General features: G+C 47.4%; 8 protein-coding genes, 4 long non-coding RNA genes and 1 pseudogene across 38 annotated transcripts; 3 read left to right on the top strand and 10 right to left on the bottom strand.

The window, feature by feature from the left end:
• Positions 1 to 27,593: 27,593 nt before the first annotated feature.
• LOC117858077 (pentatricopeptide repeat-containing protein At5g19020, mitochondrial) lies at positions 27,594 to 30,954 on the bottom strand. The gene is made up of 2 exons (XM_034741063.2): positions 30,620 to 30,954; positions 27,594 to 29,708 (listed from the first exon to the last, which is right to left on the bottom strand). The coding sequence occupies exon 2, from the start codon at positions 29,644 to 29,646 to the stop codon at positions 27,682 to 27,684; it is 1,965 nt and encodes a 654-aa protein (XP_034596954.1). The 5' UTR covers positions 29,647 to 29,708; positions 30,620 to 30,954; the 3' UTR covers positions 27,594 to 27,681.
• Positions 30,955 to 31,976: 1,022 nt separating this feature from the next.
• Positions 31,977 to 33,987, bottom strand: LOC117858078 (probable receptor-like protein kinase At5g20050). Its single transcript, XM_034741064.2, has one exon. The coding sequence runs from the start codon at positions 33,846 to 33,848 to the stop codon at positions 32,103 to 32,105; it is 1,746 nt and encodes a 581-aa protein (XP_034596955.1). The 5' UTR covers positions 33,849 to 33,987; the 3' UTR covers positions 31,977 to 32,102.
• Positions 33,988 to 43,074: 9,087 nt separating this feature from the next.
• On the bottom strand, positions 43,075 to 44,328 carry LOC117858109 (zeamatin-like). Its single transcript, XM_072294097.1, has one exon. The coding sequence runs from the start codon at positions 44,326 to 44,328 to the stop codon at positions 43,075 to 43,077; it is 1,254 nt and encodes a 417-aa protein (XP_072150198.1).
• Positions 44,329 to 46,025: 1,697 nt separating this feature from the next.
• On the bottom strand, positions 46,026 to 48,963 carry LOC117858107 (rust resistance kinase Lr10). 2 transcript variants are annotated; one of them, XM_034741110.2, is made up of 4 exons: positions 48,824 to 48,963; positions 48,035 to 48,748; positions 47,350 to 47,373; positions 46,026 to 47,202 (listed from the first exon to the last, which is right to left on the bottom strand). In XM_034741110.2, the coding sequence occupies exons 1-4, from the start codon at positions 48,858 to 48,860 to the stop codon at positions 46,139 to 46,141; spliced, it is 1,839 nt and encodes a 612-aa protein (XP_034597001.1). In that variant the 5' UTR covers positions 48,861 to 48,963; the 3' UTR covers positions 46,026 to 46,138. The 2 variants fall into 2 exon arrangements, with proteins under 2 accessions (XP_034597001.1, XP_034597000.2); XM_034741109.2 differs by lacking the exon at positions 48,824 to 48,963 and having other exon boundaries at positions 48,035 to 48,272.
• Positions 48,964 to 49,314: 351 nt separating this feature from the next.
• On the top strand, positions 49,315 to 51,668 carry LOC117858106 (LEAF RUST 10 DISEASE-RESISTANCE LOCUS RECEPTOR-LIKE PROTEIN KINASE-like 2.4). Its single transcript, XM_034741108.2, has 3 exons — positions 49,315 to 50,093; positions 50,188 to 50,357; positions 50,440 to 51,668. Exons 1-3 carry the CDS (start codon positions 49,327 to 49,329, stop codon positions 51,552 to 51,554), a joined length of 2,052 nt encoding a protein of 683 aa, XP_034596999.1. The 5' UTR covers positions 49,315 to 49,326; the 3' UTR covers positions 51,555 to 51,668.
• Positions 51,669 to 56,320: 4,652 nt separating this feature from the next.
• LOC117858275 (uncharacterized) lies at positions 56,321 to 59,003 on the bottom strand. Of its 4 annotated transcripts, none has more exons than XR_004640937.2 (4): positions 58,857 to 59,003; positions 57,465 to 58,766; positions 57,052 to 57,160; positions 56,321 to 56,709 (listed from the first exon to the last, which is right to left on the bottom strand). It is a non-coding gene; the product is annotated as an uncharacterized lncRNA (long non-coding RNA). The 4 variants fall into 4 exon arrangements; XR_004640939.2 differs by having other exon boundaries at positions 56,321 to 56,706; XR_004640938.2 differs by lacking the exon at positions 57,052 to 57,160.
• A 1,381-nt stretch (positions 59,004 to 60,384) lies between these two features.
• Positions 60,385 to 65,003, bottom strand: LOC117857691 (uncharacterized). 11 transcript variants are annotated; one of them, XR_004640827.2, is made up of 5 exons: positions 62,551 to 64,988; positions 62,373 to 62,443; positions 61,553 to 62,239; positions 61,366 to 61,484; positions 60,385 to 60,630 (listed from the first exon to the last, which is right to left on the bottom strand). XR_004640827.2 is itself a non-coding variant. In XM_034740506.2 (5 exons), the coding sequence occupies exons 1-5, from the start codon at positions 62,645 to 62,647 to the stop codon at positions 61,612 to 61,614; spliced, it is 429 nt and encodes a 142-aa protein (XP_034596397.1). In that variant the 5' UTR covers positions 62,648 to 64,993; the 3' UTR covers positions 60,385 to 61,611. The 11 variants fall into 11 exon arrangements, 4 of the variants coding, with proteins under 4 accessions (XP_034596397.1, XP_034596399.1, XP_034596398.1 ...); XM_034740506.2 differs by having other exon boundaries at positions 60,385 to 61,709; positions 61,923 to 61,952; positions 62,107 to 62,239; positions 62,551 to 64,993; XM_034740508.2 differs by lacking the exon at positions 61,366 to 61,484 and having other exon boundaries at positions 61,923 to 61,952; positions 62,107 to 62,239; positions 62,551 to 64,993.
• A 21-nt stretch (positions 65,004 to 65,024) lies between these two features.
• LOC117857690 (F-box/FBD/LRR-repeat protein At1g13570) lies at positions 65,025 to 70,462 on the top strand. 11 transcript variants are annotated; one of them, XM_034740500.2, is made up of 11 exons: positions 65,025 to 65,329; positions 65,842 to 65,936; positions 66,099 to 66,947; positions 67,036 to 67,188; positions 67,395 to 68,067; positions 68,242 to 68,537; positions 68,628 to 68,710; positions 69,064 to 69,133; positions 69,571 to 69,699; positions 69,838 to 69,971; positions 70,135 to 70,462. In XM_034740500.2, exons 1-5 carry the CDS (start codon positions 65,311 to 65,313, stop codon positions 67,767 to 67,769), a joined length of 1,491 nt encoding a protein of 496 aa, XP_034596391.1. In that variant the 5' UTR covers positions 65,025 to 65,310; the 3' UTR covers positions 67,770 to 68,067; positions 68,242 to 68,537; positions 68,628 to 68,710; positions 69,064 to 69,133; positions 69,571 to 69,699; positions 69,838 to 69,971; positions 70,135 to 70,462. The 11 variants fall into 11 exon arrangements, with proteins under 11 accessions (XP_034596391.1, XP_034596394.1, XP_072150197.1 ...); XM_034740503.2 differs by lacking the exon at positions 69,064 to 69,133; XM_072294096.1 differs by having other exon boundaries at positions 68,628 to 68,719; positions 69,068 to 69,699.
• Positions 70,463 to 71,651: 1,189 nt separating this feature from the next.
• On the bottom strand, positions 71,652 to 75,129 carry LOC140222764 (uncharacterized; annotated as a pseudogene).
• Positions 75,130 to 76,547: 1,418 nt separating this feature from the next.
• On the bottom strand, positions 76,548 to 79,446 carry LOC117858356 (uncharacterized). The gene is made up of 4 exons (XR_004640951.2): positions 79,249 to 79,446; positions 78,005 to 79,131; positions 77,020 to 77,902; positions 76,548 to 76,903 (listed from the first exon to the last, which is right to left on the bottom strand). It is a non-coding gene; the product is annotated as an uncharacterized lncRNA (long non-coding RNA).
• A 4,646-nt stretch (positions 79,447 to 84,092) lies between these two features.
• Positions 84,093 to 90,620, bottom strand: LOC117855080 (uncharacterized). Of its 3 annotated transcripts, none has more exons than XR_011898373.1 (8): positions 90,290 to 90,586; positions 88,544 to 90,130; positions 87,465 to 87,595; positions 87,009 to 87,249; positions 86,865 to 86,918; positions 86,674 to 86,775; positions 84,471 to 85,939; positions 84,093 to 84,365 (listed from the first exon to the last, which is right to left on the bottom strand). XR_011898373.1 is itself a non-coding variant. In XM_072294220.1 (8 exons), the coding sequence occupies exons 2-6, from the start codon at positions 88,737 to 88,739 to the stop codon at positions 86,913 to 86,915; spliced, it is 432 nt and encodes a 143-aa protein (XP_072150321.1). In that variant the 5' UTR covers positions 88,740 to 90,130; positions 90,290 to 90,556; the 3' UTR covers positions 84,093 to 84,365; positions 84,471 to 86,775; positions 86,865 to 86,912. The 3 variants fall into 3 exon arrangements, 1 of the variants encoding a protein (XP_072150321.1); XM_072294220.1 differs by having other exon boundaries at positions 84,471 to 86,775; positions 87,009 to 87,043; positions 87,186 to 87,249; positions 90,290 to 90,556; XR_011898372.1 differs by having other exon boundaries at positions 84,471 to 86,775; positions 87,009 to 87,358; positions 90,290 to 90,620.
• Positions 90,621 to 94,412: 3,792 nt separating this feature from the next.
• Positions 94,413 to 95,732, top strand: LOC117855534 (uncharacterized). Its single transcript, XR_004640516.2, has 2 exons — positions 94,413 to 94,833; positions 95,476 to 95,732. It is a non-coding gene; the product is annotated as an uncharacterized lncRNA (long non-coding RNA).
• LOC117855535 (uncharacterized) lies at positions 95,719 to 99,953 on the bottom strand. Its single transcript, XR_004640517.2, has 3 exons — positions 97,909 to 99,953; positions 96,943 to 97,767; positions 95,719 to 96,801 (listed from the first exon to the last, which is right to left on the bottom strand). It is a non-coding gene; the product is annotated as an uncharacterized lncRNA (long non-coding RNA).
• Positions 99,954 to 110,165: the final 10,212 nt, after the last annotated feature.

Below are 110,165 nucleotides of genomic sequence, written 5' to 3'. Positions count from 1 at the left end.
GGCACTCGACGACGACTACGAGCGGCTCACCGATGACTTCTCTGACTACGTCATGGCGCTCGCCGATGACTACGGACGGCTTGCCGACGACTTCCCGGACTACGTCATGGCGCTCGCCGATGACTACGGACAGCTTGCCGATGACTTCCCGGACTACGTCGCGACGCTCGACGACGACTACTTGTACTACTCGTCTCGACTACAAGGCTAGTCAAGGGCGGACTACTCCGGCTCCTCGTCTCGATTAAAATATTGCTTGGGGCAAACTTCGTACTGTCGACAACTAGTCAGAATCAACTCCGACTAGTCGGCTTCATCAACAACCGCCGGGGTTTCATCAACGACCGCCACGGCTTCGTCAACAATCGTCCACGAATCAAGCTAAGTCACTTTTCTAATTATTTTCTGGCTTATTTTCCGCATCCGCGCAACACACGCTCTACTCGCCGGAGGGCAGCAAACTCTTGCGCACAACACACACTCTACTCGCCGGAGGGCAGCAAACTCTTGCATGCAATCGCGCTCTCTTTTTTGTCGCGGTGCTGACTACTCACTTTTGTCTTTTCTAAAGGTCACTACTCTTCTCGAGCAGAACACGCCTTAATTCATGAAAGCCTCGGGTGCACCTGTGACACCTAAATGCTAGCACACATACATGAGACTAAGCTCTCAGCTATGCACACAACAATGCCCATACGCGTATACGAGACAAAGCTCTCTCACACGCAGTGGCTACGGCTAAATGGGGACTGAGAGCCTAAAACGTAACAGGCTAACTACTCGGGAAGAATATGGCCGAAACAAGAGCATAACACACAATGTTTATATTAATCACTGAATAAATTTCAGTAAGTTCAATATTCTATAAATATGCTACATAATGTACGCATCTTTTCTTTCAGGCCATGCCTCGGCGATGACGCTCCAGTATGCTCAACGTACGTCCAAAGGCACAGACTGGTTCCCAAACTCGGGGGCTAAGCGCCAATCAGTACTCGAGAATACTTCCAGTGGCTCAGCTGGCTTCCAAGCACGAGGGCTAAGCGCCAAACACTACTCGATGTGGCTCCTACGGCTCACCTGGCATATAAGCTTGGGGGCTAGATGCTGCAAGACTACTCGGATGATGACTGGAGTGAAGATTTAAGATCGTTGAGTTGATTATTCAACCAATTCAAGGCTCGGGGGCTAATAAGCTACACCCAAGAATTTTTCAAGCCGAAAGAAGAAGATTCAAGATTTTGACCCTTAGCCTGATTCTACAATTCAACCTAAGGCTCGGGGACTACTCCATATGGAGTGCAACTTTCACCGCCCTCCATACATGAAGACTACAATATCAAGTTGATCAAGGCTTTGAGCACACCATAGCCTCATGGCAACTTTGAGAAGCTTTGAAGATTCCGCCAAATAAAGTACTCAGGCAGCACCAAGACTACTCGGCAAAAATCTTAAGACTACTCAAAGACTGTTGCATTCGACTATGAAGCGCTCGGGGGCTTGACAGGGATAGATCCCCAGTACCCGCAAAGAAGGAAGAAGTTGGACTCCTACTAGGACTCATCCCGTGTACTCCTACTAGGACTCCTCCTTGTAATCCGACTAGGACTCCCATCCCCTGGAGTATATAAAGGAGGGTGAGGGTACCTAGATCGGGAGAACCACAATAGAGGATCAACTCCTCACACCACAACACCCAAGTGCAGGGCGCAATATACAACACCCCCAAACAGGACGTAGGGTATTACGCTACTCTAGCGGCTCGAACCTGTATAAATCCATGTCTTGTGTCCACACTTTTACCTTCGAGTTCCAGGTCCGGCAATCCCCAATCGACCAATCTACTGCCTCGGGTACTCCCTTGGCGGGTTGCCGGTATAAAACACCGACAACCATTGTGCAGACGTGCGCAGGGCATGTGCGGTAAGCCTCCGTGTATGGACGGCTGACCTGGGGCTCACCTCATTATCCGTTCCACTTGCTCCCCAAGCCCACTACGGATGGTCGTTTCTACTCGGGGGATCGGCGTAGGTGGTATGGTGGAGACTTGGTCGGGAGAACAGGTCGCGAATGTCCAGTCGTTTGTAGCTGGTCGGGAGAACCTGTCGGGACCACTTGGTCGGGAGTGCTCTAGTCGGGGTGAGGCTACGGTCCCACCTCTGACGAACCTCGTCCGGTTGGAATACCGGTTAAGTTCCCTGGTCGGGAAGCTAGTCGGCAGCTGGCCCGCAGTTTCAGCTTGTTCGTGCGCGGTTGGGCCAGCTCGAATGCTTGTTGTTTCTTGTGCCCCTTGTTGGGCCAGACCTCTCTAGAAACGGTCCCGTTGGGGATCACGGGTCTATGGACCCGTCAAGAGCCTCCGAGCCCCTTTGGGGCTTTGTTGAAGCCGCGGAGGGGGTGTCGGTTGGGACGTTTCGCCGAGGGAAGGCACCTGAGGGTGTCGGGAGTTTTTGTCTTACGCGAGGAACGGTTGGGCCGCATTGAGGGGACTGACCCAGTACTCGAGGAGATAAGGACGGAGTCCGCGTAAAGCCGTACCGGCGCCTCGTGGCCCGGTACTTTCCTCTCGATTTTCATCATGCGGTTACTAAGTCGTCATTTCGTGGAGCGGCGCCTTTAACGCGGGGTAGCTGATAAGTCGCCTTGATGTCAGGTGCTTTTACCGTGCATCCATGGGCGCGGAAGGAAACCGCTCCCGGATCGTGGCCATCCGCCCAGCTATAAATAGGGGACTTCCGCGTTCGGAACCCCATGGCTCGAGTTGTAGGCGCCATGGCTTAGGCTGTAGATTCGGTAGGTTTGAGACTCCTGCTCTTTGCCCTAGGCGGCTTCGGTCGCTCCATATGACTGCTAAAAGAACTCTCGTAATAGGCATTCCTCGTCCCTATCGTTGCCCTCTACCGCACATCTGGAGACCATACTGCAGGAAGAACTCTCGTAGCATGGTCCTATCGTGGGGTAAGTCGATGGATGAGAGGATGAGGGGGCCGCCTCAGGAGGTTGGGAAGACAGGGCTTCCTCATCCTCGTACCCTGGTCCGTCGATCGTCGGAGGTCGTTCTCCTCCGTCTCGTCCCGACAGCCTGCTGCACTAGGAGGTGCGGAGGTGCACGTCGAGAAGGCACGAGATGACAGCGTTGGTGCTGGTCCGCTGGGAGTCAGCAAGAGCCAGTTGGCCCATAGTACCGGGACGCGATACTCGTACTCCCCCCACACCTCTTCCCCTCTGTTATTTAGGTTGTCCTGGTTGAAGGAGAAGGCTCTAGGGAACTCCAGAGGTAGCACCTTCGCTTCCCAAGTTCTTTTATCTCATTCTTCTTCGGGCGTCCCTGGTTCAGAGGGAGAAGATCGAAGGTGATCCGGCATGGACGGGATGATGGGCGAGTTTTCGGGTGCGACTTCCTTGTACGGATTGCGCTTCCCTTGTTTATTCCGGTCCCAAGTTGTAGGGTAGTCCCTAGGTTGTGCTTTCATGCTTTGCGTGTATTGTAAAGCCCTCGGGGTCCCATGTTCACATGCTTTGCGTGATACTGTAAAGCTTCTAGCTTATGTTTTCATCTTAATGAAAAAGTTTGTCTTTGCCATGTGATTCGTGTGCCCATCACGCCCCTGAGGCGGATTGTTATTTGGCTCTCGACGGGACGTTTGCTAGAGGCCGCAGGGGCGTGTCAGACGAGTGTTGATGCCCAGTTCCCAAAGAGATGGCTGGCGTGGGCCGCAGGGGCACGCCGGGCTGTGCAGGGTGTCCAGTTCCTGATGACTCACCCTTAGTCAATATTCCGCTAGGTTCACGCAAGCGGACCCAGTGGGTCTAGCCCCCGAGCCTGCGATTGACCAGAGAGTTGGTCGGAGGCTGAACACTTGAGCATTTCTTTGACCAAAAATGAATCAAGTGGGATCCTGGCCCCTTCCTCTTGGGAAGAAGATCTAGCATCGGTTCGGTGTATTTGCATCGGATTGGACGTACCTACCCCCGTGCGAGTATCGGCGTCCAACTCTCGACGGGACATTTGGCAGGTGCCGCACGGGCGCGTCAGATGTGTGCTGACACCCAGTTCCCAAAGAGATGACTGGTGTGGGCCACAGGGGCATGCCGGGCTGCGCAGGATGTCCAGTTCCTGAGGACTTGCCCTTAGTCAATATTCCACTAGGTTCATGCAACCGGACCCAGTGGGTCTAGCCCCCGAGCCTGCGAACGACTGGAGAGTCGCTTGGAGGCTGAACAGTTGAGCGTTTCTTTGACCAAAAACAAATCGAATGGGATTCCGGCCCCTTCCTCCTGGGGAGAAGATCGACCATCGGTCCAGTCTCCGCTGGGTGCACGCGAGCACACCCGGTTGGTGTAGCCCCCGAGCCTGCAGCCATCCGGGGGTCGGTTGTAGGCTGAACACCTGAGCATTCTTTTTCAGGGGCCAAGAACCTAGGTATCTTTGCCCACCAGGAGGACGTCATGATGGTCGGGGTATTTCGTCCTCGGGGTATTTCGTCCTCGTTTGTTCCTATCACAACTTGTGTTGTTGGTCGTACCCCTAAGTCGGGATCTATCGGTCCGAGCCCCCGAGCCGAGTCAAACTCAGATGGCATCAGTCGAGTTTCATGCATCACCCTATCCTCGGTCTCCGCGACTATAGGGCTAAGCTAACACCATTTGCCTCGATGGCTCAAATGGCGCGCTCGGTGAGCTCGCTAACGGGCCTATTCGAGCAAAATCCGGGTTCGTCGTTCGTAATGGGGTTGGCATAGCCCGCATGGGGCATTCCGCTGCTCAGGTGGCCCACCTCCCAGCAAATGCTCGAGTTGTTCCAGAGACCGACTCAGGTGGCCCGCTAGCCTTCCCTCGATGGACATTCTGTGGGCTGGCTCGAGGTCGGGATCAAATGACAAGGTCGAGATGGTCCCTGACTGCTTCTGAGCGGCGGGCGAAGGCCACTAGGGCCCATCTACATTTTCTCCCCTGGCTCTATTTGACACGAGGCGGCCTCGAGCCCTCCACGGGCTAGCCTTCGAACCTCGATCGGTCGCAGTCCATTCTGGACGAACCACTATTGCTTTGTGACGCGACGCAAAGCAATTGAGATGCAATCGAGTGCAATCATGGGATGCAAGTATGATGCGTGAATGTATGCATGTATGATGCAGATGAATGAATGTGATGCTCATTCGCAAAAAGAAAATAGCGGAGAGTCACTAGCGTTACCTTGGTCGGACGTATCAGGCATCGTTTCTCCTGCGATTTTCGGGATCGCGGAGGTTGGGGTATCGTTGCTTACCTCGGCCCTTTCAACTGGCCAGCTCGGGGCACGCTCAACGGGTGCGCCCGGGTGGAATCCGTACTCGTCGTTCATGACGAGGACGCGTGTCCTGCATGTTAGGCTTCCACAAATATATATGCTTTAACCGGTCTTACTGCCTGATGCCCGATCTGTCCTAATGAACTTGCATGGCCCGCTGGCCTTGGTCGGGGGAGACTCTAGTGGGGGTCCCATGCTTTGTCCATCCAGCTCGAGCGTCGTCCGTCCCCGGTTCAGCAAAGGCTTCCATTGGTGGGCCCTTCCACTTTCTTGCCTCGAAAGGCGAAGGGACGGCTGCATGCGCGCGCAATCAAGGTCGGTGTCCTTCGGTACCACTACGGCAGTTAGTGGGCCCTACCTAGGGTGGGTCCCATCGCACAGAGGCGCATCCCATCGGTCATGTCCCGTCCGATAGGACTCCGCACCCTACCCTTTATTTAATAATAGGGGTGAGACGGAGGTCTCCTAGCGCATCATTTCACCTTCTTCCCGCCCGCCGTCGCTTCCCCTTTCACCCAGACCTTCCTTGCGCGCTGCAGTTGGCTTCGAGAGAGAAGTGAGTAGGAGGAAGGGAAGAGAGACTTACAGATTTGTCCGCCGCCATTCATGTTCGTGATGTCGAACTGGAGGAGTCCACTGTGAGGGAGGATCTGTTGGAGGATTATGCGCGAAGAGGAGTGCTGCCGCCGAAAGCGGTCGTCGGCTGGATTGCGCCTTTGCCGGGGACCGTCTTTCCGGAGCCCCAGCCTAGTGAATTGGTTTCCTTCCTCGCCTTCCACGAGCGTGGTTTGGGATATCCTATGCATCCATTCCTGCGTGGCCTCCTCTTCCACTGGAGTCTGGAGTTGTAGCATCTCAATCCCACCGGGGTGTTGCACATCGCCGGTTTCGTGGTCCTTTGTGAGGCTTTTCTTGGGACTGAGCCGGATGTGGACTTCTTCGTGAAGTTCTTCTCCAGGTGGCCTAGGAGCGAGGGTGCGAGATCGGGACCTCCCGCCCAGGTCGGTGGATTTTCATTGCAGAAAAGGACCAGCAAGAGCTATCCGTCGTACACCCCTACGGATTCCAACCGGGGGTGGCACGGCAATTGGTTCTATATCCGGAACCCGGTCGATGATCTGTTCCCGACGTTCACCGGGGTGAGGCCGTCAAGGGCAGAGAGTTGGTCGTGGGGGCCCATCAAGGACCGTCGGAACCGCATGGGTGTGCTCGAGTCGACGCTGTAGAGCCGCCTCAACGAGAGCCTCACTGGAGTCCAAATTGTCCACACCTTCATCAGTTGGCAGATCGGTCCACTAGGGTGGAGGATGCGGACGATGTGGCGGTACTCTGGCCCGGCAGACACCGATCGTCTATCATCGACGGAGTTGTCGGAGAGCGACATTTGGGGATGGATCGATCTGCTGTTGGATCCGGACGGTAGTAGGACCCTCGTAGGAAGCTCGAGCCTTTCTGCGCCGGCAAGCGTCCTACTTTCGTAAGTCCACTCCTCTGTGACTTTGCTTCTTCTTACTTTTGATCCCTCGAGCGGCTCTGATCCCTTTTCATTGCAAGAACTCGAGTCCTACAGGTCCCGCTCGAGCCTTCCACAAGGGTAGGATGGCGCGGCCCGGCAAGCCGCCATGCAGCAAGCTGCGGCTAATCAGAAGAAGAAGAAGGCCGCGAAGGCCGAGAGGCAGCAGGAGGCTGCCCGGCATATCCGTGCTGGTGAGGATCCCGTGAATATGGATGCGGACCTCGCGATTCTCTATCCTTCAGACCCGAATGTGGGTTCTCCCGGGGATGAGTCGAGCGAGGTTGTTGTCGAGGTTTTGCCTGAACATTGCGGGCGGACCAGCGCACCTTCGGAGAGAGCGCGCGGTGTAGGGGAGTCATCCAAAGCCCCCGAGTCGCGAAAGCATGCCACTAGCGGGGATGCTTCCCGCGGGGGGGGGGGGGGGGGGGTCGAAACAAGTGCGCTCACCACCGCGCCGCCTGGAGGCATCATCGGCGCCACAGCCCTCGGCGACAGGTGCAAGGGCGTGCGACGGTCAGTCGGAGGAATGCAGTCGTGTTCCCATCACGCAGGAGTTGGGGAACGCGCCTGGTCCCCGTCAGCAACTCCGGTGGGGTTGGCACGAGCTGGCGGTCTCAGCTGCCAACACGCCGTTCGCGCCTCGGCCCGGGGGGGTCCCCATCCCCAGTTGCCTCAGGAGGAGGCGGGAGGAGGCCCCCGAGCATTCCTGAGTTCAAGGTTCCCCCAATGGTGTAAGTACTTGCGACTTTTTCCTTTGCTCGCGGTAGCGAGTTTTTTAGTGGGGGCAATCTGACTCTTTGTTTTGCCTCATCATAGTCCTTCGCCGGTTTTGCCAGGCATCGTGTCACCTCCCGTGTACGCGGTGTGGGAGGCCACCATACATCCGGTCGACAAAAGCATCGGAGGGAGGAAGTTGGAGCTGGTTCGTCCCTCACTGTTGGGGGGCGCTCCTTCTCTGTCGGCCGCGAATATGGTGGCGACTGCTCCGGCATCGGCGACGCTCGACACGGTATTGGATCCTTCCGGTTGTTTTGGAAAGGGATTGGATCAGCCAGGGATGACATTCAGGAGCCTGCAGTGCGCGTCGTTAGTGGTGCCGGTTCTAATTTGATGGATCGCCTGCTGCTGGAGTTTGGCGCCGTGTTTGATGAGCCGTCGGGATTGCCACCAGCACGTGCCTATGACCACCACACCCACTTGTTGCCTAGCATGGCTCCGGTCGCAGTACGGCCTTACAGATACCCACAGCTTCAGAAGGATGAATTACAGAAGTAGTGCCAGACAATGTTAGAACAAGGCATCATTCGCCCGAGCACCTCGACATTCTCAACGCTTGTATTACTTGAAGAAGCTAGACGACACATGGTGCTTTTGCATGGATTATCGGTCTCTCAACTCAGTGACTTTCAAGGACAAGTTCCCTATTCTAGTGGTGGACGAGTTACTGGATAAGCTGCACGATGCCCATTTCTTCACCAAGTTGGACCTCCGTTCGGGATATCATCAAGTCCGTGTCCACCCGGTCGACATTGAGAAGATGGCGTTCCATACACACCATGGTCACTTCGAGTTTTTGGTGATGCCATTCGGTTTGACCAATGCCTCGGCGACTTTCTAGAGTCTCATGAATGAGATGCTTCGCCCGTTCCTCCGCCGCTTTGTCCTTGTGTTCTTTGATGACATCTTGATCTACAGTGCTACTTGGGCGGAGCATTTGCAGCATGTCCGTGCCGTCCTCGCCGTGCTCCGTGCCAACTCCCTCTGTGCCAAGCGCTCAAAGTGTTCGTTTGGAGAGACGTCCATCGCCTACCTTGGCCATGTTATCTCAATGGACGGTGTGGCAATGGATGCGGAAAAGGTGGCAGCCGTGACAACTTGGCCGACCCCACAGTTGGCCTGTGGCCTACTGTAACGACTGACCCCTAATCCTTCCCAGTTAGGCTTGATCTCAGCCCTTAACCTTAGTCAGCTGTTTTGTTTGACCGCACCTAAGTGCCCAGTTTTCCGCCGATCCCGACCCCTGAGATCCGACCCCTACCTGCTTCGCTCCTCTCCCGACCCCGGCGAGCTCAGTCTACCGTCGGATCCTGCGATCTTCCTCACCCGTCCGATTTATCCACCGGTGGACCCGCGAGATCTTTCTCCAGATCCCCCGCGCCAGCCGCACTCGAGTTGCATGGCCGCCTCAGAGTTTTCCTGCCGCGTGGCTCGTCTTCTCCGACGCCATCGCCCAGTTTTGTCTCTGGCAAGCAACAGAGTGGGTTCCCGCACCCCTTTTCCCCAATAGCAGCGGAAACCCTCTGCACCCTTTCTGCAGAACCTCGTCTCCCGCGCCCATCATCACGCCACCAGATCCCGGCCCCAGAGCCCGATGTCGCCCGTCTTTTCCATCCCTTTCAGCCACAGTTGCGCCGCCCGGTCATCGCTACACGACGATTCCTCCACCGCCAACCCCGACCGCGGCCGCGACAGTTCCTTTCCCCGCTCTGTCAGACGCCGCCCGACAATCTGTTGTTCCGCGCTCTCCCCCGCGCCCGCGCCCGCCTGTCTTCTCACCTGTGCGCCCTCGATTCTAGCGCCGTTTAACCGGTCGCTTCCATCGCCTCTTCCGCATGACGACGCCCGCTCTCCGCCAAATCTCAACCACCAGTCTACCCGCCCCTACGCCGCCCTGACAGCAGAACGCAATGATCGCTGGCGTCACCCCCGGAGTTCTGCAGCACCGCCCGGTTTGCTCAATCGCCGCCACGGCAGAGCACTCCATTGCTTTTCCCCGGCCTTCGCGCCGCTCCCCTTCTCTCTCTCCGCGCCGTTTCCGTTCCTCTGCTCCAGCAGCTATAAAAGGAATGCCCCCGTCGCCGGAGTTCCCTCCGCCTCTGTTGCCTTCAGCTTCCTCCTACTCCCTGCTCAAGCTCCTAGCGCCACCCCCCCCAGTTCTTGAGGAGTTCTTCTCCCAGTTCCCTCTCAGTTCCTCCCAGTCACGCAGCAGCTTGCTCCCCCGTGCTGCGTAAGAGCTCTCTTGTGTTCCGCAAGAAGCAACGCCGCCGCCGGAGCATTACCAGTCTTAGCCCTTGCTCGAAGCTTTAGTCCCTCCGCCCAAGTCTGCCTCTTCCCGACCCCAAGCTTTCCTTTCAGGAAGAAGGTGAGTTGCCGACCCCAGTCCGCCTCGCCCGACCCCTCCTATCCACCCGACCCCAGTCCGCCTCGCGCGACCCCTCCTATCCACCCGACCCCAGCTCCGTCTCGCCCGACCCTGTCTGTTCTGCCGACCCTTGTCCGCCTCGCCCGAGGCCTTGGCTGTGATCTTTTTCTTCAACTCGAGGGTGTATGTGTAAAACTTGGGAACCCTTCAGCGCTTGCGTCTAAGGACCCCTAGTTTATCACATCCTCTAGTTCAAGGATCAGACCACTAGTTCCTTCCTACCCTTACCTTATGATCATCATCAGCTCTCGAACTGCTATCACCTCCTGCTCCTTGTCGCGAGTTTCTGGGCTCAGGCGAGCCAGTGTTGCTGTTGAACTAACCGTCTAAGCTAACCCTTGCATTGCATTCGTGTAGAGCTGCACCTCGTCGACGGTTTCTACGAGCTTCACCCGGCGCCCGAAGAAGAAGCTGTAGCCGAGCTCCTGCCCTCCGAAGCCGAAGTCGCCCCCGAAGCCGAGCAATTTCCGTCCTCCTTGCTTGAAGGCAAGCCCCGGTTGCATGAAAGTCCAATATGTTTTACCAGACTTGCGCATGCCTTCTGTAACATGCTTGTGCATTTACGTATAGGAGTTGTGTGAAACTCTAGATGCATAACTCAGTGACCCATGATCTGAGCACTAGCTGTTGGACCGAGTAGCTGCATTACTTAACTAGGAAAACGGTAAAAGTCGAGTGATTCCCTGTCACTCGCGAGTTATAGGAGTTGCATGTTTACTCTCCTGTTATAACTATAAGGACGATGGACGGGGCAGGGTTTTGGGTAACTCTTTGGTGGACGGATGGTCGCCCCGTCTGTCTATGAAAATTTGCTAAGGTCCGACAGTGGTGGTGTTCGTGATCAAGTGTTTGAAAGTACTAGCCTCATACTTAGTATGGGATGAGGAAGCCTAGTACCGGATTGAACCTAGACGTGAGCGGTCGCCCCATTGTTCTTGGAACGGAGTTTCCCCTGCTGGTTGTCGCACGTGGTGGCAATGTGTGGTCACAGGACGGTAGAGGCCGAGTCTGTGGAACCTTGCACCAAAGAAAATGGGCTTGACACGGGTTAGGGGATTGATGGGGAAGGCCGACACAGGAAGCGACCTCCGGGTGCGCGGATGTCGTGAGGCTAGGTTCACCATGCATGGTTAAAGAACTCGAATCGATTCGTCTGCCTCTCACAGTTTGAGATTGCTTGATCGCTATGTCACCCTGAGTAAATGAGGAATCTGATGATGGCAATATTGTTTCTTATATCTTCACCTCTTGTTTGGCTCTATGATTGCTTAGAATAGGTTGCACAACCTAGACTGGTAAGTGAACCTAAAACCGGAGCTAAAACTTTAATTAGGGTTACTTAGTGCTTTTGGCAAACAAACCCCTCAGCCAAACAGCTTGCATGTCTAGAAGGAGGAGTAGCCCTTACTCCTATCGGTTAAGTCTTGTTGAGCTTAGTAGCTCAGCCTTGTTGTGGCTTCTGTTTTCAGGTGGAGTTGCCGCGCCCGACCCCTCTCTGGTTGGTGCTTGGCCGCCCCAGCTCCCGCCAGGCTGGACGGTCGAGTGGGACCCCTCCTCGGACGGCGAGGAGAGGACTCAGTGATGTTCTGGCTGGCCTCACCCGGACATCCGACCCCGACGAAGTCTTCCGCTAGTGTTTCCTCTGTTGTTCTTTTGTTTCATAAAACTCTGATGTTGGACTTATGGTTGAACAAAAATAGGTGAAACTTGTTTAACTCAGTGGACTTGTTGTATTCTCTGTAACCACTCACCTTCGTGTGGGTTTTGCTAAACTCGATCCTGTTAAGTGGTTAAATCGGATGAAATCCGACGGCACCCCGTGTTAGCTCGGTTTAAGCACGAGTGTCGCATGTTAGGCGACTTAACCTTGCTTAATCAAGCTAATCCGAGGTGGTTCCGCCACAGCTGGTATCAGAGCCGTGTTTAGCATTCAGAGAACCCGATGAGCCCTAAACACTTCTTTGAAAAAGGATAAAAGTTGTAAGAAATTTTTGAAAACCTCGTACGATCGTTAAGGATGACTTAGTGCGAGAGGCCCTAGGGGTTTTTGGGGGTTGTTTTAGGTGACTAATAAGTACCTGGTTATGTTGCTAACTCTTCCAGCACTTCGCCACGTCTATCATACGTGTGCCGGATTCCGCATCACGAGTATGCGAGGGTTGATAGGGAGCTCCATTCAAAGGACCCTATCTTCGCGGTTGTTTTCGCCCACGTCTATTATACGTGCGCAGGTTCCGTATGCGTTCCATACGAAGGTTGGTACGGTTCGATTTCAACGAACCTATCGGCACGGTTGTTTCGCCACGTTTGTCATACGTGTGCCGATTCCGCATCACGAGTATGCGAAGGGTTATACTGATCCATTCAAAGGGAGCCTATTTCCACGGTTGAGTGCTGTCCATGCAGCCTTAAACGCATGGGTGCCGTTTCTATAGTGAGCGGTAATGCTTGGGAACGCTTTCGTGGGTGCTGGCACGGAAGGTTCAGGTGTGGTGCTTTTCTGCAGGTTGCTAACCGCGCTCGTTAAGACGTTACTAGAACCGGCTAGTTATTATAGGGAGAGACGTATGGTTGCCTTGTCACCGGCGTTGACCGCGTAAGACCCAAGGTTTGGGCAGTTGTTTTGGTTAAGAGTACAGTAGGCCGTGCATGCATCATACGGTCCCTTTTCTCAGCAGCAACCCTGTCCGAAAGAGTTCTTTTGATCTAAGGATTTCTAGTTTCTCTTAGTTGCTCTCGGTGAAACCCGTCTGCTTTTCTATCCGACCCCTGATCCTTGGACCTATCTCACGTGGTTTCGGTTTTCTTGGTTCCAGATGGCTGTTCCCGGACATGTGGTTTTTGGAGCGGACGGTACCTTCCAGTCAACGTGCCTACATTTCGAGGGGTTTCCCGCGATTTTGTGGGATACGCTGAAGTGGTTCGGGTATCAGTCCCCGCCCTTGTATGCCGGGCGGTTATATATGGAACAGGGCATTCAGACGTGCCAGGTGCAAGCATTGGTACCACCTCCCCTTGCGCGGCCCGACTGGCCCTCTCTGGGCATAATAGCCTATGGTCTTGCTCCGGAAGACACATGGGAATCTCCCGCCCTTCAGTTGCTTACCCAGTTCTGTCAGTTGCACCCCGTGGAGATCACGCTGGACCCGATCGGTCTCTTCCCCGTCAGAAGTCGGCTGGACCCGGCCTGGCTTGACCGCGTCGGGAACATCGAGGTGTTGGCCACCACCTGTGCTATGGTCACCATCTCCACCAACGTCCGGTGCATGGCCGCCCTCTACAGGTTGATAGAGCTTCAGGGAAGAGCCATGACTCTCTTCGCCCGGACGGCTGCAGATACCCATGGTTATCTCCAGGCAGCAAGAAGGGACATGGTAGGCCAAACCTACCAGCTGATCCAGCGTGGTATCCAGATCCACGATATGCAAGATTGGATCTCCGAGCTAGAAGGAGAAGTCGCCGACCTCATGGACGGCATGATAGAGCTCTCGGAGGAAAAGATGGAGGTGGAAATGGAGCTAGCAGTCGCCAATGCCCACCTGGAGGAGCACCAAGCCGAGCTCGAGGATATGCATGCCCTTAACATGCAGCTCGAAGCTCAGGAGGACCCTGAGGAAGACGAGGGAGCGTCCAGCTGTGGCGGAACCACCTCGGATTAGCTTGATTAATCAGAGTTTAGCCGCCTAACATGCGACACTCCTGATTAACTCGAGCTAACACGAAGCGCCGTCGGACTTCATCCGATTTAACCACTTAAACAGGATCGAGTTCAGCAAACCCACACGAAGGTGAGCGGTTACAGAGAATACAACAAGTCCACTGAGTTAAACCGTCTTACTCAATAGTTCGATCATAAAATTTTAACATCAGAGTTTTATAACAAAAGACAACAGAGAAAACACTAGCGGAAGACTTCGTCGGGGTCGGACGTCCGGGCGAGGCCAGCCAGAACATCACTGAGTCCTCTCCTCGCCGTCCGAGGAGGGGTCCCACTCGACCGTCCAGCCTGGCGGGAGCTGGGGCGGCCAAGCACCAACAAGGGAGGGGTCGGGAACTGCAACTTCACCTGAAAAACAGGAGCCACAACAAGGCTGAGCTACTAAGCTCAACAAGACTTAACCGGGGAGGAGCCATCTACTCTTCCAACTAGACATGCAAGGCTTCTTGGCTGAGGGGTTTGTTTTGCCAAAAGCACTAAGTAACCTATTTTTCAAGTTTTAGCTCCGGTTCTAGATTTACTTTACCAGTCTAGGTTGTGCAACCTATTCTCAGCAAACATTGAGCCAAACAAGTGTATAGATAAAAACAAACAACATTGCCATCATCAGATTCCTCATTTACTCAGGGTGACATGGCGATCAAGTAATCTCAAACTGTGAGAGGCAGACGAATCGATTCGAGTTCTTTAACCATGCATGGTGAACCTAGCCCCACGGCATCCGCGCACCCGGAGGTCGCTTCCTGTGTCGGCCCTCCCCATCGATCCCCTAACCCGTGTCGGGCCCATTTCCTTTGGTGCAAGGTTCCACAGACCCGGTCTCTGCCGTTCTGTGACCACGCTTTGCCACCACGTGCGACAACCAGCAGGGGAAACTCCGTTCCAAGAATAATGGGGCGACCGCTCACGTCTAGGTTCAATCAGGTACTAGGCTTCCTCATCCCATACTAAGTATGAGGCTAGTACTTTCAAACACTTGATCACAAACACCACCACTGTCGGGCCTTAGCAAGTTTTCATAGACAGACGGGGCGACCATCCGACCACCAAAGTGTTACCAAACCCTGCCCCGTCCATCGTCCTTATAGTTGTAACAGGAGAGTAAACATGCAACTCCTACAACTCGCGAGTGACAGGAGATCACTCGGCTTTTACCGTCTCCTATTTAAGCAGTGCAGCTACTCGGTCCAACAGCTAGTGCTCATATCAAGGGTTACTAAGTCATGCATCTAGGGTTTCACACAACTCCTAAACGTAAATGCACAACATGCTATTCGGAAGGCATGTGCAAGTTGGCAAAGACACGTAGGATTTTCATGCAACCGGGGCTTGCCTGCAAACAAAGAAGGCTGGAACTGCTCGACTTCGGGGGTGGCTTCGACTTCCGCGGGCAGGATCTCGGCTACAGCTTCTTCTTCGGGCGTCGGGTGCAGCTCGTAGAAGCCGTCAGCGAGATGCAGCTCTACACGAATGCAATGCAAGAGTTAGCTTAAACGTTTTGATTTGATAGCAACACTGGCTCTCCTGAGCCCAGAAACTTGCGACAAAGAGCAGGAGGTGGAGGCTGTTTGAGAGAGCTGATGATGATCAACAGGTGAGGATAGGAAGGAGACTAGTGGTCTGATCCTTGAACTAGAGGATGTGATAACTGGGATCCTCAGACGGAAGCGCTGAAGGGTTCCCACGTTTTACATTTACACCCTCAAGTTGAAGAAAAAGATCACAGCCAAGCCCTCAGGCGAGGCGGACAAGGGTCGGCGAACAAACAGGGTCGGACGAGACGGAACTAGGGTCGGGCGGATAGGAGGGGTCGGTCGAGGCGGACTTAGGGTCGGCACTCACCTTCTTCCTGAAAGGAAAGCTTGGGGTCGGGAAGAGGCAGACTTGGGCGCGGAACTAAAGCTTTGAGCAGGGACTAAGGTTGGCGATACTCCGGCGGCGGTGCTGCTTCTTGCGGATCACAAGAGAGCTCTACGCAGCACAAGGAGCACGCTGCTGGTGACTTGGATGAACTGAGAAGGAACTGGGAGATGAACCTTTCAAGAACTGGGTGGGTCGCGCTAGGAGCTTGAGCAGGGAGCTAGAGGAAACTAAGGGCAACAAAGGCGGAGGGAACTCCGGCGACAGGGGCCTTCCTTTTATAGCTGCTGGAGCAGAGGAACGGAAACGTCGCGGAGAGAGAGAAGGGGAGCGGCGCGGAGGCCGGGGAGAAGCAATGGAGTGCTCTGCCGTGGCGGCGATTGAGCAAACCTGGCGGTGCTGCAGAACTCCGGGGGTGACGCCAGCGATCATTGCGCTACTCCGTCAGGGCGGCGTAGGCGCGGGTAGACCGGTGGTTGGGATTTGGCGGAGAGCGGGCGTCGTCGTGCGGAAGAAGTGATAGAAGCGACCGGTTAAACGGCGCTAGGATCAAGGCGCACAGGTGGGAGAACAAGCGGATGCGGCGCGGGGGAGAGCGCGGAACAACAGATTGTCGGGCGGCGTCTGACAGAGCGGGGAAAGGGATTGTCGCTGCCGCGGTCGGGGTTGGCGGTTGGGGAATCGTCGTGTAGCGACGACCGGGCGGCGCAACTGTTGCTGGAAAGGACGGAAAAGACGGGCGACATCGGTCTCCGGGGCCGAGATCTGGTATCGTGATGATGGGCGCGGGGAGCGAGGATCTGCAGAAAGGGGTGCAGAGGGCTTCCGCTGCTATAGGGGAAAAGGGCGCGGGAACCCACTTGGTCGCTTGCCAGAGACAAAACTGAGCGGTGGCGTCGGAGAAGACGAGCCACGTGGCAGGAAAGCTCTGAGGCGGCCATGCAACTCGAGTGCGGCTGGTGCGGGGGATCTGGAAAAGATCTCACGGGTCCACCGGGGAAAAGATCTGACGGTTGAGGAAGATTAGCAGGATCCGACGGAGGGCTGAACTCGCCAGGGTCGGGAAAAAGGAACGAACGGTAGGGGTCGGATCTCAGGGGTCGGAACTGGCGGAAAACTGAGCACTCAAGTGCGGTCAACAGAGCAACTGACTGAGGTTAAGGGCTGAGATCAAGCCTAACTGGGAAAGATTAGGGGTCGGTCGTTACACCAGCATGGACATAGAAGAAGATGGCGCCCCTTCTCCGACTCATAGTGTCCAGTGGTAGCTTAAGGGTTCTCAGGGAACCTTCTTTCTTTTGTTGTACTCCTCGGCAGCCTAGATTTTGGAAAGCTGTAATAGGTTAGCCTTGAGTGAGTACTCCCTGTGTTGAAACATCGTTGTGTATAAAGTCAACCGGTGCATAGTTTTATCCTTTTCGTATGGTGTGGATGCTAAGGTGGAGTAAGTTGCGCCGTAACCCTATGCTGTTTTTGGGGAGCCTGTTCAGTTGGCCGACCCTAGTTTGCGAGCCAGAGTGCGCCGACCCTTGAGGCAGTTACCGCCTCGTCCGACCCTTTCCGAGTACGGACCGTGTCCGACCCCTTGGTTTGAGTGGATCAGATTCTAGGAGTCTGTATGTGGCATGTGTGCCTGAAGTGGAGTACCAGGACAAGTAGAAGTTACCTATGCCGGGAATGGGAGGAATGTGCTTCCCCTATGAGGACGTGTGATGCACCGTTGGCAAGAGTCGCATTAAGGGATTAAATTCATACGTTCCATTTGTTGGAGTACACCTGAGGTTATGAAATTAATGGGGCGTTAACTCTTGCAGATGGCGCACCGCACTAGGTCTGGATCTATGCCCAGTGGTAGTGATCAGCGACAGGATCTTCCCCCGCCCCCGCCCCCATCGCCGTTGGAGGCAATCCTAGCAACTCAAACCGAGCTGCTAAGGCATCTGGTGCAGGGACAACAGCAACAGCCACAGGGTGGAAGAGCACAGCAGCAGCCGCATATCGCGCGGTACGAGGACTTTCTGGGGACACAACCCCCGCTGTTCCAAAAGACACAAGAACCGCTCGACGCTGATGCATGGGTTCGTACGATCGAATCCAAGTTCGAGCTCCTCACCGCTCCATGCCCCGACAACAACAAGGCGTGGTTCGCAGCTTAGCAGCTGCGTGGCTCCGCTCGGCTTTGGTGGGACCACTACCATGCCATGCTGCCGGCTGGCCATGTGGTCAGCTGGAACGAGTTCAAGACGGCGTTCAAGGCGCATCACATCCCTGAAGGTCTCCTGGAGCGCAAGCTCAACGAGTTTCTTGCCCTCACCCAAGGAACTCGGGATGTGCTACATTACGCCCAAGCTTTCAATGACCTATGCCCTTATGCTGGCTATCATGCGGACACCGATGAGAAGAAGCGGGACAGATTCCGCCGAGGACTGAGCTTGGAGCTCAGGGAAAGGCTGAACCCCATCAGGGTGGACACCTACAACGAGTTGGTCAACCTGGCCATCTCTCAGGAGGACTGCATGCAAGCTCTCAAGGCCGACCAGAAGAGAAAGGCCTCTGTGGCATTTCCGAGTCCACCGACTCGAAGGTTCCGGATGATTCCTCCACAGACCCCTGGCCGACCCCAGCAGTCAGGGAAATGGATCGCCCGACCCCCGCCAGCAACAACGCCTCGTTTTCCAGGCTTCCAGCCGCAAGTGCCCCGGCCGACCCGGCCGACGCCACCTCGCCCGGCAGCCAGTAATCGGTGTTTTACCTGCGGCAATGAAGGACATTTTGCAAAGGACTGCCCCAGGAACAAGAATCAGCAGCAAGGCCAGAACCCCATGGCAGCCAGAGGAAGAAGGCCCAAGGTGCAGGTCCAACAAGGCCGACTCAACTACACCAGCTTGACCGAACTTCCCGAAGGTGCGTCAGTAATGACGGGTACTTTCCTTGTTTTAAATCAAGCTGTTGTTGTGTTGTTTGATTCGGGAGCCTCTCATAGCTTTATCGGGAATAAGGCAAGGGAAAGATGTGGGCTAAGTGTCGGTCACACTAAGGAACCCTATGTGATCGTCACTCCTGGAGGAAGGATAACGTCGGATCAGGTCGTTATTCTTGTACCTCTCCAGCTAGGCCCCACCCTCTTCAAGGAAAACCTTATCATCCTTGACCTAAAAGGGCATACATGTCATCCTTGGTATGGACTGGATGGCCCGACATCATGTTGTTCTAGATACATCCGCCCGATCTCTGTACATCAGCTCACCCTTCCATGGCAGTTCTACCCTATCCTTGACCCATCTTGAGTCTCCGACTCCTTGTGCTTACCCTCTCTTGGGAGCCCGTCTAAAAGACCTCCCTGTTATCTGTGAGTACCCTGATGTGTTTCCAGAAGATTTACCGGGTATGCCCCCTGACAGAGAAGTGGAGTTTTCCATAGAGTTGATTCCTGGCACAGCCCCGATATCTAAGAGACCCTATCGAATGCCACCCGCTGAGTTAGCCGTGTTGAAGGCCCAGTTGCATGATCTGTTGGAAAAAGGTTTCATTCGACCCAGTACCTCATCTTGGGGTTGCCCCGCCCTGTTTGTGAAGAAGAAAGACGACAGTTTACGGATGTGTGTGGATTACCGACCCCTCAATGCGGTAACAGTCAAGAACAAGTACCCACTGCCACGTATTGATGTCTTGTTCGATCAGTTAGCCGGAGCAAAAGTGTTCTCCAAGATCGATCTTCGTTCTGGTTATCACCAAATCAAGATTCGACCTTGCGACATACCCAAGACAGCCTTCTCTACCAGATATGGACTGTACGAGTACCTAGTCATGTCCTTTGGACTCACCAATGCACCCGCTTATTTCATGTACCTTATGAACTCGGTGTTTATGCCCGAGCTGGACAAGTTTGTCGTGGTGTTCATTGATGATATCCTAGTGTACTTGAAAGATGAGGAAGAGCATGCCGACCATCTTCATATAGTTCTCCAACGGCTGAGAGATCACCAGCTCTATGCCAAGTTCTCCAAGTGTGAGTTTTGGTTAGATAGTGTCAAGTTTCTGGGACACACTATCTCTAAGGATGGTATCGCCGTGGATCCCAGCAAGGTACAAGAAGTCATGGAATGGAAGTCTCCTACTTCAGTACACCAGATCAGGAGTTTCCTTGGACTTGCAGGTTACTATCGGCGTTTCATACCGGATTTCTCCAAGATAGCTAAGCCGATGACCGAGTTGCTGAAGAAGGAGGTCAAGTTTGTGTGGGACACCAAGTGTGAAGAGGCCTTCAAGACCCTGAAGCACTTGCTGACCACCGCCCCAGTTTTGGCACAACCCGACCCCTCTAGGCCGTATGACGTATACTGTGACGCCTCTGGCACTGGACTCGGATGTGTTCTTATGCAAGACGGCCGAGTCATTGCCTATGCCTCACGTGCGTTACGACCTCATGAGCTAAGCTACCCGACACATGACCTTGAGTTGGCAGCAGTGATACATGCCTTAAAGATATGGAGGCACTACCTAATGGGAGCTCACTGCAACATCTACACCGACCACAAGGGCCTCAAGTATATCTTCACTCAAGCCAACCTCAACATGCGTCAGAGAAGATGGCTGGAGTTGATAAAGGATTATGAGTTGGAAGTGCACTATCATCCTGGCAAGGCCAATGTGGTAGCCGATGCCCTCGGTCGCAAACCCCATTGCAACTGCCTGTTGTCAACAGCCTTCACCAACACTATGTGTCACGAGATGGGAAAACTAAGTTTGGAAATTGTTCCTCATGGAACCCTTGATCACATCATCCTTGACTCAGTTTTGGAGGACCGAATTCGGTTAGCACAAGTTAAGGATGAAGAAATAAAACGGATCATCAGTAAGATCTCAGTAAAGGAGGAAGGATATAAGCAATTCCGTCAGGACAAAACAGGAGGTGTGTATTATGGAAACCGACTAGTAGTGCCCGCCGACCCCGAGTTGAGGAAGCAAATCCTAGACGAAGCTCATCTCTCCAAGTTCTCGATCCATCCTGGCAGCAATAAGATGTACCATGATCTTCGTCAAACCTTTTGGTGGAGTGGAATGAAACCAGAGATAGCTCGTTATGTTTCAGAATGTGACACCTGTCAACGTGTCAAGGCCAGTCATTTGAAGGTGGCAGGAACCTTGCAGCCGCTACCTATCCCCTCTTGGAAATGGGAAGACATCAGCATGGACTTCATAGTTGGTTTACCCCTTACAACTCAACGGTATGATTCCATCTAGGTTATAGTGGACCAACTGACCAAGACGGCACATTTCTTTCCTGTTCGTACCACCTATACAGTCAAGCAATATGCAGAGCTGTACCTCGACCGTATTGTTTCCCTACATGGTGTACCCAAGACCATCATCTCTGATCGAGGAGTTCAGTTTGTGGCCCGTTTTTGGGAGCAACTACAAGCATCTATGGGCACCAAGCTCATCCGAAGCTCAACGTAACATCCTCAAACCGATGGCCAAACCGAGAGAGTTAACCAGATTCTTGAAGATATGCTAAGAGCCTGTGTTATCCACTACGATAAAAGCTGGGACAAGTGTCTGCCCTTAGCAGAATTCTCCTACAATAACAGCTACCAGGCCAGTTTAAAGATGGCACCGTTCGAGGCCCTGTATGGCCGGAGATGCAGGACACCCTTGAACTGGTCCCAACCAGGAGAGAGACAGGTTTATGGCCCCGACTTAGTGGCAGAAGCCGAAGAGCAAGTGAAGGTAATTCAAGCAAATCTCAAGGCTGCCCAATCTCGACAGAAGAGTTACTCCGACCAGCGGAGGAGACCCCTGCAGTTCGACCTTGGTGATCATGTGTACCTTAGAGTATCCCCGACCAAAGGAGTGCAGCGGTTTGGAATAAAGGGCAAGTTAGCCCCCCCGCTATGTTGGCCCTTATGAGATTGTGGAGAGATGTGGACCCGTTGCTTACCGGATCCGACTTCCAGAGCAGCTATCAGCCATACATGATGTTTTTCATGTGTCTCAACTGAAGAAGTGTGTCCGAGTTCCAGCAGAGATCGTAGAACAAGAACAGCTTTAGGTAGAGCCCGACCTGACCTACGCCGAGTACCCAGATCGAGTTCTTGACCAAAAGGAAAGGCACACCCGACGCCAAGTGGTAAAGATGTACAAGATCCTCTGGAGAAACCACACCGAAGATGAAGCAATATGGGAAACGGACAAGTATCTGAACAAGCGTTTCCCAGGTTTTCTGTCCCATCAAGGAGGTAAGAATAGCACACCCTTTGATCCTTGAATCTCGGGACGAGATTCTTTTAAGAGGGGTAGGCTGTAACGACTGACCCCTAATCCTTCCCAGTTAGGCTTGATCTCAGCCCTTAACCTTAGTCAGCTGTTTTGTTTGACCGCACCTAAGTGCCCAGTTTTCCGCCGATCCCGACCCCTGAGATCCAACCCCTACCTGCTTCGCTCCTCTCCCAACCCCGGCGAGCTCCGTCCACCGTCGGATCCTGCTGATCTTCCTCACCCGTCCGATTTATCCACCGGTGGACCCGCGAGATCTTTCTCCAGATCCCCCGCGCCAGCCGCACTCGAGTTGCATGGCCGCCTCAGAGTTTTCCTGCCGCGTGGCTCGTCTTCTCCGACGCCATCGCCCAGTTTTGTCTCTGGCAAGCAACAGAGTGGGTTCCCGCGCCCCTTTTCCCCAATAGCAGCGGAAACCCTCTGCACCCTTTCTGCAGAACCTCGTCTCCCGCGCCCATCATCACGCCACCAGATCCCGGCCCCAGAGCCCGATGTCGCCCGTCTTTTCCATCCCTTTCAGCCACAGTTGCGCCGCCCGGTCGTCGCTACACGACGATTCCTCCACCGCCAACCCCGACCGCGGCCGCGACAGTTCCTTTCCCCGCTCTGTCAGACGCCGCCCGACAATCTGTTGTTCCGCGCTCTCCCCCGCGCCCGCGCCCGCCTGTCTTCTCTCCTGTGCGCCCTCGATTCTAGCGCCGTTTAACCGGTCGCTTCCATCACCTCTTCCGCACGACGACGCCCGCTCTCCGCCAAATCTCAACCACCAGTCTACCCGCCCCTACGCCGCCCTGACGACAGAACGCAATGATCGCTGGCGTCACCCCCGGAGTTCTGCAGCACCGCCCGGTTTGCTCAATCGCCGCCACGGCAGAGCACTCCATTGCTTTTCCCTGGCCTTCGCGTCTCCGCGCCGTTTCCGTTCCTCTGCTCCAGCAGCTATAAAAGGAATGCCCCCGTCGCCGGAGTTCCCTCCGCCTCTGTTGCCTTCAGCTTCCTCCTACACCCTGCTCAAGCTCCTAGCGCCACCCCCCCCAGTTCTTGAGGAGTTCTTCTCCCGGTTCCCTCTCAGTTCCTCCCAGTCACCCAGCAGCTTGCTCCCCCGTGCTGCGTAAGAGCTCTCTTGTGTTCCGCAAGAAGCAACGCCGCCGCCGGAGCATTGCCAGTCTTAGCCCTTGCTCGAAGCTTTAGTCCCTCCGCCCAAGTCTGCCTCTTCCCGACCCCAAGCTTTCCTTTCAGGAAGAAGGTGAGTTGCCGACCCCAGTCCGCCTCGCCCGACCCCTCCTATCCACCCGACCCCAGCTCCGTCTCGCCCGACCCTGTCTGTTCTGCCGACCCTTGTCCGCCTCGCCCGAGGCCTTGGCTGTGATCTTTTTCTTCAACTCGAGGGTGTATGTGTAAAACTTGGGAACCCTTCAGCGCTTGCGTCTAAGGACCCCTAGTTTATCACATCCTCTAGTTCAAGGATCAGACCACTAGTTCCTTCCTACCCTTACCTTATGATCATCATCAGCTCTCGAACTGCTATCACCTCCTGCTCCTTGTCGCGAGTTTCTGGGCTCAGGCGAGCCAGTGTTGCTGTTGAACTAACCGTCTAAGCTAACCCTTGCATTGCATTCGTGTAGAGCTGCACCTCGCCGACGGTTTCTACGAGCTTCACCCGGCGCCCGAAGAAGAAGCTGTAGCCGAGCTCCTGCCCTCCGAAGCCGAAGTCGCCCCCGAAGCCGAGCAGTTTCCGTCCTCCTTGCTTGAAGGCAAGCCCCGGTTGCATGAAAGTCCAATGTGTTTTACCAGACTTGCGCATGCCTTCTGTAACATGCTTGTGCATTTACGTATAGGAGTTGTGTGAAACTCTAGATGCATAACTCAGTGACCCATGATCTGAGCACTAGCTGTTGGACCGAGTAGCTGCATTACTTAACTAGGAAAACGGTAAAAGTCGAGTGATTCCCTGTCACTCGCGAGTTATAGGAGTTGCATATTTACTCTCCTGTTATAACTATAAGGACGATGGACGGGGCAGGGTTTTGGGTAACTCTTTGGTGGACGGATGGTCGCCCCGTCTGTCTATGAAAATTTGCTAAGGTCCGACAGTGGTGGTGTTCGTGATCAAGTGTTTGAAAGTACTAGCCTCATACTTAGTATGGGATGAGGAAGCCTAGTACCGGATTGAACCTAGACGTGAGCGGTCGCCCCATTGTTCTTGGAACGGAGTTTCCCCTGCTGGTTGTCGCACGTGGTGGCAATGTGTGGTCACAGGACGGCAGAGGCCGAGTCTGTGGAACCTTGCACCAAAGAAAATGGGCCCGACACGGGTTAGGGGATTGATGGGGAAGGCCGACACAGGAAGCAACCTCCGGGTGCGCGGATGTCGTGAGGCTAGGTTCACCATGCATGGTTAAAGAACTCGAATCGATTCGTCTGCCTCTCACAGTTTGAGATTGCTTGATCGCTATGTCACCCTGAGTAAATGAGGAATCTGATGATGGCAATGTTGTTTGTTATATCTTCACCTCTTGTTTGGCTCTATGATTGCTTAGAATAGGTTGCACAACCTAGACTGGTAAGTGAACCTAAAACCGGAGCTAAAACTTTAATTAGGGTTACTTAGTGCTTTTGGCAAACAAACCCCTCAGCCAAACAGCTTGCATGTCTAGAAGGAGGAGTAGCCCTTACTCCTATCGGTTAAGTCTTGTTGAGCTTAGTAGCTCAGCCTTGTTGTGGCTTCTGTTTTCAGGTGGAGTTGCCGCGCCCGACCCCTCTCTGGTTGGTGCTTGGCCGCCCCAGCTCCCGCCAGGCTGGACGGTCGAGTGGGACCCCTCCTCGGACGGCGAGGAGAGGACTCAGTGATGTTCTGGCTGGCCTCACCCGAACATCCGACCCCGACGAAGTCTTCCGCTAGTGTTTCCTCTGTTGTTCTTTTGTTTCATAAAACTCTGATGTTGGACTTATGGTTGAACAAAAATAGGTGAAACTTGTTTAACTCAGTGGACTTGTTGTATTCTCTGTAACCACTCACCTTCGTGTGGGTTTTGCTAAACTCGATCCTGTTAAGTGGTTAAATCGGATGAAATCCGACGGCACCCCGTGTTAGCTCGGTTTAAGCACGAGTGTCGCATGTTAGGCGACTTAACCTTGCTTAATCAAGCTAATCCGAGGTGGTTCCGCCACACCTACGCAGTTTCCTCAGCCTCACGGGGTATTATCGCAAGTTCATTAAAGATTTCGATATTATCGTTGAACCATTGACTAAGCTGCTGTGCAAGGAGGGTTTCCTATGGTCCACTAAGGCCGAAACAACCATGTCCGTGTTGAAACAAGGGCTGTCCACAACTCTTGTCCTACAGCTGCCCGCATTTGACAAAGATTTCCTGGTGGATTGTGATGCTTCAGGTCCAGGTTTGGCACCATTTTGCACTAGGGGGCCGAGCCTATAGCGTTCTTCAGTCAGCCGTTTGCTGCTCCTCACTTGAAAATTGTGGCATATGAGCGAGAATTAATTGGATTGGTCCAAGCTGTGCGCCATTGGAGGCCATATCTTTGGGGCCACTGCTTCATCATCCGCATTGACCACTACAGTCTCAAATACATGCTGGACCATTGTCTATCTACTATCCCTCAACACCAATGTATCAACAAGTTGTTTGGTTACGATTTTGCAGTCAAGTACCGCCTAGGCCGTCTGAACATAGTAGCTAATGCCTTGTCCCACCATGATGCCCCGGAGACAGCAGTACACGCGATTTCTGAACCATCTTTTCAGTTATTGGCTGACATCAAGCGTGACACCGAGAAGATAGACGAGTTGCGTACAACCCACAATGACATACTTACTGGCCGGTTAGGAGATCCTTGGAGTGTACAGGATGGGCTGGTTCTCTATGGCGGGCGCATGTTTCTTTCTGATGGGTCTGAGCATGCCCGCATGGTGCTCCATATGGCGCACACGGTTGGTCATGAGGGGGTTCAGAAGACTCTCCAATGGTTGCGTACTAACTTTCATATTTCCTATGACCACAGCCTGGTCCGTGAGTTTGTGAGGTCTTGTTCCACATGTCAGCGAAACAAGATAGAAACATTATAGCCAGCAAGGCTGCTGCAACCATTGAAGGTTCCATCACATGTTTGGGCGGACATCGCCATGGATTTTGTTGAGGGGCTGCCCAAGGTTCACGGGAAGTCTGTCATCCTCACCGTTGTCGACAGATTCTCCAAATATGCGCATTTCATTACCCTAAGTCATCCATATACTGCTGCTTCGGCGGCCAAGGCATTTTTGAGGAGATTGTCCGGCTGCATGGGTTTCCAGAGTCCATCGTCAGCGACCATGATCCTGTTTTCACAAGCACTATGTGGCGGGAGTTGTTCAGATTGGCCGGTGTGAAATTGAAGATGAGCACAACATTTCATCCACAAATCGATGGACAGTTCGAGGTGGTCAACAAGACGATTGCTATGTATCTTCAGTGCATCACCGGTGATCGCCCTGGGCATGGGTTGCTTGGCTGCCTTGGGCAGAATATTGTCACAACACGTCCTTCCTTTAGCCCTCCGGACATCCCCGTTTCAGGTGGTGTATGGTCGCCCACCTCCGGCCATGCTGCCTTACTCGCCGAGGACAGCAACACTGCCCGCGGTGGAGGAGTTGCTGCGGGAACATGACATATTTATAGCTGAAGTTCGTGATCGCTTGCTGCAAGCCCAGGAGTACTCCAAGCACTACTACAATGACCATCATAGGGAGCTGGAGTTCGGTGTTGGTGACTAGGTGTGGCTGCGCCTTCTTCATCGCCAAGCTCTGTCATTGGTTGATCGCCCTAAAGGCAAGTTGGACCCCGCTATGCAAGACCATTTTAGATTGTGGAGCGCATTGGCGAGGTTGCCTATCGGCTGCGCCTTCCTGCTGGTGCCCGAATCCATGACATGTTCCATGTGGGGCTCCTCAAGCGGTTCCATGGTGATCCGCCGGCGAGACACCTCCACTTCATGCCCCTGCCGGCCAAGGTATTGCAGGCTCGTGTTTGGCGGGCATTTGGGATGTTCGTGTTCAGTGGGTTGGCATGGATGCGAGTCAGGCCACTTGGGAACCTCTGGCGCAGTTCAAGCAGTCCTACCAGAGTTTCTCAAGCAGTCCTACCAGAGTTTCAGCTCGAGGACGAGCTATTTGCCGAGGTGGGGAGAGATATTATGGTCGGCATCCCATACAGGAGGCGCAGGCAGCAGCCCCAGGCGCCATAGGGGAGTAGCCCAGTTAGTTAGAGTCTTATACAGATAAGATAGAGTTGGTTTAGGCCTTTGTTTGGCCAAAGAGTAATCTGTTAGGATTCTCCTTTGTAGTAGGGGTAATATATAAACCCAATCGTACTAGGGGATTAATCAAGCAATAATATCAAAAGGGTATTGTTGCCCAGCTTCCCTCGTCTCCCAGCTGACGCCGTGCAAACAGCACGGCGCCTCCCCGTCGCCCCTGCCTAGACCCCTGTTTCCCATCGCTACTTCTTACACAACAGGCCACGTCCTATCAGTTAGCTATTGATAAAGAACATAAGCAATTCCTGGCTATGATGTTCCATGAACAGGAGCCCTGATAACAAAGTGACAGTTCATACAAAGTGTTAACAATCTTCTTCGTTAGTTGTTTTCTGGCAATATGCAGCCAGTCAAATTTAAATTTCAGTACTAAACGTTTAGATCTGCTTTTGTTTTTATGAGAAACAATGAGCACACCATCTTTAGCAAACAGAACGAATAATAGAGAACGAGGTGCCATCATCAACTTCCCATTAGAGATAAAATTGAAGAAATGCTTTATCCCATTACTATACAATGCCACTGCTTCCTGATTGTCTCTCCAAATTTTCATCCTCGAGTTCCTTCCTAACAACTGAAACATTGGCCCAACGACCAGCATAGGCATAGATGTTAGACAAGGCTACTTTGGATGCACCATGGGCTTGGTCGAGCTTTGCCAATTCTTCTGCAGCTTTCTCTCCTAAGCCTACATTACCATGTGCCATTGCTGCCGAAAGGATGCTGCCCCAAATTACATTATCTGCTTTCATGGGCATCTTTGCAACAAGCTGTTCTGCCTCTTCCAAGTACCCAGCTCGACCAAGAAGATCAACCATGCAACCATAGTGCTTGATTGTCGGTTGGATTCCAAATTGTCTCATGGACTCGAAATGTTGTTTTCCTTCAGTTACCATCCCAGTATGACAGCATGCATTTAAAACACCAATGAATGTAATTGAGTTGGGTTTAATGTCGGTCCTCTGCAAATGTGAAAACAGGTCAAGTGACATGTGCGCATAACCATGGACAGCTAAACTACATATCATAGCATTCCAGGGGGAAATTGAAGAGAACTTATCATTGGCATGATTGAATAACTGCACCGCATCAGTAATACTTCCACACTTGGCGTACATATCAATCAGACCAGCACTCAGGTTATCAGTAACCCTGATTGATCTGTTGATTATATAGTCATGGATCCATCTACCTTGATCCAATGTGCCAGATTCTGCAACTGCCGAGACAGCACTCGCTAGTGTGATCTCATTTGGTTCAAAACCAGCATTCAGCATTGAAAAAAAGAGCTGCAAAGCCATGTCTGAACATCCATTCAGTACATATCCAGATATCAAAGTACTCCACGAAATGACGTCCCTCTCAGGCATGTCATCAAACAGCTGCCGTGCTTCATGCATTAGGCCCCTTCTCAATACACCAGCCAGAAGGGCATTCCACGATGCTAAGTGTGACTTGTCTGACAATCTGAATTGCATCTGGGCAAGGCCAATAAGACCACAGCACCCATAGAAATTGATCAGGGTCGCTTGCACAAACGCATGGGCATCAAAACCGTTCTTCAGAATAACGCTGTGCAGTTGCTGGCCTTCTGTGATAGCAGAGTACTGAGCACATGCCTTCACCAAATCAACAAGCAGTGTCTCGTTGCCATTTGTGTCTACCTCACCCACCATATGAGCATATGCTTTCAGTGCATCCAATATGAGATCTGCACGGATATAACCATCAATCATTGTATGCCAAGATACCTCATCACGCTCAGGGATTCTCCAGAACACATCTGCAGCCATTTCCATCATCCCTACCTTCACATATCCATTGAGCATTGCATTCCAAGTGACTGTGTTCCTATCCAGCATTTCATCGAACACAGCATGGGCACAACGGAGTTCTGATACCCCTGCATATGCATGAATTAGGTTAGTGGCTACAATGACAAACCCATCCAGCCCCCACCGCAGAGCAACCCCATGCGCCACCCCTACTGTCGCCAGTGCCCCATGGCGAGCAAATGCCATGACCACACCAGCTAGAGTCACCTCATTGGGAATGATATCCTCAGCGAGCATGCAGCGGAACACAGCCACAGCGCGCCCTGCGTGCCCCGCGCGAGCGAGCGCGGTCACGACGGTGGTGTACGAGACGGCGTCCCTGTGGCTACGCGGCATCTCCTTGAGAAGGTGCTGCACGCGGTCGAGGTGCCCCGCCCGGGCCAGCGCCGCGAGGAGGGTGTTCCGCGCGACGGCGTCGCGGAGCGGTGGGGGCGTTTCGTCGAACAGCTGGTGGGCGCTTGCGAGGGAGGGCGGGAGGCGGGCATAGAAGGCGAGCACGGAGTTGCGGACGAAGGCATTGGATGCGAGGAGGCCGGACTTGGCGGCAAGCGCGTGCAGCTGCTCGCCGCAGCGGAGGCGCGCGGCGCGCTTGAGGGTTGCAACCAAGAACGGGGCCAGAGGGGCGCCGGTACCGGGCATGTGCAAAGCCTGACTTTCTCTGCTTCGAGACTGGCAAGCAACGAGGGAGGATGAGGAAGGATCTGCGCAAAGGAGGTAGATGCCTGTGAGATTATTGTAACCTTTTCATCTTATCTACAGTAGTCCATGTACAGGCCAGCCAACCAAACACTAGGATTTTCAGCTGATACACTACTTATCAATTAGACACTAGTCCTTACTGTTACTTCATCAAGAAAATAAGGAAACCTAGCAGGTCTTTCTGTATGCTCCATCTCAGTGTTAAAGATGGGCAATCTGTGAATTATAACCATCTCCGTTAGTGATTTAGACCAAAGGGTAGAATGATCATTTGAACCATCATACATGCATACAACAGATTTACCTCATTCCTTCACTATAGCTGGCTGTCAATGACGAGTTCTGTACTAGGCCCTCATGGATAGAACAGTTTGCATGCAAGGAGGAGCTCACTTGAGGTTCTAATTATATGTCCATAAATGTAACAAGTCGTACTAAAAATAAAAATGCTTAGAGTTTTGTAGAGTTAAATTGTGCAAGTCCTCAAAGCTGATAAATTGATATTACAATAAACTAGAGTCTCATAGACTCCATTCTTCCTACTTTGTGTTCCTTCTCCCAAATCTTTTTGCACCCTCTGGTCGACTGCAATAATTGGATGCTCAACAATGGCACAACACCTTAATGAACTGATGCCTGTAATTAGCTAGTCAGTTGTGCTACCTCTAGCTTGCAAACTTTTTTTTTCTGAAACTATAACTTTGAACAAGCAGCAGAGCAGCAACAGTATCATCAATGATCTAGTCAGCATTAAATTAGTGGTGAGGCCCACTAATCTAGCATACTTTGTTATGCGTTGAACATGCACAGGTCCGAAGTAGCGAGACTAATTGCAGCTTTATCATGCATGGATTGTTCAAACAGACATTCTCGTGGGCATTTTATCGAGCAGGAGGGGCACAAAGGAGCTCACCTCAGCCTGCTGGACGGGGGAGCTCAGCGTCGACTGCTGGACGGGGGCGCTCAGTCGAGGTGGCGCGGCCCGAAGTTGCGCCCCGACGACACCAGGCCGCCCCCTGACGACGCCTGCCCGCCCTGGAGCAGCGTCCCGACGTCGTTGGCCCTAATGCCCCTAAGCCACGCCACCTCGACTGAGCGGCTCACTCTGTCGTGGAAGATGATTGCTGGACCACTGGATGCTGCCTTCGCTAGAATGGGCTTGGCCCAACTCGCAAGCCAACAGCTACTACCCCAAATAACAATCGTCGTACTGTAACCTGAATCCAGTGGATATTGTATGCATCAGTTGTTATTGATTGGTCCGTGGAGACAATTCTAACTTTCACGTTTTACATTTGTAGATGCTCGAACTCTGCTGTAAATGTCCTCAACCTCGATACTTCACAAATCATGAAATGTTCAGGCTGGCAAAGTGGCAATACGGCAGCTGTGATTCCCCAAAAAAAATTTCTCATTGGATAAAAAAAAACAAGAGTGTTTTAATATCTTTTTAGAGGATGAGGGGATATACTGTTTGGTCAAAGTACCATAGGCACAAAAATCGTGTCGCCAAACCGATGCGTGCGTGTATAATCGTTCCCCGCGCTCTATATCTATCGGCCGAGTTTTGGTGGGCTCTGGGCTACTTGTTGGGTCGTCCGTGCATGGACGAACAAGGCCCACTCCCATTATTTCAAGCAAGGGAGCCTAGCCCAAGTCAACTGTGAGTGTCTCAGGCCAGACTGTCGTCTTCCTCCTCAGTCTGTGCCGCGGTGGTCCGACCGTGGCGGCGATCTCCGATCTGGACGGTGCTCTCCTCGCACGTGCCGCCGCTATGCCGTGCCGATGGAGGCTCGCTGCTTCTCGTCCTCTCAGGGTGCCACCCACCCACAACAACCCCCCCCCCCCCCCCCTCCCCCGCGGACAGGCGGCCACCCACGGGGCGGGAGCGCCTGCAACCTCATCCGTCGCCACCTTCTTTCTCTGCATTGATTAAGGTGAGTATCTCCTGCCTTCCGATTGCTCACTTTGCATGTCGAGCAATGAGATGATAGCTAATTCATCGTGCAGTTGTATAAAGTTATTCGTTAGGGATAAATCAAGGATTGTTTAGATTACCCGGTTAGAGCAGAAAACTTAATTTTAGTACAAATCCATGGCTGGAAATACTTAGGAGAGTATGCAATATGACCCTTATGGGAACCCAACTCCCAATTTGCTTTAAGGCTGTGCATATTAGCATTTTGAAACGTGTTATAAATTTCAAACATCTGCAAGACCTCCAAACTCCAAAGAGATTTGTGTTACAACAGGAAACCAAGCAAAATATATAGGGCTTTAGGATTGTAGTGACTTGGAAAACAAAATACAACAGAGAATGGCTTTTCCTAGATGCACATATCTTCTGCGCATAATCTAGGCTATAAGGCTACTAAATTCTCACAGTTGCCCTCATTTCACCTGGGGCCTGATAAATATGAGGCTTGAGGTGGGTCTGAGGAACCTGTATTTTCTGCAATACCAAACATAGTTTGATTTGTTGCAACAAAGTTATAATCAATATTGCTTTCTACGTTCATGTGACCTTCCAAGACTTTGATCACCTCAGACATTTGAGGCCTTCTTTTGGGTTCAATTTGTAAACACCACATTGCAAGTTTCATCATGTCCACTATTTCTTGCTTGTGTACTTGCATATCAGTACTGTTCTTGTCAATCAAATCTGCTAACTCATCACTCTTCACTTTTTCTTCCAGTAAGGTAATAAGATGTATGCTCTCTTCAGATCGTAAAGTGTCAAGATTCTTTCTACCGCTGATGATTTCCATGACCACAACGCCAAAGCTATAGACATCGGCTTTTTCTGTGATTTGGGATGTCAACCACTCAGGAGCTAAATATCCAGGTGTGCCTCTCATTCTTGTAATCACTTGGCTCTTATCCCGATCAATGAGCTTACTTAATCCGAAATCAGAAAGTTTAGCATTGAAGTTTTCATCTAAGAGGATGTTTTGTGGTTTGACATCCAAGTGAGCAATCCTCTTCATACACTCCTCATGTAGATAACATAGACCCTTAGCAATGTGAGTAATAACCTTGCGTCTAGTTTGCCAGTCCAGTGAGGGAGCATCACTGTCATGTGAGTTAAAGATCCACCTGTCTAAGGACCCTTTGGGCATATACTCATACACCAAAAGCCTATGTAATTTCTCTGCACAGAAACCGATCAGCCTCACCAGATGAATGTGATGAATGCTGCCGATTGTCTGAACCTCTGCTAAAAATTCTCTCTTACCCTGACCAGCTCGATCCAAACGTTTAACTGCAATTCTTTCTTCGCCATATTGCCCCTCGAAAACAGACCCAAATCCTCCTTCCCCAAGCTTGTACCTGAATTGGTCGGTTGCTTCTTGTAGCTGCTGAAATGTGAACCTAGTTGGCATTCCTGGTAGCTCCCCAAACTCTTCATCCTCTTCCTGCATCTCCTGGTGTCGCTGTTTTCTTAGTTTATATGCAAAGAAAGTGATAAATACCACAAGTACTACCAAAATGCCTATGGAACCTAGAACCACGCTTAAAACTCTGCTTCTTGGGAAGGTCAATGACCCAGTACCAGTAGGTGCATGAGGATTTGTAGCTGGAGGTGAAGCTGAAATGTCGTTTGAGGGACAGAAGACGACCTGATAGTTGGTGCCTGAGGGACAAGTGAACGTGGTGCTCGAGCTATCATCCCTGGAATAGCTGTATGCATCGGGGCACATCCTTACGAACACCAATGAGTAGGTGGTGGGTTCGCAAGTGTTGTTGCTATTCCTGATGCAGCAATACTTGTCTTTGTCCTCGAGCACCGTGCACGCGCTGTTGCAACCCCCTGGTGCCTTCAAATCTTTTGGGCACTGGGATGTTATGTTGGCTGCGCATCGAGGCCCCCTGCTGCACCCTTGTACTCCCTGTTGTATGTTGGTTGGCATCGGAAGGAAATCCATGGGCACGTTAAAGCCATCGACAAGGGATATGTTGAAGTAATCTGTTGTGTTCCCCACTCCAAGTGTGAACTCAGCAGTTGTGATGGGTGGCTGGCCACTGATTTTGCAAGAGAGCATGCCACCGCAGTCACCTGTTTGGCATGACCCGTTCCTGCCGCCCTTGAATGAGCAGCCCGTGCGCGGCCACACACGCCCACCTTTGGTGCCAGCCAGCATGTTGAGGATCCATGACTCCCCAGGGTCGAGCTGCCGCCCCCCACCCACTGGCCAAGCAGCCGGCCACACAGTGTAGGGGCATCAGTTGGTGATGTTAAACGTGGAGTCGCCATTGGTGGTGACTGGTAGGAGAAGTAGGAATAGGGGCAGAAGGTGGAGATTCAACGAGGTAACCGTCATGGCCATTCGTGTTGTGAATTTCTTGCCTTGGTCTACTTCAATGGAATTCTAGGTACCATGGCTGTGGCTTTGTGATCGTGACAAGAAGAAAACAAATGATGGGCGCTAGATAAAGAAGCATTCCAATGTGCAGAAGATTTGTGTGTTGAACTGGTCTATGGTCAATCACAATAATTTGGTCAAGGACCTAACCATATTGAAGAGTGCTCCTGTCCCCTCAGAATAATTTGACTTGGCTGGACTACTTGTGGAACTTGTTTACATGTTATTTCCAAAGTAGGCTGGACTTACTTGTGGAGCTTGTTTACATGTTATTTCCAAAGTACTGCACACTCAAAACTAATTAATAATTACTCTACCTGCAAATTGTTGACTAACAATTTTCTTGTTGAAAACTATGTAAACAAAAGGAGGGTTTATGTCAATAAAAACATCCATCTCATGATACTGCTTATTTCTTAACGTAGTACTCCAGTCAGTTTTAATTGATGTTTCACACTAGCAAGAAAAACTACACGCAAGTCAAATTTGCCGTATGAAATGTCAAATAAAGATGACTGTAGGTAGTATTATGACAGTTTAACAACTTACTAGTATATCAGGTGACTGTATCGAGTGTTTATCTTTCAGAGGCCTGCAGTTCTGGAGCGACCACCACCGCAATATAGATGATGAGGTGGAGAGGGGGAAAAAAAGCTTCAACACTTACGGCGCATGTTCAAATGCAGACGCCCGGAACCAGCTCCAGGCTTTGGCGCTTTGACTGCCCAACCGTGCCGTCAACTATGGTCCAAGAAGAAGTCTCATTCATCAAGGAGCTTCGTGATTGTGACGTTGATTATTATGTCTGGAGTTTTCTTCAGGACTGGACTACTATACTTAAACTATAATCTAGCTAGATTATTTTCTGAAACAACCTAGCTAGATTATTACAAGCACGAAATTTTTTTATGACACTGATATGCATGGTCAAGCTCTGTAAACCCATATTGTCATTCGGCATTCGTGCTTGAGGTGAGCATCTCCAGGATCCACTACAACCAGTGGCTTGTGGCTGTGTTTACACATTTGTTATGGAGATCTGGTTAAGCATGGCTGGTGCATTACTTTCAGATTTTAGAATTGCAAGAGGATGGTCTTTTTCGTCCAGCTGTGCTGCTGCAGTGTTGTTTATACCAGATTCTTGGCCTCGAATATTTTGGTCAGCACTCAGCACTCAGCAGACACTGAAACTGATTGATCAGCGATCACCATATCCGACACATCTATTCCAACTTCCAGGTCCCAACCATGCATGCACACAATGAAGGTCCCGTTTAGTTCTTTAGGTGCTCTTAAAATTCCTATCACGTCAAATGTTTAGATACTAATTAGGAGTATTAAACATAGACTAATTATAAAAGCAATTTCATAGTTGGTGGCTAATTTGCAAGATGAATCTATTAAACCTAATTAGTTCATGATTTGACAATATGGTGCTACAGTAAACATGTGCTAATGATGGATTAATTAGGCTTAATAGATTCGTATCGTGAATTAGCCTCTAATTAGTTTTATAATTAGCTCATGTTTAGTCCTCCTAATTAACATTCGAATATTCGATGTGACATGAACTTTAATCCGGACTAAAGAACCAAACACTCCGAAGCATCGTCGGTATCGTCCTGATTCTCCGGCGAGCTGCGGCTACCTCTGCTCGCCGTCCGACAAGCTCTACCCTCTTGTTTGGATGGGGTCTTGACCATGCAGCGATCCTGACACCACGCAGAGGAAATCCACAGCCCGTTCGGCAGCTGGCTGCGCTGCTGGCTGCCTGGCTGCGGCTGCAATCTGCTGCTAGCTGCAGCTGGCCAGCGCTGCTTGCTTCCTCTTCCCCTGCTTCTCGCTGTTTTTGCTACTGCTGCGCTTGTACATTTGAAATTCAAATTTTTGACGAAGTTACTTACGTACAACATATACCACACACTACAATAATAAATTGCGCACAAATTGCTTACATACAACATATAGCACAAACAAACACACATAGGCATACATCTACATCAATGAGATTCCTGCCGCGATCCAATCTCGTACACTTGCCATATCAGGAGTAGCATTTGCTGCCACCCATGCGAACACCCCGTAGTCCGGAGTTCGCGCCATGTTCGTATCTACAGTACTTGCATCGGCATGGTTGAGCAAATAATTGTGGAGTGCAAAGCAAGCAATAACGATTTTCGTTTGCCTCTCTCGATCATAGAATGGTACTTGCCGCAAAATATGCCACCTGAATTTGAGCACGCCAAAAGCTCGTTCCACAACATTGCGAAGACTTGAATGGTGCCAAACTTTCAGCCGCTCTTCTGCTAAACTCCTCCAAATGGTACCTCGTACTTTGATATGACCCCAGATAGCCTTCACGAACTGCGTAACCCGAGTCCACCAGATAATACCTTCCTACACAACATCAAACATATTCACCATTAGTGCACCACTTTTACAATTGTTGCTTCATGAGCATAATTAGGCAAGTACCATACCTGGAGGTGGATGTGGGTAGTTCAGTGTCTCCATACACTCCTGCAACACCGACATATCATGACTGGACCCTACCCTCCTCGCTCCTACATATGTGAACCACATGTCCATATCCACTATCGCTAACACATTAAAGCTTGTCCACCCTTTCCTATTAATGAAGTCCAAACATGACTCACGCCTGATTTGTACGGGAACATGAGTTTCATCTAGAGCACCTACACACCCATCAAAGAACGGTGCATATGGGTTCAGTCTATGATTAACCTTGGAGTACGACGGATTCTTTGGAGCGATAACCGTCTGTGCAAATGAGAACATTACATCTGACACATGAGCCATCTTCCTACTAACTGTGTCCAAACTCCGCTCAAATCTATCTCTAATTTGATGAGAAGCCTGTTGTGTCGCACAAGCCCAGACGAACATACCTAAAGCCTCAATAGATTCTACCCCTTATGATGATTGCAGGCCATGATTGTTAACCAAGATATCATGCAACTGAAGGAATGCGTCAGGATACATACGAAAATTGTTGTAGCACCTCCACCTTTCCCACATATTCAACTCAACCCATTGACGTCCGGTCATGCGTGGCAACTCCACTGGTGGGTTCAGCACAGGAGGTGGACTTCTGTTCACGGCTACATATGCTGCTACAGCTGGTGCTACACTCGCCAGCTGGTACACGATGGAGCTAGCATCACTGCCAGTGTCACTGTTTGATTCCTCAGCGCTGCTCATAATTCAAGCAACCTGTGCATAGGAATAGATAGTAATGGATCAGTCATCCAAACCTACACACTAAAGGTACCACCACAATTTACAGAGGAAACTGTTTCAAACCTGTCAACTGTCGTCCCTATCCTCCCTAGATGCCTGGACAACTTCCCTGTCCTCCCTATCCTCCTCCCTGGATGCCCAGACAACTTACCAGTCCTCCTCCCTGGATGCCTACTGAGGTCCTCAATTGGCCTTCCCACCTTCCTGTTCACGGCACAATGACAACCAACATCAAACTTCCTCGTCACTGATCAACATGCAATGCAAATCACAAGCATTTTGACATAAGTCAAAAATAGATGCACATGCAGTACAGATCACGGGGCACATTGAACTTGGAAAAATTTGACATGCAGTACAACACATTGTTCATGCCACAAGACACGTTACATGCTAAGACATTATTGTTTGAAACTATCAGTACACAACACTACAATAAAACCAACTCATGCCACACTGGACTACTTGTTCTCCCTATCCCAGTTGAATTGGATCCAATTCAGTCAGCCCTCTTTGATTTTCATCTTCGTGAAGGCCCTTCGATACATTGCATTCTTGCATAAATATAATGCCTAGCAGTACAGCTCAGACCCCTCCTCGATACCATCTTCTTCTATAAGTTGCATTGCACGGTCCAGCTCCTCCTGCTCACGGCTGCCACATTTCTGACTTCTCATTGCCACAGTTTTGGAAAGTTCTCTGACATAGTCCTCCAAGCTGCCACTTTTCTTTTTTGGAGGACTATCAACAGAGATTTCCCGGGTTAGCCTTTTAGACAAGTTATGAGCACTGCTAGCAGCCATGGGGTCTAGGTAAAAGTCAGGTGCATTGTCCTTAGTCCCCACGCTGGGTGTTGCCTCACGAACACCTCCTGCCATTAGCAAGGTTCCCCTATCTTGGGTGGTGTGGCCGAACAACATGTACAGTTCGTCAAGGAATGGGGGTGGTTTAGCAGAACTCGTCCGGGCAGCACCAGCACTGGTTTCCTGTAGTTGAGAATAGTACATGTTAGGAAAAAAATTGTTGGTCGACAGAGCATGAGCAATAAGTACTGGTAATGTGAAAGGACGTACCCCTTCATCGGCAGCCAAAAATGTGGAATCAGCAGCAACTTCACTAGTGTGTTTGTCACGGCCTAAGCCTAATTGAACTTGCAAGTCCCTCCAACTCAAGAACGATCTTCACATGGTGTTCAGCTTATTCTATAGCTGCTTGCTGCCCAAATTCAAACCAGTCTATTGTTTGAAGTTGCAGTAGATGTGCTACCATCCTAACTTAGTTAGGTACTTGTTGCTCCAATTCAATTGGTTCTTCTCATCAATGCAGAGGTCCAAGAATGTTTTCGTCATCGCCTCGTCCCAGTTGGCACAGCTGCAAGCCATCTGAGCCCAGTCGTACAATGCATATTCTCAGTAGGCAGCAACTGCAATTTTATTGTAACAAAGAAGCAAAAGCAGGAGGCATAGAAGTAGTCGAACTCAACAGTGTTGAATGTCACTTGCCCTAGCAACTGTCTTAGCGCGTTTGTGACGGAAATTGTACAGACAGACTGGTGGGGAAGAGCACGAAGAAGTGGATGACGATGCCAGTGTGGGCACTGTTGTGAGTTCGTCAAGGGTGGGCTGCTACCAAGCTTCTAGCAGACGCCTGCATAGGTGAAAAAAAAACAGATAGATCATTGTTCCTTAGTTTGTTGGTTAATGGTTTGCAAAGTTCAGTTGAAGAACATGCTGTAAGCATAATGCACAAAAGTGCTAACTTCATCAACATGGCCACTATCATGCTAAATGCTGAACAAATTGAATTAGAACATCAGTTTCAATCAACCTTATGTGATATCTTTACTTGATTAAAAAGACAAATTACCATACCCATTGACTTGGATGAGTAGGATAAATCTACAATAGAACAAATAAGCCCTGCTAATGAAACAAATAACTAAACAAAAGAATCCAAACTAACAAAACAAATGTACTCTCTGAACAAATAAAAAGAACTATATATGAAATAGACATGTGACACCACCATGTTTCAGAACCAGGCACATAACATATTTGCTTTGCTTTTCAACAAGGATAGGAACTGGACAATAGAATATTCGTAAAGGACCACAATGTGTTTATTAATCCAATAATAGGCACCACATGCATAAACCATAGACTTACAAAACTTACAGTGACAGAGTGAAGGTTGGCCTGAACCAGATGCTAAGCTTTCTGTCAGTGAAATGTAGCTCAAGGTCCTGACCAAGCAGAAGATATAACATTACATTCAGTGGCTGGAGCATATACTGTTAACTATAGGAAAAACCTAAAAAGGCATTTACATAAGCTACAAGCAAGAATGGAAACACAAGCATGAGGATAACACAGTGGTGAAGCAGCAGTGCAACAACAACATTGTAGAATGAGGTTGCCTTGCATATTTCAGGAAAAACATACATCACATTTGAAGCCACCAAACCAGTAGCATTTGTAGCTGCTGGAGTACCAAATAGAGTACTTATTTGTACCAGGAATGGAGCATTTACTATCAATTTGTAACCATCACTCCATGTGCCAAATGCCTCGGATCAGTAAGAAGAGAATAGATGCTCGGGTTTATAGTATGAGCAAACATCTCATGGATAGAACATTATTCTATACTTGCAGTAGCTAACGCCAAGATGACTAATTATGAACTCATGTTCTAAACACATGGCTAATTTTCAAAGTAGAACATCAAAGTAAAATACTAAGGCGTGTACCCAAGTAGCAACAGTAAACAAATGTTTCCAATGCAAAACGACACACAACAGCAACGCAGCAGCAGCTTGACAAAAATGTACCTTTCTTGAAAGCAGCTATCAAACTTTATAAATACAGGCAAAGCAGCACTAAACCAGGATTGAATAAGCATAAGTGAGGAACTGTTGAATAATCAAGGCAGGACTTACCTGAACAAAATCAAGAATTTATTATGCTACCCAACTGAATCTGAACCATCAAACTGCAAATACAGGGGAAAATGAACTCAGGATCAGCAAAGGTTTGCATCCCAAGAACAAACGGAAGAGTAGTATATTTGCAAAGATTCAGATTATGCAGGCAATGTCAACCGAAACAGCACCCTAATACTACAACCAACCCTACCGATGCTACAAAGGTGCAGAGATGTCCCAGACTCAATCGCGAAAGAATCCAAAATACGTGAGTTAAGCACCCAAACCAGCACCTCCACTATCGCTACCACAAATTCCGCTTGAGCAAGAAACCTATGGCGGTAAAACTGCTAGAAAAACGGGGAGTACCTGGATGTAAATGGGGGGCTTCGTCAGGGTATGGCGGCAGCACGGCTGGGATGTGGCGGATGGTAGATCTGAGTGAGGACCTGTTGCTCGAGTTGGCAGCCGGGGGGGGGGGGGGGGGAGCACGGCGAAGGCTGCGGCAGCCGAGAGCCCGGATCCTAGCTGCCGTTTTGGGCGGCGACCTGGATCCCTGGCGGCCACGTTCACCCCGGGTGCATGGCGCTGTGGGTAGACAATGGAGGACGCGGTGGGGGCGAATGGTCCGGTGCCGGTGAGGAAAAGGCCACCCATGCTGGATCTACTTGACGGAGGGAGGAGGCCGCCGGGGACGGAGCAGGAGGGACCGACGACGGTAGAGAACGAGCGAGAGCGAGAGAGCGGGCGAGAGGGAGAGCGAAGTGGATAAGGGCAGAAGGCAAGAGGGAGAGAAAATGACGCGTGAAACCGTCGGTGGGCAGCCGAACAGCTGCAGTCGAGCAGCCGAACGGCTAGGCTAAACAGCCCAGCCGGACTTTTTCAGCCCAGCCAAACAGGCTGCCAGCGCTTGGATGAGCTGCCTGTGCCTGGCACACGCAGTTTTCTCGAGACTCAATCCAAACATGCTACCGTGACAAACAAACCTGAACCCCTGACTCCTCGTGATGGCTCTTAGCACAAACTAATAAAATGGGCTCATGGCACGACACCGATTGTTGACGCAAGAATGGGTTAGACGCACTGAATAGTAAGACACTCTTTTAACAGTACTTTCGATGCTGCGGCGCCACCATTTCGATCTACCGTATCAAAATTTAAGCCAAGGTACTCGAAAAACATATTAAGACACTCCTTTATGAATAGAGGCCCACGCTGTTGGCCGAGCTTTGATGGGCTGCTTGCTGGGTCATAATCCGTGGGAGCCCAGCCCATTCAACTGTGGAGTGTCTCAGCCCAGACCCACGGAGCCCATCCATCCGGCCATCATCCCCTTCCTCCCACCGCACACGCGTCCTTCCCAGCTTGCCGGTGCTCCGACCGGGGCGGCGACGGCCGGGATCTGGACGGTCTGCTCTCCTTCAGTGTGGTGCCGCTATGCCGTGCTGCTGGAGGATCGCTGCTTCTCATCCTCTCAGGCGCCCCTGGGACGCCGTCAGTCCTCATCACTCACCACCAAAGGAGGCCCTTCAGTTCAGGGCACCACATCCATCGCGGCGTTCCTCCTCTGCGTTACTAAGGTGAGCGTCTCCTGCCTTCCGATTGCTCACTCTCATGGATTGAGCAATTAGGTCATAGTTAACTCGTTGTGCAACTGTTTAGGAGTTACTCGTTACAAATAATCAAGGTTTGCAATGGAGATTAATCCCCACAACAGCAAGGCCGCTACACTTGCGCGCTACACGGCTAGAACAGGAAGCTTAATTTCAGTAGAAAATCCATGTCTGGAAATATTTAGGAGAATATGCATTATGACCCACTTATATACCAGTACTGCTTTTCCCCCCTCAGCATTTTGGAGATTGGGAACCCAACTCCCAATTTGCTTTAAGCCTGTTCATCTTGGCATTTTGAAACTGTCTTGTAACTTTTAAAAGAACTGTAAGAATTCAAACAGATTTGTGTTACAATGGGAAACCAAACAAAATAATTAAACCGACAAGCTAGCACAAGATTTGGAAAAGAAAATACAACAGATAATGGCTTTTCCTAGACACACATATCTTCTGTGCGTAACTTCTCACAGTTATCCCATTTCATCTCGGGGCTGATAAATATGAGGCTTGAGGTGGGTCTGAGGAACCTGTATTTTCAGAAATACCGAACATTGTTTGACTTGTTGCGACAAAGTTATGATCAATATTGCTTTCTGCGTTCATGTGACCTTCCAAGACTTTGATCACCTCAGACATTTGAGGCCTTCTTTTGGGTTCAATTTGTAAACACCACATTGCAAGTTTCATCATGTCCACTATTTCTTGCTTGTGTACTTGCATATCAGTACTGTGCTTGTCAATCAAATCTGCTAACTCATCACTCTTCACTTTTTCTTCCAGTAGGGTAATAAGATGTATGTTCTCTTCAGATCGTGAAGTGTCAAGATTCTTTCTACCACTGATGATTTCCATGGCCACAACGCCAAAGCTATAAACATCAGCTTTTTCTGTGATTTGGGAGGTCAACCACTCGGGAGCTAAATATCCAGGTGTGCCTCTCATTCTTGTGATCACTTGGCTCTTATCCCGATCAATGAGCTTGCATAATCCAAAATCAGAAAGTTTAGCATTGAAGTTTTCATCTAAGAGAATATTTTGTGGTTTGACGTCTAAATGGGCAATCCTCTTCATGCACTCCTCATGAAGATAAGAGAGACCCTTAGCTATTTGAGTAATAATCTTGCGTCGTGTTTGCCAATCCAGAGGAGCAGTGCTACTGTCATGTTGGTAATAGATCCACTTGTCCAAGGACCCTTTGGGCATATACTCATACCAGAAGCCTGTATGATTTCTCTGCACAGAAGCCTATCAGCCTCACCAAATTGATATGATGAATGTTGCCAATTGTCTGAACCTCTGCCAAAAATTCTCTCTTCCCCTGACCAGCTCCATCCAAACGTTTTACCGCAATCCTTTCCTCCCCGTATCGTCCCTCAAAGACAGACCCAAATCCCCCTTCTCCAATCTTGTCTCTGAATTGACTCGTTGCCTCTTGTAGCTGCTGAAATGTGAACCTGGTAGGCGCTCCTAGTAGTTCCCCAAACTCTTCAGCCTCTTCCTTCATCTCCTGGCGTCGCCGTGTCCTTTTTTTATATGCGAAGAAAGTGATGAATACGGTGAGTAGAATCAAACTTCCTACGGAACCTAGAATCACAGCAAAAACTCTTCTTCTTGCATAGGATGAGGAATTTATCTGTGTTGGCTCAGTAGAAATAGGTGCAATCGGATTTGTGGCAGGTGGCTCAGTAGCAATAGGTGCAGGTGGATTTGCATCTGGTGGCAATGCTGAATCTGACATGTTGATCGGGGGGCAGAATATAACCAGATAGTCGGTTCCGGTTGGACAAGTGAATGTGCTGGTGCTATCATCCTTTGGATAGCTGTACGCATCCGGGCAACTCTGCTTGAAAAACCTCGAATAGTCGGTGGATCCGCAATTGTTGCTGCTGTTACCAGTGCAGCAGTATATGTCCTCGTTGAACACGGTGCACGCGTTGTTGCAGCCCCCCGGCGCCTTCAGCTCGGCTGGGCACTGGGGCGTAATGTTGGTTGCGCAGCGCGGCCCCTTGCTGCACCCTTTCCCTCCCTGTCTGTTGGTCGGCACCGGCAGGAAGTCCATGGGCACGTTGAAGCCATCGAGGAGGGAGATGTCGAAGAAATCTGTTTGTCCTCCGAGGGAGAACTCGGCAATCGTGTGCGGTGGCTGACCGCTGCTTGTGCAGGAGAGCACGCCGCCGCAGTCTCCTGTCTGGCACGACCCGTTACCAGCGCCAAATGAGCAGCCTGTGCGCGGCCACACACGTCCGGTTGTGCTGGCCTTCAAGTCGAGGGCCCAGGTCTCCCCAGGGTTGAGTTGCACACCGCCTCCAGGCACAGCGGCCGGCCATATGGTGTAGGAGCATCGGTTGCTTATGCTGAATGTGATGGCGGAGCCGGCTGGTAGGAGTAGGAAGAAAGGTAGGAGGTGGAGAGCCCAGGAAGAACTCAGCGTTGCCATGTTGTGTTGTGGATTGCTTTGCATTGGCCTACTTGTTGGATAGCATTTTGGGTTGTAGCATGTGTCCTGTGGCAGGGAAGAGATGTGGGTAACAGATAGTCAAGGTTTACGTGTTGAATCGGTCAGTTGCGTACAAGGCGTACAGCCAACCACGTAACACACTGGAGAACTAGAAGACCCAGTGGAAACAGTTTGACATGGGCTGGGACTGGCTTGTTCAACTTGTATGAATGGAACTATTCAGATGCACCGGTGTCGAACAAGGTACAGGGCTCCAGGCTTATACGCCTTGAGTCTGCCAGCTATTGTTCAAGGAAGTCTCACTGGTCACCTAATTTTGTGATTGGGATGTCGATTTCCGTGGTTGGACTTTTCAGAAATCGGGAACTAAATATGAATTACTATCATCTTAGCTAGATTACAAGCAGAAAAGTTTTTTTTTCTGACAGAACTGTACATTATAATTGTCAAATGAAGCACCGAACCGTGTACCGGGATGAGCAGCCTGGGCCTCTTGATGTTCTGCCTCATTTGGCCACTGTAGTGGGTTGTTAACTTGTTGCCCTTCCGATATCCGGCCGTTTGTGGACTGTGGAGGGTAGGGAGGGAGAGAGGTGCATGATACATGCTCCGTTCCTGGCCGGGGATCGACGCATGGTCCTTTTGAGATCCATGAAACTTGTTCCAAATAGTAGAGAAGAAACGAACACGTCCCACAATATGCACTGTAAAATCGATTCGAAAATTTTGGCGATAATATGAGCTTGTATTGCCCTCTGAATCTCTGCCTTCATGCTTAAAATCGATGTCCAGGATTGGGACTGGCTAATTATGTCTTTCAGGATCATGCTATAAAGCGTCCTTCAGATTATTGACAACCTCCATACACGTCTGATGCCAGGACACACCTGGAACTGATATGGGCCATCCTTGTCTTCTACTACTGCGCGCTGCCGAGGCGGCTGATTATTTGCAAAAAGGCCGGTCCACCTATCCAAAGCCCACGTCAAATGTATAGAGTATTGCAGCCCAGAGTAATCTGAATGGAAGAAATAATAGCTCTGCATCCCCTTCCACCGCACGTCCGCACACGCGTCGCGCCGGTACTCCGGCGGCAGCGGCGGCGGCGACCGGCGATATGCCCAATGTCTTGCAGTAGCGACCGGCCACTGCAGCTTCTACCGTCCCGGCGCCCATGGTGCGCCGTCGATCCTAACCGCATTATAAGGGAGGCCGTGGGGGTACCTGACCGCATCGATGCCGCCTTCGAGCTTGAGTCTCCTCCGGTCCTCCTTGCAGATTAATCGGTCTGTATTTCTTAGCAACAAGTGGTGATAACCAATATCTTGTCTAGGATGTAGGAGTTCTTATTTAAGGTTGGCTAATCAGTAATCTCGGTCAATGCTTACAATGGAGATAAATCGCACGAGCAGCAGAAATTTTCGAAGTAAGAAACAGCTTCTTCTACGTTTTACATCCACTCAGTAATCTGTGGTGTTTAGACCACAGGCACTTGGCTCAGCTTTGCAGAAAGCAAAGCAGAGTACGCCGGTTTTACCAGCTTTATATGTTTATATGACTCGTTTCTAGAAGCAAAAGCCTACCCAAGGCACTATATGAGCAGAGGACCTCGATCTACAAGAATTTACATATTCCTTAACATGGTTAAAACAATAATATGATTGTGCAGAAATGCAGAATCCAGAACACACAGAACACAATGGTAGAATATCAAAATATGATAGACGAGGCATCATTTGTACATGTTGATAACTGATAGGTACAAAATATCTGAAAGACTGTGATGTGGTCTCTAGCTTTCTATTCTTGTCTGCTAGCCAAAGGATGAAACAAATGGTTTAGGAGGCATCTTTAGGCTCTGCAAGCTATCAGTTAGCATGTTCACCACTTTTGTCATAGACGGCCGATTCACTGGGTTCCACTGAATGCACCAAAGCGCTACGATAGCTAGCTTCCTCATTATATCTTTCTCCCCTTGTGTTATTTCCCTTATCAGTTCCAGTTCTTGCCCGGTGACTATTTTCTCATATATCCATTCTGGAATGTAAACATCATTATCGTTCTTGGTCTGTGGGTCTGAGCTACTCTCCCCACTCATCATTTCCAATACCACCATGCCGAAGCTGTAAACGTCTGACTTGTATGATACTGTCCCAAAGTTCCGAGAATATATTTCTGGTGCAATGTAGCCCATTGTGCCTCTTGCTGCGGTCAGTGTGACAATGCTTTGATCCCTTGCACACAACTTCGCTAGTCCAAAATCTGAAATCTTTGGTTTAAAACTGTAGTCCAGTAAAATGTTGGAAGGCTTAATGTCGAAATGGAGGATGCGTTGATTGCACCCTTGATGCAGGTACTCAATCCCTTTGGCAATCCCTGTGGCTATTTCAAGCATTCTGTTAGGTGTTAATTTTTCTTGGCAACAAGTATCAGATGCTCGTGAGAATATATATTTCTCTAGCGATGCATTAGGCATAAATTCATATATTAGAGCACGTCTTGATCCTTCAGAGCAGAAACCTAGAAGCCGGACGACGTTGGCATGGTGGATTGTTCCAATGGTTGCAACTTCGTTGATAAATTCTTCTCCTTCTCCTTTTGAGTTCTCCAACACTTTGACTGCTACAGGTACTCCATTGGATAGGTCACCTTTGTATACGCTTCCAAATCCACCTTGTCCAAGTTTATTATTGAATCGTCTTGTTATCTTCTTCACTTCGGAGAACGTGTATCTTGTTGGTTTTGATGCGCTGTAAGTGTTTAGGAACATTTCAACTTTCGAGTGTATCTCTTCGTCATACTTTGATTTTAGGGTGAGATATAATGCAGCAGCCACAATCACTGAAAGAACTAAAATCGTGGCTACTGATGATGTTGCTGAACAAACACAAAGAAGCAAATCAGATAGTCAGATAGAAATCCACTATCCATCACATACTATCTCCTTTATGAATGATAATGTGGCCACTAAAGTTGTAAGCAACAAAAGAAGTCCATTAGTTAAGAGGGTTTTAAATTGCATACCTGCAATGACTTTGACATGTGAGCCTGCAGGCAGGAAAGAGAGAATTAGATTCTGTCAAGTCTTTCTTTTTAGGCAGCATCTACTAAGGTCAGCCAAATCACTGGCCACTGGACCAGTTCACAAACTGGAGCTTGTTCTACCAAAATAGTTGGAGAACTCGCCTCCAGAGATTAAGATAATTCTAAGCACATATCTGACTGCAACACATCTCGAACACTAAACCCATTTGATACGCATTTAGAAAGTATAATAATTTAAATTTTCAGGGGAACAGTTGGTAGGCCTATAAATGTGGAAATGTGTAAGTTGAGGGGACAGATTTTTATTTCGTGCATGTGGGAATATCTTGCAAAGGAGCCAAGTCTGGGTTTTGCATTGTGGTGGTATTTTGGACTGATCTCAGACACCTAATCTTTTCTGTCATTACCTATGACCTCTTTTCAGGGAAATAACAGAATCATTTTACTTGAATCAGAAAAAATGCTCTGTAACAAAAGAATATTCTGCAGCAAAATGCAACAGTGACAACTGGTTGAAATAACTAAGAATTAAATGGAAGACCATATTATGTACTTAGGCCATCTCTATGTGTGTTTCATGCCAAAATCAATAAGAAGTCTATCATAGCATATGATCTTTTGTTCAAGATAAGTTCTCAGTTGCAGGAGGTAGTTAGAAACTTACTGTGCTTCTTACAGAATGCTTGCCTAGTTTCTGAGTGAAATCCACAGTGCCTCCCTCCAATTTCACATTGTTGGCAAACATTGGAAATGTTGGGAACTGACCACTTGAACATCGTCTCACCAAATGCAATGGTTCCTTCTGCAATTTCATTAAGGCGCAACCTAATCCAATTCTTCTTATGGGGCGGTAACCAAATGTCATTGGAAATCACTATGCAGTCCAATGGAAGAACATCCATGGATTGAAGAGAATACACCAAGTATGAAAAATGGCTTGTGTTGCTAAGGCAAGAGATGGGGCCAGCAACAAGATCCTCATTACTTGGTCTGAACTCTGTTGAACAACTCACTAAGGTCACACCATGACCGTACGGTCTATATACATCTGTAGATAGATTGGTGGAGATGATCTTTTGAAGAGGGCACTTGGAGGCTCGAAGTGGGATAACATAAATTGAAGCGTACCTATACTCGATGTCAATCACCTTGCATAAACCAAGATTTGGGTGAAAAAGGATGGTTTCTGCTTCCTTAGAGCAACGCAACTTCATTCCCGGTGCACCACATGATGGAGGACTGGTTTCAAGGCGGAATGGAAACCGAATCTCCGGTCCACCTTCACTACAATAGGATGCTGGGCAGTTTTGGAAGAAGTTTTCATCACTGCTTGCTGTGGCCATTGTGACTCCATAGTTGAGAACCGAGAGCAGTAGAGCTGCAGCTAAAGCATTTGGCATTTCGTGATTCGTGTGGTAGAAATTAGACAGAAGGCAAAGCGATGGTGTTGTACCTCGAAAATTGAGTGTCTCATTGGTTTCACTGACCATCAAATATCTGTTGTGATGGCGGGCCCATTATAGTGGTGGAAGAATTCACTCCATGCCTTCATAAGGTGGAATTTCTTTAGAGGTGCAATACGAGTCAAATAACGTCCTTATCAGTATGGTAGTGAGGTTGGAACGAGTCAGTCAAGTCAACTAAATTAATTTGGGCGGCAGTTCATGACTGGTATGACAGGGGCACTAAGAGTGCAACCTTGCAAATAAGTCTGCAATTATTTTTGTGTGGTACTTGCAATACTATTGAGGTTTGTGCGTGCATGTGAAAAGTCCACATCAGTGGATAACAGTTAGGATGCCATGCTTGACTTTTCTTCCTCCTTGCCCATATGCACCCAAAACATTTTATAGTTTTAACCATTCTGCAACAGTATTAGTGAAGTCACAGATAATTAACCCTGTCCTTTACTCTGGCTTCAACATTCTTCTCTGATCTTGCCTTTGCTAAGCTTCCATGGCTAGCTCCCGTGGGTTTCTTCTCTGTGTTGCCCTGCAAGCATTAGCCATGGCTTCCACACTTTCAGTTCTTCCAATAAACACTGAAGCGATAGATGTTCAAGGGCAAACCTTTTGCCCTTCTTCTTCCTGTGGGTTTCTCCAAGACATTCGATATCCTTTCCGTAAGCAAGGTGATCCACCTGGTTGCGGTTTTTCAGAATACGAGCTGGTTTGTATTGATAACAAGGCTATAATTCACATCAACACTGGAAGATACTTTGTGACTAGCATCTCCTATACTGACAGTACATTCTGGGTTGTTGATGCCAATTTGTATAATAGCAGTTGTCCCATTCCTGAGAGGAACCGACGCCCTTACGCAGATGGTTTGCAGTCCAAAAGCTTCTCCTTGCTGCGTCCTGATGCATTTACTTGGGCTGCCTTTGTGAGTTGTTCAGAGCTGATAGCAAGTGATATTATTCCCTCGTCCACCGGTTTCCTTAGTGATGTTATGTACAAGCCCGTTGATTGCAGGAGTACAAAGAATTCTTTAGTTTATGTTTTCATTACTACAATCACTCCTAGGGTTGGAAACATCAAGCCTTCATGCAGATACTTGTCCATGATTCCTTTGGGTAGTTGGGATGTGATGGCACCAAATAATGCAAGTTTTGAAGATGTTGTAAAATTTATGAGGAATGGATTTGCTGTTAGATTTCCTGTGAAAATTGAAGATCGCCCATACCGTGTCATCATTAACCATTGCCTGAATGATTCAGTGAGGTGAGTCCAAGCTCTGCAGACTGGAGACTTCTATATGGCTCTATTTTGTTTTAAATCTGATTCATATATCAAATGTGCTCATCATAACTTGCAGCTACTTCTACACTCAAATATCTAGTTCAAGCATCCTGAATCAGACTTCTGCCATTGTGGGGATCGACCTCAATTTCTTAAGATGTGTAAACGATGAAACCTACCGAAGTAGACTATTTTGGATTGCGGTGGCCATAATATCTGTTATGGACATTGTGAAGTTCGTGATCGGTATGAGACAATTACATATTCCAGATCATTGAGGTGCATCCTTGCATTCATTTAACTTAAGTCTGCAATCTTTTCTGCGCAGTACTTGCAATACTATCGAGGTTTGTGTTTTCACCATTAGCTGTATTGACCTTCCTCGCCTACAAATATTGGAAAACAAGGATATCCATTGATGCAGTTGAGAAGTTTCTCCAAATGCAACAAGCTCTTAGTCCAACAAGGTACGCCTATACCGACATCACTGCAATCACAGGGCACTTTAGAGAGAAGCTGGGGCAAGGAGGCTATGGGTCTGTGTACAAAGGTGTGCTTCCTGGTAATGTTTTTGTTGCTGTCAAAATGTTGGGCAATTCGTTCTGCAATGGAGATGAGTTTATCAGTGAGGTTTCCACCATCGGAAGTATCCACCATGTCAATGTAGTGCGTCTCGTGGGGTTTTGCGCTGAGGAAATGAGGAGGGCGCTCGTGTATGAGCACATGCCCCGTGGATCGCTTGATAAGTACATCTTCTCATCTGAGCGTAGTTTTTCCTGGGATAAGATTAATGAAATAGCTTTAGGCATTGCCAGAGGAATCAATTACTTGCATGGAGGATGTGATATGCAGATACTGCACTTCGACATCAAGCCACACAATATCCTTTTAGACAACAACTTCACACCTAAAATTGCTGACTTTGGGCTGGCCAAATTATACCCAAGGGACAACAGCTTTGTGCCTGTGAGCGCTGCGCGGGGAACTATTGGGTACATAGCTCCTGAGATGATATCTCGTAACTTCGGTGTCGTTTCCTGCAAATCAGATGTTTACAGCTTCGGGATGCTATTGCTGGAGATGGCTGGGGGGCGAAGGAACTCAGACCAACATGCAGCAAGGAGAAGCCAGGTATACTACCCAGCTTGGGTGTATAATCATCTAACCCGGCAAGAGATAGGGGAGATTTGTGAAGCTTTTAATATCCATGAGGTGGAGAGGAAGCTGTGCATTGTTGGGTTATGGTGCATTCAGATGAAATCACATGATCGACCGACGATGAGTGAGGTCATTGAGATGCTTGAAGCTGGCGTTGATGGCCTCCAGATTCCTCCCGAACCATTCTTCTGTGGGAGTGAGCAAAATTCTGTAACTGGTACTTTCCATCTCTCCTCGGAGTTGAGTGCAATCTCAGAGAATGAGGTTACTGATTCCACAAGATGAGCCCATTGTGCCCCTGTACGTGCGACAAGTAGCTAGAATATGAAATCTGTATTCACGGCTGTAATTCAATGATGCTCAATATTTAATCATTTGCAATGCCATGTAATTTGATTATATGCTGTGATACTGTGATCCGAGAGATTTGTAGCTATGTGTGACTACTTTTTTTCTAGAATACGCAGGAGAGCTGCGTATCTTTTCATTAAGAAGAAAGTTTTGTTACAGCGTGGACCAACCGGACGCACGCACACGGGATAGTGGTAGATGTTCGGTGTTACATGGTTACACGACACAATGGTTACAAAGATCAACAAAAGTACAAAGCTAGCTCCCTAGTGGCTCGGTACTGCCGGCCAACTGAAATGCGTTAGGATGCTAGCCTCGGCTGCGCACCAATGCGTCGCTTCCTCCGCTATAACTCGGGTCAGCTCTGCGGGATTCTTCTCTGCTGCACGATCAAAGACGTGAATGTTGAGATTCGCCGTATCCATGGAACCTGATCACGACCGGTTGTATTGCTTGCTGCGCCGGCGGTCACACGCTCACCGTTCTAGCGCTGCTCGCGATCTGCATGAGTTGATCATCAGTCAGATCGTTAGCTAGTGGAAAGATGTCCCGTAGCGCTGCAAAATGTTGCGGCTGCATCGTTGTCTTTAGAAACTTGTCAAAAAATTTTGCGGCGACATGGTCGGCATCTGCATCGCGATCGATTATCCCTTATTTGCGCATGGCGAGCACCCTTCTTCTTTGAAGGTCGGACAGTGATGTTCAACGGCTTGCTGGTGAGGTGGCCGCTTCGTCTTGGCGTCGGCGCCGTGCTCTCAGCTGGCGCCCTGCCTGGCGGCCTGTCCACGAGAGGGAGCTGTATTGCTAGACGGACGGAGCTTATGAAAGCCGCTGTCTTTTCTTTGGCAATCGTGGAGGAACCTGGCGCCGCCGTCGGCGTTCCGGGAGGCGCCGCTGTCAGTAGTGGGGTGGCCTGAGCAGCGGTTAGAGTCCGTGGCGTGTTCTTGAAGCGCTTCGTGATTGCGACGCCGTCGGCCCCCGGTTCGCCAAGGGTGTCCAGGAATCATTCTCCGTGGGCGCCTGCGGGGATGGCTGACCGGCTTCAACGTGCCTTTCGCGTTCCGCACCATAACGTGCCCGGCGGCAGTATGTGTGACTCCTATGATGAATAAGAGTGCGGTGCCAATTACATGTATACTTCCATATGATGTGACCCTGGCTGCCATTGGCTCTGAATTCATAATTTTGGGAGGAATCGGAACGGCCTAGCAAGTTGCATAGCTTGGCTCTGTTCGAACTTGGTACTTTTTTCAGCTTCAATGGAACTCCAATCAGAGGTTGTTATAATCATTATTAATTCTGTTAATTTAGATGTGCCGATCTTTTCTCTTTCTCCTTTCACTTTCTTCTTCACAATGTACGGATAATCCTAGTTCCTCATAGATAGGTTCAATTTTTTTATTAAAAAAACATTCGTTGCTACTATCAGAAGTTAAGAAAACGGTTCTGAAGGAAAGCGATTAAGAGAAAGCTAGAGGTAATCGTCATATTTCCGATCAAGGAGGAAAAGTATAAAAACTCGAAAGGTGGTTGCGTGTGGATGGACCGTTTACTCTCTGACGTATTGAGGTACAAGTCCAGTCAACGGTTGGTGATGGTCATTGGATTTTATTTTATTTTATTTTATTGCGGTGCTGCTAGCGATCGACGTCGGAGATGACAAAGCAGAAAGCACCAGTGTCCAATCCTACCAATCGTCGCAAAAGACCAGGACTACAATTACAAACACCTTGCATCTGGGTAGTTGACTCATCGCTTCCAAGTAAAGTACCAATCAAGAGTAAGAGTCCAGCCAACCAATGTTGACCAAGAGCTAGCGCTTTCAGAGCAGGAAATCGCCGCCAGCTTTCACGGCAACACGGCAACCCTTCCCTATCAATGAATGAAATATGTACAATCTCGTGCCATTCGTTAAAAAAAAAGGATTGATTGATCGGGGGTGCAGCCACAATCTCAGTCAACCGCCTGGTGGAATTTATCAATCTTTGGAGGGCCCTAGCTACGTGACTAATCTCTCCAGCAGAACGTCCAAGCAGATAGCGTAACTTGGAAGAGGTAGGGGGAATCATCTGGAAATTATGAGGGCTTGCGAAATGCAAGTTTATTTTCTTCAGGAACCGATTTTAGACCTCGGAAAACTCGGATCATCGTGCGACTGCGAAGCGTGTTGCTGGGGCTTGGGATCGCAGCCCATCACGCCTCGCTGGAGGTGCCGCATCGCTGCAGATGGGCTCGTGGAGTAGGAGGAGCCCGTTCATGCATGGAAGTAGAGCAGCAGCCCACCGGGCGGGGGTGATCCATTACACTTTAGCCGAGCCTTTTCGGTGGGCTACAGACTGCTTGTACTTGTGGGCCTAACTGAGGCCGATCGGTCCACCTTGTTAAAGCCCAGCTCAATTGCAGATTGTGGGATCACCCCTTTCCTCCAACTACGGCCACCGCATACAATTCCCGGCGGTGCTCAAGTGCTCCGTGCGCCGTTACCGCCATCGCCGAGGCGATCTAGTCATCTGGACGGTGTACCCGATGGCTTAGTCTTTGACGTGCCTCCGTCACGCCGTGCAGCCAGCGAACCGCACCAGCATCTTGCCGCCCACGGGGCCACGGGCCACGGGCCACGGCGCGTCGTGGGTCCTCGCCAGCCTCCGTATGTAGAACTGTGGTATCGATCGCCGTCTTCAATCTACTCCGCTTCCGAATCGATAAAAGGTGAGTCCAGGGAAATGGCCGCCATAAAATTTTGATAATTAATGACAATATAGTTATTAAGATTAATGTATTTGCAAGATCAATTTTTTATATCTTATAGGGTCCAAGGATAAATTACAAAATCATCAAAATGAGAAGAAAAAGAAAGATTTAGAAGAATTCTATGGCATCCAAATGATGGTAATGAAGACGGGATAAAGACACATGAAGATTTGAAGCGAATCCTGCTAGAAATATGCACCAACATATTCCACCGATTTATACTCTAGGAACATTAATCATCACCGATGCAGTCGGTGACTACAGGCAGGACCAAGATAGGCGCGTGCACGGTTACCACCGATTCATACTTTGGTAAGTCGGTGATCGTCGAATCGGCTCATCATCGGCTCAAAATCGGTTCTGGAAGGTTTGGAGTATAATCTATGCCTCACTAATTCATACCGTGGCTACAGTAACCATGAAAGCAAATGAGTCGGTGATACGCATAAAGTTACCACGGCTAGTTCTTAGTTGGAGCTATGTAGACCCCATTGCCCAGCTATTTAAGGGGTGTTAGAGTTTGGAGAAGCTATTATCCACCAAAATGCTAAAGAGAATATTAAGGTAATTAACATAAGGCTTAGGTCTTGGTTAGTGCTAGTTTAGACCTATTAGTGCATTGCTTTAGGATTTAGCCTAGAGTTAGGCGAGGTTTGCACACCTCCTTTGTATCAGTGCTTGCACGCATCAAGAGTTGTAAATCCGAGGCTTATAGGTCTTGCGAGACCCTCCAACCTTATTTGTGGAGTGGCCATCGGTGCTTGTGAGAGGGAGGAGAGGCCCTCAACGTTTTGTTGAAGCTCTACCAAGTGAAGAGCGGCAAGGAGCATCCGGGAGAGGCTACGAGGAGACCCACCTACGTGTGGGGAAGGACCGTCAGCTATTCTACGAAGTTACTTGACTTAGGGTTTATGCCCTCTCGCAGGCATTCCCTTTGAGAGGGACTCCAACAACGAGGACTAGTGGAAACATTTGCTTTATTTCCTATACCTCGGATAAAATCGCCGTATCGCCACACCCGAAGTTTGCCTTCTCTACCTCATTTACTTTCCTCATTTCTTATTTTACTTACTTTTCGCGTTTACCTTTTCTAAAATTGCCATACGTGGTTTATACGATTGGAATCTAGGGTGCAAAACTCTTTCAACATATAGAAAAACCTAGTGCATGTCTAGATAGAAATTGAAATAGGTTTTTATAAATGCTTGGAGCCTTTAGAACATCCAATTCATCCCCTTTTTAGTGTCACAGTCCCTTCACCCTTGCTGCGGGATTTTTCTTATACCATCCTTAATAATGGCGCAATCTCACATCCCATTCTCCATTTCTCCTTACTCCTTAGCGATTTGATTGCCGCCGTAGAGAGATCAGAGATGACTTGGTTGCCAATTTGAGACGGTAGGTATGGTCTTCTTTTTTCATCTTGTTCCCCAAGTACAACAAAAGGTAAGAAAATGCTCATCCAAACTCCACGGATTGCGCACAGTACAACACTTTCATTAACAAGGGCAAGAGCAATATGAGAGGGAATCTTCTCAAGAGCCAAATTGACTGATCCTGATTCTTGCATTGCACATGTATAGATGATCTAATGCACATAGGAGGCTATAAGCTACTGCCAACGGTACCTTTTAGTTCATATGATCAGGAGATGTCGTGTCACCAAACTTCGTAGTTTAGCAATGCTTTCAGCCTTTTCTCATTGGTTTGTTTACTAGATTTAGGCCGCAAGCTTTTGTCTTGACGAAGAGCAGGTTTGCCACCTGGAAGCAATTGCATAAATTCTATTTGCCTTCTTTTTTCCAATGAAAAATTGATGGTTGCTAGCGTGTCTATGATGCTTCATATGGACTCCGTAATATTTTCAGTTCATAAAATAAGTCTGCAGCATATCTTGGTCGTTCATTGCTAAATCAGAATTGCAATGGGTTTATAGCATAGGAACAATAGGAAAAAAAATCTCAACCAACTCCGTTACCACTTTCAATTACATAAGTACAAAGAGAGGATTCACTGTGGTTATCCATCTGTAAGTGGAACAAACACTAGAGGGATTTCGCATAAGAACGGGAATTGGGAAGCACTCTCCAATCTGAACTCATATTGTTGGAGAAGATAACTTTTGGGCTACACCGAATTTCTTTACTGACTTGCCAATTTTGGGAGAAGATAACTCCTCTTGAACAACACAACAAACAATGCCCGTTGGACTAGTTTCTATCTGGTGACAGGGGTTGCATGCCGTGATCCTGAGAAATGGAAGATTGGTGATGGCTATTACCGGAGACTGGAGCCGGTGGTTGCTCCCCTTGCTCTCGCTTACCCATGTACTCTGCTGCTGTAAAATCAGTAGAATGTAAGGTGCCATTCAATATGCAGTAGAAACAAATGCTACATAGTTTTTGCATACGAACTGGAAACCAAATCTGAAAATCATGATATTTAAACTGAATCTTGGTACCAGTTGTTCTCCTAGAGCAACTGGATGTACTCCAATTACAGTAGGTACTCTTTCTTTTTTTTCTTGGAGAAAATTGGGGTGATTAATATAGCTACTTGGGTAGTAGGCTTGGTAATAAGTGCAGAACATGATCATTCGATTATGGTGCCACAGGACACAATAAAGGAGAAGAAAGACTGTTTCAAGTTTGAAAAACACAATGACGTTGAGATGCCACACCGCTTGAACTAGTCATTGTCTGGAAGGATGGAAGCTGAATGAGGACTCCCGCTGGAGGTTGGCGCCGGAGGTGGCATGACATCCACTCGCCCACCCATGTTCACTGGTACTGTAAGTTTAGTAGAACGTGAGCTGATGTTTGGCATTCCCTAGAAAAAAATCCTTGAAAAAATGGTTGCTATTGCTACTCTACACTACAGATAGCTAAGAACTGTTTTTAGCGATGCGCTGAATACTGAAATTTCTCTTATAATTTCATAAATGGAGATACTGATGAACAGAGTGAGACTGGAAAGCGCACGATGCTTCGGTATGGAAAATGGCAAGGATCCAAGGACAATAGTGATGCTGAAAGCAAAGGGTGACCAAAGAAATTAGACCATGCAATAAAAAGGCGACAGTGTTGTTACCACCTGTGAGGAAGCCGATGAGCATCACAGCAAGGACGACCACGGACATCAGTACCGGGAGGAGCTTATGGTTGAGGAACAAGCACCAGCTCCTCTGCTGCTTCATCTCCTCTCTGTGCTTTGTAGAGCGATTCTTCATTCCTTTTGCCTTTCAGGAGAGCAGCTCATTTACTAGTATCACTCTATCATGTACGTACACCAAGTGTGCTAGGAGTTTCACCTCTGCTGTGTTGAGACCACTCTTCTCTATCTTTTTTTTTTTAAAAAAATGAACAGGCAGGAGAGCTGCCTATTGTATATTGAACTAATGAGAAAGAAAAGCACTCATCTTGATCTGAGCCGTTGTGTAATTAACCACAGGATAGTTGGGTTAATAGTTTTGGAAGTCTGACTAGCTGGCTTAGCTTCTGGGATCTAGTGAGCATCTTGGTTTACATAGACGCTGCACGTGTGACACATTCATGGCAGTATCGAACCGAATCAAGATGCACGAATTGTGTGTTGCTCTGCTGTAATATTTCCCCGTTTCAATGAGCACAGTTACAATGTCGAATCTCTGGCTACAATTAACTAGAAGATGCAAAGTCAACTTGATTACACGACAGGTTGACAACGTTACAGAGGAAGCAGACGTGTTAAAGTACGGTTTATTCCTGAAGATTAACGATGGACCACGAACCCAAAATGATTCGTGCTGTCGAACTCACGAACTGGTTTGTTTTATTGTGTTGGTGTATTCCCAAGACCGAGAGAAGTTATAGGTTCTTTTCCATGACACTTGTCGAGCATGGATGAGTTGACATGTGAGATGCAATATTTGGTTACTAAATTGTTTAGAACAAGAAACACATATACTTTCTCATTTCCTTTTACAAGATGTATTAGGATTTTGAAAACTTTTTTAAAATATGCTGTCACCGCCAATTAACTACATATTATTAATCCGCATTAAAAAAATATGGTAATACAACTTTATATACTATAAATAAGTGTGTATTATCTGACTAACTGTCAATGAAAATTTACAAAGTTTGATATTTTTTTTCGACTCCTAACATGCATTATATTTCGAAACAGATGGGAGTTGAGCATCCTGTGATTGTAACTTCCCTCTGACCCACATGTCAAGGAAATTAAGTTATATCGGAGGAACCGGTCCCCTGTGTGCAAGAGGCAAGTTGCTAAACGCCGTCGTCGGAGGGTTGAAGGACCTTGTGGGTTGATGTGGGGGTGCCGATGGAGGTTTGCCGGGCCTAAAGGGTGGATGTGGGTGTGGAGACGGAGGTGGCGGAGGCTGCCTGGACCCTGCGTGTACGTCATAATTAACAAATAATCAGTACATGCAAAGCAGCTCAATTGTATAGTGAACTGAAGGCGCAGCCACACCACACACACCTGCCTCCACAAGCTCAACGGTGGTGGTGAGAAGGACGATCATGGGTAGGGCTGCGAAGATCATTTCTGCCGCTGGCCTGTAAATTTGTGGGTGCATCAGAGGTTGTGGTGAGTACGCGGTGACACGCTGCCCTTTTATAACGTGTATCCAGGAGATCGATGCCAGGACCCAGCTCGCATCCATCGCTTGCCAGTGTGCAATGCACCAAATTAAAGCTAAAAAGTGTAGTGGTGGTGTCAAACTCTGCGTGCTTGCCAAACTTTGACTTGACCGCTTGGCTGGTAAGGACTACCGTCAAGGCGTACGTCAACCATATGGAGTTTGGATTCTAAATCTGAGGGGGGCCAAACAAAGCGGCGTTGTTCGAATTTGAGTGGAATGGGTTCAGCTGGCAAACTTTCTACACACGTCACAAATGGTCTCGAGCCTCCCGCGCGCTAAGCTTCGCGACCCTTCGTGAGAGCTCGTCGTTCGTCCCATCGGTTCTTCACGCAGCCGTTCGCATCCGCCTCTACATCCATCTAACCAGCGGCGCCGGTGCCACTTCTCCGTGTCGGGCCCTGGCTCCCCGCGGTTGCGTCCCGGCCTCTCCGTTCACGAGCGCAGGAGCGTCCGCAGGCCCGCGGCGGGAGCCCCTGCAAGACAGCCAAGTCGTCCCCTGGATGAACGATTGCCGCGATCGACGAGCTCCTCTTCACCAGGAACAACGTCACCGTTTCTCATCTTCTTCCTTTCCTGCCTCCTCATACTATCCACTAACTCATCTCGTAACCAGCATGATATCTCTGATGTAAAGGGTATGAACAGTCCGTGGGGAAAAATAACGGCCTCCACGTTCAATAAATGAGTCTCCGTTAGCTGAAAAAAACGGACACCATCAACTGAGAAGCTATTCTATCTGGGAAATGCAAGCACCGTGACGGTCAAATTTCGTCACAAATCACCGTCAACTGAGTCTCCACGTTCAATAAATGAGTCTCCGTTAGCTGAAAAAAACGGACACCATCAACTGAGAAGCTATTCTGTCTGGAAAATGCAAGCACCATGACAGTCAAATTTCGTCACAAATCACAAAATCGTCACAGATTGACGCAATCCGTGACGTTTCTAAACCGTTATAGAATAACCTTGAGCCTGTGCAACCCAACCTAGGCCCAGTATTAGTGACGAAAATAAACGTCACGAACAATTGCCACGTGGGATAATATTCGTCATGGATTAAATAGGCGCATCATTCAACAGTGACATGGATGATGATGTGGCTGATGATGATGATGAAGTAGACAATAGCGTGGCTGCTGACATGGTGACTAACATTGGTGATGACGTGGCTTTTGATGGTGACATGGCTGCTAACATGGATGATGACGTGGCTGCTGATATCACTACCACGACCCATTTGGTAACAGGCCCGTAGAGAAGTGGGCCCAATATTTCAGCCCATCGGGATCAACCCACAAAATTTAAGGTACACAGCCCATATCAAATAAAATCAGCCCACCAAATTTCAACCATTTTCCAGCCCAATTCGTTCAACAATAAGCCATTCCAGCCAATTAATAGCAGTAATTACATCACAAAATTAACAGTAAGCAATTCCAGCCCACAAATAACATCATCACATATGTTCCCATTCAGAATCGCATCAAAATAACAGATCAAATATATTTATTCATCTAGCATCACTAGCAGTCCAGCATAGCATATCAGGTCAACTGCTTGCTGATCCAATCACTTCTAATGGCTTGCTCCTTGATGCATCTAATCCTCGACCTGAAAGAGCACGTTGCCAACTACTTGTCAAAGAGCAGTATTTGTGATAGAAATTACTAAAATGCTATGTATATAGGTATCACAAACATTCATATAGCATGGACTGCAAGTACAAGCATATGTTATATCATACAAACATAAGGTGGGCAAGAGTAGATACACGTTAAGTTCTCAAATATTAAGTGTCATGGTGGCTTTTACTACTCAACTAGATTCTTGCTTAAAGTTCTAGAAGAACAAAATCGAGATGGACCAGGGAAGCACAATGGTAGAACAAGCTGATTTACTACGACAGGTAACTAACACCAGCAATATTCCAATCATCAAACAATTGAGTATCACCATGAGACAGTTGTGTGTAATCAGTATTGGCAGGTAATATTTTCATTAACAAGATTTGGCAGGTAGCTATGAATTTAATAATTCATTTGGTTGTACTAAAAGATCTTTTAGCACATCCTACTGTATGAATGCTCATCCTAATCAGGTTGTTCTTAGCAAGTACTGTCAGAGATTAGAAGACTAGCAGGTTAATACTAAGTGGATGGAGAAAAATAACTCCTAAACAGTAGGCAGACAAGTGCTAAGTAGAGGGTGCGCTCGCTGTAAACTTTAATTTTGCAGGAAGGCGGCAGCAGGATGGTGAAACTTGAGATGGCGTCCTAAGGCCCTGTCTGGATTGGAGGAATTTTATAGGAAAAGTGTAGGAATCTAAAACGGAGGAAAGGAAGTTACTCAGAGCGTTTGGAACGGAGGAATCCTCCATTACTTTCCTTTGGAATCCTGAAGCAGCCTAGCCATTTCACAGGAAATAAAATATCCACTTCAATCCGTTGTTTTCTTCCCTTCGCATGCTGCACACGCATGAAGATGAGAACAAAATCGAGCTGTGTTGAGCCGCTGAAGAAGAACATGTTCTGACCCAAAGCTTCAGGTCTGGACTGACACCGTCGTTGTCCCGTGGGCAGCCGCCAACCACCGCTAGCTTGCCGCTCTTGCTACCCTGCTCTGCACGGTCGCTCCGCTCAAGATTAGCTGCTCGGTGATCCAGATCCGCTCAAGTTTGCTTTGCTTCTCCCCTGGATTGATTAGATGAGAACGAGAGAGAAGTGAAGAATGAATGAAGAGCCAGCCGGAAGGGATGAGAATGAGTGGACAAGTCGGATGAGAGAGAGATATGTAGACTTTGACGATGATCTCAGCTTGGGTCCATATGTCAGCATCTAGGTAGTTAAGAGATGCACATGGTGATAAGTGCGTGGCTGTTTTTTTCCTCCACTTGTGCGACCCACCTGTAACTCTGGTTTCATGCGATCTTATTCCTGCGTTCCAAACACCAATTCTTATGTTTTCTTCATGTTTTCCTTGTCTCTGTTTTGCCATTGCATACAAACTCTATTCCTGCGTTTTCCTTTGTTCCTCTATTTTCCATTCCTTCGCTCCAAACATATCCTAAAGTGAGGAGGAAACCATCACCTGGAGGATGGCAGTGTTGTGATCCAGCTCCCAACACTTTGCTCCCTGTGTACTCTGAATCAAACTGTTGAAAACAAATTGCAAACCTTAAAATCAAAGTCTGCCATTGCTGCTTTGAACTGAACGATTGAACCTGCACAAAAGAAATAGTTTATGAGGTTTATCCGTGGTAGTGACCTGAACAAAGTCCGTGTAGTCCACACGTGGATTTTTTTTATCACACTAGTAACAGACTATGTTAAGTGAGCACTAAAGCATTGCATTACCTTGTAGGTCTGTTGTTTATTCAGTTGCTCATCTGCAGTAGACCAGCCTGCATGTGCCTTCAAATCAGAACCTGAAATGCAGAACAATTGATATTAGGAAAGAACTGATGCATTAAATGCTGCCTCATGGTGGTTATCGTGGGAGCAAACAAAAATTCACCTAAAAACGTTGTCCTACCTCTGTCATGAGAAACCGTTGATGATCGCCATGAGAAACCGTTGATGATCAAATTGGTAAACAGCTTGCCCGACCAAACTAAAATGGCATCAGTCATTTACTCAATTTTTTCTATCAATTCTTTTGCGAGTTAAACAACCAGTTTAAAACTACTACTTTTGTGAGCTGATCTCCTCGCGGAGAGCTCATCGCAGATTCGCGGAGCAGCACGGGGTGTGCGCACAGATCTGTTGGAATTGCCGACTACCAAGGTTGCAAAAGGCACTAGGCGCTCTCTAGGCAGGATTAGGCGTTTCCAGGCGTTTTTTAGATGTTGCCATACAAGTATTACTTTGACTCCGTATAGGAAAAGGAAGTCGTTTTGGACAGCGACACGGTCTCCAAAGCATTACTTTGACTCCTTGTTTTTATAAAAATATTTATCCAAAAGTGATATATGTATATTTTTATGAAAGTATTTTTCAAGAAAAATCTATTTATATGGCTTTCACATTTCAAACTCAACAACTTAAAAAGTTATTCATGATTTATATTCTCAATGTTTGATCCAAACCTTGTCCAAAACAACTTCCTTTTCCTATACGGAGGAGGGAGTACGTATACTATGCCATATAGAAAAGGAGAAACAGGAAACGGGAAGGCCTTGAGTTGAAAAGAAAGACCCATGCAGCCCAACTATCTCAACGGCCCACTTATCCCCACCTCCCAACTTAGGGCATGTTCAACAGTTTAGACAGCTACCGTCTGCAAGTGCTTTGGAGATCGTACACAGACAACAAAACAAACAACTATACAGTGGCTTGTCTATTAGGCTGTCTATGTAATATTTAATTCGTGTATGGGTACATAACTCATGTTGATGAAGTATAATTTGATCTTTGTATGCTATTATGTTGCTTTTTTTTAGAAAACACAATGTATTCAATCAAGTCACGTAAAATTTTTTTAAAGCATAAGTATAATATATATATTTATAGCAACAGATACTCGGAATACATACATAACATGAACAATACAAATTTAGTTAAACTAATTGCAATAGAGAACAGCTACACCATGACACTAGTTAAAATAGTTTGAAGCTGCCATGCAAAGCCTTAGCTAACACCATCCTTCGTCTGAACAAAGCAACAATGATAAACAATTAACATGTTAGGAAACATTTAGTAAACAGCTAGCCAACAGTGAAAAACAATTCATGTGTGCAATCATCCTGGAAATTAGAATGACACCTTGAAGAACATATGGACCAACAATCAACCATCAAGTAAAAGCATTTTCCTCGTATGTGATCAGACTTGAAACAACTACAATCTGCATTTGACACATTTCTACTGAATCCCTGGTGCTCTATATATGTATCAGAAACATTTGACAGATATGGCATGATACAGTATGATCATTAATATCAGAGATTAATTAAGAGAAGTAGCAGATTGCTTACTGAACCCACAACAATGGTTACAGAAATGTCCCTTCTATAAACCTGAAAACAACTTGCAGTCACTACAAATCTAATCCAAAATTTAGTATACACTGAGACTTATCTGAACTTCTGTGGTATGCAACACTGATAAATAATAGACATGTTTCTAGCTGCAAGCAAAACTATATTTTTGGGCAACATTGATAAATGAACAAAAGATTAACCTTGTACATGAAAACTGACGTTATCCAACTATTTTATGAGTGTCAAAAAATCATGGGGGTCTTGTATTGGTGGTTCTTCCTGAACCAATTGACATACAACAAAGGTAGCATGAGCAACGTCCAAGTAAATACAGAAGATAGTAAGATCAAACTCATGCAAGTTAATTTCTTCGTACAATTAGTTCAAGAACCAAAGCATGATGAGACACAAATGAAGGGACTGAAGTCTTTCGTTTCAAAAAAGAAGGAAATGAAGTCTTACCATCCTGCTACATCTGAATCTTGAGGACGCCACCATCAGGGGCATCGCCAAAGGCAAATCGAGGCCCCGAGCTAGCCGCCACCATCAGGCCATGGCTAGCTGCAGATCGAGTCCCTACGCTAGCCGCCGCCGCGCTTCCGTGTCATGGCCGCACCTTTCCTGCTCCTACACGGCCGCGGCCTTCCATCCGGCACTGCCGCCGCATCTAGCAACGCGCCGCCGCCGCTACTCATTGGTTTCGAGGAAGGGCGCCGCCGGCTCGTGGGTTGGAGGCAGAGGAGGGGCACCATCTTCCCGCACGGAGGGGCCGCAGCGGATCGAGGGAGCGACGCAGGGGTTCGTCGGTGAGCCGCACAACGGTGCTGGAGTCGCCTTTTTCGCCTGGGAGCACGAGCTGGGATCGTCGCCTTTTTCGCCTGGGAGCACGGAGGCGAGGCGACGATGAAGCCGTCTCCAGGCCGTCGCGGGGGGCTTTTTGCAAATGAATCGGCTCCCAGACGGCTCGGAACGGATCGTTGTACGTGCCCTTATCTGTCCGACCCCGACACCTCCCCTCCCCTCGTTCGACCCCACCGCTCGCCCCTGCATCGCCCCCGCCGCCGCCTCCTCCTCCGCGCACCCACGGCCGCCCCTGTTTCCTCCGCCGCCGCCGCCCGTACCTGGCCTCCGCCGCCGCCACGGGCCCGCCTAGGGGACCGCCTACCCCCTAGGCGCCGCGGTACCCCGCCGCCCAGGGCATAAGCGTGCCTAGGCGGCCGCGGAATCTCGCCTTGTTTTTCATTGCCGACTGCGCTGCTGAGGTGACCCTGGAGCAGAAGCGGGCGCGGTCCGTCCAGCTCCAGCTGCTGATGCAACGCCAGACAATGGGTATACCTCCTCTTCCTCCCCGTTTTCTGATTCATACCTCTCACTGTAGTGTTGTCTCGTCATTTTTCTAAACCATATCTCATCGTAAGGAAATTGGGATCCAGCTGAGTAATTGTGTTCCAGACTATTAGGGAACAATTTTGGGGAAGATGGATTAGGTCAGGAATCTGTGATTTTTATGGGCCAGGAAGCATCTCTCTACCTGCACAGTTAAGCGCTGCTTATCAGCTCTGACGACGCCTTTCCCAACCAAAACCAAAAATCAAAATAGATTGCCAAGGGCACCGTGTCTTCACTCTTCCCTGTTTGTGTGCTTGATCATGTTTTTGCAAGTCTAAAATAAAGATGTTATTTTGATCAATAGCTTTTGATTTTTAGGCTAACCATTGTGTAACAGAAAGTTCAATGGCTTTCTTCAAAAGTTGAAGAATCATATTTTGTGTGTGGGATTGCAACAGCCTGTACTATTTCTTTTTGGCATTCTCTGATGTGCTAACTTGATTGGACTGCAGATGCCTCAGCACCAGAAATAGAAGGCTGGACTTGTCAAAAAGGAGATTGTGTTCAAGATGGCAGAAGGAGCGAATCAGAGCCGATACTCCCAGAGGTAGGAAATGCTAGTATGATGAAATTTCCAGAAAAAAAATTCCCAGAGATCTGGTAAATCGGAGTGTAATTTGGCTCTATTTTCTTCACTTCAAGAAACTATATTTCACTATGGCAACTATTTCATTGATGTTGATGTGATTCCTATGCTTTGTTAATGCAGGATATACTTTGTCAGATACACACTCTCATGCCAATGAGAGATGCTGCCCTTGCTTCTGGTGTGTCTTGGGGATTCCTCCGTTCTTGGGGATGCTATCCTTATCTCGTATTTGATATTAAAACACTTGGCATAAATGAAGATGCACGTAACATAGATGAAACAACAAGTGATTTTATTAGTAGAGTTGATCACATTGTGACGAAACACACTGGCATCGGTGTGAAAACATTTAAGCTTCAGACCTACCCTTGCGACAATGTGCATCCGAGTTATGTTGACCGCTGGCTTAATGTTGCTATTACACCCGGGATTGAAGAATTTGAATTACAAATGCCTTGGCGCAACAAGATTGAGTACAACTTCCCATGTTCACTGTTATCCACTGAGAGGGGAAGGTTAATGCGGTCCCTTTTCCTTGATCATTGTGCTTTCCATCCTGGAGTTGAAGTTGGTTGCTTAAGTAGCTTGACAAGTGTGCATCTAAGTTCAGTCCACATTACCGGGGAGGAGCTATGTAGCTTTCTGTCCAAATCTTTGGCATTGAAGCAATTGGACATTTATAAATGCAGTGATATAGTTTGTTTGAAGATACCTTATGTGCTGGTGCAGCTTACTTTCCTACAGGTGCAAGGTTGTGTGATGCTTGAGATGATTGAAAGCAATGCTCCAAATCTATCTCAGTTCAAGTATATAGGCCACCCAATACACATGTCACTTGGAAATGCATTGCAACTGAGCCATATGCAAATGATGAGTACTAGTGAGTCTAACATGCTGTATTGCACCGGAACCAAGCTTCCATCCATTGCACCAAATCTGCAAACTCTTTGTCTGACATCCCGTGATGAGGTTAGTGTCTTCTTTTTTGAACAATTGTACATGTGAAAAATACCTTGTTCACAGTTAATATTAATATTTATTGCTCCTCTTTCTCCAGAAAGTCAACACACCAATGTTGGTTGGGAAGTTCTTTTACCTCAAGCACCTAGAGGTTGCGCTTATTGAACCAAGCCTTTCCCCAGACTACGATTTTTGTTCTCTAGTCTCTTTTCTGAGTGGTTCACCTGCCTTGGATACTTTTATCTTGCGTGTAAGTCTTTTATCTTCTCAAACGTCCTAAAAAAACTTATCTTCATCAGATGAGTAACTTGAAAACAAATCTGAGTTAGTAATTTTTCTCACCATTAGTGTCTCTTTTTATTTGACTTATATATTGCTGAATTTGTCATGCGTTAATATCACGTATTACACATCAATATGGTGAGTTCAACTAAATGATTAATGGACCATGTGCAGGTAGAGCTACCAACCATCAGGCACGATTCAGTTCTTGAATATTCTGATTATAACTCATACTCAAGGCACCTTTTGCAACACAGCCATGAGAACCTAAAAAATGTCATGATCACTGGCTTTTGTTCTGCAAAGAGCATGGTTGAGTTTACAAATCTTATTATTGAGCTTGCACCAATACTGGAGTGCCTCACATTAGACACTAGCCGTGGCCATGAAAGAAAGATACACAAGTCGACAATGTGTCTCCATATGTTTGAGGAGGATCTCGTGGAAGCCCAAAGAGCTCGTTTGGCTATTGAGCGGCATGTGGTGGGGAATGTACCATCAACTGTTAGCCTGAAACTCATTGAACCCTGCAGCAAGTGTCTATCCTAACTAGTTGTGTATTTGGGTATAATGTACATGGTTCTTAAACTTATCTGAGGTGCCATCCGGGTCCTTGTAAGTTTGAAATGTAGATATGAGACTCAGAACTTGTTAGCTGTGCCACAAGATTTGAATTTCCTTAATTAATATATGAACTTGTGTATGTTGTGTATTCGAATATCCTTAATTAATATGAACTTGTGTATGCTGCGTGCCTGCAGAACTACCAAACTGCATGGACACTGCTAAGTGCATGCCCATAGTTAGGTACATTGTTAACTGAGAGTTCAAGTTCAATTCATAAAAGGTGTGTGCTAACCTCTTATTCAGTCATTCTAACTTGAAAATGTACTGTGCTCCTTGTTGTAGTTATTTTATATGCGTGTATATGCATGTCACTGCTCAATATAGTTGTTTTTATTAATCAGATTTACTCATTCTCAAATGCTTGATTTTTAACCATCACTCAATCGATGTTCAGGGGCGTCGGAATGATGACGGGCAGGGTGAGATCGACACCATGTAAATCATCTGTTCGGGTCCGCTGTTTCAGTGCTTTTGTGCCTGGTAACGCGTTAACGGGTCCAGGCTGTGAGAGGGTGTGTGACCCGCTCCTGCCTGTGTGTGAGTGGTGAGCGAGGGGTCCAACTGGGTTCCCATCCATCCATCCCATTCCAACCCTTTTGTCTTCGTTTTCATTGCCGACACTGGGAGCTGAAGAGGCGGTGGCGATTTGGGGATCTCGTCCTCGAATTGGCGACCACTGACGGCGAATTGGTGACCTCCTTGCTGTCCTTGTCGCCGGTAGCACCTGCTGCTACCTGTTGTTGAAGAGTTAATTTTGCCTCATGTGTGTTATGTGTGCAGATCCACTATTTTTGCTATGATGAATGAAGCCACAAACCTGCCTCGGGAGCTGAGCTGGAGAAGAAATTTAGAACCTGAGATTGGTGAGGAAAGTTCAGATCAGCTGGATCACCACTCAATCCTCCCCCTTCTTCATTGAGTTGCATTTTTTAGGGCAAATTACCTGCATAAAAAATTTATCTGACTACCCTCATATAGGATGGCCCCATAATTTCGGTTTCAATTGTAAATTCTTATTTCCCACATTCGGGAGCCTGGATTTTCAATATTTAGGGATATGGAAAAAGGGCAATTTTTCTATAAATCCAGTTTTCAGCTTGAGTTACTTTTGCTCTGTTCTGTTTTGTTTTATGATAGGCACTAAGGCCCTCGTTTTTCTAGCAGAATGTTAAAATCTCGTGTAATCTGGAGTTGTTTTGTGTTGTGATCCTTATAGGAAGCCCGTGTTCATCTGCCCTGACATATTGCAGCTGCGATATTTCTTGTTTCATGTGGCATCTGTAAAGGTAGTTGCGAAGCTATGAACTAAAACTTTAATTAATCTATTCTTTAATTTACAGTCGACCCCTGCTGTATTTGACTTTGAATGACAGTTCGATGTACCACAGAATGCGCTTTTCTGTTGTTGCACTTGCACCATATTGGATAGTAACTTATGTTGTTGGTGTGCTGTATGAACCTACTTATTCCTGAAATAGCTACCATCGTGTGCTTGTAACCTTTCTTCTGTGGGAGTTGCTACATATCATCCCAATAATTTTACATTAAGTTATCAATCACTTTTTGAGCAAATGAAATAATGACACATAACAATACAGCAAATAGGAAAAATGATTGATACAACCACTATTATTACTCAAAAGCACGAGAAAGGGTCACTGAGAGCTTGATATGGATGCGCAATTTTTGTGACATTTTGATATATTGGTGCTTCTTTCTGTAGGTACTGTCTTTACCCCCTTCATATGAAATTGAAATCTGTACTGGAACTGGGCGCTGGAATAGGTTGCTTTACAGGTGAACTGGGTAAAACAGCTTGGCTCTGGCTTTCATTGAAAATGTGATTAAGAAGGTAGTGAAATTGACAGATTCTTCTGATTTAATTTTTTTTTGTGCTTGGCAGCCTAAATTTAATATGATGCCGTCTTTTAATATACATGTAGATATGCTTGCTTTATTTTATCTTTTCTGCATATTTTTTTTGTTGTAGAATGAAAGCACAAATGGCCGCTACAAGAACACATCATTTATGTGTGCTGGTGTTACAACCCAGACCTGATGATTGAAGAGAACTCCATTTATTTGATATTTTCAAACTGGTTGCTGATGTATCTTTCAGATGAGGTGATGAGTGAGTCATACATTCAGATTTGAGTCGATTGTAGGGGGGGAAAACAAAAACTCAACTGTAATTTTTTAGCATGGATGGGGTTGCACTTGTCATTTGTCTTGAATCAAAATATATTCTGATCATGTCGAGTTTTTCTAACTTTATCTCGTACTGTAGATTGACAGACTAGTAGAAAGAATGGTAAAATGGCTGAAGGTTGGTGGCTATGGCTAAATCTTCTTTAGGGAATCTTGCTTCGCGGACAACAGGATGTTTTCATTACAACAGGTGGATCTTATTATTAGATTGCTGGAGGCCAAGGGTTACTATGCTTGCACATTTCAATGGACTGGTAGATATCATTGCTTCTTGCTTTACTGGTAGTAACTGCTGTAGGTGATCGATCTATACATAAGAACAAATTTTAGTAACTTTTATTCTTAATGTTTGTACAAATCAGAATATGAGGCGTATATTGTTTAAAATCATGGAATTCTATTTTTCATATTCTTAGTTGTGTTATGAAGGGTTTCTGATTCTCCAGGATGAGGATGACAACTGTAGACGTTCTAAAGTTACTATGATTAGTTATTATCTTATTGCATGGATTTATGCACACTAGGTTCTACCACATCAGGCTGCTTCGATCTTTGTTCCAAAATTGAAAAGTTCCCCTTACATCCATGCACCTGCAATTTTTATACTGAAATGCCATGCTTTGTTTTGGTAATATGGTTTTCCATTTTTCTACATTTGTGGGATCATGGATCACAACGCCTACAAAGGACTCGTATCTTTGTGGCTTCTCCAACTGCTAGAACAAATAATGCATCACCATGCAATCAGGTCTAGCTTTTGTATGCGTTCAATATGTATATTCGTACCATTTTTTTCCTTTTTGCCTATTTGCATTAGCATCTGAGCTTTGCAAATGATTTATTGGTTGTACTTAATCTTTTTCCGATCCAAGCAAAATCAGGAATAAAAAACTAGCTAACTGGTTTACTATACTGTGATATGTGTGCTGCCATTCCGTGATACCCATATCAACACGGCTATATCTTTGCACTCCTGTTTTCTTTTTATATGGTTCATATGCTGAATAGTCTGATACATATCCGTTTTCAAAATAATGGTCATTATTTCTAAAGTAGATGCTTCTGAGTCGTACATGTGTATATTTGTGGCTCTTTTGTAGTATATGCTTGCACCTTGCAGTCTTCTCTGACGTTTTGTGATTAGCAGTAGCAAGTGACCTCCAAAGAATAATAAAAAGAATAAAGAACCAATGAAAGCACCGACGGGCCAGACGGCAGCAAGCCAGCTACAAGTGCGCAAGTTATACTGGCGCGGCGTAGCGCGCCAGCCTTCCTAGTTGTACATGGGTTTCCATGTTTTCATTCAAAATGGAAGCCGATGAGGCGATGATCATGCGGCCAAGCCTCGAGTGAAAAAGAAAGTGCAGAAACCGATTTTTGTCAAAATTGGGTGTGGGAACGATGCTGCATGACTATATTTTGCAAGGTCGAGTAAGAACAAAGCATCAGCCGGGAGGATTTGATAAACAAGAACAAAACTAGGTGTCCTGTAAACAAGCCGTGAGGAATCCAAATTTAAATGCTAGGTACACTGTTTGATTATAGAAATATGCCAGTTCGTCGAATTTAAGCGCATCCCGTGGAAAGCGTAAAGAATCAATGCCCAACTGCTCCCCTCTACTGACATCAGTATGAATGCAAAGAAAATGAAGTATCATGATCCATGACAAAACACCAGCTTCATCACAATCTGCCATTATCATATTACCTGGACATGATGGATCAACAAAAAGAATTCACAGATTCGTTCCAACCTGCAAACTTGAATTTTTGGATTTCGATCTGTAGTGTTTCCAGTTTCCCCCAGCACATTTCCTCTAGGCAAGATGGATAAATTTATCGATTTGAAGAAAATACATGCGCACCCACAACTGAATGGAAAGTGCACTCAGTTAACAGAAACCAAATTGAATATCTACCATTTCAATGTTACTGATGTGCCTGGAAATGAATAGACCAGGATGAAGGTAAGAAATAGGAGTAATCCCAAACCACTTAGTAGTTTCACAGCTAAGTCAAAGCAATAAAAAAAATGTTATTCTACAGAGCTAAGCATTGTTATGCAGTTGCACTCTTTACATTACAAAAACACAACCTTCTTGCATCTTCAACCTGCCATACCTGAACCAGAAAAAATGCTGGACCGCCAAACAGATTAACCTAAAGCTGCATAGGCTTATAGTTTTCTGATTTGCAACAAGAAGAAATCAGGCAGATTCTATGGAGTAAATTAACCCACTCAAACTCTCATCTATCAAAAAGAAGTTCATAAATTTGCAGTACAAGTACAATGGCATCAGGATTATATGCTTATTCTGCATTCGCAGCTTCCTGACTATTACCAACCGAATTACATTTGCTTTCCTTTTGTAACCACTTGTAACACAACATAGTATCAAATACTTCATTGTATTCCTGGATGAATCCTGACGAGTGAAGATCATTTAACAGTATCATGCACTGATCCTCGGAAGGACAAATACCCATCTCTTCCATTTCTTTTAGCAAATTAAAAGCTTCGGTCAGTTTGCTCTTCCAGCAAAGGCCATCCAATAAAGCAAGATAAGATGTGCAGCTCATGGGAGCACCTTTTGCCACAAGAGCATCATGTAGCATCAAAGCCTTATCCAAATCTCCTCCTTTACAATGAGACTGGATCATGTTATGTGTCATATCTAGAGGAACTAGTCCTTGATTGTTCATGCCTGTAAACAATGAGGACAAGTGATCTGTATCATGTTGCGAAGCTTTCTTCTGTTGCAGCTCAACAAAAATTGTGTGTGCTTCACTGAGTTTCCCAGCCTCATCAAGTCATTTTACGATATTTTCAACAGTCAGCATGTTAGGCACTATGTCTTTGTCCATCATCATGTGGAGAAACTTCACAGTTTCCTGCAATTTTCCACGTTTGCAGAAGCCATGGACCAAGGCGTTGAAAGAAGAAATACTTGCATATCCCCTAAGAACCATCTCTTCAGTTATAAACAGAGCCTGTTGAAGGTCCCCGGAATTTGAGCAGCCAGAGGTAAGCACACTATAGACAAAAGCATCTGGGGTTACCCCTCTTGCTAGCATTTCGTTATAAAGACCAATAGCATCATGGATATCACCAGCTTTGCAGTATCCATCTATCAAACATGTATATGTCACACAATTTGGCACTAATCCCTTAACTAATATGCTACTGAAGACATTACAAGCATGAGAAATATTATCGGACTTGCAAAGCCCATCGATTAGGGCATTATAACATACAATACCAGGCTCCACTCCTTTTTTACCCATCTCATCAAGAAGGCCAACAGCTTTCTCCACATCAGCTGTCTTGCAAAGACCAGATATCAACGAACTGTATATATGCAAATCAGGAACTAACCCATTCTTCTCCATCACTGAGAGAACCCTAAAAGCTGCTTCCATATGTGCAGATCTTGACAGATTGTGAATCACAATTCCATATAAACGGTCTGGCATGACTCCCCTGTCTAACATGGATTGAAGAATAGAGGAAACCTTTCAAGATTATCTGACTTGAAGTAAACTTCTAGGAGGTGAGCGTAGATAAAGTCCTTTGGTTTTAGTCTATTAAGGATCTGATGGAGTAACTATTCAGTCTTTTCTACATTCCCAGTCATACTATAGCCATGAATCAGACCATCATACGTGAACTCATTAGGGTGCACTCCTTTCTCCAGCATCTGATCATAGTACTCTATGGCTTCCTCCATCTTTCCCACCTTAGATAGTCCAATTATAAGAGAATTGTAGCAGTACAAATCAGGCACTACATTGGAACTGGTCATCTTTTGAGAGCTTCACAGGCCAATGAGAATTTGCCTTCCCTGCAATACCCTGAGATAAGAGGCGCATAAACAAATGCATTGGGCTTTATACCTTCTGCAACCATTTGCTCAAGGAGACCACCTGCTGTTTCCGATTCACCAATTTGGCATAGTCCATTGATGATTATGCTGTAAGTGTATACATTAGGCGAAATACCATCCTTTCTCATTTCATTAAGCAGCCAAAAGGCTTCTTCTTTGTTATGCTGTCGGAGATGCCCTTCAATGAGATGATTAAAAGTGATGGTGTCAGCGATATGACCAATTTTGACCATTTCCTTCAAAACTTCAGTAGCCCTCCCCAGCTGCCCCAATTTACATAGCCCCGGATGAGATAGTCATAGGTGATCTTGTTCGGCTGCACACCAGCAGCAGACATGTCCTTGATTATCTTAAACGCCTCGTCCGAATTCCCTCCCTCATGAACCCATCAACCAGAGTTGCATAAACAACAACATTAGGTTTTAACCCAGCACAAGATCCAGCAAGCACTTCACCTGACTCGGCCTGCCGTGCTTGCACAGACCATTAATGATTGCACCATAAGTAAATTTCAAACACTTGGCTACATACAAGATATGCCACTAAGCCAACAGATTGGATGGATATTTGTTTAATGTATACGAGACAAATAAAACATAAATATTCTTGATGAAACATCTATAGGTTTATTTTATGCAGTACAGAGATAAATAAACACTCTTGACCATACATAATCAGTATGGTACAGAGATAAATGAACATTACTGATTAAGAGGGTATCACATGCTTCTGCAAACCATACATAATCAGTATGGTAGAGAGAAGTGAAGAATGAATGAAGAGCCAGCACTTGGAGGATGGTGGTGTTGTGATCCAGCTCCCAACACTATGCTCCCCGTGTACTCTGAATCAAACGGCTGAAACAAATTGCAAACCTTAAATTTAAAGTCTGCCTATTGCTGCTTTGAACTGAACAATTGAACCTGCACAAAAGAAATGGTTTATGACTGTCTATCCGTGGTAGTGAGCTGAACAAAGTTCATGTAGTCCACACGTGGAAATGTTTTTTTATCACACTAGTAACAGACTATTTTAAGTGAGCACTAAAGCATTGCATTACCTTGTAGGTCCTGTTGTTTATTCAGTTGCTCATCTGCAGTAGACCAGCCTGTATGTGCCTTCAAAAATAGAACCTGAAATGCAGAACAATTGATAGTAGGAAAGAACTGATGCATTAAATGCTGCCTCATGGTGGTTATCGTGGGAGCAAACAAAAATTCTCCTAAAAAAAGTTGTCCTACCTCTGTCATGAGAAACCGTTGATGATCAAATTGGTAAACAGCTTGCCCGACCAAACTAAAATGGCATCACTCATTTACTCAATTTTCTCTATCAATTCTTTTGCGAGTTAAACAACCAGTTTAAAACTACTACTTTTGTGAGCTGATCTCCTTCCAAGAAACAACAATTTGAAGCACAAAGGAGATTGAGTTGTCAAGTCAATTGTGAAGAAAAAGCTGAAGTATACTGAAATTGGTAAACAGCTTGATTGATCAAACTAAATTGATAGATCGAGGAGATGTAATGAGCTGACGCCCAAGCTGACGTAATGAGCTGATGCACTCACTACTCTACTCATTTTTTTTTCTACCAATTCTGTTGCCATAAAAGTACTCTACTTTCCAGCATGCTTGACCTTGTTAACTCAGTTACCCAAGCACACCTCAGCTCCTGAAAATTTGTAGCACATGACACGATGTATTTTCAAAATGAATCTAAAATTATGAGCCAGTTGCTAATAGCTGAAATTATGCACCACCTGCAAATTATGAAATTATGTTATCAAATTATCATCATTCCAATCTTCATATTTCTATTCATATGAATTTGTATGATAAGTGCATTTCCGTGCATACACTAAGACCATTTCAAAAGCATGATGTGTGTTTACTCAGACTTTAAATTTGTTCCAAGACTATTTTGTGATATCGAAGCTACCCAGGATTTATTTCAAGTCTGAGAGATTGACAAGGAGCTCAAATGCTCAAATAGATCAAGCGAGCTAAGTAAATAAGGCTGGTCCATTCAAACTAGGGCGCGGCAAAGCCGCGCCTGTGTTTCAAGTGGAGATGGACTCATGGACTACAAGGAGAGTGTAGAGCAACATCAAACAACCGATCTTTTTTACTGTTCATCTAGCTCCTCGCATTTTGTGGCTTCTTCCCGATTTCAACGGTGGAGTCATTTTAAAATTACTCCTTCGGTAAGACTTCACAGGACACTGGTGAAGCCCTACTCTGCCGTCGGTTATCTCAGTCTGTATCCGATTGCGTTGCTAACGGAATCCAGTACGAAGAAGGTTGCTGGAAAATTGTTGGGTATATATGGGCTCAATTTCGATGGGCCTCCAATAGTAGTCGTGCGGGCAACCTCCCTTTTTAGGTTTTGGGCCATTCCACATCGCAGGGTCAGACGAGTTGGCTGTTGTATTCAAACACAAACAAGGCCCCTTTGAGAAAAAACAGCTCGACCCAAATCGTAGGCCACTCAGTCGAACGTGTTTGTTTCACGAACGCGTTGGACGGAAGAACAAGAGGGAATCAGAACATTGTCAGAGCACAAGACGACGAGACGCTTCTTTGTTCAGCAACAGAATGAAGAGCGACAATTAAGCCGATGCCAAACACGAAATGATTTCATGGGGAATAAACAACAAAGCTGTGTCGTTCAGGCAAGCCGAAAGCGGCGCAGTACATTGCAGCACTACACCGCAGCAGCATCGATAGTTACATGCATACTTGTCACTAGCACAGGGTGATAAGAGGCCCATCACATCGCTAATCATCGGCGTTAGTTCCTACCAGCTCCGGCCGATCTTCCGGTGCGGCGCGGGCGGCGGAGGTGGAGCGCCGGGGTGTGCGCACTCGGGCTCCAGGTCGGGGCACCTGTGGTGCACGGTGCCCGGTCGCGGCGCCGGCGGCGCCCAGCCATCCCGCCCTCCGTCCGGACGGGCAGCTGCGTCATCTGCAAGAGCGCATGCATGCGTCGTCGTGTTCCATCAACCACCACTTATCAAAACAGTAGCTTGATACCCTACTCTAGTACTAGGTCGGGGCCTTGGGGGCGCCATGCATGCATACCTTTGACCTCCGAGCAATCGACTACGCCGGAGATAGAGACGATGACAGCCAGGGAGATCGCCGCCACATACATGCAGGGAAGAGAAGGAGAGCACCTGTTGGTCATGGTTCAGTTTGCCCTGATGGCCGTCTCCATCCTAATCCTAACTAATGGCCTTTTATAAACCGTCGTAGGCAGATAGAGGTAGCTGAAAGTATTTTCCTAGCTAGGCGTTGACCTTGATCTAGATTGAAGACCTTTGCATCTTTGCTCATATCTTGAATTCTGGATGGCCGTCGACTTCGATCAATGGCGTACGAACGAAGCAAGACGACCCATGGACCAGTCAACCTGCATGCTGCATGACTAGTCCTAGGTGCACCGGAGCGACTTGGAAGTTTGGAACCGTCCGATCTCCAAACAAAAGCGCGGATCCTTTGACGTGGTAGACCTGTTGCCGTCAAATTCTTTTCAAGAAAAAAAAGATGTGGTGTTTCGTTTTACAACCCCTGCCCTGCTGTCGCCACATAGAGTCAACGGAGCAGTCCAGTAGAGCTGGTCAGAAGTTAAGAACTGCCACGCACTGAGGACCAGCTGGGATATTGGTCAAACTTTCTTTCAGAAAAAGTATTGGTCAAACATTTCGAGCTAAAAAGAAATCTGTAATGTATTTAATTTTTTTCCCCTGCTCGTCGTGTTGTCTCGAGAACCAAAAACTAGGCAAGATTTGCTCTTCTATTTGTATTTGAGAGAAGAAATAAACCGAAAGCACATCAAAGAACTAGTGAAGCACGCGAGCAGAGAGAAAGCATAAGCAAAGAACAAGCGGATCCATGTATCAGTGTCCGACACCCGGTGCTTCATTTCCTTGTGGAGACGGAGGTGGGCGCGGCTGCCTCAAACCTGCACGCATGGATTGTATTATTCGTCATAACACACTTGCAAACGTTTTGAGATCAGCTGAGTAATAATATGTAGTACCAGCGGCAGCTTTGTGTGTGTTACCTTGCGCAGGCTCGACAAGCACGGCGGAGATGATGAGTGCGGCCGCCAAGATCGCCAAGCACACAGCCAGGAAGGAGGGACATCGCGCCTTCATTCTCTACCGCTGATCTCTCGTCTCTGTCACAACTCGCAAGCCCTCAACTCTTGGCTCGTCTCGGCAGATGAGTTCGCTTTTGTGGGTGCAGTGCATTGCTAATGGTAACGAGCTAGGCGCTGCGCTTTTTATGCATGCATGTTTGGACGGGGCAGGTCTGGTCATTAACGTGTTTCCCATGGCGAAGCTTAATTACTTGCAATTGTGCAGCAAAATTAAAGCTGAACCGGTCGTGCATGATATGAGGAGGCGGCGGTGTGCTTGCATTGCCTGACTTGGGCCGTAAACTCCTTTTCCTCCAAACTAGATGTCCATCTTAAAAATAGTTTGCAGCATGATATTCTCTCTTTTTTCCAGCACGAAAAAGCCAGGACATTAAACCAGAGCTCATATTCATACTAACAAATACTTAGACCATGTTTGTTTTAGATCTAGATTATATAAGTTGGAATACGAGTCATGGGTCACTTTGTGATCATATTGTGGTCAGGATGGTCTTTTATCCTACTATTCATGGATCATAATCCAGCTTATATAATCTAAGAGGGAAACTAACATGCCATTAGTACTTGTAATTATAATTTCGAACATAACCCTCTCTTTTAATTAAAAATCAGAAGGCCATGTAAGGCAAAATTCAAAACCTTCGCAGCTAGTCCATTAGCGGAATATATAACTTTTGTAGTTCTGTAGTTTTTATAGATGTTCGTAGCTAGTACTTGGCATAGTACAAACTTGTGCGACCTGTGTGACTCTGAGGTGGAGCAAGAGAAGTCTCAATATAATATAATAATTCATTTTATAGATACAAACCCCATCTCTGAGTCTATGGACAAGATGGAGAACCCATCATTGCTTCGTCAGTCACTAGCATAAAACAGGCGGGTTCACTCGCCATGCAGCACTCCAAATTTCTCATCCCCTTTTCACTTGCAGCTTGTAGTAGCCTGTGAGGTGACATAAGAATCCTACCCATGGTTATGGTGATGTAGATTTCCTTGTGGAGACGGAGGTGAAGGCAGCTGCCTCAACCCTGCATGCGCGCAGATTATGTTATTCATCATAAGTTCATAACACACTTTGCAAACGTTTTGATCCAGCTGAGTAAGTAATAACGGTACCAGCAGCAGCTTAATTTTGTGTGTGTTACCTTGCGCAGGCTCGACGAGCACGGCGGAGATGATGAGTGCGGTCGCCAAGATCGCCAAGCACACAGCCAGGAAGGAGGGGCTACGCGCCTTCATTCCACCAGCTACTGCTGCTGATCTCTCGTCTCCTGTCACAGCTAGCCCCCGAGCTCGACACTCTTGCGCGTTCGTCGTTTTGGCAGATGAGTTTGTTTGTGGTTTTGGATGCATTCCTAATGAATGCGGCGCAGCGCTTTTATATATGCATGTTTGGCCCGGTGCAAGTACTAGTCGTACTAGTCGTTAACGCGTTTCTCAGGGAAAATTAGCTTGCTTGCAAGTTGCAAGTGTGCAACAAAAAGATCAACCGGTCGTGTATGATACGCGACGGAGGCGGCGTGCTTGCATGCATTGCCTAACTTGGTCAGCCGACTTGACCGTCTGCCCTGCCGGTGAACAAGTGAGCGCAGACAAGCTTACACGCCCAAGCAGACAATGGAATTTCTATGGATCGATCTAGCTTTGTGCTGACCGCTGAGGAGGCGTAAGCTGACGTGGCGAGCTTGGATTGGCGGGCTGGCGGCCGATGACGTGAAGACTGAAGAGACGGACATCTAGATGGGCAGGTATTTAAGCACGGCTAGAGAACTAACTTTAGATCCCACCTCCTTTATCCCACCCCCTTTAGTCTCGGTTTAATTTCGGCTCGGGAGAAAAGGGGTGCGTCACGGTAGGTTGGAATGGGACGCACCTTTACTATCGGTTCTTTTTTTACAACCGGGACTACAGGCCACCCTTTAATCTCGGTTAAAACGACTAGTTTCCGGGCACCGATGGCGCCACCCTTTACCCCCGGTTGGAGCCACCAACCGGGATAAAAGATCCAATCTTTTATCCCGGTTGGAGTTACCAACCGGGATAACCGTTTTACTCCCGGTTGGTAATTCCAACCAGGACAAAAGGTTGGAGCTTTTGTCCCGGTTGGCGTTACCAACCGGGAGTAAACACGAACCGAGACAAAAGCTCTAATCTTTTATCCCGGTTGGATTTACCAACCGGGATGGATTTAACAACCGGGATAAAATCTTATCTATAAGAGCCCTTTCTTCCTCCTCCACTCCTCCAGCCCGAGCCACTCCACTCCACAAAGACAGAGAAGCTCATCCTCTCCATGGCGCCGAAGCAAGCCTAGGGGAGGTGTTGTTGAATTTTTTTTCCTCATTTCTGTGGGGATTTCACTCATCCAAAGTGTTGTGAAGGTTAGCTACTTCATACTCTGTTTATTTATTGTTGTTAAGCTTTATTTTATACTTTAGAGAGGGAGAAAAATGAGTTTGTTTGTTGTTAAGCATGTAGAGGATTTGTATTTATACATATTTTTAAGCTACAATGTGATGGATAGTTTGAATGTGAGGGGGAATGGACAGTAAATGTGAGGTAGAATTGAGATTATTTCAATTTTATGTATTAGGGAAAAATTAGAGTAAATATGTTTTTAATATTTATAAATTAGCCATATAAATTGTAGGTGTAATTTCATACTTTAATACTTTAGTACTTTTCAGATAGAGGTATGGAATTAGCCTTTTTAGAATAAGTAAATTATGTGGGAAATATTGAATTTTGTAATAGTTTAGTTATTTGTAAATTGAATATGAGCTAAACAATCTGTGTATTTTTATGTAAACTTTCAGCAATATTTGAGTTTGTCGTAGTGTATCATGTTGTTTGCTTCTGAAATTTTAATTTTTGTATTTCTATCTAAAATTTTAGCAATGTGACGGATAGTTTTATTATAATCTATTTTATTGATGGCTTGCGTAATACGACGCAGATGGACCAGCAATGGATGTATAACGCGGATAGGTAGAGCAAGGTGTTTATTGCTAGCATGCGCCCAATGCAGTAACCAGAAGTGCTATTCAAAGGCTTCCTGGGGGACTATTTGCAGCCACTTGTTTAGATACGGTTTCACGCCTAACTATTTGATTTGGACCCGTCACGGTGAAAGAGGGGTTGTAATGGAAGACGGTGAAGAGGAGGAGGATGACAACATTCCGGACTGCGTTATAGACCAATCTTTTGCAGATACTACAATGGGTGAGGCTGATGAAGATAAGTTTGCAGAAGATGGTCATACTGATGACCTCGGTCAGGTGCTTAGGGATGCACACAGAGATTGCGAAACTCAGAAGGAAGCATCAAAGTTGCAGCGCATGATAGATGATCACAGGAAATTGCTATAGCCAGATTGCCGGGGAGGCCATAAAAAGCTTGATACCATACTAGAATTTATGCAATGGAAGGCCAAAAATGGTGTATCCGATAAGGCATTACAAGGGATGTTGGAAATTGTCAAGAAGATTTTTTCCAAGAATAATGAATTGCCATCCACAACATATGAAACTAAACAGATTGTTTGACCTCTGAGATTGGAGGTTCAGAAGATACACGCATGCCCTAATGATTGTATCCTCTATCGTAGTGTTGAATACGAGGATCTGGATGCTTGTTCTATGTGCGAAGCGCTGCGGTATAAGATTAGGCAAGATGATCCTGGTGATGTCGAGGGGCAACATCCTAGGAAGAGAGTTCCCGTGAAAGTGCTGTGGTATTTCCCTATAATACCTCGCTTGAAGCGCTTGTTCAGGAACAAGGCGAATGCTAAGTTGATGCGATGGCACAAAGAAGAACATAAGAAAGATAAGCTGCTGAGACACCCCGCTGATGGGGGGCTCAGTGGAGATCAATTGATAGAGCATTCCCGGAGTTTGAAGGTGATCCAAGAAACATAAGGTTTGGTTTAAGTACTGATGGATTCAATCCATTCGGTGAGTTGAGTAGTGGTCATAGTACTTGGCCTGTGACCTATGTATGTTTAACCTTCCTCCTTGGATGTGCATGAAATGGAAGTTCATTATGATGCTGGCGCTTATCCAAGGTCCAAAGCAACCCGGCAATGACATTGATGTGTACCTAAGAACGTTGGTTGATGAACTTTTACAGCTCTGGAAGGAAGAAGGTGTACGTGTGTGGGATGAGGATAAACAAGAGATGTTTAACCTGCGAGCACTGTTGTTTGTAACCAACAATGATTGGCCTGCACTAAGTAACCTTTCAGAACATACAAACAAGGGATATCGAGCCTGCACCCACTGCTTAGACGACATAGATAGCATGTACTTGAAGCACCGTAAAAAAGGTGGTCTATATGGGTCATCGTCGATTTCTCCATGCTCACCACCAGCTGAGAGAAAGCGGGATGCATTTCAAAGGGGCACCAGAAACTCGTAAAAAACCTTTACACCATAATGGAAAACGTGTCTTTAAGATGATAAAGGATGTAAGGGTAGTATTTGGAAAAGGTCTTGGTAGCCAATCTGCTCCGAACGACGATGATGGATGTGCAGCCATGTGGAAGAAGAAGTCAATATTTTGGGAGCTACCTTATTGGGAAACCCTAGATGTCCGTAACGCAATAGACGTGATGCACCTGACGAAAAACCTTTGTGTGAACGTGCTAGGTTTCATGGGTGTTTAGGGGCCCTTAAAAGATATACTGGAAGCATGACGAGACCTTAAAGAAATGGGGCAACGGGATGACCTACATCCGGAAAAGAGAGATAACAGACAACACTACTTACGTCATGCTAGTTATACTCTCAGCAAGGAAGAGAAGGATAGCATGTTTGAATGCTTGAATAGTCTGAAGGTCCCGTATGGGTACTTCTCGAATATAAAGAGAATAATAAATATGAAAGAAAAGAAGTTCACAAATCTCAAACCCCATGATTACCACATGTTGATGACCCAGTTGCTTTTAGTTGTACTGAGGGGTGTTCTACCAAAGAATGTTCGATTGCCGCTCGTAAAACTATGCACGTTTCTCAATGCGATTTCACAGAAGGCAATCAATCCATCGAAGCTAACAAAGCTACAGAACGATGTGGTGCAATATCTTGCCAGCTTTGAGTTGGTATTTCCACCATCTTTCTTCAATATTATGATTCACCTTCTGGTTCACTTAGTAAAAAAGATTAATATTCTCGGACCAGTATACCTGCACAATATGTGGCCTTTCGAGAGGTTCTTAATCGTGCCTGTTCAGAAGGAAGCATCGCCAAGGGATATGGAACAAATGAGGTGATTGAGTTTTGTGTTGATTTTATTGACTCAATTGACCCAATTGGGGTTCCAACTTCACGTCACGAGGGGAGACTGCGGGGAATGGGCACCCTTGGAAGGAAAGTATGTTTGAGCAATGATGCTGATTTGTTCAACAAGGTACACTACACTATTCTACAACAGTCAACTTTTGTGGCTCCGTCTATCGAGCAGCACAAGCAGATGTTAGTTTTCGAAAACCCAGCGAGATTCGATGCCTGGCTTACATGTATTTTGAGATTTTTAAACTCCTTTTCCTGCAAACTAGATGTGCATGTATGATATTCTCTCTTTTTTCCAGCACGAAAAAGCCAGGACATTAAACCAGAGCTCATATTCATACTAACAAATACTTAGATCATGTTTGTTTTAGATCTAGATTATATAAGTATGAATATGCGTCATGGGTCACTTTATGATCATATTGTGGTCAGGATGGTCTTTTATTTTACTACTCATGGATCATAATCCATCTTATATAATCTAAGAGGGAAACTAGCATGCCATTAGTACTTGTAATTATAATTTCGAACATAACCCTCTCTTTTAATTAAAAATCAGAAGGCCATGTAAGGCAAAATTCAAAGCCTTCGCAGCTAGTCCATTAGCGGAATATAACTTTTGTAGTTCTGCAGTTTTTATAGATGTTTCGTAGCTAGTACTTGGCATAGTACAAACTTCTGCGACCTGCGTGACTCTGAGGTGGAGTAAGAGAAGTCTCAATATAATATAATAATTCATTTTATAGATACAAACCCCATCTCTGAGTCTATGGACAAGATGGAGAACACATCATTGCTTCGTCAGTCACTAGCATAAAACAGGCGGGTTCACTCGCCATGCAGCACTCCAAATTTCCCATCCCCTTTTCACTTGCAGCTTGTAGTAGCCTGTGAGGTGACATAAGAATCCTACCCATGGTTATGCGGAGGTAGATTTCCTTGTGGAGACGGAGGTGAAGGCAGCTGCCTCAACCCTGCGCGCAGATTATGTTATTCATCATAACACACTTTGCAAACGTTTTGATCCAGCTGAGTAAGTAATAATAGTACCAGCAGCAGCTTAATTTTGTGTGTGTTACCTTGCGCAGGCTCGACGAGCACGGCGGAGATGATGAGTGCGGTCGCCATGATCGCCAAGCACACAACCAGGAAGGAGGGGCTACGCGCCTTCATTCCACCAGCTACTGCTGCTGATCTCTCGTCTCCTGTCACAGCTAGCCCCCGAGCTCGACACTCTTGCGCGTTCGTCGTTTTGGCAGATGAGTTTGTTTGTGCTTTTGGATGCATTCCTAATCAATGCGGCGCAGCGCTTTTATATATGCATGTTTGACCCGGTGCAAGTACTAGTCGTTAACGCGTTTCTCAGGGAAAATTAGCTTGCTTGCAAGTGTGCAACAAAGAAGGCCTTGTTTATTTTCCCCTTTTTCAACTTTGTCACTATGCAAAAAGAAAATTCTCCATCACATCAAATTTGCGGTACATGCATGGAGTACTAAATGTAGACGAAATCAAAAACTAATTGTACAGTTTTGTTGTACTTTGCGAGACGAATCTTTTGAGCCTAATTAGTCAATGTTCGGACAATAATTTACAAATACAAACGAAATACTACAGTTGTACATTTATGATAAAATGTAAACTTTGCCACTTCCAATTTGGGAACTAAGGCCGAAGATCAACCGGTCGTGTATGATACGCGACGGAGGCGGCGTGCTTGCATGCATTTCCTGACTCGGTCAGGCGACTTGACCGTCTGCCCTGCCGGTGAACAAGTGAGCGCAGACAAGCTTGCACGCCCAAGCAAACAATGGAATTTCTATGGATCGATCTAGCTTTGTGCTGACTGCTGAGGAGGCGGTAAGCCGACGTGGAGAGCTTGGATTGGCGGGCTGGCGGCCGATGACGTCAAGACTGAAGAGACGGACATCTAGATGGGTAGGTATTTTGATTTTTTTTAAACTCCCTTTCCTCAAACTAGATGTCCATCTTGAAAAATGTTTGCAGTATGGTATTCTCTGTTTTTTTTTCAGGAAGAAAAGGACGCGATATTAAACCAGAGCCCGAGCTCATATTCGTACTAACATGTACTACTTGTAATCATAATTTCGAACATAACCCTCTTCCTAATTTAAAACTAAGAAGGCCATGTAAGGCAACGTTCATAACCTTCGCAGCTAGTAGTTTATTAGCGGAATATAAACTTTTTGTAATTCTGTAGTTTTTACAGATATTTTGTACTACTCCTAGTCATTTTAGTTTTTTCTAGATTCATAATTTTTCTATGCATCTAGATACTCTCTCTATATATATATATTGCCTCCGCTATTCGGTACCCAGGATACAAAATAGTTTTATTCTGTACCGAGTCCCTCGGCGCACCAGCCCCGGCGCGCTCGACCGACCCTCCCCTAGCGCGTCTGTTTTTTTCCTCCACGCGCTGGCCGTCCCCGCACGAGTCCGGTTTTTTTTTCCCACGTCCGATTTTTTCCCACGCGCTACCTCACGGTCCACATTTTTCTTCCGTCGCGTGCATGTTAGTCATGAAGATCTGGGATTTATGAGCAACTGACATGTCACACAAGCAATTGTACCAAGCATGCCATAAAGTGTAAGAATCAGAAACCTAAAATCTGAAATATCAGCAGCTACATATAAAGATAAGGGTAGATATATTGATACCGCATATTATGCCCACTGTTTAATAGGTGCAATCTTAGAAGATATACTAACCAAAAGCCAAATGGGAGCATACTGACAAATGAAGCAAATGAAACTTCCACCTTCAGGCCAATAGGCCATGCCATACCAAGTGAAAATTCTATATAGTGGGAGAGAAAACCAACAGATAGTTGCAAGCATTCTAATTATGGATTTAACTGCACAGCACCAACTACAAAAGAATATGCCTTTTTTTAAAAAAACAAGAAACGTCACCAAATGAGTGGTCTTTGCGAAAAAAACAAGAAAACAAAACTAAATTCTTCATGACAGATAACAGAGAAAACAATCACATCTTCTATTTGCTGGAAACATCACACTTCTATCACCATGGAAAGAAATAATATCATTTAAATTAACGATAGATATCACTCCGTTCTTCATCTGAAATAATTATTAGCTGGTCCAGGGGCTGAAAGATTTGATTGGATCAATATGAGATGACCCTGGAAAGCATATAGTCACTACTTGTAACTTGATTAAATTGGCACCAGCAGCTATACCTATTGGCTATTGCACATAATCACACTGAGGGACATGTGAGATGGTAAGGTAAAAAAAAACCTTTATTCTAGATGTACTGCTGGGCTGTATCCCCTTTTGCCTTGATTTTTCAATGTTATATCTGGGATAATTTGTATTGCAAACATGAACCTGTCAGCACGACTGCATCACAAGGAAAAGGGGATTAGCATGCATGCAAGAATCTACAAAAAAACAACAGAGAGGCAATATGGTTACAAAACAACAATTACCATGCAGAAGGATTATCGGAGGAAATAAGATCCACCTCTCCAGTGGTGTTAGATCTACACAACGGAGCATAAATTAAAATTGGAAATAGGATTAATTGAACAAAAATCACAGGCAAGATCAATTTCATTAGAAGAATTCCTGACCTCATGCAGTCTCAGCAGCATGCCATCATAGATGCCTTCCAGCATAATTGACCAGATACGGCCGCGCATGCCCCAGCAACATTCGTGTGACACAAATCCAAAATCCAAAATTGACAGAATCAGAAACATTTTTATGCATCCAAATCAATTTCACCAACATCAAACACAGCTGCTCACTTGATTGCCGAGAGTGTCGCTGTTGCCACATATGCTTGCGTCTGCACGGATGAGGCACAAGAACCTGGGTACACGCAGAAGCTGATGACCATGAGTGAAGAACGAGTAGGTGAGCGTGCTGTTAATGGCATGAATACCAGCGGAGAGAAGGCATCTAGCAGTAGCACGTATGCCTGAACTCCATAGGAAACAAATCCAAAAACATCCGCATGCACATAAGCACAAAAGTTTTGAATCTTTGAAGTAGATTTTGGATGGGGGCACACAGATTGCACTAACCTGGAGCTCCCTTCGTGATGGAGGGCATCTCCGGAGCCACTGAGCACTCGCCGCCCGCGAGTCGTGAGGAGGAAGCAGCCGCGGCCGGGTCGTCGCACGGAGGGGATTGGTGCCACGCCGGATCATCGCCACTCCACCGGCGAAGAAACTAGGAGCGTCAACCACACATCATGGGCATAGCAAGATAACGCGGATGAGATTTTCTACGCAGAAAAATCAAAAATTTTGGGAGGCCATCCGCATCACCGCCCTCACGGATTTAGAAGGGGAGCGCACAGCCGCACCGCCGCTCGCCTGGAGGACGGAGCCCCCGCCTCGATTTGGTTGTCAGGTCAGCAAATCCGGTTCGTCCTAACACCCACGACGAGGATCCGGCCGGGAGGTGGCCCTGTTGTCCGCCGTAAGGGGAAGGAGACCGCAACCGTCATCACGTGGAGGGGGATGGCGCCGAAGACCGTCACCGACTGACCAGCTCCCGCAGCTTGTGGCACCGTCCATTAGGCCCACCCTCGGATCTGGGTGACAGGGAGGGGATAAGGAAGCGGCCGCCGCAACACTACCGCCGGAGTGCCGGGAGGGGCGGAGGCGGTGCTGCGGAGGGCCTGGCGGCGGCGGTGGTGTGGAGCAGAGCACGAGAGGGACGGGGAGAGATGCGATCGCGGTCTCGCGGAATTGCAAATGCAGTTTGTAGGCCACGATCTCCGGCTCCCCGCCGTAGAAAAAAAACAGCAAAAAAAACCGGTGCGGGCGGCGGACCGGAGGGGCTCGGGCTAGGTTCGGCTCCGTGGAGCGACCCGGGTACGGAATAGCTTATTCTGTACCCAGGGTATTATTTAGTATAATCCTATATATATATATATATATATATATATATATATATATATATATATATATATATATATATATATATATATCCGTCCGGATGAGCTACAGTAGCTGTATCTGCACGCATAGGCAATAGGTGCCACCGTCAAATATCATCTACAATAACTTTGATCTCACTTCTAAATAAACATAGAGAGTGGTAGATCGTTGGAAGAACTGCAAGGTTTGCTAATTATTCAGTTAGCCGTGCGTACCATGGGCTGCTTGAACCTCGGAGCAAGAGACGATGGTGATGGCTAGTATGATCGCTACTGCCAGCGCGTACATTGCCGGCAGGGAGGAGCGGCGAAAGGAGAGCTTCTTCTTCTTCATGGCAGTATAATGAACCAGTGTCAGGATTAAGTGGTGGGGGTCCTGGGGGATGCTTAGCCTCCCCTTCGTCTTCTCCATCTTAACCGCCTTTTATACTGACTAGAATCCGATGGAGTCAACAACGCCAATGGAACATGGACGACCACTGGAGGTCCAGTGCATGCAACACAACAGATTGTACAGGGCCTGTTCGACGTCACAGGCCGTGGTGTGGCGAGCCAGGGCCGGGAAGCAAGCACACCCGTGATCTTGATAGTCTTCGCAAGATACCGTACGAAACGACGTGTGAGCACGGGAATATTAGACCAGGTCAAAGGCTGCGGTTGCCCCGTCATCGTCATGCTGCCGTGCAGCCACCGTCTTGTCCTTGTCCATCGGCGGCAAGGTCCACTCCCAGGTCCCAAGTTTTGACTCGTGAGTCTCGATGGCCCTGTCGTCGTCTTCTCCTCCACATGCGGATCGACCGATAGGCTGATGAGAGTGAGAGCTACTTTGATTCTTTGAAGCATAACCAAAGAAAGAATGGATCTCGATCGCTACGGTGCCAAATGCCAAATGGCCGGAAAAAACGTGCGGAGGAAAGCTGCTCTTGTTTAGAACGCTTTGAATCGCATGCAGGTGCCTACATTTTTCTTGTTTTTGGGCATGGAAATGCCGAGCTCAGGGCCTGTTTGGTTGCTGCCTGCCAGGCAGTTTGCCCGGCCAGGCAGTACCATCCAGCCTCAGTCCACCAAAATCCAAGAGTTGGCTGCCGGCAGCTTTCTGCTTTATCAGTGCACGAGCCTGACTGCCTGAGTGATTCTGGGCCTGATTGAGAAAAACTGGCCCGTCTCTGATCCGATGTTTACTTTGTGTGTGATCCGTGGGCCGAGTAGTCTTCACATCAAAATTGGCTCCTTTTCTTACCTTCTTGGCATGTGAGGGACTTTAGCCTACTCATGTTCATGAAAAAAAACCCGGTTTGTTCAGTCAGAGACCGAAGACACTGCCACGCGAGACCGAACAGCACGCAGTTAAGCGGATGCTGAACCATAAATCATTTCGCCGAGGAGTTCTAGACAGAATGATAATAATCACCAGCAGGTGATGCTAAACAAGAATTATTCCTTGAATATAATGAAGCTGCGTCTCAGCCTCCAAAGGCAGAAATACACCGTACCAATACCATACTCGACTTTCATTACAAGGTGATGCTCTGAGCAAGAATCGTTTCTTGGATACCATACCTGGGCAGAAGTGCTCCATCATCGACCATACTACATCAATGCATATGCAATGCATCGGCATCAGTAGTGGTAGACGTTAGACGTCACTACCAGCTCCGGCCGATCTCCCGGTGCGGTGGTGCAGAAGGCGGCGCAGCTGTGGCTCTGGCGGCGGCGGGACATCGTACGCGTGCACGGGGCCGCCCTGCGGCGCCGGCGGCGCCATGCCCCAGTGGCCTCCTTCCGGATAAGCTACGGTTGCATCTGCACGCATATACATATGTTCAATACAAATCCATCTTCCTATCGTCAACAACTTAATTTCACTGCTAAAACCTAGATTGGTCATCAGTAGAAGATCGAGCAGCTAGTAAGAAGGTTCTTAACCGTTCTTCTAACTAATGAGTTAGTCGTTGTGCGTACCGTGGGCTGCTTGGACGACCTCGGAGCAGTGGACCACGGAGCCAGAGATGGCGATGGCCACCAGCATGATCGCTACCACGAGCAGCGCTGTCAGGGAAGAGGGGCAAGAAGAGAACTTGTTCTTCATCATGGTAGTGTATGTGAGCCAGTACCTGCAGGATTGAGTAGTGAGGGACTGATCCATCTTAACCGTCTTTTATAGTACTTTATCATTGAGTAGTGAGGGACTGGAGGTGCAGTGCCATGGATTAACGGTCTTCTTCACTACCGTACAAAACAAAAAAGTTTCGTTAGCAGTAGCTAGCAATCCATAATTCTAATGGGACCATGAACAACGACCACCCGAAGGTGCAGTGCAATGGGTCAACGGTCTTCTTCACTACCGTACAAAGCAACGTGTGAACAAGGGAAAATCCGGGCAAAGGCTGCGGTTGCGAACCCGGCATGCAGCCAAGCGCGTAGTGTAGGTGTAGCTACTTCTCCCTCCACCCCAAATTATAAGTCATCCAAGAATCTTGAAGAGTCAAAACATCTCAAGTTTGACCAAATTATAGAAAAAATTATAAAAATTTATGACATCAGATAGGTATACTATGAAAATATAATTAATGAAGAATCTAATGATATTTAGATAACATCATAAATATTATTATATTATCATATAAATTTGGTCAAACTTAAGATACTTCGACTCTTCTTCCATTCTAATCTAAGAATAACTTTAGCTACTGTGCCGCCAACCCACCGTGCAGCTACTGTGTCCACCGGCTGTACTCCGTACCGTGACTTAAGTCTTGGGCCATGTTTAGTTACTCCCAACTCCCAACTTTGACACTATGCAAAAAGAAGATTCCCCATCACATCAAACTTGCGGTACATGCATGGAGTACTAAATGTAGATGAAATTAAAAACTAATTGCACAGTTTTGTTGTACTTTGCGAGACGAATCTTTTGAGCCTAATTAGTCAGTATTTGGACAATAATTCACAAATACAAACGAAACGCTACAGTGTGCTACAGTGCTGTAACAGTAATTTGGCACCTCCCAAATTCCCCAACTAAACAAGGCCTTGATCCACCGGCTAAAATCTAGCTGCTCCGAAACAATGGCTAAAATCCTGTTCGGATCCACTAGCTAGTTAAATAAAGCTACTATGAATCCATGTATCCGTGTCATCCATGTTTGAATCCACTAGCTAAATTTTAGCTGGTATAGATCCAAACAGGATCCAACTAAATTTTAGCTGGCTAAAGATTCCTTTAGCTAATTGAACCTAGTTAAAGTGATAAAAGATCAAACTATCCATCCACCTTCCTCAGGAAAAAATATTAAAAGTAAGAGTGAAGGATAGAATAGACAAATATCTTTTCAACTACCATTTAGTTAGAGGATCCAAACACTCCTAACTAACTTTAGCTGGCTAAACTTTAGGTAGCTAAAAGAAAGCTCCTAAATTTTAGGTAGCTAAACTTTAGTTGGGTGGATCCAAATAGAGCCATGATCTAGCTAAACTTTAGCTGTCTAAAGATTCTTTTAGCTGATTGAATCCAGCTAAACTCAGCTAAATTGGTATAAGCTCGAATTGTCCCTCCACCTTTCTTGGGGAAATCAAGAAGGTTGATGAAAGGGGGGAGTGAGGGTTAGGATAGAAATATCTCTTCAACAATAATTTAGTTGGTGGATTCAAACACTTCTAGCTAGCTAGATGGGATCTAAAACTAAACTTTAGTTTGGTGGTGGATAAGACACTAGCTAAAATTTTAGATCCTATTTGGATCGACCTGCTAAATTTTAGCTGGCTAAATTTAGTTGCTATGGATGATTCAAACAGAACCTAGCTGCAACTAAAATCTTTTAGCTAGTTGAACTTAGCCAAACTCGGCTAAACTGGTAAAAGATTGAATTGCCCATCCACCTTTCTCGAAAAACACACCAAAGGAGAGAAGATTGATGAGAGGTGGGAAAGAGGAGTAGGATAGACAAATATCTTTTCAACAATCATTTAACTGATGGATCTAAACATCACCAGCTAAAATTTAGTTAGCTGATCTTTGGTACTAAAATTTAGTTGTGCGGATCCAAATAGACCTTAGCTAAGGTAGGTTCTTGACCTTAAAGTTTAACAGGCTAAAGTTTATTTGGTGGGATCAAAAAGATCTTGACCTTAAATAGGCTGAGTGAGAAACTGAGAGCTAGTACTTGGAGGTTGGAACCACCCGTCTTCCTATTTATGTAACTCTATTACAATCTAACATCAGGAAAAAAACGGTTAACAGACTTGGCTTAGTTTCTGTGCATTGATTGCCAAGCATGGGAATGCATCTCGGTCTCGGATCTCCATCGCTACGGAACCAGATGCTACCGAGGCACCGAGCACTACCTGCTTAGGTCTTGCTCGGTTGCATAGGATTCATTCCGGATCGGGAATGATTCCCAGCATGGATCAAACCCTGTTTCATCCTCTAAGGGTTGAATTTACTTTTCACCAAAAATCTTGTTTGGTAGGGCATGAATTCAATCCAAGAGCTGAAACTAATTGCAAAAAATAAACTCATGATACGTACAATAAGAGATCAGGATTGATTTCACACCTCTCGTCTCATGGATTGATTCCAGGTTTGAATTGGGTGAAAAGATCAGAATGGACCATGTTTCAAATCATGGTGGGCTTAACCGAACGTCCATCCTCTGGGAATAGTATGGAATGGCTTGGAACGGCTTGGAATCATTCCCGGTCAAGAATAAATCCTATACAACCAAACAAGACCTAGTACTTACTTAAACTCGGCGCGCCTCTAAAAATAAAAACTCAGCGCACCACCTTCATTTCGGTTCCTGCCGTCTCAAATATCATCTCGTTTCGATTCGTAATCACAACTCGAGCAGCGTATCGAAATCCATGGTTCCGGTAACACTGCACTGCTAGCTTAGCTTAGCTTGCTTGCCCCTGTGTGTACGACTAACTAAATTGGTCGCCTCCTCATCCTTCGGCTCGCCGTCGCAAGCGGCTCCGCTTCTCGCCGCTAAACTCGGCGCTCCGCCTCCCACAGCAACAGGAGGATGGCCGGCCTCCCCGCGCGCGTCCACTGAGTTGAGCACAGCGTACCGTGGATGCTCAACATCGCGGTTCCTGCTCCCTTACTGGAGTTTCATTTTAGATGGTAAATTTGGGGCACAACTTTTAAGTCTGGATCTATGGGGACTCAATGTTCGCTGTGTGCATCAGGGGGAGCAGCAGGAGCAGCCAACGCCATGACGGTGGGAGCACCTGGATGGGCAGAGCACGCATGTTTTGTTTCCTTGTTGCTTGTAGGCCACCAGGTACTTGTTCTTGCTGAACGGTGGTTGTGCTCTGGAATTATTTTGGGGGAATCTTGAGCTGTGCTCTGCAATTGGGTTGGAGAAGGGAGTGAATGAATCATACATGGGAAATTTGGGCTAGCTGATTTGGGTCAAACCGCATAAATGCAAAGATTAGAGTCATTGGTTCAATTGCTTGTTTGTTTCTGTTATTTCAGGAGCAGATCAAGTCGATGGAATATTATCCAGTTGAGTCGAGTCTCATGTGCTCTGCAATTTCCAGCTTCAATTTGCCTTCGGTAATTCGGTTCGTGTTATGAATTTGCTATTGACCTATTGTTGGTCTAAGGGAAGGTAAACTCACCATAGTCAAGAAGGGGTATCTATACACAATACAAGCCATACGACCACCAAACACATGCTTCAAAGACCTGGCTAACACGAAGCTAACTTCTACCACTATGTAGGCTAATTCTGACCATGGCTAATTTTTATCCAGGTTAGATCTAAGGGGGCGTTTTCTTCCGGTGACTTATTTTTAGCACGTGTCACATCGAATGTTTAGATACTAATTAGGAATATTAAACGTAGACTATTTACAAAACTCATTACATAAGTGGAGGCTAAACGGCGAGACGAATCTATTAAGCCTAATTAAGCCTAATTAATCCATCATTAGCAAATGTTTACTGTAGCAACACATTATCAAATCATGGACTAATTAGGCTTAATAGATTCGTCTCGCCGTTTAGCCTCGACTTATGTAATAGGTTTTGTAAATAGTCTACATTTAATACTCCTAATTAGTATCTAAACTTCGATATGACGGGTGCTAAGTCAGTGGAAGAAAACGGAACGAGTCTCAACGTGTTCGGCACAGCTGGCTGCAGCAGCTAGCCCACAGCCAGTGTCCTAATTAGCAGTAGCTACAGTGCTGGGCACCTGCAGCCAGCTGAAGCGAACAGCCGATGCAACCACGCGCAGGTGCGCCTGCCAGCCTGCTAGGCCCGCCCCTGCGAAAATGTGTGAGCACGTCTCTGCCGGTGACCGCATTTCGGACGTGGGCCCAAGCGGGATCGGCCTGAGGAAGCCTGCGACCTCCCGCAGGATACCTGCGAGGCCTGCATGAGGGGAACAAGCGCCCGCACACCACATCTCGAGGGCCTGTTGCTGCGGGAGCGCCGCCGTCCGCTTGCTCGTCGGCGCATCCAAGAAGCCGTCTCCAACAACGCTGCTCTCAATGTATGCGAGTTCTCGATCCCCTCTGATCTGTCTCGTACGCTTTCCCTGCTCGTAGTAGATCTCTCAAATGTGGATCCGCGGCCTGCGGATCGTGATGAGGTGTGGATCTGCGGGTCGTGATAGGATGTACATTCCCTGGGTAGAGGTGTCGATTAGGATGTAGTTCTATTGATCAGTCTTGCAGCTTGCTCGCGATGTTTCGTGCGTGTGCATCATCACAAAAAGAAAGCTAGCTGTGCGCGTGTTAGTTCTCTGAAATCTTCAAAACTCACAGAGGAACATAAGCTGGTCATTCGTCTGAAGCATAGTATTTGGCTTAATAAGCTGCTTCTCTGTGCCACAATTATATTAAAGAATGAAAGGTAGGTGCTGGAAACATCTGATCCTCCAGGATAAATCAAACTTGCTAAATTAACAGCCACATCATGATTGGTATGCAGTTCAATGGCTTCATGAAGCAGCCTAGAACCAGTTTAAGTCAATGTGTGTAGAACACATACTCCCAGAATCATTTCTTTTGTCAATGTGTGTAGAACATTTGTTGCCAGAACCAGTTTTTAATCTATGTGTGTAGCGTACTTGCTGCCAGAATCATTTTTGTGTACTGCAGTACCTTATTCTGTTTCTTTTCATGCTTTGTAGCAAGCTCACTGGTATGGACGAACTGCACTGAAGCAAGGCATGAGGTGTGAGTTTGATGACAATTGGCAATTCAAGGCCAGGATGAAGCTCTTTGCTTGAACCGGTTGCAACCATGGTTTCTTCAGAGTCTGATAAGGAAATGCAATAGACTTTGTTCTGTAACTTGTAGTATGAACGAGTGATCATCGTAGTCCAAATTCCAAGTTCTTATATGTACAACTAAAACTATGATAATGAAGGTGATGCTGCGAAGAACATTGTCGATCTCGACCTGCCATTGACCGTACACGCACAACACAACGTGATAAAAGGGGTCACAACTCAGGCGGCTGAGTCAACCAGATAGCTCAAAGGCCTACGTGGTCGACTTCCCAAATGATTTTAACTTATAGCACACGTATCAAAATGTGGGTCCCATCTAGAAAAGTCATATTTTTATTGGTCCTTCTCCGTCACCGTCGTCTCCTTCTCGGCGGCTCCGACGAGCCGTGGCCACATCACCGTTCCCTTGCCCGTGCGGGCATGTGCGCCGCCGCGCAGCAGCTTCGCCGGTCGCTCGCCGTCCGCCGCCCGTGCGCGCCGACTTGGCCTCGCCGGCTCGCCCGCGCGGGGCCTGCACGCCGTCACCGGCCGGCCGCGGTGCCTCGGCCTTGCCCGCGCCGGCCTGCGCGCCACCACCGGCCGGCCGCAGTGCCCGGGCCTGCCCCCGCGCAGGCCCGCGCGCCGCCGTCCAGTCGCTGCTGGCCGGACGCTTGACGTGGTCCCGTCGGGATGGGCCTGCGCGCCGCCTCCCAGCAGCGCCGGGCCCCGCTCACGCTCGCCGGCGTGCCGGCCACCTGCCGGCTCCCGCAGTGGGGGTCACACCGGCGCACAGCCGCCGCCGTGTCGTGCGCGCCTCGCGCTGCCGTCGTCCACTCGTCCTTTGTCAGTCTGGCGATTGGCGAAGGGAGAGAGAGGGAGAGAGCAGAGGGGGAAGGGAGCGAGAAGGAGCGGTAGGCCCAGCTGTGCCTTGGGACGGGCGAATGAGCTTATCTCTTCTTCCCACGCTAGCGTGGAGTTTTTCAGACTCTCTCTCACATCCACGACAGCAGGAATCCAACGTCAGCTAGCTCTGAGCTAGCTGACGTGCTCCCGTTGGAGGAGGCCTCACAACACTGACACCGTCGACGTTACTTCAAGCTCCGGTCCATCTTCCGGTGAGGTGCAAAAGGCGGCGTTGCTGCGGCGGCGGCGGCATGGTGAAGTGCGTGTGCGTAGTAGGGCCGCTGTGCGGCGGGGGCGGCACCGAACCCCGATGATCTCTGTCCAGATGAGCTACAGCCGCATCTGCAATCCATGTGTTCCATCGTTATCATTAACAGCTTGAATTTCACCGGCAAACCCCGGAGTGATCAGTAGAAGAGCACCAAGGTTTTTCTATGGGTAAGCATGGTTCTTTATGTGTCCACTAATCAGTGAGTGGCGTACCATGAATGGGCCCGTCGGAGCCTTGGACCTTGGAGCAGTGCACGACGACGGAGCAAGAGATCGTGATGGCCAGGATGATCGTCATCGACGCGTACATCGCCTGCAGGGAAGAGAGGCAAGAAGCGAACTTCTTCATGGCAGTATACTGTCTAATGGTGATGCCACCTGGTAAGCACACTAGCCTCCCAGCCTTTATCATTTCTCTGCCCGAATGGCCTTTAAATTTATAGGAGTATTATAGGACTAGAATCCAATGCAGTTTCCTAGCAATTCAACCTCCATCATGCCACGAACGACCAATGGAGGAGTACAGTAGATTGATCTCGACGGTCTCCGCCACCGTACGAAGCAAGGGTCAGTCTGGCAGACTCAGACCCTGTAGTGCATCGGCATGCAGCACATGCATATCCTCTTGGTTAAACTACGCTAGGCATTAGGAAGACCTGAACATGCATGTATTGAGAATATGCCAAGAGGTGCATACAAGGATTTGTGAAGAGAGACAAAGGGGAGGTACCATTATTTCAAAAAAAAAAGACAAAGGAGAGGTACCAATCAGCTATAGCCTAGTACATGATCTATCTTTTCACTCCACGTCCGCAGCCTTGTGGTGTGGCCACTGGCCAGTTCTTAGCAGTAGGACCAGAGGAAGAGGTCACCGGATGTCCAGATGATAATCGTGATGTCGCAGGCTCCGTCTTGATCTCGGATGTTACACGCCTGGCCGTTCGCAGCACGGCGGCTGCGGCTGTATCGGCGTCTTGCCCTGCGGCGCCGGCGGCACCTGCCCCTGATGGTCTCCGTCCGGGTGAGGCACGGCCGCATCTGTATCATCATGCATACACGTTGCATCATCATCAGCAGCAATTTACGTTGCATCATCAGCAGCAGCAATTTAATTAGTTCCACTGCCCCGGCCTAGAGTGATCAATAGAACGACTAGTCTAATCAATGAGACGCGCGTACCTGCTTGGGCTCGGGCCTCCGAGCAGTGGACGACGACGGAGCAGGAGATGGCGACGGCCAGGATGATCGCCGTCATCACCGGCAGGGAAGGGAGAGAAGCCAGCTTCTTCATAAGGTAGTACTGTGTTGATTTCGGTGCAAGAATCCAAGTACTGGTAGATGGTTTGTCCTCCTGTTCAGCTTGCCTTCATCTTCTCGATCCGTTCTAATGGCCTTTTGTAACACTAATACTAGCTAGCCATAAGATAAGATTAGGATCCCATCACCAATCACATGATGCACGTTCCTAGCAATTCAGTTTCTTGACCATGGCAAAAATAAAGGGGCAGTAGTGCGGTACGATTACATTGATGGTGACGCTCTGCTACGGTACGAAGCAACAGTCAAAACGGCAACGGCGTACACGTACCTGTCCAAGTTCAACTACTCCATCCACCAGCTGTCCAGCTGTTATTAGCTTCCTGAGAATTCAAATGGTGACTCCTTTAAAATAGAAAAAAGCGCGACAAATAAAAATGGTCTTCCCGTGACGATCCCGGCGGAAGACTGGCACGTGTACGCTTGGGTCCAGACGGGATCAGTAGTAGTTCAGTAGCTGCGTGTGATCGGCGTGCCAATGTTGCATGAATGATCATCGACAGCTTGACGAGGACTCTCCCCCACGTCCCTCCTCGGAGCGGCTCGGACGGACCACGCGCGCCGCCGGAAGCCCATGCGGCCGCAAGGAAGGCGGTAGCAGAGCTCCCACACTCCATTTTTTCTCTCTCACCTCTCCTCTGCTCATCCATGGTGGTAGCTAACGAGGACCTCCCCTGCAGCCGGTGCTGGCGAGTTCACGGCCGGATCCACTCCCGTGATGGTCGGATCCGTGACCTACGCTGCCGGATCTGCTCCTCCGAGCGGCTGTTCGTGCTGGTCGGCCGAGGCCCGGGCGGGGGGACGCCCGGGCATCTGCTCGCCCGGCAGCACGCAAAAGTCGACGTGATGGTCATTGGGAGCCATACCCCTCCAGCCTCGGGCATCCTCTTCGGTGGCCTGGCCACGGTTCTCGGCGGAGGCTTAGGGGGCGTTTGGTTCGTTCCCCTGCCGAACTGGCTCGCACGAAGAGAGCCAGGCCACGGTTGGCAAGGCCCGACGCATGCATGCGAGCGTGATTGGTTAATCGGTTTCATCTGGCCAAGCTATAGAGAGATGACGATTGGTTGGCCTGCTTCCTTCATGCCACGTGCATGCACGCTCTCACGCGCATACGCGCGCCCCGCCAGCCAGGCCCAGCAAAAACGGATTCCCAAGAGCCAGGCTCACCGGCGCCATTAGGTCCTGCACGTGGTGACCGCGCCTTGCGGCCCGACGGCGGTCCTCACAGCCTTCGGGTGTTGTCACGTGGCCCTGGGGTGTGGGTGGCGCGGGGGCCTGGCCGGCTAAGGCGACACCTCGCGGACCTGCAGGCCGCGGTTTGCGGGCCTCTGCGCGATGGCCACTGCAGCTCCTCACCAACGCACGATGCGGGGATGCAGGCAGCTACATGGGGCTGTGGGGGACGATGGCGGAGGGCACAGGCTGAGGCTGTGGGTCTGGCAGTGGCGGGAGCGGTTGGAGCCGCGGGTGTCCGACCGGTGATGGGGTGGCGGTTCCGGCTCCAACTGGGCTATCCCGACATCGCTGCGAGCGGAGCTAGCCGTCCGCGGTCCACGGCCAGTCATAGGCGGCCGCAGGCCTGCGGCGCCGCGCGCCGCGAGAGGCATGGCAGCGGCAGGGGTCGTCAGGGAGGTGGCTGCGGTAGTGCGCAGCCATGGCACGACGTGCGGTGAAGACAGTGGTGTAGCCACATCGCAGGGAGATTTTGCGGTGGAGGAACCGTATCTGCGAGAGAGGGTAGCTAGCGCGAGGAGGCATGGTGCAGTGGATGTGTTCGCGAGGAGTGGCCGCGCGTGGTGGCATGGAAGCTATGTGCGTGGAGGCCGCGTGCGCCGTGTGCGAAGCACGACGAGTGGTGGTCACGCGCAGAGGAATGATGTAGGAGGTTGCCCGACGATTCTGATAGGACTTTGCATCGGTGGTCGCCGGTGTGGGGTGGGTGGGGGGGTTTTGCAGAAACATCGGCAAAAGATTAGCTAGTTATACCGGCTACGACGACGGCGATGCCCTCGGACGCTGTTCCCCTTCTTGGAGGCATTGGAGGCGTCGTTTTTGTGTTCCATAACACGTTCTCTGATCCACGTCTAATAGGTTTCGTCAAGGTGTTAGGTCATTGAAACTTTGGATCCGCTCATGTGGTATAGTTAGGATTCTGGTGGCAGCAAGGCGAAGGTGAAGTCAATGGAGCGGCTCGGTGGCACCAAGCCACCCTGGTGGCGAAGATAGTGCGGATCTTGGACGCGAAGTCCAATGATGGAAGAGGCAAGACCCCCGTTCGCTTTAAGGTGAGTTGTCCAAGGAGTGGTGTGCGGCGGTGGAAGTGGCGAGGCCCCCACGCGTTTGAGTTAGCCTTGGATGGTCGAGGATCCGGTGCGATGCTTTGGTCTTTCGGTGTGTTTGGTACTGCAGTCGCATTTCGGCGATGGGTCCTGCATGGCGGTGGCTTTTCAGCAGGGTGTGGTGTGCCCTTCTTTTGACTTCTCGTGATGTAAGGTCATGATTGGGAGATCGAAGATTGTGTGGGCATGACTTGAGGACGGCGGCGGCATGGCACCACAGTGGAGCAGGCTTTGTGGCTACACTGCTTGCAGCGGATTGCGGCTGCCAGCACTACATGGTAGTGGCTGGTTTGACGTGGGACATCATCGGGAACGGCGGTGCTTGCGGTGAAGTTGACTTATCCATGTAACCTCCTAGATTTTGATGGTGCAGCTTGATGTTTCGGTGGGTAGTGGTTTGGGTCATGTGGAGTGTCATTTGAGATGTCGTGTGGCGCGGGTTAAGGTTCCAGTCCAACCTGTTATCTGTTGTTGGTTGTTATTGTGAGAGTAGTTATGATGTTAGTTTTGTTTGCTCAATATGGATTTACTTCTACTTCTTAATATAATCAGCAGTTCTCCTACCTCGTTGGAAAACAAAAGAATGATCATTAACAACCTTGACTTTGCAGTAGTAGCGTGCAAACGTTGCATGTAGTTCATTAGCTAGGTCAACAAGATCTGTATTAGAAGCTTAAGGCCCTGTTTGGGGGTCCACAGCCACTGCTAGGGAAAGCCCCATCAATACCGATTGAGAACCCCTTTAGTACCGGTTTCGCAACTGGTATTGGTAGTTCGGTACTAAAGGGGGTCCTTTAGTATCGGTTTTTTAACCGATACTAAAGGGGGCCTTTAAGTACCGGTTGGGGAGACCAACAAGTACTGATTTGCCTGCCACGTCGCGTGTGGTCACAGCCAAATAAGTACCGGTTGGTCTCTCCAACCTGTACTAATTTTTTTCTATTTCTTTTCTATATTTGTATTTCGTATTTGTTTCCTTTATGTACACTAGTTCTAATATGTTAATATATATAAAGTTGTATTTATGTATAATATTACATTTGAGATACTATTATATATATAGACATATTATGCATGCACGTATATGAATAATATTATATTGCATCATCTTTCCAAGTTCAACATTTCGGATCAACTATTCTGAACCCGAGTCCTGATGGTGATGCAGATTTGATCCATCATTATGAAACTCCCTCGCTGGATTTACTACCTCGTCCAGAAAAAATCCAGAGAGTTGTTCTTGAATTGCTCTAATTTTTTCCGTGTCGAGGAGTCTTTCCTTCTTGTACATCATCTGTGTCATTGGCAAAGGTTATTATATAGTAGATTAATGAGTCTGCACAATTAGAACTAATTTATTGTTAAGAATTTTGTATATGTACGTTAAATTCGTGGTCGGTCATACACTTCGGACCTACGAAGTCATATGGATGAACTCACCTACGTAGTATCCGCATAAATTATTTCCCGGTTCCTGTCTCAAACACTATATATATGTCAAAAGAAGTTATGAAATATTTGTTGTGTTCATGAAAATGTCATGATATGTGAAAATTCAACACATACCGGGAGTTTAGGCTTCCAATAGTTCCTCATTGAATTCACCCGCGTGATATCGACGGAATCGAGTCCATACTTTGTTCAGATTGTCTATGAGATGTTTATATTGATCTCTTGGCTTCCTCAAAGAGTCCATGCCATAGACCGCACTCACATCAGGCACAGCAACAAGGAATATCCAGTGGAACCTGTACAGCCAAAGCTAGTTAGTTTGGCTAGTTAGTCTTATGATTAACTGCTAGTTCGAAAAAAAAGAGATGGGAAACATGCTCACTTGAAGTTGTATGGTAGAAGTATGTACTTCTTGTAATATTGCTTGTCGAGTTACTTCTATATGTTTTTCAAGGTCTGATTTGGTCTACCTCTTAGAGTTGACTCATTTACAACATCGGGGTCCATGAAGCCTACGTCATAGTATCCTTTCCTCCGACAAGTTTGAATCTTCATCCTGCATGATACAAAATCGAATAGGAGTTAAGACATCGCACAATGACTAGAGCGGGAATTTTAATGTTAGAGCAAATTAAAGACTCTTACAGAACGCAGGAACTAGTGTGCACCCTTTAATACTGGTTGGTGCCCCCATCCGGTACTAAAGGGACTCACGGAGTGGCCCTAGAAACTAGCCGTTAGGCCCGGTACTAATGTGACGGAACCGTCCGACTTAAACTGGCTTAAGGCCCTGTTTGTTTGGGCTTTCCATCAGCTTTCCACCTTAGGACCCGAAAGGTCACACAAACAGCCAGCTTCTGGGCTGAGCTATCCGAAAGCCAAAAGCCCACAGAAGCTATGATTACATGAAAAACCTAGAAGCAGTGAAATGTGAGCTTTCCACAGCTTTCTACATCAAGGTCGCGAAAATTACTCATCTGCCATCGTTTATGTTGTGAACCGGTCATTTTTCTTTCCTCAGCTCCATCTCCATCTGTGCAGTCTCCCACTCCTCCTGTCTTGTGGCGCCCAAGCCATGACCGGCACGCTCCCCTCCTCCTCCCAGACAACGCACCCCTCTACTCCGCGCGGGCGACGCCCCTCTGCTCCGCCCGGCCGACGCGCCTTCCTGGTCCGCCTGGCCGCTTCCTGTTGGCATGGAGGAGCGCGGGGAAAGGGACGGGACGAGCTCGGCTGTGGATCCTAGTCGCCGCAGAGGAGCACGGGGGCGGGGGCGGGGCCGCAGGGGAGCTCCTCCACTCCAAATCTCCCCCACCGGCGCAGCACCCCGCCTCCCCGCCAAATCTCGCCTGCCACCGCCCCTTCTCGGCCCTTCCGGCGCTCGGCGCTGCAACGCCGTAGGTGCATGGAGCTCCCCGGCGTCCCCTCCCCCTTCGATCTCACCTCTGGCCGCCCCCGCCCCTTCCCTCTCCCCGTCTCTCCCCGTCGGTCTTGCCTTCCGGCCGTCGAGCAAGGGCAAAGGCCAACAGATCCGGCCAGCATCCAAGGTTGAAGAAAAGCTTGACATGTGGACCCCACAGAACAGATACTTCATCCCATTATTCCGAAAGCGAGGTTGCCAAATGGTGTTAGCTTTCCAAAAATTAGATTTTGGAAAGCCACTCTTCTAGGGAGCAAAAGTCAAAAGCTAGCTTTCTGGAAAAACTTGGAAAGCTAAAGCTCAAACAAACAGAGCCTAAGTGCGCCTAATCACTTTCGGAACAACAATTATCTGAAACGCACTTAAAATAGTGTAAGCCCGGTAATCCGTCGAGTGTCCGTAGAACGCCTCGAAACATCCACAACGTGTTTCATAGCCATAAATCAGAATCGCTTCCACGAAGGCAAAGCATCAACAAATATTATATTTTTATATACATATAGGAGATACGAATTATTACAAACTGTAGATTGAAATAAACTTAACAGTGCAAGTTAGACCATTACTAGGAATTTTTAACCCAAAAGCAGTCCAAGGCAATTAATTATACACTAAGTTTTATTCTAGGGTACCGTGAGACTCGTATAGTACCATCAGTACCCTAGTTCTTCGGAAATTCTTCAATGGTCCCTTCTAAAAACATCAACAAAGGATCCCCTGAGTACGGTACTCAGCAAAACTGACCCGACTAACCAATAAAGAGAGATTTTTTTTTAAAAAAAATTGCATGATAGCTTTATGTTGTACTGGCTGACTCACATTTTGCAAAAAGCTTACTAACAGTAGGACCTTAGTTTTGTCATTTTAATTCAGTTTAGTTTTTGCCTAACCAATCTATGTGGATAAAACATTTTGAGCGACCAGGTGAAACTAAGTCATACAACATATTAATTCCAGGGAAAACATTACATTCAACTTGATTACACTACAATGCTTAAGCGATGATCAAGTGCATTCATAACCGGGAATTGTGACGATCCGGACCGTTTTACATCCTGTAGGAGATACCCGACTACCAGCTATGCACAACTATCCGGGTTACACATAACAACCTTTCGATTAGCCATACCCAAAGATTGGGAATATGACTGCCCGAACCTAGGGACGCACCCCCACATGGGACCCCACGTCTGGCCTGATCTCTATGTGAGTTTCAGGCTACGCTCTTGCCTTTCCACTGCACGCCAAGCATGGGGATGAAATATTCCCGACCAGATAACCAACTAACCTACCGGGCTTTGTTGGTCCCATACACAGTAAGCAACAGGTAAAATCACTTGATCACTGGTTAAACAACGAACGGTCCTTGACCAGATTAAACTTAGCAGACAGAACTACCAGAACTACCATCTCTAGCTTCTTTCTACATTCCCCCCAAAGTTCCAGGCTATTTTTCCTTGAACATGTATGACAAAATTAACCTTAGAGTTGAGTAACCAAAGTTACTTAAAGGTATCTAAGCATTGCTAAGCATAGGATAGTTACTAATTAGTTGAACAGGTGGCAAAGATGTCCTCTAAATAAGGTAGGGTCATGCACAAGAGTGGTTTGCAATCAACTCCTAGACTTAATGCATTCATAAGGAAATAACCAATAGATGGACTCATGAATAATAATTTCTGAAAGTAAATAGGCTTAGATGCACCGGGGCTTGCCTTGATAAAAAAAGTTAGTATCTTCAGAAGATCTTCCCTCACAAGGGATCAATTCAACAACATCTTCAAAATCCTGAGGTTCTTCAGATATATCCAAGAAATCCACTTCGGGAGCTTCTATGCCTACAATAGAATGCATGCACATGCAAACTTTTTGAAATCAGAGACTATACGACTTATCTTCGTGATAAAGTTGCAAGCCAACACTAATCTACCCATAAAAATTAACCCACAATTTTAGTTTCTTTAACTAACCTAGCTTAAGCATTTTCTTTTATTTAAAAGTATAATAAATTTCTAATTAAAAAACTTAATTCCTATGGATTAATAATTATTTTTAAATAATAAACATCATTCAGAATTTTATTCATTTTATAAAGATTAAATATTTATTTATATACCTTAAATAAATGTACTAAATAAATACCTAATTTTCATTATCTTTTCCTAGGGCTTAAGAATTTTAATGCATAAAGGAAAATAAAATAAACCTAACAAAATTGGTTTCACTTTGGACATTTCGATAAATTATAAAGAATTAAATAAGAAAACTGAATTTAAAACTAAATTCTAAAACACCTAAACCATTTTCCCAGAAAACCCCCCTGGAGATCCTCTTTTCTCACCTGCGCTCCACCACCCACAGCCACTGACAAGCGGGGTCCCGGTCAAGGCATAGCTTGACCGCGGGTACCCCCGGCGGGTAGCGGCGCTAGCTCACCGCCGGTGGGTTCGCCAGCGATAAGACCTAGCCAGGAACTCTAGGGCAGCGCGCATCTACTAGTAGGGTTATTGACCCGAGTGGTGGCTGAGCAGGAGCTTGCGGTGCGCAAGAGCGGCAGCTCGCCGGCGACGGTGCCAAGGCAACAAGCTAACCGTGAAACACTCCTACGGCCTAAGCAGCACAGCGCGACCCCAACCCGAGGCAACCCGCGGCCAGAGCAGAAGGCTCCACGGTGGCGGCCATGACCGACGCGCGGCGCGCGACGGCGCGGGCGTTCCGGCCAGCTCGGCCGGACCCCAAGTAGACAAGCACCGTCTACACCATGCTTAGCTCATGCGCAACACCCCCAAACACTAGGACGACGCCAGGAACCACGGTGACCTAGACCTCCACGGTGGCGCCCTTACCAGACGGAGCGGCGACCGGCCCTGGAGAAGAACACGGCAGGTAGGTAGCTGTGGGTGTTGGGGCTGCACGGTGGCTGCAGGGATGGGCGCAGGAGCTCAAGGCGGCGTTCTTGGCGAGGTTGACGGGCTGGCAGTGGCAGAGCGCAGTGGAGCAAGACGGCGACCAGAGCAGGACAGAGAGCAGAGGAGCGCGGTGAAACGGAGCAAGCGGTAACCAGATAACTTTCACCGGCGGGAAGTAATTTATACAAATTCTTACCACCTTCGCGAGTTCCACCTCCTACCTGCGTGCTTGCTTTCGTGTCCATGGCCAGGGTTAGCGCATGGCACGGCAGCGCCGCTCTAGACATCAATGGCGCACAGCTGTGCTGCACCCGGCCCTGTTCTGTTCCTCTCTTTTCCTTTCTTCCCCAAAATCCGAAAGTTCAACTCAAATTTGCGACCAAAATTCAACTCAAACTCTCATATGTTTTTTTAGCAAAGTTGTAGAGGACCATATGCTCTACATTTGATTGATTTTTCTTAAATGCTAAAGATCACTCCATCCTTGTGAATTTCAGCTCCAAAATCGCTCCCAACTTAGATTCAGTTTCGTCAGAGTACCATAACAGCCCGTGGCCCCATCTTTGAATTCAAATTCAACCATTCAAACTCAGTTTAACTTGTCCAACAACTTCTGGAACTTGTTAAACATATAACAGGGGTTCTATTTTGCATGTTAAGGTCCAACTTGTAGCTACAAAGTTTTCCAGAATCTCGAGCCAAAACCTGCCACATTTCACTGTTTTTCGAACTGAATGACTTTTGTCATTCAGTTTTGTCAGTTGTGCCTGATAGTGCACCTTTTCAACTTTGGGCTCCAATTGACTCCTTAAACCAACTATTCCTTGTCCAACAGACACTTTGAAATGTAACCCACTTATCAGTGACTCCATTTTGCAACTTAGAGCCCAACTCTTATATACCAAATCTTCTAAAAGTTCAAGTCCAAGTTTGCTAAACTTTACTGGCCATTCAGTTTCGTCAGGCATGTTAACAGTAAAACATTCACACTTTGAGCTTTGAGAAAATTTGACATCCCTCTCTTTCCCTGTCTAATAACTGTTTCAAATTGTTCTCTGAACATCCAAGAGTATTTAGGTTTCAAAAAGATCCAAGTTTTTAATATGAAATCTCTCAGAATTCAAGCCCAAAGTTGGTCATCCCTACTGTTTTCAGAGTTTGCTTAGTTTCAGAAGCTGAGCCACAAACTGCACTACTTTCACTTTTTGAACCCCATTTAAAATATGGATCCTTTATTTTCTCTGACCCACAATATGTCCAGAAGATTCATTGAACGTCCAAGTCCACTTGTGACCCAAAACTTTCTAAAGCTTAGACGAAAAATTCTTTTGAAATCAAGTTCAAAGTTAGGTGTTTGTCACTGTTTCAGACTTGGTCATTTTTCAGAAGGTGAATAGTAACACCAAGTCAACCACTTTGACTATAAATTTGTGATACCCACGACTTGAATTTGACTTCAAACTTGCTGCCTTTGAATTCTAAATACCTTCAAGGCTTGAATTCATATTTTTATCGAATTTCTTCGATTTTGAATCTCAAATTGGCATTTTTGTTCAAAATTTGATTTAAAATTGACTTTAGCCATAAAATCTTCTTAGCATCCAAATTTTATCATTAACAACATAATAGCCATTCTTAAGCCTTTTTAATTCCACCCGGTACTAAGGTGCTGGACGAAAGATCCTTTCCCCAGTAGTGAGCTCTAATGTTTTGATGCTATTTAGGATATGCTAACATGAGTTAATTGTAAAATCAATTGCAGACTCGCGAGACGAACCTGTGGATCATAATTAGTTCATGATTAGCTCATGTTGTCTTACAGTAAATATATGTTAATCATGAATTAATTATATTTAATAGATTCATTTCACGAATTAGTCACGACTTATGCAATTAGTTTTATAATTAGTTCACGTTTAGTTATTCTAATTAGTAAAAATAACCCGGAATAAAATTAGTCACGGATCCAAACGACCCCGAAAACATCTCGTTCCTTTTGACAAGATTAGCCCGAGCAGTTCAAAGCAAGACCATATTTAGTTATCCCTCTAACTCCTAACTTTGACACTATGCAAAAAGAAGATTCCCCATCACATCAAACTTGCGGTATATACATGGAGTACTAAATGTAGACGAAATTAAAAACTAATTGCACAATTTTGTTGTACTTTGCGAGACGAATCTTTTGAGCCTAATTAGTCAATATTTGAACAATAATTCACAAATACAAACGAAATGTTACAGTGTACTACAGTGCTGGCACAATAGTTTTGCATCTCCCAAATTGATCAACTAAACAAGATGCATGTTGCCCTATGTAAAAAAACACAGAACCGTTCAACCACGGCGCCCTGCGAGCCTGTGACACTGACGGCCTCGGCAAGCGCGCACCCTATGATCCGGCACGACCAGGGCAGCCGCGCAGCTACGTGCCTAGTACATCTGAACCCTATGATCTACTCCGTCCCAAGATTTTGACTGGTCTGGCATTGGTTGCATGGTTTGGTTTTTGCAGTTTTCTCCACCGGCAGATAAAGGCAGAGCAGCTTGCACTATCGCCAGGCAGCCAGCAGCGCTCGGCATTTAAAGCTAAGCCGCTAGGATTACCGTCCGATCTACGGATAACGCACCAGATCCTTTGACTGGAACGCCCTACTGCGCCTCCTAGTGCGGCGTACTACTCCGTTAGCTGAGCAATTGTCAGTTAAGCCCTTGTTTACTTTGCGAATTTGGGAGGTGCCAAATTACTGTAGCAACACTGTAGCGTTTCGTTTGTATTTGTGAATTATTGTCCAAATATTGACTAATTAGGCTCAAAAGATTCGTCTCGCAAAGTACAATAAAACTGTGCAATTAGTTTTTGATTTTGTCTACATTTAGTACTCCATGCATGTACCGCAAGTTTGATGTGATGGGGAATCTTCTTTTTGCATAGTGCCAAAGTTAGGAGTTTTGTAGGAAGTGAACAAGGGCTAAAAAAGAAAGAAATAGTGCCACGCGTTTTCCCCCCAAGACCGGACTAACCGAGGTCATATTTAGTTCGCTCCAAAATCCCAACTTTAACACTATTAAAAAGAAGATTCTCCATCACATTAAACTTGCAGTACATGCATGGAGTACTGAATGTAAACGAAATTAAAAACTAATTGCACAATTTTGTTATACTTTGCGAGACGAATCTTTTGAGCCTAATTAGTCAATATTTAAACAATAATTCATAACTACAAACGAAACGCTACAACACCTCAAACTTGACAGCAAGGCCCGAGGAGTGAAGGGTCGCGACTCACGGGCTCGCTGGCCGCCGGTCGCTGCACGGTCATCCATGGGGTGGCGTGCATCAGAATTCAGAAGCCAGAAGCTGCACAGTTCACACGGCACCTTTGGCAGCGTCCCGTCTCCTCGCATCTCTCTCCACGGGCTCTTGCCTTGTCACGCCCACTGCAGCTCTCTGTGTGGAGTCCTCGCATTTACGCCACCACCTTCTTCGATGCCTTGCCTTGCCTCAGCCAACCCGGAGCGCACCCACCGCCAACCTCCCCTATGGCCCTATATATACGTGCCGCCGTCCGCCGGAGCTGCGGCACATCGCGGCAGCGAAGCAAGCGAGGGTGTAGCCGAGGCCTAGACCGGGTAGAGCTGAGAGCAGACGGAGGGGTGGCGACGGGAGCAGAGCTCCTGGGAGTTGTAGGATTAGGTGCTTGGGAAAGTTGCTAGCCGGCCTCCGCTGCCACTTTCCTATGCCATCTAATCCGATGATTTCCATGGGCTCCTTCCATCGCCCGCACCCATCCGCTTCGGATGCCGGAACGAGCGCATCGATCTTTTCTTTTTGTTCTTCGTTTCTCGTGTTTCCATGCTGGGGTTGCCGTCCCGGTTCTGATTTGCGGTTGCGTTCTTCCAGTTTCCGGGTGAAATTCGCTGGGTTTTGGGTGCACTTCTTCCTCTGCTTAGCTAAAGATCTTTCTCTGTGTTTGCTGCGTAACGAGCGCTCAGTCG

This window comes from Setaria viridis, chromosome 5 (assembly GCF_005286985.2).
Source record: "Setaria viridis chromosome 5, Setaria_viridis_v4.0, whole genome shotgun sequence".
Classification (NCBI taxonomy): Eukaryota; Viridiplantae; Streptophyta; class Magnoliopsida; order Poales; family Poaceae; genus Setaria; species Setaria viridis.
Note: the sequence above shows the minus strand (reverse complement) of the source record. Positions and strands in the feature narration are given on the sequence as shown.

Bases quoted from the DNA above. Each gene is read 5' to 3' on its own strand.
- LOC117858077 (XM_034741063.2), bottom strand. From the start codon at position 29,646: ATGCCCGGTACCGGCGCCCCTCTGGCCCCGTTCTTGGTTGCAACCCTC.
- LOC117858078 (XM_034741064.2), bottom strand. From the start codon at position 33,848: ATGCTGGCTGGCACCAAAGGTGGGCGTGTGTGGCCGCGCACGGGCTGC.
- LOC117858109 (XM_072294097.1), bottom strand. From the start codon at position 44,328: ATGCAAAGCAATCCACAACACAACATGGCAACGCTGAGTTCTTCCTGG.
- LOC117858107 (XM_034741110.2), bottom strand. From the start codon at position 48,860: ATGGTCAGTGAAACCAATGAGACACTCAATTTTCGAG. The intron at 47,374-48,034 runs GTAAGTTTCTAA...TCCTGCCTGCAG, and splicing joins AGCATTCTGTAAGAAGCACA to GCTCACATGTCAAAGTCATT. The intron at 47,203-47,349 runs GTATGCAATTTA...GTGTTTGTTCAG, and splicing joins ACATGTCAAAGTCATTGCAG to CAACATCATCAGTAGCCACG.
- LOC117858106 (XM_034741108.2), top strand. From the start codon at position 49,327: ATGGCTAGCTCCCGTGGGTTTCTTCTCTGTGTTGCCCTGCAAGCATTA. The intron at 50,094-50,187 runs GTGAGTCCAAGC...CATAACTTGCAG, and splicing joins TGCCTGAATGATTCAGTGAG to CTACTTCTACACTCAAATAT. The intron at 50,358-50,439 runs GTATGAGACAAT...TTTTCTGCGCAG, and splicing joins CATTGTGAAGTTCGTGATCG to TACTTGCAATACTATCGAGG.
- LOC117857691 (XM_034740506.2), bottom strand. From the start codon at position 62,647: ATGACTGATGCCATTTTAGTTTGGTCGGGCAAGCTGTTTACCAATTTG. The intron at 62,444-62,550 runs GTAGGACAACGT...TCTGCATTTCAG, and splicing joins AACGGTTTCTCATGACAGAG to GTTCTGATTTGAAGGCACAT. The intron at 61,953-62,106 runs GTGATGGTTTCC...TTTGGAACGCAG, and splicing joins ACAACACTGCCATCCTCCAG to GAATAAGATCGCATGAAACC.
- LOC117857690 (XM_034740503.2), top strand. The intron at 66,948-67,035 runs GTTAGTGTCTTC...CTCTTTCTCCAG, and splicing joins GTCTGACATCCCGTGATGAG to AAAGTCAACACACCAATGTT. The intron at 67,189-67,394 runs GTAAGTCTTTTA...GACCATGTGCAG, and splicing joins TGGATACTTTTATCTTGCGT to GTAGAGCTACCAACCATCAG.
- LOC117855080 (XM_072294220.1), bottom strand. From the start codon at position 88,739: ATGGAGAAGACGAAGGGGAGGCTAAGCATCCCCCAGGACCCCCACCAC. The intron at 87,250-87,464 runs GTTAGTGCAATC...GCGTGTACCCAG, and splicing joins CATCACGAAGGGAGCTCCAG to GTTCTTGTGCCTCATCCGTG. The intron at 87,044-87,185 runs GTGAGCAGCTGT...TTATGCTGGAAG, and splicing joins GCGACACTCTCGGCAATCAA to GCATCTATGATGGCATGCTG.